This window comes from Halictus rubicundus, unplaced genomic scaffold (assembly GCF_050948215.1).
Source record: "Halictus rubicundus isolate RS-2024b unplaced genomic scaffold, iyHalRubi1_principal scaffold0295, whole genome shotgun sequence".
Lineage (NCBI taxonomy): Eukaryota > Metazoa > Arthropoda > Insecta > Hymenoptera > Halictidae > Halictus > Halictus rubicundus.
Genome location: NW_027488836.1, coordinates 140,042 through 284,220, shown reverse-complemented (window position 1 = coordinate 284,220; position 144,179 = coordinate 140,042). Strand labels below are relative to the sequence as shown.

General features: G+C 44.7%; 3 protein-coding genes and 1 pseudogene across 3 annotated transcripts; 3 read left to right on the top strand and 1 right to left on the bottom strand.

Moving 5' to 3' along the window:
• Positions 1–48,200: 48,200 nt before the first annotated feature.
• LOC143364147 (uncharacterized) lies at positions 48,201–57,460 on the bottom strand. The gene is made up of 4 exons (XM_076804644.1): positions 57,433–57,460; positions 54,385–54,590; positions 51,142–51,418; positions 48,201–48,483 (listed from the first exon to the last, which is right to left on the bottom strand). The coding sequence occupies exons 1-4, from the start codon at positions 57,458–57,460 to the stop codon at positions 48,203–48,205; spliced, it is 792 nt and encodes a 263-aa protein (XP_076660759.1). The 3' UTR covers positions 48,201–48,202.
• A 695-nt stretch (positions 57,461–58,155) lies between these two features.
• LOC143364146 (uncharacterized) lies at positions 58,156–71,505 on the top strand. The gene is made up of 3 exons (XM_076804643.1): positions 58,156–58,187; positions 67,710–67,869; positions 68,494–71,505. Exons 1-3 carry the CDS (start codon positions 58,156–58,158, stop codon positions 71,503–71,505), a joined length of 3,204 nt encoding a protein of 1,067 aa, XP_076660758.1.
• A 14,647-nt stretch (positions 71,506–86,152) lies between these two features.
• LOC143364145 (uncharacterized) lies at positions 86,153–93,222 on the top strand. Its single transcript, XM_076804642.1, has 3 exons — positions 86,153–86,819; positions 92,198–92,250; positions 93,169–93,222. Exons 1-3 carry the CDS (start codon positions 86,153–86,155, stop codon positions 93,220–93,222), a joined length of 774 nt encoding a protein of 257 aa, XP_076660757.1.
• Positions 93,223–127,283: 34,061 nt separating this feature from the next.
• Positions 127,284–128,051, top strand: LOC143364143 (uncharacterized; annotated as a pseudogene).
• Positions 128,052–144,179: the final 16,128 nt, after the last annotated feature.

Below are 144,179 nucleotides of genomic sequence, written 5' to 3'. Positions count from 1 at the left end.
CTCCGCCGCCACCACAGTGAAGGGTGGAATCACGGCGAGGAGTCCCGCCGCCTCGGTGGAGATGGTGCGGTACCCCCGTATGACCCGCAAGGCCAGCCGCCGCCGCACTCTTTCAAAGAGCTTGCGGCTGGGCGTGCTGGCCTCGAGCGAGCGGTGCCATACGGGGGCCCCATACAGGGCTATAGACCGCACCACCTCCACATAGAGGCGGCGTACTTTCAAATCCGGCCCCCCGACATTCGGCAGCAGCCGCGCCAATGCGGCTGCCGTCCTCTCTAGTCGGGGGGCGAGGAGCTCGAAGTGTCCATCAAATCGCCAGCGGCCGTCTATGATCAGGCCCAGGTACCTCATCCTGGGCCCGATCGCGACGGAGGTTTCAGCGACGCGAATCCGGAGATCTTGACCTCGGGGTAGCCGCCACACCCGAGGCGAATATAACCATATCGCCTCGGTTTTTGTGGCGGCCACGGTCAACCCCATTCTCCGGATTCGTCCGACCACGCAGTCCAGGGCAGCCTCACCCAGGCGCCTGGTTCTCCTCCAGTCCTCCCCCTCGGCATAAACCAGGGTGTCATCTGCATAGCAGATGACACCCGTATCCGGGGGGAGGACAACCCGCAGCACCGCGTCGTACGCCAAGTTCCACAGGAGCGGTCCGAGGACCGACCCCTGTGGAACGCCGCGGTGCGTCTCCCTCGAGTGCACAGTACCGTACCGGCCGGTAAATACCACTTCTCTGTCGCGGAGATAGTCGCCGACCACCTCCCGGAGATAAGGGGGCACCTGGAAATAGTCCAGCGCCCCCATTATCTCCGACCAGGGCAGGGCGTTGAAAGCGTTGGAGATGTCCAACGACACCGCGATCAACACCCTGCCCCGAGCGACAGCCTGCTCACGGAGGAGGCGCAGACGCTCCAGGGCGTCTATAGTGGAGCGCCCCCTCCGGAACCCATACTGGCTGTCGCTCAGGTCGGGACCACCCCGCGACAGATGCTCGACGAGGCGGGCGGCAATTATCCTTTCGAATATCTTGCCCGCCTCGTCGAGTAAACAAACCGGCCGGTATGCAGAGGGAGACTCTGCGGGTTTCCCCTCCTTTTGGAGGAGAACCAGGCACGCCTCTTTCCACGCCGTGGGGAAGACTCCCCGGCGCAGGCTCGCGTCCATGACGCTCCTGAACGCCGGGGCGAGGACCTCCATAGCTAAGGCCATTACACCACCGGGAACCCCATCGGGGCCAGGGGCCTTCTTGCCCCTGGCCCGGAGCTCCCGGACGGCCTGGTACAGCTCCCACTCGGTGACCCGGAATTCGCCCGACCATTCAATGGCCGGACCCGGGGCGCGTTCCCTCCCCCCCTCACTCAGGGGGAAGAGGGTATCCACTACGCGCCCCAGAAGTTCCGGGTCTAACCGCTCCGTGACCGGGGACGCCCAGGGGCGGAGCTTCCCAAGCACCGCCTTATACGGGCGTCCCCACGGATCCTCACGGAGGGTGAGCAGGAGCTCATCCCAGGCCTTGGCCTTAGCAGCGGCAATCGCACGCTTGAGGGCCACGGCCGCCGATCTGTACTCCCTGTACAGCTCGGCGACCCTCGGCTCCGCGTCGCCGCCCAGAAAATGGCGGCGACGGGCGCGGGCATACTGGCGGCGGGCTCGGCCGGCCGAACTGCGGAGTTCGGCCAGCTCCCCCGACCACCAGTAAACTGACTTTCTCGGGGGCTGAGCTCGGACCCGGGGCATCGCCACGTCACAGATCATCTGTAACGTGCCCCGGATCCAAGCCGCCCCCTCGTCTGCCTCGCGCTCCCTGGCCGAAGGCCAGGCGGAGCCGATAATCACGGCCCTCAGGAGGTCCCCGTCCAGTCGTTTCAGCGCCCATCTGGGCGCTGACGGGGTGCCACGTCGGAGGGGCGTGTCCAATGGCGAGTCCGAGACCACAGCCACGTCCATCAGGACGTAGCTGTGGTCCGACAAGGTCTCTCCACTCCAGACCCGCCAATTGGACACACGGCGTGAGGCGGCGGCCGTCGCGAATGACACGTCCACTATGGACCAGCCATTCCACCTCACGCACGTAGGCACGGAGCCCCGGTTTAACAACCGGAGCTCCATCCCCTCCGCCCAGTCTTCCAGGACTCCGCCTCGGGCGTTGGTCCCGGGGTTACCCCAGGTGGAGGACCTCGCATTGAGGTCCCCCAGGACCAACACTGGACCGGCTATATACGGGGCTATCATAAGCCCCAGCCGGTCCAGGAACATCCCTAATTCGGCGGAGTCGTAACTGGGTGAGCTGTAGCACCCCACGACCAGAAATCTTCCCCACTTTACCATAACCATCCCCCTGCCCCGTTCGACCACGGAGCAGGGGGGCACAGTCGCCGAGTGGCGACGCCACCATATCGCCACGGAGCCGTCATCGTCCCCGGACCAGTGTGGGTGGTCCGGGACTCTGTACGGCTCCGTGGCGACGGCCAGGCCAACCCCCCACTCCTCCAGGCATTGGACCATTAGGTCCTGCGCCTGGCGGCAGTGGTTGAGGTTGGCCTGGAGTACCGGGAGAGGGGACCAGCGCGGAATATGGGCCATTAATTGGCCTTCGCGCTGGTCCCCTCCTTAGCCGCCGATGCGGGTGGCGGGGGGTCATTACCCCCCGCCCCGCTGGGGGCCGCCTCCACCTCCATACTTTCCCCCTTGGAGGTTGGGGGAGCGGCCGCTTTCGCCACCGGGTTGTCCGGTGGCGCAACAGGGGTGGGCGCCACACCGCCCGCCCCCTTTTTCTCCTTCTTGGCCTTTGGTGGCGGGGAGCACGCCTTGCTCCCCGCCTTGTGGCCCGCCGGTCTCCCCAAGGCCGCGCAGACCACGCAGTGGGGTGGCGCCTTACAGTCCACCGCCCGGTGGGAGGCGTCACCGCAGCGGTAGCAGTGACCGCTGCGGTCGACCTCCGCAGTGCACCGCTGCCGAACATGCCCCAGGGCAAGGCAGCGGAAGCACTGCAGCGGCCTAGCCGCCAGCACAACCACCTGGGCGGTGGACCACCCCACTCGTATCTTACCGGCCTTCTCAATGGCCAAGGCCGCCACGGCCGGGCACTGCACCCATACGGTGCCGAGTCCGCTGGGCGGAGCCTTAAGCTCCCCAACCCTAACGGACTCGGCGGTGCAGCCCCCGGCTTTCGAGACCGCCTCCACTACCTCCTGGGGGGTCACGGAAACCTCCAGGCCCGTGAGGCGGAATTCCGCCTTCTTCACGGGCCTGGACACCTTTACGTCCATCCCCCCCAGGACGGCGGCCATCTTGGCGGCCAAGGCATCGGCCTTGGGGCCCCCATCGGCACCGGGGACCTCAATAATGAGGCCACCCTAACCCTAACCCTAACCCTAACCCTAACCCTAACCCTAACCCTAACCCTAACCCTAACCCTAACCCTAACCCTAACCCTAACCCTAACCCTAACCCTAACCCTAACCCTATTTTTTTTTTTTTTTTTTTTTTTTTTTTTTTTTTTTTTTTTTCCGAGGAGGTAATCACTATTACGGATACCCGACCCCTCCCGGGGGGGAGTGGGCCGGGTTATGTGGGACTCCTCGGCTGGTGGGTGCAATGCCGAGTATACCCACTAACTCCTCCCCGTCCGTCCCTAGGCTCCTGGGGGCACCCGTGGTCCGCGCGCGCATGTCTATCCGGTGTGCCCCCGCCTTAGCATTCCTCCCTGGGTGGGGGACGCGGCCTCCACCCTATCCTACTCTATCCGAAGGCGCCACGCAACGGACGACGTGAAGCCTTCCCCCCCCATTTAGGCCGCCCGATGGACGTCCGGGCCCCCGCCCGAGACGTCCGACGGCCTCCGGGGACGCCATTGGCAACCGAGTATAAGGAGACCGTCGGTCCCCCGCCTCGAGATCACCAAGGGCGCCCCCGCCCGCGTTAAGGACGCCGCAACGGAGGCACGCCCCCGGGGCGTGCCCTGCGTCTCCTTCTCCCACCCCTTCGGCCGGGATCGTGATTTCGCTCACGACCCCGTTCCGCAGCCTCCTTCTGCAGCATTACCTGCTCGCAGAAGGAGGCGAACCCTCTCCACGCCCCCTCGCCGCCCGCTGCCGCCGAGACGACAGCCGGAAGCGAGAGGTCATGGCCCACTGCGCGCCGCAGAGCACGGCGCTCACCCGCCCACGCTGGACACTCCTCCAGAGTGTGCTGCGCCGTGTCCCGCGACTCGCCGCAGTGGTGACACGCCTCCTCGGCCTCCCGCCCGATGCGACACAGGTACACACCGAAGCAACCGTGCCCGGTCATCACCTGCGTCACTCGGTAGGAGACCCTATGCCCCATCCATCCCCTGTTCCACCGGTCGAACACGGGGAGGATGGCCCGAACGGCCCGCCTCCCTCCTTCCTCCGTCCCGTGAAGGCTTTCGCGCCATTCCCGGGCGGCGGCCCGCCGAGCGCGGCCCCTGTACTCCGCCACATCGAGCGCCACCTGATCCGGAGCCATCCCCCTCCGCTGGAGGTCCCTGGCGTACCCGTGTACGTCCGACAACACGCGGGCCTCCAGCTCGAGGGGGATAAGCCCCGACATCACCATCGCCGTCGCGTAAGAGATGGTGCGATACCCCCGCACGATGCCAATGGCCAGCCTGCGCTCGATTCGGCGCAGCAGTGCTCGCACACCGCTACGCCCCCCGGCCAAGACATCGTACGCCCACACAGGGGCTCCGTACAGGACTAAAACCCGCACCACCACCGCGAACAGGCGACGCACCCGTCCACAGGGTCCCCCGAGGTTCGGGAGAAGACGACCGAGCGCAGCGGTCGCCCTCTCCGCCCGGGGCACTAGCGACTCGATGTGGCGGCAGAAACGCCACAGGCCGTCGAGCTCGAGTCCCAGGTACCGCATCTGGAACCCGACCTCGACCGCTCCCCCCCCCACGGCGATCCAGCACTGGGGAGGCGCCGCCAGCCGGGCCCGGTGGTAAAACCACATGGCCCTGGTCTTAGCGACGGACACCTCTAGGCCCAGAGACCGGATCGCGCGTACCGCGCGCCACGCGCCGCGCTCCGCCAGGCAGACGGCCTCCTTCGTATACCTCCCGGTGGCAAGCACCAACGTGTCGTCGGCGTAACACGTTAGGCTGACACCGGGAGGCATCCCCTCCCGCAGGACGCTGTCGTACGCGAGGTTCCACAGCAACGGGCCCAACACCGAGCCCTGTGGAACCCCCCGCACGACGCTCCTGCGAATCATCCCGTACCGGCCAGGATATTCTATGCTCCTGTCGGAGAGATAGTCCCCGATCACCCTCCTAAGGTACGGAGGCACCTGGTGGAAGACCAGGGCCTCCGAAATTCTATCCCAGGGGACGGTGTTGAACGCGTTGGCGATATCCAAGGAGATCGCCAACGCAACACCGCCCCCCTCCGTACAGGCCCCCGAGAGAGCCCTCACCCGCCGAATTGCGTCGACGGTGGAGAGACCCCCCCGGAAGCCGAACTGCGCCTCGCTCAGATCGGGGACTCCTCCCCCCGACAGGTGCCGGACGAGGCGTCCAACGAGAACGCGCTCGAACAACTTCCCCGCCTCGTCCAGCAAGCAAATTGGCCGGTACCCGGAGGGCGAGTCCCGGGACTTGCCCGCCTTTGGAAGGAGGACCAGCCTGCCCGACTTCCATAGTGGGGGGAACACTCCCTCCCTCAGACAACTGTTGAACAGCCGCCTGAGTTCGGGAGCGAGCCCCCCCTCCAATGCCAAGACCAACGCGCGGCCCGACACCCCGTCAGGACCCGGGGCCTTGCGGCCCACCCGACGGGCCCTGGTCACCGCCTCCCCGAGCTCGCCGGCTGACACCTCCCACTCCGCGGACCAGGAGAGAGGCTCCTGGCCCGGATGGAGGCGGTGTCGCTGTCCCCCCTCACGCGGGAAGAGAGACGTCACCACCTCCTCGAGTAAGGGAGGGTCCATCGATTCCGTCAGTGGGGGGGCCCACGCGCGCAGCTTGCTCATTACAAGCTTATACGGGCGCCCCCACGGATCCGCGTCCACCGTGCCGACGAGCTCCGACCACGCGTCCGCCTTGGCCTTCGCGATGGCCCTCCGGAGAGTCCCGAGCGCGGCTCGGTACTCCCCGTGGAGCCTCGCCTCCTCGTCGTCGCGCCTCCTGCGCGCTCGGCCATACTGGCGCCGCGCGGCATTGCAGGCACGCCGAAGCCCCGCAATGCCCGCGGACCACCAGTATGCCGCCCTTCTATGGTCGGACCGGCTCCGGGGCACCGCGGTGTCGCACACCGCCGTCATCACCTCCCGGAGCCGCTCCGCCCCGCGCGCCGGTGCCCCCCCAGCCGGCTGGGGCCCCCCCCCACGTTACCGCGGCGACAGCGGCCCGGAACAGGTCCTCGTCCGCCCTGTTCCACGCCCATCGCGGCCGTCGGTCCACCTGGCCGTGCCGGGAATCCCGCGCGTAGAGGGCGGCGGGCCACACGTCCATGACTATGGGCGTGTGGTCAGAGGCCAGCTCTAGTTCTTCCGCCACCCTCCATCCCGACACTCGGCGCACGGCCGACGGCGTCCCCCATGTCAGATCGACAATAGAGACACCCTGCGGCCGCACGCACGTCGGCGTGGATCCCCGGTTAATCAACCGGAGATCCAGGCCGGACGCCCAGTCTAACACCTCGCTTCCCCTAGTGGTCGTCCTGGGACTCCCCCACGATACCGCGTGGGCATTGAAGTCTCCCAGGACGAGAACCGGACGGGCGCTGCACCGCGCGATGCAGCTACTCAGCCCGCCCAGGAACCCCCGAAAATGATCGAGGCCACGGTTCGGCGAGATATAAACCCCGACGACCGCGATGTCCCCCCACCGCACCGCCACGAATCCCTCGCCTCTCTCCAGAAGGGAGATCGACGGGGACCCGCGGCGGCCCTCCGCCACTATGGCGACGGAGCCGGCCTCGTCCCCCACCCAGAAGGGGTGATCGGGAACGGAGTACGGCTCCGCCGCCACTGCCAACCCAGTCCCCCGCTCGCGCACGGCCTGGACAAACAAGTCCTGGGCCGCACGCGAGTGGTTGAGGTTCGCCTGCAGAACCGGAATAGGCCTGAAAACAGCCTACCCTGACATTTGCTCTGCAGGCTCCCCCCCCTGGTGGGACTGGGCCCCCGGTGTAGTCGGCTGCTGCTGCGCGGGTGCAGCCGCCGACTTTTCCCCTCTTCCCTTCACCGCCGCGCGACCCCTCCTCGGAGCCGGGGCACACGCTTTGGCCCCGAACCTGTGGTTCGAGGGCCTCCCCAGATCCGCGCAGAGCGGGCATCTGGGGGCAGCCCCACAGGCCGAGGCGCGGTGCTCGGTCGCACCGCACCGATAGCACCTCGCGCTCCTGTCGACCGTGCTTTTACAGGTCGACCGCGTGTGCCCCGTCTCCAAGCAGCGGAAGCACTGAAGGGGTCGCTCCCTCAGTGCCTCCACCCGCGCCGAGGACCAGCCGACCAGCAGCCGGCCCCCCGCCACCACCTTCCTGACGGCCGCGAGGGGGCCCTGGGCCCAACAGGAGCCCAGCACCCGCTCAGAGGCGGACCTCCGGATCTCTCCGACCCGGAACTCGGCCTCCGAGCACCCCCCCGCAGCCGCAAGTGCCGCCGCGACCTCCCTTGCGCTAACCGAGTCGTCCAGGCCAGCGACGCGCAACTCGCCTCGCTTGACGGCCTGGACGACTTTAACCCCAGTCCCTTGTAAGGCCTCAGAGACCCTCGTGGAGAGGGCCCGTGCCTTCTCTTGGCCCTCCGGGCCCTTTACCTCCAGGAGGATCCCCCCCGTCTTGGTCCTCCTGGGGAGCACCCCCGACTCAATCCCCAGCGCCTTGAGGTCTATTGCCTCTCTGGCCCTGGCGATCACTCCCGCGTAGGTGAGCTTACAGCTCTCGGGGATCGTGATCGCCACGGCCCCGGACTTGGGGGCGCGCCCCAGGGCAACAACCCTCCCACTTGACGGCTTCGCCGTGATCGCGCCGGCCCCCTTTCGCGTGCCGACCGCCGAACCCCCGGTCGCCGTCCTCCGTTTCGCCGAAGCAGCGGCCGCCAACTCGGCGGCGAGGGCTATGGCCGCCCTCTCCTCCGCCGCTGCCCGCCTCCTCTCCGCCTTCCTCGCGGACTTCGACTTCGCCACCGACCAGGAGGCTGGGTCGACCGGCGGCGGGATGTCCACGGGTGGCACCACCCCGGCGCTGGACACCACAACCCTAACCCTAACCCTAACCCTAACCCTAACCCTAACCTTTTTTTTTTTTTTTTTTTTTTTTTTTTTTTTTTTTTTTTTTATCGTGAGGAAATGTTTTATACATACCCCGACTCCCTGGGGGAAGCCGGGGTTATGTGGGATTCTCTCCGGGGGGGGGGGGCGAAGACCCCGGAGACTACCCACTAAAACCTCACGCCCACCTAAGCTACGGGGGAGGTGCCTGGATCACGCGAGTACTCAACAGGACACCTCCCAGCTATCATCATGCCCCGGGGAGGGGTTAACCTCCCCCACTGCCTACGCTATAAGACCCCGAGCGGAGGGACCCGCCCGGTGTCCCCATCCCTGGAGCCTTCGGATTGGGCTTCCCGAGCCCCAGCTCGGTCCACCCACAGCTCCCGGAGTCTTCGTGCCCCGCTCGGGGCCGGTATCCCGAAGGAACCAGCCCCGGCCGAGGCAAGAAGACGCCGCCACCGGAAGGAAGGGCCGTCGGAGGCGTGATCCGGCACGCCCCGACCCTTCCTCACCCAATAACCCCCACGGATCCCCCTCCCCAATCGGGGAGGGACGGACCGACACCCCCCTACACCGGGAAACTAACCCGGGGGGTGTCGGCCTATCACGGGGGGAGCTATGCTCCCCCCCGGGGGCCCGGGTCAGCTCACACCCCGGGCCCCCGAGTTCACCGCCCCCAGTTGTGGGGGCACAACAGGGCGCGGGGAAACTCCCCGCGCCAGCCCCACTCCGCCCCCCACAACCGGGGGCACACGTTGGCGCGGGGGAGACCCCCGCGCCCTCCCTACCCTCTCCGCCCCCCTCCTGGGGGGCACACGTCGGCGCGGGGGTCGTCCCCGCGCCCACACCCTCCTCGCGGAGCCCGGGTCCCGCTCCCGGGCCCGCTCGGCGGCCTCCTTCCGGGACATCACGTCCTCACAGAAGGAGGCCACCGCATTCCACGACCCCACGCTGTCGACCATGTGGTCGACCACGGTCGACAGCGCGAGGTCCCACCCGCCCACTGCGGCTCGCAGGACACGGCGCGGCCCGGCCCAAGCAGGGCACTCCTCCAGAGTGTGCCGCGCCGTGTCGACATCTTCGCCGCAGTGGTGGCACTGCGCCGTCGGCTCCCGCCCCATTCTGTGCAGGTACTCTCCAAAACAGCCGTGGCCGGAGAGCACCTGCGTGAGGCGGAAGGTCAACCTTCCCCGCCTCCCGCACCATATATAAAATATGGGCAGGAGGGCCCGGACAATCGGACGTGTGGAGGGCGTTAGCAGCGCCCTCCACTCCGATAAACTTTCCGTCCGGGCCTGGCGATTTTGGCCCTCGAGCTCCTCCTCCTCCTCGCGCGTGAGTTCCACCCCCGGCGGGCGGCGGAAGGAGCGGGCGATGTGGTATAGCTTCGCCCGCTCCGCCGCCACCACAGTGAAGGGTGGAATCACGGCGAGGAGTCCCGCCGCCTCGGTGGAGATGGTGCGGTACCCCCGTATGACCCGCAAGGCCAGCCGCCGCCGCACTCTTTCAAAGAGCTTGCGGCTAGGCGTGCTGGCCTCGAGCGAGCGGTGCCATACGGGGGCCCCATACAGGGCTATAGACCGCACCACCTCCACATAGAGGCGGCGTACTTTCAAATCCGGCCCCCCGACATTCGGCAGCAGCCGCGCCAATGCGGCTGCCGTCCTCTCTAGTCGGGGGGCGAGGAGCTCGAAGTGTCCATCAAATCGCCAGCGGCCGTCTATGATCAGGCCCAGGTACCTCATCCTGGGCCCGATCGCGACGGAGGTTTCAGCGACGCGAATCCGGAGATCCTGACCGCGGGGTAGCCGCCACGCCCGAGGCGAATGCATCCAAATCGCCTCGGTTTTTGTGGCGGCCACGGTCAACCCCATTCTCCGGATTCGCCCGACCACGCAGTCCAGGGCAGCCTCACCCAGATGCCTGGTTCTCCTCCAGTCCTCCCCCTCGGCATAAACCAGGGTGTCATCTGCATAGCAGATGACACCCGTATCCGGGGGGAGGACAACCCGCAGCACCGCGTCGTACGCCAAGTTCCACAGGAGCGGTCCGAGGACCGACCCCTGTGGAACGCCGCGGTGCGTCTCCCTCTTGTAAACGGTGTTATACCGGCCGGTGTAAACCACCTCTCTGCCGCGGAGGTAATCGCCGACCACCTCCCGGAGATAAGGGGGCACCTGGAAATGGTCCAGCGCCCCCATTACCTCCGACCAGGGCAGGGTGTTGAACGCATTGGAAATGTCCAATGACACTGCTATCAACACCCTGCCCCGAGCGACAGCCTGCTCCCGGAGGAGGCGCAGGCGCTCCAATGCGTCTACAGTGGAGCGCCCCCTCCGGAACCCAAACTGGCTGTCGCTCAGGTCGGGACCACCCCGCGACAGATGCTCAACGAGGCGGGCAGCAATAATTCTTTCGAACAACTTGCCCGCCTCGTCGAGCAGACACACCGGCCGGTAGGCAGAGGGAGACTCTGCGGGTTTCCCCTCCTTTTGGAGGAGAACCAGGCACGCTTCTTTCCACACAGTGGGGAAGACTCCCCGGCGCAGGCTCGCGTCCATGACGCTCCTGAACGCCGGGGCGAGGACCTCCATAGCTAAGGCCATTATACCACCGGGAACCCCATCGGGGCCAGGAGCCTTCTTGCCCCTGGCCCGGAGCTCCCGGACGGCCCGGTACAGCTCCCACTCGGTGACCCGGAATTCGTCCGACCATTGAATGGCCGGACCCGGGGCGCGTTCCCTCCCCCCCTCACTCAGGGGGAAGAGGGTATCCACTACGCGCCCCAGAAGTTCCGGGTCTAGCCGCTCCGTGACCGGGGACGCCCAGGGGCGGAGCTTCCCAAGCACCGCCTTATACGGGCGTCCCCACGGATCGTCACGGAGGGTGAGCAGGAGCTCATCCCAGGCCTTGGCCTTAGCAGCGGCAATTGCACGCTTGAGGGCCACGGCCGCCGATCTGTACTCCCTGTACAGCTCGGCGACCCTCGGCTCCGCGTCGCCGCCCAGAAAATGGCGGCGACGGGCGCGGGCATACTGGCGGCGGGCTCGGCCGGCCGAACTGCGGAGCTCGGCCAGCTCCCCCGACCACCAGTAAACTGACTTTCTCGGGGGCTGAGCTCGGACCCGGGGCATCGCCACGTCACAGATCATCTGCAACGTGCCCCGGATCCAAGCCGCCCCCTCATCTGCCTCGCGCTCCCTGGCCGAAGGCCAGGCGGATCCGATAATCACGGCCCTCAGGAGGTCCCCGTCCAGTCGTTTCAGCGCCCATCTGGGCGCTGACGGGGTGCCACGTCGGAGGGGCGTGTCCAATGGCGAGTCCGAGACCACAGCCACGTCCATCAGGACGTAGCTGTGGTCCGACAAGGTCTCTCCACTCCAGACCCGCCAATTGGACACACGGCGTGAGGCGGCGGCCGTCGCGAATGACACGTCCACTATGGACCAGCCATTCCACCTCACGCACGTAGGCACGGAGCCCCGGTTTAACAACCGGAGCTCCATCCCCTCCGCCCAGTCTTCCAGGACTCCGCCTCGGGCGTTGGTCCCGGGGTTACCCCAGGTGGAGGACCTCGCATTGAGGTCCCCCAGGACCAACACTGGACCGGCTATATAAGGGGCTATCATTAGCCCCAGCCGGTCCAGGAACATCCCTAATTCGGCGGAGTCATAACTGGGTGAGCTGTAGCACCCCACGACCAGAAATCTTCCCCACTTTACCATAACCATCCCCCTGCCCCGTTCGACCACGGAGCAGGGGGGCACAGTCGCCGAGTGGCGACGCCACCATATCGCCACGGAGCCGTCATCGTCCCCGGACCAGTGTGGGTGGTCCGGGACTCTGTGCGGCTCCGTGGCGACGGCCAGGCCAACCCCCCACTCCTCCAGGCATTGGACCATTAGGTCCTGCGCCTGGCGGCAGTGGTTGAGGTTGGCCTGGAGTACCGGGAGAGGGGACCAGCGCGGAATATGGGCCATTAATTGGCCTTCGCGCTGGTCCCCTCCTTAGCCGCCGGTGCGGGTGGCGGGGGGTCTTTACCCCCCGCCCCGCTGGGGGCCACCTCCACCTCCATACTCTCCCCCTTTGAGGTTGGGGGACCGGCCGTTTTCGCCGCCGGAGTATCCGGGGGCGAAACTGGGGTGGGCGCCACACCGCCCGCCCCCTTTTTCCCCTTCTTGGCCTTTGGTGGCGGGGAGCACGCCTTGCTCCCCGCCTTGTGGCCCGCCGGTCTCCCCAAGGCCGCGCAGACCACGCAATGGGGTGGCGCCTTACAGTCCACCGCCCGGTGGGCGGCGTCACCGCAGCGGTAGCAGTGACCGCTGCGGTCGACCTCCGCAGTGCACCGCTGCCGAACATGCCCCAGGGCAAGGCAGCGGAAGCACTGCAGCGGCCGAGCCGCCAGCACAACCACCTGGGCGGTGGACCACCCCACGCGTACTTTCCCGGCCTTTTCGATGGCCAGGGCCGCCACGGCCGGGCACTGCACCCACACGGTGCCGAGCCCGCTGGGCGGAGCCTTAAGCTCCCCCACCCTAACGGACTCGGCGGTGCAGCCCCCGGCTTTCGAGACCGCCTCCACAACCTCCTGGGGGGTCACGGAAACCTCCAGGCCCGTGAGGCGGAATTCCGCCTTCTTCACGGGCCTGGATACCTTTACGTCCATCCCCCCCAGGACGGCGGCCATCTTGGCGGCCAAGGCATCGGCCTTGGGGCCCCCATCGGCACCGGGGACCTCAATAATCAGGCCCCCGGTTACCGCCCTCTTCCAATGGAGGGCCCCGATGCCGAGGGCGTCTAAATCGACGCCCTGGCGGGCCCTCCTAATGGCCTCCTCATACGAGGCCCCGCTCCCCTCCGGGACAGTCACGGTGACTGCCGCGGAGCGTGGCGGGGCCCTGACCCTGGCCGCTGCTTTCCCGCCCTTCGGGGCAGGGGCAGCGGCCCTCTTTTTCGGGGCGCCAGCCGAGACGGCTGCCGCCACCTGAGCCGCGGCCTTAGCAGCGGCCTTGGCCGCGGAGATTGCCCGCCTCCCGACCACCTCCGCCCAGGTTCCCGGTTTAGCCGGGGTACCCGGTGCAGGCGCAGGTGACGGGGCCGGGCGGGCGACCGAAGGCTGGGGAGCCTCCCCAGCCTTCTTCCCCTTCAACTTCTTCTTCTTCTTCTTATTCCCTGCCCCTCCCGGCACTGGGACAGGGGCAGGTGTAGGCGTCGGCGGAGCGGGCGCTGGGGCGGGCCGCGGCGGCGCCGGAGGGGCCGGTGGCGGCGGCCGGGGGTCCCCGCGGGCACCTTGCCCGGCCACCCGGCGCAGCTCCCTCCGCATCTCCTCGCGGAGGGACCTGAGGCCCTCTTCCATTAGGGCCCGCATCTGGGCCATAAGGTCCAGGTGCGTGGCCGAGGTCGCGGTGACCTCGCCGACCTCGGCGGCGGAGACCAGCGGCAGAGGGGGAGCGTCCCGCAACCGCTTCATCGCCATCAATTCTCCCCTGATGGCCCGAAGCGAGTCGCGGGTCTCTAGCAGCTCCCTCCTCAGAGCCGCATTCTCCAGCCGCAGTGCGGCATCCCCAGCGTCCGCCTGGGAGACAGGAGCGCGGGAGTCGGCAGGGGGTCCAACCTGGACACCCCTGCGCTCCATCTCCCTCACTGCCGCCTTAATGTCCGCGGAGGCCTCGCGGATCCCCTTAAGGTGAGTACCCTTCAGGTTCCGGCTGGCCTCCGCGAGCTCCCGGGCAACGTCCGATTTCTCCGCGATAAATGCGGACAGCTCCCCGGGAAGCATACTTCTAATGTCCGGGCGGACATCGTCCTCCAGACGCTCCCGTTTTCCGACTGACGGAGTCGGCGATGTCCTACCCGGAGTCGGCGGCAGTGAGCGTTTCACGCCCGCAACGCTGGGGATGGGGGGGGGGGCCGACTGGGTCGAGACGATGGACAATCTGTCCACCGACTCGCCGCGCCGACCACGCCCCCTCGTTCCCCTCTCCGGCCGGAGGAAGGGCCGGTCCCCAAGAGCTGGGGTCCGGTGCCTCTCCTCCTGGGAGAGGTCTAGGACCGCTCCCACTCCCTCCACTACCACTTTCGGGTGTGGTAACCCCACCTTAACCTCATCGTTTTTATTTGAATGCTCCATAGTATTCCCACGAGTACGGCGGGAAAAGAGGTCCACCCGGGCAGAGCCCCCACTACCCGGGTAAGGCTATATACGCACTGGAGGCGCCAGGTATCCAGTGGTGGTTGGTGCGCTCGCGACTGGTGTACCCCACCAGCCACGCCCTGTTGCCAGGGCGTACCCTCTCACCGCGCACCGAAGCTTAGGGTTGGGGATTTTTTATAGAGGTTATCATCCTCGCGGCCCGGCCGGTTAAGGCAAGACCACCGTTCCGGTAAAACATGACCACCGGTTTACGGCAAGAGCCCTGCGGCGACCTCCCCGGTCGTTATCGCAGGACCCATTCCGCGGTTTTTCATCCCTCCGTGTGAACCTTACCGGCAAGGGAGGCCCTGCCAGGATCCGAAGATCCCGCCGGCATCGCCTCACACATCATTAGGACTACTTCCCGCGGAATACCCCTCGCTCCGTTAGCAACACACAACTGTGTGTGTTCCCAGGGACCACCACGAGGAGGTGGAGCGTAGAGGATTTTAGGGATATGACCACCACCACTGTGGTATACCTAGTAGTGGATCCGAGTCACCACTACTAAGCCCATATCCCCTCGGTCCCCACCCTAACCCTAACCCTAACCCTAACCCTAACCCTAACCCTAACCCTAACCCTAACCCTTTCTGGGGGTTGGGCTAGTTTTGGAGTGGTGGGGTTAGTTTTGGAGGGTTAGGGTTAGTTTTCGGAGGGTTAGGGTTAGTTTCTGAAAGGTTAGGGTTACTTTTGTAGAGTTAGGGTTAGTTTTTTGAAGGTTAGGGTTAGTTTTTGAAGGTTGGTGTTAGTTTTTGGAGGTTGGGGTTAGTTTTTGAAGGTTAGGGTTAGGTTTTGGAGGGTTAGGGTTAGTTTTTGGAAGGTTAGGGTTAGTTTGGGAAAGTTGGGGTTAGTTTTTCGGAAGGTTAGGGTTAGTTTGGTAAAGTTGGGGTTAGTTTTCGGAAGGTTAGGGTTAGGTTTTGGGAGGGGGTAGGGTTAGTTTTTTTTTTTTTTTTTTTTTGAAGGTTAGGGTTAGTTTGGGAAAGTTGGGGTTAGTTTTCGGAGGGTTAGGGTTAGGTTTTGGTGGGTTAGGGTTAGTTTTTTTAAGGTTAGGGTTAGTTTTGTAGAGTTTGGGTTAGTTTTTGAAAGGTTAGGGTTACATTTGTAGAGTTAGGGTTAGTTTTTGGAAGGTTAGGGTTAGTTTGGGAAAGTTGGGGTTAGTTTTCGGAAGGTTAGGGTTAGGTTTTGGGAGGGGGGTAGGGTTAGTTTTCGGAGGGTTATGGTTAGTTTTGCCGGGTTTGGGTTAGGGTTAGTTTTGGAAAGGTTAGGGTTAGGGTGTCGGTGGTTAGGATTAACTTTTTAGGGTTAGGGTTAGGTTTTCGATATTTAGGGTTAACTTTTAGGATTAGGGATAGGTTTTAGGGCTAGTGTGAATGGTTAGGGTTAGGTTTATTGGAGGTACGGTTAGGTTTTTGTTGGTTACGGTTAAGTTTTTAGGGTTAGGGTTAGGACTATTGTGTGTAAGGAAACTTCTCTGTAGGAAGTCATTAGAGAAGAAAGTTAGTTAGAGTTTTGATATTGCATAAACCGCGAGTGGAGTAGAGTAGAAATATTGAGGAATGAACAATCTCAGTGTTTCTTAATAATTTTCTAAAGAAAAAATAAAGTGGTATAGTAGGGAGTGATATCAATACACACATCAATAGTTTATTAATAGCTACCAATTGTGAGCGGGGAAAAAAAAATAAAAAAAAATTAAAAAAAAAAATTTTTTTTTTGCGGCTACGCATTGTCGATGCTAAACCAATACGTCACGGCGTAGGAGGTCGGAGGGAGTAAGAAAAAATTTCCAAAAAGTGCTCAGAAATAGCAGGAGGATGCTTTTTCTCGGAAACGAAGGATTTTAGGAGAAAAAAGGAAGGGGTCGAAAAGAAGGAGAAGGACGCACAGATGAATTTAAGACTTGTTTCGGAAGATTAGGCCCCTCCTCGGCGCATCGCGGCGACTTTGCGCCTCGTCGGCTTCGCCGACTCGGCTTTTATCTCTCCTAGAAGCTAAAAAAAAAAAAAAAAAATTGATTGAGAAAAGCAGATTAGATTTCTAAACTGGAGGGGGTAATCCGGGGCAATTCGGCAATGAATTCGGGGTGCGTTGGTGTGGAGTGGGGGTATTCAATTTCGGGGTTGCAACGTCGCTAGATTTCGGCGGGCGAAATTACAACTGTGGGCCCGATGTTCACCGGCCGGGGACAGTCGGATGGTCCCGCGATGCCACCTTTGTAAGTCCACGTTTTATGACAGTACGGTTAACTGTTGAGGGCGCGAAGAAAATTCTACTGGGCAATTAAGAAAGGTTTCGTGAAGGCGACTGTCTCAAAAACAGCCCTAGAGGCCCGTGTCATAAAACGTGTTGACCATCTGCACGTCAAATGTTGGGTCGTGCCGATTTTTCAGCCGCGAGTAAAACGATAAAGCTACTGTCAAAGGGATCGGTCCCTGGTCCCACCTTGAAATAGCGGTGCCGCGGATTTTCAAGGGGATCTCCCGTTAACTCGCGGCTGAACAGCGAACTTATAAGAATTTCTTCAGGGGAAACACAAATAGACAGGGACAAATTAAGAGTGGAAAATATAAGTTCGAATATTTAATTAAGTACTAATAATTTATAATTTTGCACTTGGAAAAATTCTTAAAGTTATAAAATAAGACTAGGGTAGATATAAAGTAAATATAAATAGTAATCAGTAAGAAGAGCTAGAAATACTAAGTTGAAATATGTGGTATCACGTATAATTAATTATTTATTTATGGAACAGAAAAGAAATAGACTTACGTGTACAATAGTTGCGCGCTTAAGTACTAACCGTTAATCTAAACTACACGACGACAACTATACAACTTCAACCCTCAACTTCTTACAACTTTCGGATAACGACTACTACTTTCAGACAACGACTACGACTGACTCCCCTAACTCATCCCTCATCTAGCAAGACTCGGTTCATCCCCATTTAAATTAATTATGAATAAATATATGTCGTAGATTTAAGCGTTTATTAGGTTAAGCATTTGCCGTTAGAAGTTGCCGGAGTGGGTTGCCGAGTGCTCGCGCGTGTATTTACATTGTAGCGCGGCCGAGACGTTTGATCGGCCGCGACAGTTGGGATCGGTTTCCATTACACGCGGCCGAAACGTTTGAGCGGCCGCGACAAACAAAATCGGCTTCTTTGTAATGCGTACATGTGGATGGAGTTACTCTGCGGAGTGGGGAAAATGGGAGGCAAAGCCCTCGATGGCCCGAGATGGGGCAGCAGATTTTGTTTAGCTCTCGAGGAATCAAGAGTGTCTCCGCAGAGTGAACCTGTCAGAGTAACTCGACAACTCGAACTCGACAAAATGAAGCGCACGAACACGAGGACGCGTCACAATGTTCATGAAACGACATATATAAATAGTTTATAATATGGAACGTATAAAATTCGTAAAATTTTAGAATAAGAGTAGAGTAGTTGTATACAAATAAGTGTAGAAATCTTGGGAAATGGGGAGATTAATCTCTTCGAAACACGTTGCTGAATACTAATATATTTAGAAGAAATAACGATATATAACGCTGACACGATTAACGCTCTTTCTCGCAAGGCAGTCGCAACTCTACTCTCTCCGCTCTTACCGAACATCCACGCTTTATAGTCTTTCACCCCCTTGCATTCATCTCGCTTGCACGCTGTTTCTTGCATCCATCGCTTTCATTCATAGAAATACACAAACTCTCCTATCACTTAGACCTAAACACTTTTCATTCACGCCTCTTCAGTCACTCGAGTTTTCCAAACATACCGGCGCCGGACCGTCGCAACATGATCCGGTCGCCCGCACGCACAATGAACCCCATTCATCCCACATAAGTTTAGACAGGATACAACAGAACAGTGCCGGTTTTAATGTGGAAAAAAAATGTAATAACCGCTCATTCATTTCTACCCCCACATACACATACACTCTTCACACAACCGCCATATTTATTTATTTCATAATTCCTACAATAGTACATTTAAACATTTTGTTGACCTAAGACACTGTCTGTAATTCATCGCTCATTCGTAGCTACTACATGAGCACACACACTCGTGCTCTTCTATGTGTAAGTAACGACTATGCAAAGCACATGGGAAATCACATATCGATTAACTAACAGTCAACTCGATAACATCGACCGTGAACCTATATGCATACAACTAGACTATGCGTCCTGCGGCCACTAGAGCCGAATATTTTACATCAGCTACTCTCCCTTAGCATTATTTATAATAATATAATAAAATTCCATCACTACCGCATCAAAGGAACATGTGCTTTTAAGGCACGAACTAAAGTGTCCGAGATGTGAAACGGTACCCAACCGTGTAATACCTAATGGCTCACCCACACGGCAACGCACGGCCATAGACTATACACCTGACAGAACCTGTATCAACTTTTTAGCCTGGACCAGTAATTGCATCATCTTTTTAGCCTGTATTAGAATCTGCATCATCTTTTAGGCTGGATCAGAGCCTACATAGAGGAGCCTCTTTTAACATAGAATTAGCATTCACTCTATCATTATTTGGAATCCGCTGCTCATGATGCAGGGAAGATGATGCAAGTTCTGGTCCAGGCTAAAAAATGATGCAGTTGTTGCGTCGCAGTGTGGTGGGATAGGGACTTTTGTTGTGGGTTCGAGTGCCCGTGGAGCGCTGAAGCGCTCTGCTCGTGGAGATTCACTGTTGCGTCGCAGTGTGGTGGAATAGGGTGTAGCGTGGTCAGTTGACCACGCGAACATAGCTAGATATATTTTGTATCGATTAATGGCGCGGAGAGGCAAATTTAAATATAAGATGTAATCGCGTATTTAATACATATGTATTCTATTTGGGCGCGATAGTTTATGGTAGGTAAAGAAAGACCGGGAGAGTTCCATAGAGATCCTTGACGAAATTCGAGTCGGCGAGACTAATTGAGGAATTTAGAGAAAGTCACGCAGCCTCTTAGAGTAGCTTCTCCAATTCAACATAAATTAGGGATAGTCGAAGTCCGGAATCAGTTAAGGACAAGAGGTCATAAATTCTCAGTCAAGGACCTCTTGGAACTCCCTCGGACCTCTCTCTTGTTCGGTCCCACATGGCCCCACGTCCCTTGTTTTGGCGGGGCTTCACCCTCATGCGTACCCCACTCCCGTGCGTACGCTATTAAGATCCATCCACTACCAATCACCATCAAGCAGCAACCGGAAGACGAGTGATCCGACGAATCAACGCCTAGCCAGAAGATCCCAATTTTCCTATTGGCTAAGGAAGCGAGACGAGAAGGAAGAAGCTAGAAAAAGGATTCGAAGCTCCAGGACGAGACAGAATTCATTGTAGAACTGAGGGAGTCACATCCCAACGAACCACAAATAAATCTACAACAGTTTTTCGCCTTTAAACTCTGTGTACAAAGTTTATTTCTTAACTTCCACGAGCAGAGCGCTTCAGCGCTCCACGGGCACTCGAACCCACAACCAAAATCCCTATTCCACCACACTGCGACGCAACAAGGGATTTTGGTTGTGGGTTCGAGTGCCCGTGGAGCGCTGAAGCGCTCTGCTCGTGGAAGTTAAGAAATAAACTTTGTACACAGAGTTAAAGGCGAAAAACTGTTGTAGATTTTATTAGAAGATGTAACTCCCTCAGTTCTACAATGAGTTCTGTCTCATCCTGGAGCTTCAAATCCTTTCCCAACTTCTTCCTTCTCGTCTCGCTTCCTTAGCCAATAGGAAAATTGGGATCTTCTGGCAAGGCGTTGATTCGTCGGATCACTCGTCTTCCGGTTGCTCCTTGATGGTGATTGGTAGTGGATGGATCTTAATAGCGCACGCACGGGAGTGGGGTACGCATGAGGGTGAAGCCCCGCCAAAACAAGGGACGTGGGGCCATGTGGGACCGAACAAGAGAGAGGTCCGAGGGAGTTCCAAGAGGTCCTTGACTCAGAATTTATGATCTCTTGTCCTTAACTGATTCCGGACTTCGACTATCCCTAATTTATGTAGAATTGGAGAAGCTACTCTAAGAGGCTGCGTGACTTCCTCTAAATTCCGCAATTAGTCTCGCCGACTCGAAATTCATCAAGGATCGCTATGGAACTCTCCCGGTCTTTCTTTATCTACTCTAAACAAATAAAATTACATCTTATATTTAAATTTGCCTCTCCGCGCCATTAATCGATGCTATATATATATCTAGCTATGTTCGCGTGGTCAACTGGCCACGCTACAATGCCATGCAGCAGTGGTTTTGGCACAGTTACGTGACCCCACAAAAGTGGGCCACGAAAATACATTGGATGATAGGTCTATCCTATACCTCGTCTGTGGTATTTATATTGATTTCTGCCAAGGAGCGCTCGAAAATGACCGCTATTTGATTTTTTTAACTATGTGCCCCCACTGAAAAATCTGAAAAATTATGTGTTAACAACCATAATGAGATCCCAAAACTGTAAAAATATAAATCGGAATTTCAAAATTTTTTCATTTTGTAAAATTTGGTTTCGAAGCTAAAAATTCTGAAAAAAGTCATAGATGAGCATTCTAATTGCTCAAATATGTCTGATTTTTTCAGAATTTTCAATTGAAGAGGATAAGAGAAATTGCGGGAAAACCTGATTTTCTTTGTCATCCCATTACTACCTCCCATGTTGACATGTAGCGTTGAAAATTGGCACAACGTATTTTCTTTGAATAAACTATCGAATGGCCTATTGCAAATTCAATTTGGTTTAGGGGCAATTTTGACTTTCTTATCCGGCTATTTCCTTTATTGCTGGAAAAATTAATAGCTCAAAGTATTTAGAAATGATTGATGAACAAACGAACGCGTCTGCCACAAGTGTTGCTAAAGATATATCCACTTTCCATCACAAAAAAACACTGCGGTTTATACTGCAAAGGTAGTGAAGGAATACTTTCCCTAAAGTAATTCTAATTTCAGATTGACCGGCAAGATTTGTTGATCTCAACATTATTACAAATAGTTCAAGAAATCTTGTCAGGGTAGTATACAAAAATAGCAGACAATTTGAAACTATTGAATGATTTTAAATAATGTACTCAAGATAAGTGGGAAGAATTTATCCAGAAAAGTATTAAAAAATTATATAAATCTTCACCCAACAGAATCACTCCATAAAAAAAGCGCAACAAAATATTAAATACACAATATCATTCACTTTGTAGATATTTTAAGTTTCTATACACGTGTGCTATCATTTTGTTCCGCCAGATATTGGCAAAAATGTTATTTTTGTCAAATAAAACTAAACAGGTTGGTAAAATCCAAATTGATTTTACTTATTCAATATATGTTATTAAACGTATCTTGAAATAGTCTATGGAAACAAATTTCAGTTGTAAAGTGAAAACAAATTAAAATCATGTATTGGGATTTGGGGTGTAAATATAGGAGACGAAGTATTTGATAAGTTAGTTTTCTTTTATTATCCTGTAATATAAGATACATTGTTCGACAAACGATTATACAGACGTATAGTACTCAGCAATTTGTTTTTTTTTTTCTTTTTGGAGTATTTACAATGACGCCGATTGCGCTCCCATATCGTTTACTTCCTTAACTATTTACAAATTATTAATTGATGTTTATATTTCTTACACGATACCAACTGGAAACACTGCTTCATAGGTTCCAAATAGTATTCTTCCTCTCTGTTTCATTCGCTTTCACACATACTTCTGTCAATGTACATATACCGCCGTTACAAAAATTGGGCGCTGATATAAGCGATTTAATGAAAAAGTGTGGGAGACGTTCCAATGTGTTTCATACACCACGATTTTCGCAAAAAATCTGAAGACTAAATGATACGTACAAAGATAACGGATGAAAGGAGAAATTTTCATAAGTGAACGAAACTGCATAACTTGATGATAAATAAATAAATCTTACGTATAAGTATGTATGGCACTCGGCCTCCATCTTCCACGAAACTCATTTTGATCGACGATCCGCGGCAAGTTTGAAAGAAATATTTGTTATCGTATTTTTATTCTTTCGGTATGTCGTTTGCCATTCTTTTAAACTCGTTCGATTTGTACAAATATGTGAGATGATTTATTAATGAAAGTGAGGGTATGGGGGAACTGTGAACATTATTATTGTTATCGTTCTTAGCCTAACGTTCTTAGGATCGGCGTATTTCTCCATTCAAACGTTTGGTATTTTAAGTTAATGTAATAAAATTCAAATGCGACTGTGCAAATGCTACAGTGCTTTTATAATAAAAACGACAATTCATAAAATATATTTATATGTGTACAATTTAACATTATGTCAGTGAGTACTTGGCTTCTCTCCCTCTTTTTTAATAGACTGTTATGAACATTTTGTTGTACATAATCGAATGCGTCAAAAAGTGTAAAAGTGATGTTTATATAAATTTATAAAATTAGGAGCATTTGCTTGTTAATTTCCTTTTCGAAATTTCCACACTTTTATACAACAATATGATTGTGTAATAGATGCCCAATCGTTTGCGTATTTAATATTAATTTCTATAATTTCGAACGAAATGATATAATTATGCTCACTGTCATCATCGTGTAAAATATTAACATCAGTTTCTATTAATCATACACGTGCGTACATTACACAAATAAACAAAACGGTACTAAAAATTAATGGATTGTTTGTGAAATAGACTTTAACAACGATGTAAATAAACTTTAATGCTATTGTTAATACCATTTAATTCGAGACATTGATCCTCCTGTACAAAGATTTACATTCAATGGAACGAGTAATATAGTGAATTCTATGAAGTGCATAAAAGTGTTCTTTCGGAATGTCGATAAACCATGATCAGTCTATAAGAAACTTTGATAGCACGTGTTTATATGAGTCCTTACAGCTTTTGTTTAGACGAAAATGTTTCCAAAGTGAAAATAGAAATTTAGTCCTAATGTATCGATAACGTTTCTCTAACATTAAATATTACGTTATGTATCGTTCATATTATACAACGTTCAATCTTATATACAAGGTATTACAGAAGAGTTCGGCAACGTTTCATCTCGTTATGAGTATCAATGTCTGTCTACGACCCGTTAATAATGTTTTCCATCTGGCAATCATTTACCAATTAATAATACGTGCTTATCCTCGAGTGCTTACAATTAGTTACATTCGGCAGAATGTCGAGTCGAGTTTGAGTACAGTATGTACGCCGCGATTTCTTATAGAATTCGCCGCATCGGAAGGACGGTAGAAGCAAATCCCTCCAATTCGATAACTGTGCAAATTGAACGGGCAGAAAGTTATTTCTATCATTTCTCTTTCCTTCAAACATCCTTTCCGTCTAACACCTCATTCGCACCTTCGCTTGAGCAATGGACACACATTATCTTTTGCATTTTTTTAGTTTTAGATTATAAAAGAATATTGAACATCAGTGGCCGTTTTTCTAGACAAAACAAAACTGAATAATCTAGAACAGAGCCGGGGAACCGACCGCCCAGAGCCGCCAGATCAGGGGAGTTGACTCGAATTGAGGGGAAACATGTACCTTGTCTCTGCCAGTACCGGATCACAACAGATTATTACAACGGATTACAGTGGCAGAAGCGTGGGGTAATAGCGTCGTAGAAGGGGAAGGGTAGAGTGGAGGACAAGTCTTAATCTGGTGACTCTTGACCCACGAGACACACACTGCTTCTTTCCCCTGTTCTCGTTCTCAGTGCTTACCAGCGTCTTCCACCATTTGACTGGTATCGTATGATAGAAACAGCGTGCGACCCGCGTGCCGCCGCGCCAGTTCCCCGCCTCTGAAGATAAAGTCAAGCTAGGAGTGGTGCTGAAGAGTGGGAGGACCCGAAAATTAATGGCGGGGGTCAAGCAGAAGAAGTTCCCCGGCTATGATTTATGATCTAAAATAAATAAAAATTATATTATCAGTAGACTGCGGATCTCAATGCAAAATAAAAATTGTCTGCATCAATTGTCAGAAGTAGTAGCTGTATAGATGTTTCGTCCTTTCTTTAAAAATTCTAATAAGTTGCAAATGATATGTTGACATTCTTAAATTCTTTCAATGTTTCTACCGTTTTAAATTGCTCCATCTCGATCTTGTCATGAATGCATAACATCCGTATTGTAATGATCGGGTGTAACAGTAGACATTAAGTTGATGCAATGCAAAACGAAATAATTTAATTTGATTTTCTGACATTCGTGTAGTACAATACCCAAACATGAAAAATGACTATAAAGTTTGGTTAAAATTTAAATTAATTTAGATTTGAATGTTCTTCTGAATAAATTCACAGAAACACAAGATATTTAACCAAAATTGTATTAAAGTGAATGATATCTCCGATGGAGTATTAAAATGATTCCCTTTGGAAACTACAAACAGCGCAGTAGATTTATTAACTCGGTAAGGTGGCCAGACGATGTTTAGATTTTCCTGTTTGTTTCGAAAGCGAAAATCTATAAATTAGAATCTGGCTGGACACTTTCTTTGCAAAATTATTGCGTTAAACTTTCACGGCGGTCGACGAGTGCTTTGAATTTGGTTATATTTCTCTCTCAGGTATAGGGGAAGAAGCTAGAGCGTAAGGACGCAAGGTCAAGAGATTTGTGGGAAGAAAATCTTCAATGGGAATACACGCTGGACCGGAACATGATAATAGTATACGATCATGAAAAAGATAGTTCTTTTGTGAAAATGGATTCGACGTGTCGGTATTGTTAACCGCAGTATGCGCTTCTGTAAAATAACATTGGAACTACTTAATCCCGATAATGCTTGTTAGAAAATTCTTACGACCTGCCCTTTTCCGAGGTTCTGGGGTAAGTGCTGAGCGGTCTAACACAGTCCTCTTACCAGAAGGCACCCTTGCCTTCCCCCACTCCGTGGCCAGATCCTTCATAAGGACTATCTTTGTTCTTTAAGATAGCAGTACGACGTCGGGTCGTCTGCCATACTTAAAGATTCCTAACTTTCCAAACATATGTCAACGAATGCGCCCCATCGAGTACCTGAACAACTTCGAGTTGCCAGACATCATCTGGGGTTTGTCCGTCGACAGGAACTATGTACAGCTTCAAGAGGCTACGCGAACCCTCGACCCTACCATAAATTAACCGAAAGCGGACTAGCGTCGGGCTATCTGCCTTCGATTTCTTTCAAAAACAAACTGTCGCTAACATGCTAATAGAAAAATTTTATCAGATTATAAGGGTGATTCAGCTAATGAATGTGCTCTTTTATCGAGATATAAAGGTCACCTTGAGTTTCTTTAAAAGGTTCTTTCAAGGACTTCTTCAAGGTTCTTCAAAGACTTTCAAGGAATTTGATCATTACTTGCATTAAAAATCATTACTAGAGAAATAATATCTATCTATCTCTAATCTATATCTATCTATTTATCTCAGTAACTATTAATTTTTCATCCCACATACACTTATAGTTTTGTTTATTTAGGATTCATTTCTCCCTTTGACCAGAAGATTACCCTTCACGATAAAGAAACTTGAAGGTGACCTTTATTTCTTGATAGAAGAGCAAAACGGAAAACAACTAATTATTCTACTCTTGATAGTATACAACTTTCATTTGAACCATTTTTTCATATACCAAATAGTTTACATATAATTTAGGTGGCACACTTAGTTGAATCCTGTATAGCTTTTACAAGAAAACTTGCCGATACATACTTACATAAGATTACTTGTTGCTGTTCAATATGAATTTTTTGTATTTCACAGAAAACGAATTTTGTTATACTATATACTATATGTATACCAGAGTGAAGAAGGATAAAGGCACAGTTTTTTTATCTTTGAAGAAATATTAACAACTTCAAGTGAGGCAATACGGAATAGCAATTGTAAGATAAAATAAATATAGATGTTAGACATTGTGACCAAATCGTTAGAGTAACCCCATGAAGAAAGGAGCTGCATGTAAAATAAGTTAAGAATGATTCTACGTAACATACAGAAAGATATATACGTGTATTCACATATATGCCATATTTTCATACGGAGATTAATTTTCAAATCAGTAACTATCAAAAATTTGACTAATGGACATGTATTGGTGCTTATAATAAGTAGAAATACTATACAATAAATAATTCTTTTAGATAGACCTTACCTAATAATACACATATCTACCCGTTTAAAATCGAAACTTAATTTTTTTTATATTTCAAAATATGGAAAAATTTAATTCTAAAACTATTTCTAACGTTCAATTATCAGCATAGATTTAAAAACTGCCATTTGCAATACCTTCGGTGATTTCATTGATAAACAAATTAAGTAAAGAGTGTTTAAGATAGAATGTTTGGTGTGTTCGTATTGTGACGGCTACGCGGTCTCTCGGAAGAAAGCACGATCTAACCCGAGAGCGCGGGATCTACAAGCTGTCCGGATTTAAAGAAACGCGGGTTCGATAGGAATATTATGGATCGACACAACTAATCGAGTGACCACGCAGTAACAAATGTATATTCTCAAAAGACAAGTAAAAATAACAAATGATAACAATATAAACGGATAACAAAATAGCTCACCAAAATCACAGCCTCTCGTAACAACAAAACAACGCAATTGAAACGCTGAACTAAGAATAATTCTCGGTATACAACCTGTAACTAGAAGACAAGAGAAAACCGTTACAAACGCTCAAAAGAGAGACCAGCGCGGAAACTAAGACTTTACGAATAAAAATACAATATTAAAACTGGAACTTAACAACTACGAGCACACGGGCTCGGCAAGACTAATAGAATAAAAGAAACTATAACTAATTAACGGAAACTCAGACTTTCGCCCGGGCGATACAAAGAAAACCCTGAACGAACTCTGTCTTAACGAGTTTACGGCTCTATCGACACGCACCTCGCGCTTGTACATCGAAGAAGCACAATCCTTCGCTAGGTTTCGGCTAGCTCGGCCCGCTGGCCGGCTCCCCTCCCTTCGCGCCTAACCAATTAGATTTGGGTCTTAGTTCGACAGCCCAATCACGCGCGTTACGCATACTTCCCACTCACGCACAACATTCCTCTCGCTCACGCACTCTTCTCCAACGGTCGTCGATCGGCGAAGCTACGGTAAACAAAAAGGACCTAGGACGGTCACTATACCCGCGCCGAACGCTCGGTGTGCTCAGTTAGGGTGACCCCACAATTGCAAAGAATTACCGAGCACAGCCCTTTGTTCGCACGCCCAACACCACGCGACTAGCCTCTCCTCGACCGTTGGGATAACCGCTTAATGCCCACGGCCCGACTGGCGAGGACGCGAAACAATAAACAAGGTGACGAACGGGACGCCGTCAGCTCTGCCTATACCTAAACTAAATACTAAATCTAAGATATAAACGTTTCCGGACGGCGTTGATTCCAAGAAGGGTATTCGTTACTTAAATACATTCAACGCGTAATAAACTAAAATATTATACATCGTCAAAGGCAACACTGTGATCAATTAGGGAGATCCCACAATTCCTAAGAATTATCAATCACAGTGCCACCGACGGTTAAAGCCAAATGGTTACAAAAATAATAACTATTGCTTAAAACGAATCATTATCAAAAGCCGCACCGTGGTCAATTAGAGAAATCCCACAATTACTAGAATTATCAACCACGGTGTTACCGACGATTTGAAACCCCAAACAATAATTGTTCGGAACGTAACAGTCCTCCCTCCTTAAAGTCATCGTCGTCCTCGATGATGTAACATACAACTATACATTTTTGCGCCTAACCGGAGCTTACTTTAAGGAAATAGTGGTTCAAAACGGCGGTCGAAAAAGACCTGGACGCGAGCGTTCTTCTTATATTTCGTATACCTGCTAACTGCAGTATCCGCCATAAACATACGCAGTGTCTGTACTCTATCCGATGCTCTTACTGTATTGTATGCACATGTTAATACTACCCTATCTATTTTCTTACAGCCTTCCACATCAATGATTCCTATATACGGGCAGTTCCTAATCACTCTACAAATGTCTTCGCCACTGATTAATGGATTTGACCTGCAATGCACCTCCTTTAGTCCTTTTAGTGACCCCAACGCGTACCCTGGCACTTCTGGATATAAATTATTAATTTCCAGGACCTCTAATTCCTCTAGATTTATTAATGAATCGAGGGCAGCCTCTCCTCTTATATTGGTACACCCACTTAAATTTAAGTGTGTGATTCGTGAGAGGTTTGCGCTGATTACGCGTACCGTGTCCACCGTCACCCAACCGCAAAAAGTTAGTGATAGGTGGACGATCTCTCGCATTACACGAAATATGGGCAATGCCGGATTTACTGGCCCTAGGTCTATTTCCACGAATTCTCCTTCTTCCATATGAAGCTGAATGTCCATTTCATTCGGGTGCAACTGGGCTTCGGCGAAGGTCAGCGCATGGATCTTAAGGATTTTTAAAGATTGTTGCAGGCCTCTATTGTTACACAATGTAGTGAGTATCGTATCGTCCGTCAGTGTCTGTAGCAATGTCAACTCTAAGGAAATCAAATTCTGTAATGTTTTTATCGTATCTATCAAGTATTCTGCTGTAATTCCAATACAACGGTCTAATTTAAAATGACTTAGTCCCGGATTCAAATGACGGAATGCTTTTCCACCTAATACCGTCCCGGAGAGTTCAAGTGACTTCAACCCTTTAGCTCTTTCGAACACCTGCGCTAATTCGGGCTCTACTGGCGGTTGCGATTTTCCTAACGTGATACTCTCTAATTTACTCGCAACCTCCACCAGATTTCTAATTGCCGATGGCCGCACGGTTGACGCCGTAAAATCTAAGTGTAAAAGGTTTGGACACTCTTTCACTAATATAGCTAATATTTGCGGTTGTAACAATCTCGAGATGCTCTCATCATTAACCATTATTACCGTTATATGCTGCGCTGTTCTACGCAGCAACCAACGTAAGGCGCTCATACTAACCGTCTTCCCATGCCAACCGTGCGGCCAACGCCAATCCGTTATATCTAAACGCTTAATCGAGCTATATGACGCAAGGGTCCCCTCTCGCCACCTTGTTGATACTAACTCTAGCGCGGCCCTGTCTTGAAATTGTAAATACGACGCTATTTTTGCTATACAATCCAACGGTAAGGGTATCTTGTCCGTTAAATCTAGGCCCGGAAATGGATCTGCTGATGGTCGTGGCGCTATGAGCTTTGCCTCGTGCCATGGGTCCGCAGGTCGGATCCTCAGCTTTCTTTTGTGTATGACAAAATCCTGTCCCACCAGCTTCTTGGCCTGTTCCGGGTTTCCGAAGGTCAGAAATGCCTGATTGCCTGTGGGCTTCCTCAGGACTACCGCATGCTCTGCTCCATGTGGTCGGAAGACTTTCATCAAATCCTCCTTCTTAGTATAGTTAGCCAGTCTCAGTATCAGCAACCTCCTTCCTTCTCCTGCTGTCCCTGAGCTGCACCCTGGTTGTGGCTCCATAGTTATCAATATAATCCTATGGTTACAATGTTGGTGTAAGTACGTGTAAATACTATAGGAGACAACACAACATATAAATAATAATGTTTCCTCGCGCCAAATGGCAGCGGTTCGCATCCACATCGCATCGCAATGAGTAGTTGTTTATGTCGCACGTCAGTTATGTCCACAGTCTGGTTTATTTAACCTTACAATTGGTTGTACCCATCCGAGGATGTAGCTTAACCTAAGTTGGTCTGTAACTTATTACAATAATTATTAATGTTTGCTTAAAATGCTAACGCAATTCGCCAGTCGGGCCCATCGTTGCACAAGCGCCGGCTGCGTTAATGCGTCTCATTCGTTAAAATTTGAAAAGTGAACAATAATAGATCTTTAAACATTAACGTGTTTCTCTCTTTCAGCGTTAATCAGTTTATAACTTTAATTTATCTATGTGTTTGGTAAATTGCTTTCCGTTATCGTCTTCTAAAATAACATTGTTTTTTGCTAAAATTCCAACAATTTTATATGGTCCCCGATAACGATCGCTGAATTTTCCAGCTCGCGGTTCGATTATGACGCGTACCATGTCCCCTACTTTCCCACGGAACGGTCGCGCCTTCTTATCGTAGTAACCTTTAGATCTTTCTTTGGCTTCATTCTGATTCTTTGCCGCTATTGTATGCATCTCGTTTAATCGAACAATTAGATCAGAAAGATAAGTATTATATGTAGGCAGTCTTTCGTCCTCTGGGAACGAACTCGGACAACGAGCAACCTTCCCAAACACTAATTCATAAGGTGTGAAATTGGTCGCTTCATGTACCGAAGTGTTGTACGAAAACATTGCAAACGGTACTAGCCTATCCCAATCGTCATATTTATCTACATAGTGGCTAATATATTCTGTTAATACTATATGACTTCTCTCTAATGCTCCATTCGTTTGTGGTCTATAACCAGACGTCATAAAATGTCGGATTTTGAAAATCCTCGTCAATTTTTGAATAACCTTATTCAGAAAACTTGTTCCTCTGTCTGTCAATATTGCTCTAGGAGTACCATATTGTAATATCAAATGGTTCGTTAAAGCGTGCGCGATTGTCTTAGCTCTAATGTCAGGAACGGGAACTGCTATACAGTATTTTGTTAAATTATCTTGCATTGTTAATATATGCCTATTTCCATTGGGAGTTGTTGGTAATGGTCCTACTGTATCCAACGCTACCCTCTCAAACGGCTCTGCGGAAGTATCCGTTATCAACATGGGCTCGCGTATTTTGGAACGGACCAACTTTTTATTTTGGCAACTATCGCACGAACGAATAAATCGTTTTATTTCTTCGCGCATGTTCGGCCAATAAAATCTCTCCCTAATTCTATTGTAGGTTTTAGTGACACCCTTGTGTCCTCCTATTAGGCTCGAATGCATTTCAGTCATTATTTGTTCCCTATATTCCTTAGGTGGTATTTGGATGTTTCCCTGACAAATGGTTGCTGTTATTTCGCTTTCGTCTAAAATATCTGCTAATATGCGCTTTAACTTGTTTTGCGGTACTTTCCCTAGCATTTCATCCGTTTGCGATATCCGGAATGAATTTAAATTTAACTGTGACAGTTTATGTTTTAAGTTTTCTAATGCTATCTCCAAGTTTTCTATTGTTGGTTCGTCAAAATAATTCTTTTTAATTACTACGCTGAATATCACGTGCTTTCCTTTTTTGCTAACCAGAATCTGACCTATTTTTAATCTATTACTTTTAAGGAACTCCGTGTTTAATATTCCTAGATCTACCAATAGTCTATTTAATGGTGTAGCCAATTTACAATCTGTTGAAATAAAATGCACATAATTTCCTGGTCTGTATGTCAAATTTTCTCGGGTGTTGCTAATGTTTTTACTATTGAACTGTGGTAAAGCTGGTTCTGGTACTATTGTTTCTTTTATTTGAATGTTAGATGAATGTGTGGCCATACGTGTATCTCCCTCCTTAGAATTCGGTCCACGTATTAGGTTTCCTAATCTATTGTATAAACTCTGGTTGTCTATGTCATCATTATCTGACTGTGTGCGATTGTGTGTTTGTTCAAGAATGGTTGTATCTTCTGATGAGTAATCTGTAAGTGTTTGTTGTGTTTTATTCGGTGTTAAAAAGGTATCGTCTGTGTCGTCACTGTCTAGTATTTCTGGCAAATCTATTGAAATATTGTTGTCTACTTCTGATTCCGACTCATCGCTCGACGAGGTGTCATTCGGACTTGAAGCCTTAGGGTTACCCCACAATTGCTTTGAATTAGGCTCCAGACCCGGCAAAACACTTCTACGTCGTCGAAGTATCGGTGTGTCTGTCAGTCTGTCGTCTGTCGTGTCACTGTATATGTCCGTATCAGTGCTGTCATAGTCAATCTGTTGTTGTGCATTTTCTGATTGTTTAGATCTTGTTCTTGTTGCTATGGATTCTGGATCGGGAGTTCTAAACCTAACTCTAGTTGTTTTAGAGCCTTTCGGTCTACCACGGCCTCGCTTTCCTATTTCCGGTGTTGATTCTGTTAAAGGAAGTACCCGTTTAGCTGATGGTCCTTCATCGTCGATATCTGATGATGACGACAGTGAAAAACCATCAGATGAGACTAATTCGTTGACTACTACTGGGTTTCGGGATAATGCATCAGCATTGGTGTTTAACTTCCCTGCTTTATGAACAAAATCGTATTCGTAGTCCCTCAATTTCAGTCTCCAACGAACCAATCTCTGTCCTGGGTCCTTTATAGAATCTATCCACCGTAATGGCTCGTGATCGCTAACTAATGTGAACTTCCGTCCATATAAATAAGGTCTAAAATGGATAATTGCATATAACACAGCTAAACACTCTTTTTCAGTAGTAAAATAGTTTTGTTCTGGTTTTGTTAATGTACGAGATAAATATGCTACTGGCAGATCGTTCCCATTGACTTCCTGGCTAAGGACTGCGCCTATGGCTGTATCCGAAGCGTCAGTTGTCAATGTGAAAGGTTTTTGAAAATCTGGATATTGCAAAATCGGATTCTGGCATAATGCTTTGCGTAGTTTCTTAAAACTTTCCTTCTGTGGTTTACCCCAAACGAATTTCGCATTTTTCTTTAATAGTTCTGTCAACGGTTTAGCCTTTGCTGCAAAATCTTTAATAAATCTACGGTAATAGCCGGCTAATCCCAAAAATTGTTTAATATTTTTCGGGTTTTTGGGACGCGGAAAATGTTTAACGGCTACTATCTTTTTTGGATCGGGCCTTAAGCCTTTTCTGCTAATGATATGCCCGAGATAACCTACTTCTGTTTTCAAAAATTCGCATTTATCTGGCTGTAGTGTTAGGTTTGCATCTGCCAATCGCGAAAATAAACGTCTAACTTTCTTCTCATGTTCTTTTAAATTTTTCGCATACACGACTATGTCATCTAGATATACGAATACCTCGATTCCTTGTAATCCTCTCAGTAATTGATCCATTAACCTTTGAAAGGTTGCTGGTGCATTTTTTAAGCCTTCGGGCATTCGCACAAATTCGTAATGCCCATTAGGTGTTGTAAAGGCTGTTTTAGGCCTATCTTTTTCATTCATTTCAATTTGCTGGAAACCACTGGCTAAATCGAAGGTTGAAAAATATTGGGCTTGACCCAAATGGTCCAGAATCTCAGAAATATTTGGTAACGGATAAGCGTCTCCTATCGTTTTCTCATTTAATTTCCTAAAATCTACCACCATCCTCCATCTAGGATTGCCTTTTGAATCGGGTTTTTTCGGAACTATCCATAATGGAGAGTTATATGGTGATTTAGATGGCTTAATAATTCCGTCTTCTAATCTTTTTGCAATTTGTTTATCTATTTCTTGTTTATGAACTATTGGAAATCTGTATTGTCTAGTGTTAATAGGAATGTCATCTGTTGTGTGAATGTGGTGTTTAATACAAGAAGTTACAGGCAATTTATCAGTAGGTAGGTGGAAAATATAAGGAAATTCTTCAACGATATCTATTACATGATCTTTTTCTTCTACGCTTAAGTGGTCTAGATGTAATCTATTCACTATTTCTGTGACTCTGTCAGTGGTTTCTGGCATTTCTTTATCTGAATCTGTCTCGAAGTATTCCTGTTCTTCGGGAAAATTATGCAATTCGAAAGGAATCAATTCCTGAGGTGGAATCTCTATTTGCACGTCTTCATCTAGAGAATTTATAGCTAGGACATGGCACACGCCGCAATCGTTGACCGATACGGCTGCTTCGCCAATATATAATCCATCCTTACATTGCAATCTTGGTAAATATCCTTCCTCCAGATTTTCATTTACTACGTCTATGGCGACCGCTTGTCGACTTCTAGCTTTTATTGTTAATATACGCGGTTTTAAATTCTTACGTTTCGGATTTTCCAATGCGTTTCCGTCTACAAATGGAATCGGTCGAATTGGGTCGCTCATGGTTACAATCGTATTATTTGTAAATGAAATTTCTGCTTGTTCATTACGAAGGTATTCTCTACCTAGTATACCATCGCATTGTAGTGGAAATGTTTTCCCTACTACATGAAATTTCACCGGTCTATTTCGCAACTTGACCATGACTGTACCTATCGTCTTTACCTTTTCGGTAGTTATTCCCGACATTATAACCGATTCGTCAATTGACACACGTAATTCCTCATTTAATGAATTTAACTTTATAATGTTTATTTCTGCACCGGTGTCGATTAGAAAGTGTGCTGCTCCCGTGCGTAGATCTGGTGAAATTATTTTTATTATTGGGGCATCACGTTTAATTTCTATTGTATTTACCGGCTGTTCTTCTCTAATGTTTTTACTAACGGTTGACGCTGTGTTCCTAAAGCTGGACTCTCCGTCGCGTCGACACGGCGAGTCGTTTGTGAGTTTAAATTCTGACTATTGTGTGTTTGAAAACGAACGTTATGTGGTGAAGGTGAACGAGACCTAGCTATTGTCGGTTGGTAATGTGTTTGATCTGAATGTTTTGAAGTTGAAGGTTGAGGTGACTGTTGCCGGGTTTGGAATCTACTATTATCTCTATACCGATAGTCATTTCGAGGTCGTTCTGAATACCAATTTTGTTTATCATCTGTACGATAGGACGAACAACACGGCGGAATTCTACACGTACAATGACAGTGTGAATTTACTGGTTCACGAAATTTTGAATATCCGAAATCATTATATCGGTAATTTTGCGATCTAAGTGGTGAAAAACTTCGCGGACTCGGCGATCTTGACCGATGATCTCGATAAAGCGGGTAGTTCCGAAATTCCCTATAGTTGTCTCTACGTGACTCGCGCGGAGGATAACTTTCCGAGTGATCAATACGCCTTCGATTATCGTAAGACGGTATCAATCCCGTACTCATTTGATCTTCTACTCTTAGAGCAATTTCTAGCGCGCTCTCTAACGTAGATGGATCTCTCTGAGCCACCGCTCTCGCGAGCTCATCGGGCAAACCGCGGATAAACGAATTTAACGCGGTCGCTTTCGCATAAACGACTATGCTATCTGCCTCGTCTACGTATTTATCCTTGATCGAACTATGGAATTTACCGATTAAGATTTTTAATCTATCGTAAAAACTATACACCGATTCATGCTTTTTCATACGAATTTTTGATATCTCTTGCTGATAATATTCGTGTGATTTGTCCTGAGAAAAACGTCTTTTTAAATGTTTAATTAAATTGTCAATTGAATCAAACGATAGGTCGTATATACAGTCTCGAGCTTCCCCTCGCAATTTTGAAATCACCGCGCGAATAAACATTTTCTCACAGGTTTGCGGAAGGCAAAACGCGGCATTTTGAATATCTATCAGAAAATCCGAAATTGAAATGTTACTTCCGTCAAAATACGGTATCAACGCGGTTGCTTGTTGCAACGCGAGAGTCTCAGCCATCGCCTCAGACGCAGCATCATTAAAATATTTCGATTTTAATGCCGGGTTAGATACTGGATTCGGCATTTTTACCAAGATAATGCACAGTCAGTAATGATAAAATTCTCAGATAAAACAATAGATAATATCATAAATAGCACAATAAATATAAAATAAATAACACAATAATCGATAAATAAATAACACAATAAATAATATAATAAATAGCAAAATAAATAATATAATAAATAGCAAAATAAATAATATAATAAATAGTACAATAAATAATATAATCATAAAATATCAATGATTGTCAATAAATAAAACAAATCAATCTTTCGAACCCAAAATTATTGGAACTTTTGCAAAACAATTTTAACAATTAACATAATATAAGTTCAGAAATATGTGTATATACTCAGGAAAAAAGAAAGAAAAGAAAATATACAAGAATAAGTAAATCAATGAATGAATAAATAAATAAACAATTAATTAAATGAATAAATGAATCGATAGATCAATAAATAAATAAATAATAAGAATTAAATAGATTATTAAATCATACAGCTACATATATATATACATATTCACTCGACTAGTATCTCAAAGAAATTATTGAAAATATTTCATAAAAAAAAAAAATAAAAAAAAAATACTGCGGTCAATAAGATAAAATATCATAATCAATCCATAAGATTCCAACTCTAATTTTCATTCAGTAACGAATAATATCTAATCAAAGGGCAAATTTTGAAATTCTATATAAAAATGTATAGAGAAAAATTTCCAAGAAACGGGGTTGTACAACGAATTGTAATAAACTAATTTCCGATACTAAATTCTGTTACGAATTTAATGTTAAGCTAAATTTTGGAATAAAACTTTGTAAATGAAATTTTAAAAGAGATCCTCTTTCGAGAATATCTCATAAAGAAAAATCAGGATTTGTAACGAGATATTCTTCAGAATTTTCCGTTTCTTATAATGGCGAAAAATTTTAAACAGCATCCCACTTCTGACACCAAAATCTGTGACGGCTACGCGGTCTCTCGGAAGAAAGCACGATCTAACCCGAGAGCGCGGGATCTACAAGCTGTCCGGATTTAAAGAAACGCGGGTTCGATAGGAATATTATGGATCGACACAACTAATCGAGTGACCACGCAGTAACAAATGTATATTCTCAAAAGACAAGTAAAAATAACAAATGATAACAATATAAACGGATAACAAAATAGCTCACCAAAATCACAGCCTCTCGTAACAACAAAACAACGCAATTGAAACGCTGAACTAAGAATAATTCTCGGTATACAACCTGTAACTAGAAGACAAGAGAAAACCGTTACAAACGCTCAAAAGAGAGACCAGCGCGGAAACTAAGACTTTACGAATAAAAATACAATATTAAAACTGGAACTTAACAACTACGAGCACACGGGCTCGGCAAGACTAATAGAATAAAAGAAACTATAACTAATTAACGGAAACTCAGACTTTCGCCCGGGCGATACAAAGAAAACCCTGAACGAACTCTGTCTTAACGAGTTTACGGCTCTATCGACACGCACCTCGCGCTTGTACATCGAAGAAGCACAATCCTTCGCTAGGTTTCGGCTAGCTCGGCCCGCTGGCCGGCTCCCCTCCCTTCGCGCCTAACCAATTAGATTTGGGTCTTAGTTCGACAGCCCAATCACGCGCGTTACGCATACTTCCCACTCACGCACAACATTCCTCTCGCTCACGCACTCTTCTCCAACGGTCGTCGATCGGCGAAGCTACGGTAAACAAAAAGGACCTAGGACGGTCACTATACCCGCGCCGAACGCTCGGTGTGCTCAGTTAGGGTGACCCCACAATTGCAAAGAATTACCGAGCACAGCCCTTTGTTCGCACGCCCAACACCACGCGACTAGCCTCTCCTCGACCGTTGGGATAACCGCTTAATGCCCACGGCCCGACTGGCGAGGACGCGAAACAATAAACAAGGTGACGAACGGGACGCCGTCAGCTCTGCCTATACCTAAACTAAATACTAAATCTAAGTTATAAACGTTTCCGGACGGCGTTGATTCCAAGAAGGGTATTCGTTACTTAAATACATTCAACGCGTAATAAACTAAAATATTATACATCGTCAAAGGCAACACTGTGATCAATTAGGGAGATCCCACAATTCCTAAGAATTATCAATCACAGTGCCACCGACGGTTAAAGCCAAATGGTTACAAAAATAATAACTATTGCTTAAAACGAATCATTATCAAAAGCCGCACCGTGGTCAATTAGAGAAATCCCACAATTACTAGAATTATCAACCACGGTGTTACCGACGATTTGAAACCCCAAACAATAATTGTTCGGAACGTAACAGTATACATTTGAAAATGAGTGATCTTGTTTCAATTTCATTGTGCAAATTGGTATACTCAAGGCATAACAAGTTTACAGATTGGAAAACTGTAGACAGAATTTTATCGCTACCTGCTCCAATGTTCGTGTCAAGTGACTCGACATAGTTAATTTGTGTACCGACACTGATAGGGATATTTCATATATTAATATAATGTGCATATTTAAAGTCAAATGAGTTGCTATCGTCACTGTACACAATATCAAGCTAAAGTACTTAGCACAAGTACATTAGAATAGATTGATTATCCACTTGGGAATTATTAAAGTTTAATACTGAGCCGAGAGAGGAGATATTATTGAAACTGCGAATGTAGTTCCAAAATTATGTAGGTCTGCTGTGGATTGTTAGTTCAGGTTTGTGAACGTGTGTCAGGCAGAGGTTAGTGAATATAGATTTACGCTAATTTTAACAGAACCAAATCACGGAAAAAGATATTTGTTTAATCAACGATATTGATTTAGAGAGGAACCGACTAAGATAAAAGGACATAGATCGTGTGTTATAAAGGAACACTGTTATTAGTTATACAGGGTGTCCCAATAATATTGTACTTCCCCGTAAGGGGTGATTTCCAAGCTCATTTGAAGTGACTTTTTCCTTTGAGAAAATCGTCTCCGCGGTTTTGTTAAGGAGTTATTACCGAAAAACACGAACCAATCAGAGCGTGGCTACAGTGGACAGATTACAACTCGGCCAATGCTAACGCCACACTCAACGTGAGGCGCTGTAACCGCGTTCTTATTGGTACGTGTTTTTCGTTAATAATTCTTTAACAAAGCCACGGAAAACATTTCCACACAAGAAAAAGTTACATCAAATGACCTCGGGAATCACCTCTTTCAAGGAAGTACAACATTTTTGGGACACCGTTATAATCGAAGTATAGTGTAGCGGTACGAGATTCGCATCGCAAGATGTTAGAGTTGACCGCCTGCAGATGTTAGGGTCTAAGGTAATAAAACCTACCTTGACTTTTGCAGGATGGCAGAAATTATTTTATTTCCGAATGACTTTACGGGTGTAGAAAATTTAACTACCCCATCATAAACGTTGCCAGCCGAGTACCGCTGGGCCTGTCCGACCGCGCGGCACGCGCGGTCCCGACAAGACCTTTTTTCCAAACATTTGGCGACCACCTTTGCCAGTGACCATAAACAACAGATGCGGGATTTCCTACCCCCGCGAAGCATAGCTCCGCCTTCCTATCTTCGGAAAGGTAACGCCTTTCGGAAGATCAGGATATAAAGGGAGGAAATCCAGAAAATCTACTTCTTGTACCTCTTGCACTTCTCGCGCTTCGTGTCTACGTACTTTGTCTGTCGGTCTCATTGTACATTGAACACGCGATTAAATAAACAGACTATCCTGTTAAATAAACTGACTCTGTTTTGTGGTAACATAACCACAATAGTATCAGATGCATAGTTGTTTGGCGATTGAAGTAAGAAACAGACTGATATCTTTTTAAAAAGGCTTACAGTTTTCTATGTCGAAGTTGTAACAAAATATACTTAAGCAATGCTATTCGAACAATTAACCCTTTCGGTACGAGTGCTCTGTCGCCGTGACACTCCGGCTGTACGAAGCGAAGCACACTGCGGACAAATGGCCTATTTTTGGGCAGTTCTCTAAAGGTCATTAATGTATATATAAAGGTAATTCTTCACAGAAAATGAAATTTACCAATATAATTAATAAGTTTAACAAGAAATTAACAATTTTTATTGAAAAAAATGTATTTATAAAAACTAAAAAATTAAAATAAATAAATAAATAAATTAACCATACGTAAAGTTAATAATAAGAAACTTAAACAAATTATAATAGTAGTAAACAAAATTAACAAACTTAACAAATCGCTACTCGCTATCCGACTCATTCTCAGTACTTTAAATGTGATCATAAAATAAAACATATATTAAAAACAAATTCAGAATGCGTAAAAATGATTATTATTTGATTATTAATAATAATTCGTGATATACACGAATATTGAATTTTTCTATAAAAGTAAATTCCGCACTGTGAATGTGGCGGATAAATGGCAAAATTTTCGACAAAAATCCAAATTTGTTTGGAAACAGAAAATTAAATTTAACAATACAACTAATATATTTAAAAAGAAAATTAAAAAATTTTCCACAATAGATCCTAAGCAAACAAAACTATAACAAGTAATATATCCGAATAAGAATCTCAGGATGTATTTTGCCGTTTTTGTTATATGTTAATTTGAAGTTTTATATGCAATTAATAAATAGAACCACCGTTGAAAATTTATACAAGTTTAATGTACATGTAATGGTAATTATTCACAAAAAATGAAATTTAACAATTGTAGCCATGAGTAAGGATTTAATCAGGGTATGCTGGATAAAAGAATTTATTTTTGGGTTAGGAACAGGGGTACAGGAAAGTGAGGTATATGTATAAATTCATTCAATTGCTCGCATTATAAATCACAATCATGCAAACTTTCTCTCATCACACGTATACTCTAGCTAGGTTCCGTGGTATTTTCGCAACCGATCCGAAGATGCTCTGTCCTCTCTCGCTCGACAAGGCGTCCAGGTATTATCGCCGTACTCTCCTGCCGGGGTGCTAATGCTAACCAAGAGCGGCCGTGGTCCTTACCTCGTCCTCTCTCTCGGAATAGCAAATAGGCCGAGTCCCTCCGTGATCCCTCTATTTATATAAATTCGTTGCTATCCGCGAACGTGAAATCAACACCCGGTCGTTAAGCGTGATTCGACTTTTCGAGCGCTCCCCTCGCGTCGCTTCCCCGCGTGATTGCCTACAAACTCCCTTCGCGAAACTTCTAGAAGCTTGTCGTTCCGCGTTTTGTTTTACTTTTCCGTCTCGAATTTTCTATACATGCTACACAATAAAATTAATGAATTAAAAAAAATTAACAATATGTATGTATAAAATTGATTGTTAAATGATTGCTCAATGATTAATAATATCAATTTCCTCCTAATATGCAATTTGCCAAAGGAATTTATCGTACATCGTGATATGCACGTGTAGTGAGATACATATGTATATCCCGCTTGTCCACACTGTGCGCCGCTCCGAAAATGCACACATAGCGCGTGGTCAGTTGTCTTTTGTATGAAGATTTTCCTAAACGTTAAATGAGAACTGTGTTTAATTAAACAATGTTTCCTCTAACAAGTGGCGTTTATAGTTTTAATATTAAAAGGCATTTATATAAAATCCGCCATTATAGATGGCGCTCGTGTATACAGGCTGTCACATGGATGCCGGATATATCCGACGCTCGTACACACAGGTCATCAGATGGATGCCGGATATATCCGGCATTCTTGCCGAAAGGGTTAACAAACTAATATTTTAAGAAGTTAGTTTTAATAATACACATATATGCCTCATAATTTTATTTTAATTCTTATTGTGGCCTAATTCCGGGATTTACATATTGTGTTGCAACACCAGAAATTATACTACAAGACGATCAAAGGGTGTACATATTTTTAGCGAAATTAACATTTTTTTGCAGAGAGTTTTAAACGTAATTTTTGCCAATCTAAGAAGGCAATTCCAAATATCGTTTGACTCAATGGGTACTTGTTGACAATTTTGCAAATTCAAATTAGAAATACAATTGTTGTAAAACTAAACTTCTTACATCTCTGCAGGTATGAAATTCAAGATATTCGTCATTAATTCTTTTTAATGATGCATATGCTCATAAATTTAATTTAATTATTAGACTGCGGATTTTTATGCATTTACGAAAAATTGGCCGAGCGTTAAATAAAACAGTAAAAGATTAGAACAATCTAAGAGGATCGATACGTTTTTTTCAATGTATCAAAATTATTAAGGGATGAAATACATTTTATACGATTCCTGCTTCTCATAATCGATGAAGAACATGTTCGTTTTGAATAAAGTTTCGCAGTCTAGTAATTATTTAATCTTCAGTGTTTCATCTTCCCTTATTCTAGTATGTTAAGATGAAAAATTTTATCAACAGATAAAGCGTTCTCTAAACAGAACATGTAATTTCATAAAATAATTTTTACTTCATATTTATAACAATTTGAAAAAGGGAGATTACTTGTTTGAATAGTAGAATTTTACAACTTTTTTAAACAAGTTCCGTTGTCAGACCGTATAACGTCTTGAAGCAGCAGAGAAGCGTACGCCATCAATCCTATCGTTAAAACTGAAATAACTTAACGAAGCTTCTAAAACATATTCCTTACGTTCTGATATCAAATTTTATGCGACGTATAAACGAGTACGTTGGTACTATAAACTTTCCTTTACTGTTTACTTCGATAGCTATGCTCGCTTTACTTCCGGACCGTCTGCAGTTTCAAGAATTTTATTGGATACTCTGAATTATTTTGAGGAAAGAATTTTGGTTCACCGAACAAATTCGACGAAGTTGTCCTTAAAAAGAGTAATCTTAATTGCTTCAGCTTAGATTTAGTTTCACCTTATCCGAAAGACGAATGGTTCCGATTGCTATAGAAAACAAATAAAGTTCGTTAAACAAATTTCGTTAAAAAAATATTGCAACAATCTAGCTGGACTACTCATTTTAAAGATAGAAGCCTCTACTTTTGCCATCCGCCGTTCATTTTTATTTAAGATATCTTTGTATGTCACAATCGCTGGTAAACTGAAAATATCTGTGGTCTCCAATATGTTGCAAATTGAAACGTCTGAAAAAACATTGACAAATTGTTCCCGCGACTGAAACCGCTGTGGATTTAAAGATTGAAGTTCCCTCTTTACAACGAATGCTTAAACCTTGATTTACGATTTTTTTCTAGCCGATTTACAGAAATTCGAATGGAAGGTCTATTGCCATCTTTGCAATAATATAAGGAACAATATCCTCACACGATGAAACTCGTTACTCATTTTTGTTTTATAAAAGAGTCAGAAGAAAATCGTAAATTAAGTTTGAAGCAGTCGTTATAAAAGGGAAGATTGAATCTTGAAATCTGTAATCGATTCATTCAGAAAACAAAATTTTTTATGCTTTTTCAGACTTTTCAATGTATAGCATTTTCGACCAAAAACTCGTCCTCAGTTTTTCACCTCTCATATTATGCACAAGTATCCTAAAAAGAAATGAATGGTGGTCTGCGAAAGTAGAGGCTTGGAGCTTTAAAATGAGTCCAGGTGTATGTATTGCTGTACTATTTTTTTAAACAAAATAATCCAAATATTGACAATTTGTTCATGTACTTTTTTTACTGTATTTATATAAAATTATGTTAATCATCGCATAAATGGATAAAGAATCAGTACATAAATAAACACGGCCACAACTGTTTCAGAATGACTCTGAATGTACTATATGAGGATTAAGATTGTTTCACAAGTGTGCCTGTCACAAATCTTTAAACTTAACGAAATCATCGATATGTCCGCTGATTCGTTGTCTCCACTGTTACGAGATTAAAAGGGAAATTACTACTCCTGGTAGAGTAGTTCCAATCAAAATTAATGTGGGAGCGCGAGCATTCCCTCTCGAAGGTGTCTCGATGCGACGTTTCGGAACGTTGCGATGGGAGGCTTCGAGAAGCATGGCGACCGTTACGATCATGGAAAATTCGAGAACTCGGAAAAACAAATAAAATGCTCAGAGGTGCCGGGCCTCGCGGTCTTTTGTCGCCGAACCACGAGCGTGAGAGGTTGATTGTAACGTTGATCATATTTTCTGGACATTATATAATAAAATTTTGTTTTATTAAACAATTTGTTAGCCCATTACCCGTCTCAATCCTACATTAATTAGGCGATAACTGAAGCAATTATTTGAATGAATACGGTAAGAGACTCAATTACTGTACCTACATTAATCAGACGTATTTTTAAAGCATAATGAATATTAAAAAATATGTATATATCAACTGATTTTAATGGAAAAAATGTAATATATCTTTTTTATATTCATTATGCTTTAAAAATAAGTATAACTGATATAGGCGCACAGTAATTCTTACCGTCACAGTAATTGGGTCCCTTACCCTGTTCGAAATGAAAAATGATCCTTTCGTAGTTTAAAGAAATAGAGAAGAACAGTCGGCCATATACAAAGAAAACAATCAGTTTCACTTGAATGTGAACGTTACAGAGAATGATGTAAGCAATGTGATAAATATAGACCACTTTTAACCCTTATTGCTTCGATTATTTTTTCGTACCACCGAGAAAAAGGAAAACATATTTCTAAATTAACGTTTTATTTTTACTAAAGATGGCCATTTCATTAGCATTGAGATTTTGTATGTGAATAATGTTTAGAAGAGATGCTCGATTTATTCGGTGGAATACTTTCCGACAGAGGTAGTATAATTGTGACTCACACTTATAAATTGTCGAAATGTCGGCACCTAGAAACGCGCGTATGGTCTTTCACAATGATATCGAATGAGTGTGAGGAAGTTTGCTCGGTTAGCTGGGTTGAATCGGTGGCTGGATGGGCTGGTGCAAGTACCAAAGTAAAGTTTGGCTTGGTTACCGTCCGTGATCCTCCATCGAATCACCAACGGAGTGATAACGATAACTCTAGCAACTGCTCAAGCTAATATCGATTGTTATTAGACGCCGCCGTACGAAATTCGCTTGCCAATTTTGCTGCACAGTCGAAACCAATGGCCCGATGCTAGGCGATCCAAAGATTGGGACTGTGTCGATTGTTTTATCGGTCACTTGTTTCTTCTTCTCCTCCTTTCCAATGCGAAAAGATCTCAGCATTTCATTCGCTTACATCTTATGATATGTTACAAGAAACAGAAAAAGGTCACTTCTAAGTCACCACTACACACTAGGTTTTTTCGTCGGACGTACCGAGCAGATGCCACACACACTATTTTCAGGATTGCAGAATAATCGTTTATCCTTTATTGTAGGCTCGTTAGAATTAACTCTCCTTTTGCAGATTAATCGTGCAACATACATAGCTCTGGTATTTAAGTTTGGCGTAGTTTAAGTGACGTAGCGCATTTTACCATACTATGTTACCGTCATCAAGGTAATCTTAGCAATCTATTGTAGTATGAATTTTGGATGACTAAAAAGTTTGCTTGTTAGTAGGAAAATGCCAGAACGTTGAGCACATATTACCTCAATAATTTTGCCGTGTGTCATAAGATTGATTGATTATAAGTAAAATGTTGATGAAATTACTGTTTGTATTACGTGGTGCACTGTGTTTTTATTGGATTTCCTCGTAGCTAAAATATCAGAAATTAATCGAATATTCTTCGATTTGTAAAAGTAATATTTTAAAAGTTACCGGCAAGGAGAAGGAAGGAAAACAATTGCATTGTTATAATTTAGCAAAAAAAAGTTCTGCAATTTATGCGATCTGCATTGTACTCGACGAGGACAACAGTATTTTACAGCTAACTGTAACAGACTATACATTACGCACTCCATAATCTCATAGTCTATGACAAATATCAATATTAAACAATATGGGTAGTTTCATACGCAACACTCTTAAAGATTAGTGCTTATCTTGTAACAGTACTTTAGTTATTGTTCTTGAGCACAGTAGTGGAATGTGATTTCATTTGTCACAGATAATTTCTGCGTCTAGTCGTTGGCTCGGTGGAATATTTATACTAGGAGTGATCGATTCCATTCTCATAATTGTTATTTGATTATCGATCACGGTATTGTGGGCAACCTGCGAACTTATACTACAAACAATTTGTTAAAAGTATTATAGAATATAAAAACTTTCGAGTAAAAATCGATAATAATGGTAGATATGTACAAAAGTTAAAGTTTCCTTGAAAAATTGAACTTTTACAGATTACGGGTATAAAAGCTTACCGAATTCCCTTCCTCGTAGAAAATTCATCCGTTACGGTATTAGATTTATCAGCGCTTATACGTTAAAATTCGTACAGGTAACAGTTTTTGTTTACGGCAGTGGTGGAGAATATTTCAATCAAATCGTTTGTACGTGAACAATCGTTTAATGCGTAGAACATGAGAAACACTGGTACATGTGTATACGCATGCATACACGTATTTTATTACATAGAAACGTTCCATCTCACGGACTAGACACAGAAATTAATACAGTTATATTACAAGTAAGAATGTTTTTATTTTGCGAATGTTTAAATATGGAGTTACAAGGTTTATCTGTGTAGGGATGTAATGTAAAAACATTGAGTCCGTTTCAATGTAAGTTGGTATGTCATTTCCGAGTGCCGAATAGAAACAACTATGCAGCTGCTGAACTCACATTAAAAAGAAAATCGTTCGATATTGTTATATCAGCGATATTGTTATATCACTTTTATATCAGCAGTTAGAAAATATTTCATTTGATTTCTCATGTCGTCATTCATTTTCAAAACTGATGTACAGTAACAAAGTTCGTTAAGAGCAATCTTGAATTAACGTAGAAACGTTTGTAGACAGTTCTCGAAATTCGTGGAACATTTAGGATACACTTCGTGCACCTTCAAGACATCCTACTTGCTGCTAGAACTTCTACGGTACCATTACCGGACTTATCAAACATGGTGCCGATGAGTATACTAGCTCTATATGCTTAAGCTTGAGCTCGGTTTACACGGATATCGCCATTTCGATTGGTTGACTGAAACAAATGAACTTGGCTGCTATATGTTTTCGATATACCAATTGATCGGTGTAATTGGTGGTACAACTGAAAAGGGGGCGATTCTACGTAATAAAATAAGTCGAAAATGTAGAATAAAATTTGTTCACACGAGGCTTTGTATTCGAGAAAATTGTCTTTGAAAACCCGTAAAGTCCGCGCGCCTAGCATTTGCAGAGAGTAGAATCGGTCGGTCGTGAACAGACCTGTCACATGATACCTATTCAACAGAATATGACATAATTTCATTCTACATTTCCCACTTATTTTTTAAATGTGGAATCACCCCTTTTCTTATCGTAACAAAAAAGTTGAAAAGTAATTGTAAAAAAAGTTTGATGTTAGTTTGTAATTGTGAAACATTGTATTCGATAAGAGCGACAAGATTGAAATTGACTGGGATAAAGAAGCACTTTTATGTTAATCTCGGAACCGACATTGCACTGACGTACTTTCTTTGAAATCTCTGTGTTTCTCGTGTGCAATGCGAATACATTGCTTGTATTTTGCGTTTCGCTCGGAATTATTTCTTCGGAGCAGTTAATGTACAGTCGAAAATAACTCTGCACGACAACGCTAGTTAAATATCTGTTATTTAAATGAGTGTTTAAAAACAATGGATTCCTTGATTCTCTAGAATAGTGCTGGGCACGTTTGGGGCCCCTCGAACGCTTGCTTCCCCCATCAATCGGTCCTCCGTGCAGCGCACGCTTTCGTCGCGTTCGCTGGTGTCTCGCGTTTTCGTTGCCCCACGGTAACGGCGCTCACTGGAAGGGGATAGTGGGCGGGCTATGGTGGGGACGATTTTGCCTGAATTGAAGCAAACGTGCCCGGCACTGGTCTAGAAGGAGTATTTCTCTTCCCGAGAAGATTCAGTCGGAAAGACGATTGAAAAAAATTGTTCTTGCGATCAACACGAACGATGAACTTTATCGAACGACCTTTCGCTATACGCTGAAGCACGCGCGTGCACACGTTATATCGTTATAATAGAACGAGTATTACTCTATTTTTAACATACATATATCTTGCGTTTCATCTATATCCGCCGGGTTACTTTTCACATTGTTGCCTAGATCAAGCATACTTGTTCGGACTACAAGAAGTGTAAAGTTTTACATCTCCGTATTCTCCTCGGTCTCTTCGTCAACTTTCGGCAACATGTAAACACTAGGAATCGACGGCACGTGATCCTCGAGCTTCAGAATCGGCTTGCAGTCTCTAGTGACGTCTACCTGATTGAAACAGTCCTTTAAGATATTGATTTCGTTCTCGTGGGCGAACAGACTGGTAGGTGGATCTGTTCCGCATATGTCGTTCTCGTCGTTGCCGTTCCTGTGGCACAGGTTGCCAGACGGAAATTGTCACGAGGTCAACGCGAAAGGATCCGTTGACAGCTCGTCCACACTTGGACTGGCTTTGATCGGCTCCGGTTTTTCCACCTGATGGCTGAGCCTATGGACGATCTCATCATGGAGGATGTTGAAGCACATCGCGGTGATTGCGATCCCAGACATTATGTAGCAGGAGCAAAACCAAATGGTTACGTTCCTCGACTCGTAAAGATTCTGACGGGGGTAGGAACCGGGAACCATATCGCCGAACCCAATCGTGCTCATGCTCATGAAGCAGAAGTAGCTTGCATCTGCGATCAAATAAGAAACAAGACGGTTAAATGCACAATATAACCCTTTCATTGCTGGCGTAATCTTAAATGAAAATCTATCGGTTCTTCAATCCAAGTGCCTTCCGATTCTAGATTTAAGGGGGTATTTTGGTTTTGAACTTTCGAAGAATCCATTTTCTTTAATCCTTAACATTAGGATTACGAAGCGTTAAAATGGGATACTTTACAATACTTTATAAAAATAGCAAGAATTTATCTATTAAATTTTGAGCCATTATTACAATAATATATGCCCAAAGAAATAAGTTTGTTGAACAAATTCTCATAGATGCATCGGTACAATCTCAATAATTGTACATTATTAATATTACAACTGAATATATTAAAAATACAATTCAATTCAATTCTATCGAATATTCATTTCAGATAAATCGTCTAAATACACAAATGTTTATATCATTAAGGGCGAAGGGTAGTCACGTGTTTGGTATGTGTCGTGGTTTGGATGTTAAATAGAGAATTCACCCAATATACCAATAAACATTTATTAAATGAACAACAAAAACTTAACGACGTAACAAGCAACAACAAATGAAATAACAATGAAACAACTGACCTTACAGACTGACCTGAACTAACTGACCTTACAGACTGACCTGAACTAACTGACCTTACAGACTGACCTGAACTAACTGACCTTACAGACTGACCTGAACTAACTGACCTTACAGACTGACCTGAACTAACTGACCTTACAGACTGACCTCTTCATCCGTCAGAATCCGTGCTTATATCTAGTCCCCCGCGCCTCCAGAAATTTCCTTCGAACAAGGAAACTTCTGGAGTGGGGATGTCGCTTCCTGTACGTGCCCCTTGGAGAAAGTTCGTGTCCTTGCACCGAACATCCGTGTCCTGGCGAAAGTCAAGGGTTGGCGGCCAAATGTGCACGCCAAGGAAAAACCCCGAACCTGGTCGCCAAATGTGCACCCCAGGTAGGAAAAGACTTCCGGCGACTAAGTGTGCGCTCGGGAAGAGCTTGGGCCTGGCGACCAAGTGCGTCCAAGGTCCCAGCCTGCAAACGACGCTCCTACCTGGGTCCGATGAACCCTTCTCCAAGGGGTCCGCCACACGTGACTTTTTCAGAGTCAGCAGGTCGGTAACTGCTGTATAATTTCCGTTCACAGTCTTCAGACACAGACTTAAGATCCGTTTTGGTTTGATCCGACGGGTCGTTGTCACATGTTTTGCTCTGCATTATCGATATGTATTATGAATTCTGACGCCAGAAACGTGTTTCAAGTTTTTGGCTTTATTTCGCAGAGAATCAAGACAAAAAATAGCTCAATTTGTTTCTGGAGATATTTTCTAGCGTGCGCTACTCTCGATTTCCTCCAGAAAACTAATCCAATGGCATAAAAATGCTTGGATTGCACGGCATGTACATTGTGCGGTTTTTGGTCTACTTCTAATATTTATATTGCCAAATATCTGCATAGTTTCGTCCGTTCATGACCAGAGCGTTAGATTGAACACTCCTCTTTAGAGTGAGCCCTTCCCCAGTGAAAAATATTCTCATATAAGGACGAAAAGTTGAGACACGTAAAATCATGTTCCGCCTAATTTTGTCGGTAACGTAGTCACTCTACCTCATTGTGAATTACGGAGTCTTGGCTCTTAATAGTTACACATTAAATAATGATATTAAACGCGGAGAAATATTACAAAAATCAAAATTGAAAATTCCTCCATTTTGTAAATAATCAAGATTTTCAATTTATTTTGATTCGGACTTAGTCACATTTATGTGTACTGATTAAATATAATTCATCATTTTTTGGTTTTCAACCAACAGAAGCAAAAGGACCAGAATCATGGCAACGCTCAACAAATATTTTCTAAAACATACTTCATAAAAATGTATATAACTCGTCATTTTTATTGTTTTTGATTAAAAAAAAAAAACAATTTATGTACTTCAAATACCCATAAATGTGTGCGCAAAATCGTAATGTAAAAAGTATAATAGTTCTGCTGAAAAAATTTCTTCCAAAAATAAGTTAATTTTGGGATTTTTCTAAAAAAGTTTGGCCTCATTTTCTAGAAACATTTTACAGGTATCAAAATCTCAATTTTGGAAAAATTGGACTCTTTTTGTTACTGATTTTCAACACACAATATTGCTATTAAAATAAAGGACCACAGTGTAATGTCCCTATAAATATATGGGAGAGAAAAATTTTCCCACGATAGTATGACATGATCGTTGAGACATTACTAATGTAATGACAAAACTTTATTGGTTTTACTTATTTTTTCATGAGATTTTCACCACTATATTTGTGACATTTTTCTGAACATAAAGAGGCCAAACTTAATACGATTTGGATCATATTTATTTGTTTAATTGACGATGTAGCATAAGCTCGATTATCCGAACCGATGCTATCTGAATTCTTTATCGTCCGCATTCAATCAGTAAATCAGTAAATATTTCATCAGGTAATCGTTTTTAATTGGAATATACTAATCTCTATGAAAATTAGAAATTCACTTCCGTGGTAGGTAAGGCACGTTAAATAATTTTTGACATTTTCTGATGCATATCGTTGACTATATATCCCTTTTGAGGCAATGCGTTTCGTTCGGGAAAAATCGGGATTCTCTTTTGCAACGTACCCACAAAGGACCAGTCGTCCAACTTGTGCAGAGTAAAAGCGCCTGCCACAATGTAGCACAGTATTGCACCGAGACAAATGCTGATTGGTGCGAGTATAGTAACGTTTGGCCTGTCACCGGAGCCAAGACTCGACACTTCGTCCTTTGGGCTGGCCACTGTGCTCGTGAACGTTGACGCATTTGCGCGGACATAAAAGGGCTCCTGTAACTGCAATTGCTGTTGCTGCTGAGCCACTTCTTCCTGCTGCCTTTTCTTCCTCATTCGTCTCTCCTTCTCCTGGGCCCATGTCAATTTAAAAGCAATTTTAAGATCGATCTACCAAGAAAGTGCCTTCACTTTCCCGCACTGTTTTGCAATATTCCTTTCCAAATTGATCTTATCAAGATCAACATGGAAAGATAAACTTTGTGTACACGGATTTGCAAATAAAAAAATACACAAATTATTCGAGGATTACATACATCTAGAGACGCCAAAGGAAGGGTTATACTTGAGGATTGTTTCGTGAAATTTCGATCGAACAAATTCTTCTATGCTTCTATTATTATCATTATTCAGTTTTTCAATATGGAAAATATTTTCATTTACGACGTCATCTCTTTCATCTCGACGTCAGCAACAATTCTATTATGTCCAAAACGTGTGGTGCCATTTAAAAAAGTCAAGGTGACCTTTACTTTTTTACGTAAACAGCATTTTTTTAGATTTAAGAATATGCGGACGTGTAACTCGCCAAGTATTGACAAACTTTTGTCTAAAAACATTTTTTAATTGCACTATCGGAAATGCCTAAAAAATGGTGACATAACTTAACGGGGGGACCCTGTATATATGTATATTGATCAAAATAATATATGTATGAATATGATGTAGGTACCTTTTTAACATTACGTAAATAATAAGTGTTGTATTTCATGTATTTTAAAATATTTAATCTCTCATTTGCTCTACTTATCAGTTATTGTTCCTCTGAGAAATATAACTCCACTTTCCTGCTGTACCACAGTTTACATTCACTCTGTATAATAGTGAAGATATTCATATTTTACCGTGCAAGAGAAATGTATCGCTTTTCGGTCTCATGAGGATTGAACATCATACATCTTTTCATGCATCAGTACCTACAGTCAGTCAAAAAAGTCTCCGTACACCGTACAAGAATTTATTTAATGTTGCACAATTTTAAAGGAAATGGTAATAAATAAATAATTCTTGCGTTATTATGTTCACAAACGTAACATTTATTAACAGTGCAAAAAAGCTATATTACATTTATTTGTTAACAAATAAACAAAGGAAAAAGTAAAACTCAACGAAAACGAGGTCAAAAAAGTCTCTGTACATGTAACACTATTATTCATAATTTGTTAATTAGTGATCAGTTGGGCCGCCTTTTAATTTTATAATTTCTTGCATCCTCTTTGGCATTGTTTGAACTAATTTTTGTATTGTACTTGGCTGAATATTTTCCCATTCCAACAATATATTAGATTTTAGGTCTTCCTTGTTTTTTATTGTGTATTTTTTCAAATTTCTTTTTATTTCTCCCCACAAATGTTCGATTGCATTAATGTCGGGAGATTGTGGAGGTGTATGCAGCTGTTTCGGGACATTGTATAATACCCATTCCTTTACTTTCTTAGCCATGTGCTTAGGGTCGTTATCCTGCTGGAAGATAAACGACTCTTCAAGATGTAATTTTCTGGCACTGTTTTTTAAATTTTCTTTCAAAATGTTCAAATATTCATGCTGATCCATTATACCGTCAATAAAGACTAAATTTCCCACCCCTGCTACACTCATACACCCCCACACCATCACGCTGCCGCCTCCTTATTTAAACGATGGGAGTTTTTTGAGTTTCATCTGTTCATTTGGTTTTCTCCACACTTTAACATTTCCCTCCGAAGTAAAAATAGTGAATTTACATTCATCACTAAATATAACATTATTCCAAAAGCTTTGATCCTTATTAACGTGTGCCTTTGCAAATTCAAAACGTTTTCTTTTATTAACTTTACTTACGAACGGTGTTCTCCTGGCTGTACGACTATTGTATCCAGCTTTTCTCATAACATTTCGAATAGTTTCAGACACTACTTTTATATTATAGTCATTTTCTATCATACTGGCCAATATTGGTGCACTCGTTTGTGGATCACAACGAATTGTTCGTAGGATTGCACGTTTATGATTAGTATCTAATTTTTGTGGTCGACCTGTACGTTGTAAACTTTGAATAGATTTAGTTTTTGCGTATTTCTCAAGAATATATTGTACCGAAGAATGTGTCCTTTTTACTATTTGACCTATTTTTCTAATGGATAATGAATCTTCTCTTAATTTTATAATTAAATCTTTGGTCGCAAGTGGTACTTCCATTTCGGAGAAATTTTTTCGCGAAAACGTCTTTTATTCTTGCTAACAGCCAAGCAACTAAATTATACTTGACCATAGAGTGTTTCCTTGAGAGTTATTTGTAAACATTCAGCTGAACCGTTAACAAAGGAAATAAATTTACACGCTCACAGTCTCTGTACGGAGACTTTTTTGACCTCATTTTTGTTATGCTCGTCATTTTCGTTCGTTTATTTGTTAACAAATGCATGTAACATCTTTTAGTTTGCACTAATAATTAATGTTATATTTCTGAATATAATAACGAAAGAATTATTTATTTATTACCATTTCCTTTAAAATTATGCAACTTTAAATAAATTCTTGTACGGTGTACGGAGACTTTTTTGACTGACTGTATATACATATGCCTAAGGAATTTACGTGTGCAAGACTCTCCACTATTTTCTTTTTTTTCACGATCGTTTTGAATTCCTCTAAAATTAATAGGTTATCACATTGTTTTACTAAAACTTCCAATAATTTCTAATAATCTTTAAATTGTAATATATTCATTTATAAACAGCAAATATATTTCCTTGTCCTTTCGTTCCTGTACGAGTGCAGAGTTCATGCAAAATCTGTATCTATTTGGGATACAAATGACTTCCACCTATCAAGACATTGTTAATTGTAAGAGAGCAACAAAGCAAAGAGCAATATATGTATTGTATATGTATGAAAAGTAAAAAATCTTTAATCAATACTCGTTTGAATTCGAATAATATGGAACTTCCAGAGTTTAGATTCGGGACAATGTAATAGTTAATTGTACCTGTAGTATAGATGTGTTTCATTTGACATTTTACGAGAAATATTCTATCAATTAATGTTTCTTCGCTCACCTCCATTCTTCTTTCATCGTAGCAACAATAGCCGCAATTCGAACAAAGGCAGCAGCAAAGAGCATGTGTAAAGACACCTCTGGCACATCTGGATAACAGACCTCCGGCGCTCGATAGGTAAACCACAGTCAACGGGATCCCGAGGCTGGCGTAACCCATGGTCGCGATTTTACCCCACGTGGATTTCGGCGTTATGCTACCGCAACCTGGAGAAAGATCATTAAGTATTTAGATAGGGTAAGTATTGCCGAAATTACGTTAGGTTTCCCAAGTAAGTACACACTGAATGGAAAGTGTGTTTTTATTCAAGTGAAGCTTGAGTAGCTTCCAAAGTGAAACTTTTTAAGTTTTCAATGAACTTCATCAGTTTATTAAAGAGTCGAAACGCCTTTCACGTCTTTAACCCTTAAAATATCAATTATCTGGTAGCCTTTCAAGCGTTGAATTTTTTAAAAGAGATACTTCAGGTCTAAATTCTTAAAGCGTTTTTTTCAGTTTCAAAGTACAGCGGTACCAGAAGGCATAATTGAACAGTAAATTTCCAATTTTCGATAAGTTGTCGATATTTAAACTATTATATTTTCGTAAAAAGAAATCGTATAACAATAAACCGTGGATAATGCTGATGCTTTTATAACCCATCAATCATTTTTCTCAGATGTGGTGCATGATGTAGTGGGTGGAAAACTGAAGACACGGTTTTTCTCGAAAATATTATAAATTGAAACTTAGTAAAGTGTAAACTATACAGATTGAAAAGTTCATGCACGTTTTTATACAGGGTGTTTTACATAACTCGAGCATCTAAAATATCTCGCTTGTTTTTTATGATAGAAAAAAATGTCAACGGAAAACATTAGTTGCTTCAGGGGGACAAATATTACGATAAGCAACAAAATGTGTTCAAGGTTATATTTTTTGAGATTTCAAGATCATCGAAGTTTTTTTCAATGGAATGATATATTTTTAGTATCGCTATATGATATCCGAGGTCAAGACGAATCCAACGACCTGTAATATTATCACCTTCACGTGACGTCGAGTACGAAAAATTCATAAAAGTAGGACACTTGACCTAAATAGTGAAACAACGATGACATGTCCCCTAGGGTTTCACGAAATGTTCTTGAACTTTGACTATTGACTGTAAACACGCTTACAATAAATTGTAAACACTGATACAAATTCTTCTCCTTATGATGACTGATATCAGTACGTTTAAGAAATTCTTCGGGATTTATTTGATTGTGAAAGATAACGTTACTTCTCTGAAACGATAGTGTACAGTGATGCAGAAAAGATAGAGATGATTTTAGTTTATGGGTGAGGCTAAAAGTAACTCAGTACAATCATCTCAACTGTACGCAGAAAGATACCCTGAGAGAAATCATCGTCCTCGACAAAGTTTTGACCGCATTGTTCAATTGTTTTGTAGAACAGGGAGTGTTAAACCACTAAACAGAAGACGAGCAAAGCCTGCTACTGGAGAAGGTGCCGAAACTTTTGTATTGGCTACAGTCAATATTGATCCTACTACAAGTTGTCGAAAAATTGGACGTTCTTAGGCATTTGCAAAGCAAGTGTGTCCCGAATATTGCAACGTCATTTTCATCCATACCATATTTCCTTACATCAGGAGCTTGGTGGCAATGACTTTGAGAATCGTGTTGCTTTTTGTATATGGACATTGCAGCAAATACAAAGAAATGAACATTTCTTTTATGACGTTCTCTTTACTGACGAAGCTACTTTTTCTAACCATGGACAACTGAATACACATAATATGCATTATTGGTGCATTGAAAACCCGAAATTACTTCGACAAGTTGTACACCAGCGTCTATGGAGTGTAAATGTGTGGTGTATAATCGTTGGTGATAACAAACTCAAGGTTCACGCGGAGGTGATAATATTACAGGTCGTTGAATTCGTCTTGACCTTGGCTATCATATAGCGATAATAAAAATATATAATTCCATTTAAAAAAACATCGATGACCTTGAAATCTCAAAAAATATAACCTTCAACAATTTTTTTGCCTATTATAATATTTGCCCCTCTGAACCAACTAATGTGTTTTCCTCTGCAATTTTTTCTGTCATAAAAAACAAGCGAGATACTTTAGATGTTCGAGTTAGGTGAGACATCCTGTATATGAATTTATAAAAAAACATTTCAATACTTTTATTCTACTGTGTTTTTGGTCACGCGTTTTTGGTCTAATAATGACAATGATATTTATGACCAAAAATGCAAATTAAATACACTATCAGAATCTGATTTGATTTTGAGGGATCAATGAACATGGAAGGAACAACGGGAGAAAAGTGGAGGGAAGAGAATGACAGAACCGTTAGATAAAAATTAATTATCTTTAATATATATAAAATGAATTGTAATAAATGAATGATAATAAATTAACAACAAATATTAATTACAAAAAGTTACTTATCACTGAAACAACGATCATTATTACAGTGATTTCAAGATGCGATTATCATTTCTTTTATTGACCAGTGAGACAATCAAAATGCATAACTAGGCAACGCCTTCAAATGGAGTGCCGTTAGTCCCTCTTATTATTATCTATCGTTAATTTATTATTATTTATTTATTATAGTTTATTTTTACATATTTTTTTCACTTCTCTTCTTTCGTTTTTCCGTTTTTGTTGCAATTTTGCGACAGTGGTCCAGTGAACGAAAACTTTGTTTATTTAACGTAAAAAAATTATTATTAAATTTTTTATTTAAAAAATTAATTCTAATTAACTATTTCAGATTTTCCTATATTATTTATGATATATCCTTAAAAAATTTCACCTGAAACATTAAATAATCGTAACTTCCGCGCGATTCATTCTTGGAAATTCTGAAAGTTGATTTTTAAACTTACATTGCACCCAAGGGTCTCAAAGTTAGATCAGTATTACACCTTGCCAAAATGATTAGTGTCACATCGATTTCTCTTAAAGGATTTTTTGTATTCCTGCATAAATGAAAAATGAGCGCAACGCAACGTGGCTTCCGGTTAGTCTATATTACTTACTGTTAAACAACATTTGTGAAAAATTCATTTTGCCAGTTAATAGTTTAAGCTATTTGTAATAACCCATATAACTTATAGACCCCTAAGTATTCAATTATAGGCGGAGTAATTACATAACTATTGCTCTGAAAACTGATGAATTCCCAGGAGAAAAAAGGTTATTTCCCAGGCGTGTATCTCCGAAAAAAAATTTAATATTAGGCTATTCAAAAACAATTTTTTTTTTCATAAAAATCAAAAATTTGTCTGTGCGGCGCATTGTAGCCGGTTTAGAAAAAAAAAATATATATATAAATGACATTTAACATTTCGCGAAAATGAAAATGCGAAGGAAGGAGGCCCTTACGAGGGAGGAGGGACGGAATCAGAAAAAGGAGAGTGGCGAATCGATTGGTCTGACGCCGCTAAAGATAATGGATCGCCTATTGGAATTGCTCTGGACCGTGCATGATAGCGGTTTCGAGTCCATTGCCAATGGAATTGTACTCGCGAAAACCTCGCGGAACTGCACGGAAGCCTATTCGTCAATGTCGTTCCGCCTTATCGTTCACAACGGTGTGACTCTTTTCGTATCCGTTATCTGTTACCATTTGTTAGAACCTACGGTAGATTGTCAGCTCGAGTTTTATTAGTCGAAGAGCAATAATGTGTAGAGCAAAAATGAAACTAGAAATCCGTAAATAGTTCGATTCACGAATGCTTCTTAGGGGAAGTCTTATTACAATGCCCCTCTCCCTGATGCTGAATTCTATTAGGTGTGTATTCAAGAACGCATTAACATACGTTTAAATTATAATTGTGTTTATTAAGTATTTAGTAAACACAGAATAGGGAATCAATTTTTAAGTACCACTTAAGAAAGGTACGTTTGTTTAAAGATGTATAGTGAATCCAAAAAGTATTTGGTCACAAATACAACACATATAATAGTCCCTAAACCAGAGCTGATCAATGTCTGCACGTACGGGCAGCGATCTTCTTGCCCCGAGGACAGTGTCGCCAGAAGAGGGGAAGGAGCACAAGTTGAGGGGAAAAACTTACCCTCTCTCTGCTCGTACCGGAGTATGCACGACAGAGACGAAACGTGTCACGCGACCGGGCAGCGACGGAAGTGTGGGGAATAGCGCGGTAGAAGGGGAAATTAGAGTGCGAGAACAAGTCTTGATCTGGCGACTCTGCTTGGGCATATACACAGAACGGCACGGCGGACGCGAAGCCACGCCTCTGCGGGCAAGGCTGCATGCATTTGTCACACGCATTGTCACAGCTACGTGGCCAGCTACGGCTGAGCTGCCGACTCCGCTAATTGTAAGTCACATGTCCGTAGCTTTGCCCGTTGCTGTACCCACTGGCATCGGCGTGCCCACTTGCCCGCTAATACACTCCTCGTCGAAAAGATAGCCCAGGTGTGCTATCTTTAATTTCTCAATGACGCATGTAAAATTTTTCGTCTGTAACGTACAATATCAAAACAATATTATGAGCTCAGAATATGCGGCTTGCTGGAAATAAATCACAATGTCGTAGATGTTTGTATACAACAAAGAAAAACTGTTCCATACTAAGGTCGAAATGATAGCACACTCTGTTAATATGTTTAGAAATGCTCAGTATTTCATGATCTATCAACGAGTAAAGATTACAGTACAATATTATATAAATTTGTAAGTATGGGACGCGGAAAAAAATTAAACGAGTCTGAAAAAAAGCAAATTCTTGAACTAAAACAGCAACAGTTATCAGTAGCGAAAATATCGAAAGTAATAAAAAGAAGTCGTAAAGTAATACACAATTGCTTAAAAAAATGTTGAAGATTATGGCAAAAAGAAAAGTACTGGTCGACCGTCATCGAGCAATTATGCGTGTAGCTTCCAACTCGCAGTTAACAACGAAGCAAATAATGGAAAATCTAGTGTTAGTGCCAGTGTTTCGAGTGTTCGTCGAGTTCTATTATCCTGCAAAAATATTAAGAGGCTAAAATTAAAAAAGAAACCTCCGTTAACAACGAAACACAAAGCAGAACGTTTACGCTTTGCAAAAGAAAGAGTGCATTGGGAAAAAAATGGAAAAGAGTACTATTTTCGGACGAAAAAAAATTTAACCTGGATGGTCCTGATGGGTTCGAATATTATTTTCATGACATAAGAAAAGGGACAATGTCAGCAATCCGACGACAAATGGGAGGAGGCAGCGTAATGGTTTGGGCCGGCATCGGTTATTTCGGCACGACAAGTATCAAGTTCATCAATGGGAGAATGAATAGTGTCCAATACATAAATTTAATCAAAGAACAAATAAATAATCATGCAGAATGCATCTCTGGACCTGATTACATCTTTCAACAAGATAATGCATCTGTACACACATCAAGATTGGTCCAATCATATTTTAATGAAAATAATATATCTGTTTTGCCGTGGCCTGCACGCTCCCCGGACCTTAATATTATTGAAAATTGCTGGGCAGAACTTGTTCGCGGCGTATACCCGAATGGAAAGCAGTATCAACACGTACAAGAATTGAAAAATGCAATTGTACGCGAATGTCAAAATTACATCCAAAAACTATATAAATCGATACCAAATCGTACAATAGAAGTAATAGAAAATAAAGGAGGATGTACCCATTATTAAATAAGTATATATGTTTGATAAGTAATTATTGTTAGTTAAAATTTATATTCATTATTATTTTCTTATTGTACATGTGCTATCATTTCTTTCTTAAAGTAAAACAATTTTTTTTTGTTGCACACTAAACCTTATAATATTTTTAATTATTTTCAACGACCCGCATATTCTGAGCTCATAAAGTTTTGATATTATACGTCACAAACGTAAAACTTTACATGCGTCATTGAGAAATTAAACATAGCACACCTGGGCTATCTTTCTGACGAGGAGTGTAGGCATATTGAGCAGCTCTGTTCTAAACTGTTCTTCTTACTTATTTCACCTCTGTAGTCTTTAATTTTCCTATCCCCCTGTCACTTCATTGCATTAGCCTCCCTCATTTTACTAACTGGTTAAATATAATTCATATATCTAAAAATTAAAAATAATACGAGTTGATAAGAGACGATCGATCTTACTATATCCAGGATTTAGAAAAATGTGTCTCCACGAAACTTTGACGAATTTTTGTTTGGCTAAGATTGGTCACCGTCACAAAGTGAGATGCTTGTTCATGCTTTACGAGTTCGAATTCACTTGAACGTGGTGTAGCGAAACTCAAAGAACTCATTGGGAACATGTTCAAGTTTAACAAGTTGTCTGATTGTTCGACCAAGAAACTCGTCCACTTTTGAACTTCCACTCGATCCCGGTAAATGACAGTTGATTTCAATTAAACATATCCCAGATCAATGCTCCAGAAGAATGTTATTCGCTGTACACAGTGAAAATGCAGCAGAAATCAAATATGTTTAACCCTGTGCCTAATTTCAAGTCCCAGTTTTGTACAATGTAATGGACCCCATAACAACAGAAACACACGCAACTCCAGTCTATACTACATGCAGTATAGCACGCAGGGTGTCTTGTCTAACTTGAGCAGTTAAAATATGTGGCTCGGTTGCTTTTCATGATACGGGAAAAAATATTCAGAGAGAATGACCGGTGCAAAGTAGCATATAGTCTGATTGAGAAACATGTGGTTGACATATAGTCTATTATGATATTTTTGTCAGTAATTTTGTTTCCTTTAAGAACTTAATAGGGTTTTCCACCGTTCAGCTCATAGAAAGGCGAGTTCAACGATACAAATTTATGTTGACCTTCACACGACCTTAAAGGAGAAAAATCATATTTATTCCAAAAACAATCTAAACTTTATATACTGTAGCTGTTTGTTGATATTTTATTTCAGCTTATCGAAATTTTATTTCGATAATATACTAGATTCGTATTGCGCATAGTGGTCGAAGACAAAACAAACTTGTGAGACAACCAAATAGGTTCGATAACTAATTATGCTTTTATAATTCCTCAGAAGATAGAGGAATCGTACGATGCTAAAGTTGATTACTGTCGAAAGAATTTGACTGTTGTATAAGTTTGCGCGTGCAGTTCGTTTAGGAACATACGAGTTCTAATTCAGTTTAACACTAGGTTTACGGAGCACTAAAAGCGACTATTTTGCATTACTTCATAAAAATAACAAGAACGTGCTACCCACATTTTTAGTAATATTTTTAAAATAATATATACCTAAAGAAATAAATTTGCTAAATAATTTCTTATGTATGCATCCTTAGAATCTTAATAATATTTAATTAAAAATATTAGAACCCGTCATTTTGACCGGTCCCGTAAATCTAGTGTTAATGTACTAGCCCCACAACTTCAACTCTGCCAACGGAATTTAGTCGGTAGTAACGACATACGATGAGAAATCAATTAAAGGTCTTTACATCAGGCTGTACGTAGCGTATTGATACCGAAACTTCCGGAGCATCGTCGAAAGCATAGGACGATGTGATGTTACGGAGTAAAGTTTGCAACAACTGCTCCTGACGTTGCTGCGTTTCTATAATATACAGTAAGTACATAGGTCTGAAAGTTTGACCCCTTCTCGAAACCGTTGTGGTAACCGAAAGTTCATAGTTCATTCGGATTACTTTCCTTAAGAATTTTAAAAAATCTGTTATAATGGCAAGGACAACCGTCTGAATCACTTCTATTCACACTTAAAAGCATGTGGACCACGTGTCTCTTTTTTCGCGTTAAGAACGTCAATATTCGTTTTATTATTTTCATTCAGAAACAGAATGATTCATGAAACTTTTAATTTATGGTAGTACACATGGATTAGGTACGCATACACGTATACAGCTAGATACACTGTCTGGCATAACTACAGCACCACTAAAATTATCAAGCGATTTGAACATTTATACATATAGATTTTCAAATGATAACAGCGTTACGTGGAAAGAGTTAAAAAGAAATTATAGAGGGTAGGTCTCCGCATATTACCACTTGATTTACATGGTATCAAGAGTGGCACATTCTGATGTTAATAGTTTTTTTTTTATAGGTGGACACGTACAGGATATATAAAGGTCATTAACTTTTTTAAAAATGGAAACATATATTTCTTGTTGTAACACTTAACGAATCTTGATAATCTTTACAAGAAAGTGTTAACCTACTTATGTGAAAAAATCGATACTTCTTCATTATTTGTCTTCCCTTCTCTTCTTCTCTTCTAAAATACTTCTCCAATATTTGCGGATGTTAAGTTGTAAATGATCGTCACATTGAACCTCTCATATCTCTTAAATAAATCATTTTTTCATGAAAGTAGGTTAACACTTTCTTGTAAAGAATATCAAGATGCATTAAATGAGGCAACAAAATAGGTTTCCATTTTTTGAAAAAGTTAATTATCAAATGTTAATTAATAAAAAGACTGTTAACGTCAGAATGTGCCCTTCTTGATACTGTGGTGGCAATATCACCACGTACGCCAATGCATATATTTCTTCTAAGAATTTCTCTTTCCTTTCCAACTCTGTCACGCTATTATTCTCTATTTCCTGTCTGCTAGTCGTACGTTTGGTAACCGGCCCTTCACGAATTTCCAATGCATCCTTGAGAACGTCGCCAGGATTCTGGTTTTCGTTAGTCTCGGTCCTTCGCCTACCTCTTAGCTTTCTCTGTTTATGACTCTTTTCCGCTGTCCCTATCGCTGTCACTGTCTTCTCAAGTTTTCCTTTTCTATTCTCTTTTCTTTTTCTCCCCTATCTTTTTGCCTTTTCTAACTCCGTCGTGTTTAAGATTACAACGAGAGTCGCCAGTCGATTGTAAGCTTCTGGATATTTGGGCTGTTCGTTTTTAGGAAGAAATTATGCGCGCGTTTGTGTCAAATAGAGTTTATTTCAAACTTAACAAATGCCCTGTCACCGGCCGAACTAACCTTGGGTGACTAGTTAATTTGGATACAATGAATTGTAGCGGTGGTACGGTATGGCGCGATTACTGACTCGAATACTTGTGGTCTGATTCTGAAGCCGACTTTTTCTGATGCCGACTTTGCTGATTCTGCCGCTCTGCTCCGAGGCCCGCTTACTTGTCACCTCGGTGGTGACGCGATTTTTTGGCCATGGGCCCGTTTTCGGGGGAAGAATCATCCCCATTCGTTGATTTGACTTGAGGGCGGAGGATCTTCTGAAACAGCCCTCACCGGTGGAGGAGGAAGTCCCCACCTCAAGTCAATAAGGGAGAGTTCCCAAGATGCGCGATTTATGGGACCCCGGAGCAGCGCGACGAAGGCCTAAGTGGCCCATGTACGCCATGCTAGCCAACTGGCTAGCAGCTAATTTATTGCCCCTTGGCCGAGGTCCGGTGACGAAGACCAAGGGCTGGAAAAAATGTGCGTTTACTGTCTCTGGTTTTCGTCCGTTTGACGAAAACCAGAGACACGGTTATTGGGGTTGTAGCGCAACCCGAGCGTGCCTCGCGTCGTGCGGAAGAGGATTTACGACCCCTTCCAGAATGTTCGGAACGTTTACAACATCGCCGGTTGGCACAGCGGTTAGGGCGTCGGGCTACGGAGCGGATACGCTGGTGTTCGAATCCCGTCGGTGGGAAAGTTTTTTTTCCATACGTCATCTTTATTTTTTCAATTTCTTATATGGTTTATTCATGTGATTTTAACAATATTTTTTTAATGTTTTAAAAATATTGAGGTAACATTTTGAACTAACTTTTATTTATATCACTCCGATTTTACTTCGAATTTAATGATATTATTTTCTTGGATTAGGCAATAAATTAATATTTATATTATTATGTTCGTCCACGATTTCTGCCTGATATGAAATTGCTTGTGAAAATTGGTAAGATTCCGTGAAAAGAATTTTTAAATCTACTTCTGTCATTTCCAGAAAATCAAGAGTATCTACCGAGGATACTGTTCGAAATGGAGTCTTTTTGCAGTTCCAATTGTTTCCAATTTTTGGAAAGGTTTTGTTGTCTACTCGTTTGTGTAGAAGCTGGTACTTTTGACCTAGTATACTATGAATTGCCTCTGCATCCCACCGAAAATAATGAACTTCCTGATCCGTATCATAAATGTCCACAGAACAAGTCTCTCATTCAAGTAACTATAAACGGGAATTACTTCCTCATGTACCTTACAATAAAGAGGAATGGCTTAGGCTTGTAACGAGTCCGTTTCCCGGCGGATCTCGTCACCACGGATTCCTCGCGGCCGGATTTGGCTCGCCGTGCCAGGGTTCTCGCAGGATAACGCGAGGGTTACGGCGGGGTCGCGGACGGTCGGGCACGGGTGATTAACGACGCGAGTATTTCAAACGTTCGTCACTGTCCCGGCTTCGCGTTTCGGCGGTCGGCGGTCGCGGTTCGTGCCTCAGGTTACGGCGGGGTCGGGGCCGTACGCGGCGGCGTATCCGGACCAGGGTAGTTTCGGCGGGCGGAGAGCCCGTGCCCCAGGGCGGCCGGCGAGGGGCCGGCTGCGGGTGGTTCGCTCTCCGTGGGTGTGTGGGCGGGAGCGGAGGTATCGGGTTAACGGGAAGGTAAGGTACTTACCCGGGGTCCGGTCCTCGATCGCTCGGCGTTCGGGGCGGCTCTCCAGGTGATCTGGCACGCAGCGGCGTAGATCGGTGTTCGCGGGTCGCGAATAACTCGGCACACTCGCGGTTCTAAGATTCGCGGGCAAACTAGTATTCCGCGAGAATCGGCGGGCGGTTTCTCGGCGTCGGAACAGCGCGGGTCGATCGTACCCGGGCGGTCGATATCGGCGGCTAGTAAATACGGTTCGATCCTGCGACTGATCGCTATCGCGGCGGAAAACCAAAGAGACCGTTTTCCGGTCCGTCTCTCTCGTCTTGCCGGGCGAGGGGGTGCGGTGCGGTACGGTTCGCGGCCGGCTTTTCCGGTGTCGTCACGCATCCGGCGCGCCGGTGTCGCATCATGGCGGGTTCCGGTTCCCGCCAAGATCGGTTCGGTGATGCGGGGCTCGCGGGGGCGCTCGCGGGTACCGGCGGATCTCGGTATCCGTCGGTCGTGTTCGGGGGCTCGGATTCGGGCGCGTGCGGTCAGGAACAGGCCTGGCGCAGCCAGGTCTGTTACAGGCTTATTTGTACCTGATACCTCACTTTCAAAATAGTGGTAGTATGTAGCCCTTTTCTCTCAATTTGACAAAAACCAATACTTTGCTGCGTGTTATTTATTCAGAGTTCTTCTTATTTCCTCCCTAATTTCTGAAGACGCAAGGCTTAGAAACTAGATTAATGAATTTTAATATTCACAATGTTAAACAGGACCGCACTGATGAACATATACAATTAGAGAATCGAGGAAATAATAGATACTGCAAAACTATTTTTGTATGTATTTTAGTTAAAAATGTTACCTCAATATTTGTAAAGAAAACCGCGACACAAGTATGAAAGTGTCGTCGCTTCTCTTACGATTGGAATCTGTGTTACCGACGTGAGAGGGAGCGAGAGAAGAATAAAAGGAGAACGTGAGAATCACAGTGGAAGCACAGTAAAAATTAAAAACTAAAAGAGGAGAAATAGAAATTGGAATAGGAGCTTTAAATGTTGTTTCTCTTTTGTTCTACAGGTAGGATTAATGGAAAACCAATCATGTTGTACATAGTGTAAATAAAACTCTTTTGTTCTACAGAGAAACGCAATTGAGCCTCATTCTAACCTAAAAGAAGAATAGAGATAACCTATTACATATTTTTAAAACATTAAAAAAATATTGTTAAAATCACATAAATAAACCATATAAGAAATTGAAAAAATAAAGATGACGTATGGAAAAAAAACTTTCCCACCGACGGGATTCGAACCCCAGCGTATCCGCTCCGTAGCCCGACGCCCTAACCGCTGTGCCAACCGACGATGTTGTAAACGTTACGAACATTCTAGTATATACCGCACAAAATACAATCCATTTTTTCTCTTAAAACATTTCTTAGGTCAAACACTTACTTGTTTCAATGTAATAATGTTTAAAATGACTTAATATATACCTGCGATAAAACCAACAAGTGTAACTTTCCTCCAAATAGCAGAAACGGCGGAAAAATTCGGTTTTTCTTGTCTGGACAAAAAGTGCCCACAAGAAAAAATCTAAAAAAAATTGAGGACACTGCCTGTTATGGTACTTTATCGGGGCACTAAACAGCAAAATAGCATGTTTTCATATTTTTGAGAAATGTACATTTTTCCGATTTTTTGGAGGTTTTTCATTTTTTGCGACCACAGTTTGCAAGAAAAAAATCTGAAAAAATTCTCAAAAATCTGTCTTAGAATCCAAAATATATCACATTTTTTTCAGAATTTTAGGAAGCATCAGAGTGTGGGAAATGCGCGGAAAAGCGCGAAATCTAATTTACCCTGTAACTACCCTCACGGTCAAGATAGGGGGTTGAAATTTTGCTCAGAGGCGTTTTTTTGGGTCAGCTTTCGAATGGTTCATTAATCATTGAAAAACCTCTAAGGGCAGTTTTGACCATCTTAATCGGCTAGGCCCTTTCGAATACAAATAAATGAAATCTATCTTTTATTCGTGTTGGTATGTAGTAAAGGGCCTAGCCGATTAAGATGGTGAAAACAACCCTTAGAGGTTTTTCAATGATTAATGAACCATTCGAAAGCTGACCCAAAAAAACCCCTCTGAGCAAAATTTCAACCCCCTATCTTGCCCGTGAGGGTAGTTACAGGGTAAATTAGATTTCGCGCTTTTCCGCGCATTTCCCACACTCGGATGCTTCCTAAAATTCTGAAAAAAATGTGGCATATTTTGGATCCTAAGACAGATTTTTGAGAATTTTTTCAGATTTTTTTCTTGTAAACTGTGGTCGTAAAAAATGAAAAACCTCAAAAAAATCGGAAAAATGTACATTTCTCAAAAATATGAAAACATGCTATTTTGCTGTTTAGTGCCCCGATAAAGTACCATAACAGGCAGTGTCCTCAATTTTTTTTAGATTTTTTCTTGTGGGCACTTTTTGTCCAGACAAGAAAAACCGAATTTTTTCGCCGTTTCTGCTATTAGGAGGAAAGTTACACTTGTTGGTTTTATCGCAGGTATATATTAAGTCATTTTAAACATTATTACATTGAAAAAAGTAAGTGTTTGACCTAAGAAATGTTTTAAGAGAAAAAATGGATTGTATTTTGTGCGGTATATACCAGAATGTTCGGAACGTTTACAACATCGCCGGTTGGCACAGCGGTTAGGGCGTATTGGATTATAGATGCGTTAAATGCGACCAACAACATTGGATTATAGATGCGTTAAATGCGACCAACAACACAACCCGGGCGAGTGTAAAAGATCCTTAGCGTCCCCCACAGAAAAAGCAGAGACACCCCCATACTGCACTAACTGCAAAAGCCATGGACACCCTGCCTCATACAGAGGCTGCCCCAAACTCAAAGAAATGAGGGAGGCAATCGCGGCCAAAAAAGATACACATAAAACAATAAGCGAAACAAAAAAACAAATAAAATCCAACTTCGTAAAAACTGGAGTAGCATACAGCTCCGTAACAGCCAATACCATCACAAAAAAACCACCCACCCAGGCGCACATAGTTCGAACACACAACACAGACTCCACACCCACCAATCAACCCCAGAACAACTTACTCGAACAAATTAAATCCATAATTGACGCCGCAGTCAACACACAAACAGCTCACTTACGCACACTAATCCAGGACAACAGCAACAAAATTAACACAATAGCTCAAGCTCTAGACCTGGAACCCTAAATGGCCCATAACACTGCACACAACACCACAGCCACAGCATCAACCACAAACACCACCACACTTCACGAATTAAAAATAATAGAAATAAATGTAAACTCCCTCATTTCAAACGAAAAAAGAGCAGCACTAACCGACTTCCTTTGCACACATGATCCGGATGCGGTCCTCCTATGCGAAACAAAACTAAACCATAAGCACCGACTTAATTTTAAGAATTACACAATAATAAGAAACGACAGGCCCAACTCGAAACAGGGTGGGGGGACAGCAATCCTAATAAAACGGAATCTCAATGTCAAGACCATCCAGCTAACTAACAACCACTCCTCGTCGCTCGAGGCAACAGCAGTAAAAATCAAAATCAGGCAAAAAAACCTGTACCTAATTGCAGCATACGCCCCCAGCAGTAACAAAAAAGAATTCACATCAGACCTGATCACAATCTTCGAAAAATTAGAATTACATAAAATAGACAACTTTTATATACTGGCAGGAGACTTAAACGCAAAACACACGGACTGGCATAACATATCGAACAACAATAGAGGCGTCACCCTAAGGAAATGGCTACAACACAACGAAATACAGTACAAAGTGACTCTACTTAACACCCTTCTACCATCCTTCCCTAACAGCGGATCATTTATAGATATCTGCCTGGCAGATAACAGAATTAAATTCCTCAGACTACCCGCACCCGGAAGACTTAACACACATGAATATGACAGTGACCACAGGGCGACCGAAATGACAATCACATTAGACTCAAACGAACCACTAATAATAGACGAACAAATCCATAGCGCGAAATACAATTACAACAAAACCAACTGGCAAGACTTTCAAGAAAATCTATTAAACTCAGACAACACAATAATTCCAAACACAAGAAACTTAACAATAGACGAAATCGACAATTACATAGAAAAACTGAACACGAGCATCATCTCCGCCATAGACAACACAATACCGCGCATCTCAAACGACTACAACTCTACAGACAGATACATCACACCGACCATAAAAAAATTAAAAAAACTAAAAAGCACACTAATAACCAGATTAAATAGAATGACAGCAATCACCAACTACACCACAGCGAACGACACACCAATAGCACTAACCAAATACACACTAAAAATAATTAAAAAAGAAATAAAAAAAGCATTCCAAAGATCAGTAAGTGATCACTGGAGAAAGAAAATAGAAAACATCTCTACACACAACTCTAAAGACTTATTCCCGTCAATAAACAAAATATTCCGAGCAAAAGAACAGAACACCATTAACACGCTAAAAATACACAACAGCAACACAGATTTGATAACAAACGCAAACATAGACAGCATAAACACACAAACAGACGACTCAGGCAACCTACTAATCACGGACATAAACGACAAACTGAACGTATTAGGGGCGCACTTCGAGAGCGCACACACACAGAACAACAGCATGGGTAAACCCGAGCTGACGGACATAATAACTCAAAAAATAAACACACTAAAAGCAGAAATAAACGAGGACAGACGAAACGACTTAACAGTATGCACCTTCTCAGACACAAACAAAGCGGACAACCCAAACTCAGACGATACGCCGACAGACTTCTTCACCTCAACATACGAACTCAGCATCATTCTTAAAAAACTGAACAACAAAAAATCATCAAGCTTTGACAATATCCCGAACATCATCTTAAAACACCTACCCCCACGGTTCATCTACAACTACGCCATAATTTTTAATAACTGCCTTAACAGAGCACATTTCCCGGCTGCCTGGAAAACGGCCAAAACAATCTGCTTAAAAAAAAAAGACAAAGACGATAGCAACCCCGCCAGCTATCGCCCAATAAGTCTTCTGCCAAATATCAGCAAAATTTTTGAAATCACAATAAACATTGCAATAGAAGCAGTTTGCGCAGAAAAAAAACTGATCCCGGACACACAATTTGGTTTTAGAAGAGGTCACTCAACGGTACATGCAATTTCGAAATTTACCTCGGACATCTGCTGGGCAAGAAACGCGGGTGAATGCGTAGGTGCAGTGTTTATAGACCTCGAAAAAGCTTTCGACACGGTTTGGCTGGATGGTCTCTTCTTCAAGCTGTTAAAGAAAAACTTCCCTCCACACCTCATAAAAATTCTCTGGAACATGGTCCACAATAAGAATTTTCAGGTAGTGGAAGGAACAAACACCTCACCTAGTAAATTCAAAGTCCGCAACGGACTACAACAAGGCGCGGTCAATTCCCCCATCCTGTTCAGCCTGTATATAAGCGACCTGCTAAACTTGTACGACCTAAATGACGACAACAAAAGAGGGGCAATAGCTTACGCAGACGACCTTCTAATATACATTAGCGACAATAAACCCTCCATATTACAGACTAAACTACAAGACCTATTCGACAAAATACAGAACTACTTCGATTCCTGGAAATTAAAAATTAACACCAACAAATGCGAGACAATCCTTTTCAGACCGTACATTTCAACAAACTCAGACGCAAACGGAGACGTACGAAAGAACGCCAGACATTTTCACCTACGGGACAACAGAGATGCTAACATCCAAATCCCACACAAAAAGGTTGTTCGTTATTTAGGCGTACACCTAGATTTTAAGCTAAACTACATCGATCACGTCAACACGCAAATTATCAAGGCGCAAAAAGCCTTCGCAGCTAATAAAAGATTATTCTACTCAAAAGAGCTCGACGCAACTGTCAAAATCTTATGCTATAAAACGTTAATAAAACCTATAATCTTCTACGGCTTCCCCATCTGGTTTAATATAAGCGCCAGCACTATGGAGAAAATCAGACTCATGGAGAGAAAGTGCCTTAGAGCATGCCTAAACACTTATAGAACGCCCGAATCCAACTTTACGAAATATATAAGTAATCACAAACTTCTGCTCAAAGCCCAAATACCCAGGATAGACATACATTTGTTAAAACTAGCCAGAAACCACTGGGCCAACACACGTAAAATACACAATAACAGCTTAATATTCAGTTCCACATACCCCAACCCACTATACCACGAATACACGAGACACACAGGCTACATACCACCAGAAGCATTCTTACACCTAGACAGCACAGGACTCATACAAAACATACACGGACACCCAATAATATATCACTACAACAGAAAAACCTACAACAAAACATTAACATACAACAACAACTGCAGTATAAACGACACAAACATGCGTTTCCGACACAAACTCACAAAATACGATACAGAAGACGACCACAGAGAAGACACAAAAAAATACTGGTGGCTTGACGAACCACCATAATTAGTGCAATAGTGACGCCAAAGCCCCATAGATTAAGAAACCCAAGCAGTATTAGCAGTAACTGTAAGCGTAAGATTAAGTTAAAAGTAAGTTCGAACCTGGCTCAGGTTTAACACCAAAAAGCGTTAAACAAATTAGAAATTACACAGCAAAGTGTAACTCATGACCCTAAATCATCGAAATCCACACACGCCAAAGATGTATGTACAGTCTATTCACCCGTGCCCGCTGTACATAAGCATCCCCGCTAGCTCTTAAGAAGATTTACTGCCGGTCCTTTTGTTTAGTCTTTTAAGTTATTATTCCGTTATACTTTTTTTTTAGCGTTTAAGTTTATTGTTCCGCATTGTAAATATGTATATATGTTTGTTTGTTTTGTTATCTGGCACAATAAACGCTTTGTTGGAAAAAAAAAAAAAAAAGCGGTTAGGGCGTCGGGCTACGGAGCGGATACCCTGGGGTTCGAATCCCGTCGGTGGGAAAGTTTTTTTTCCATACGTCATCTTTATTTTTTCAATTTCTTATATGGTTTATTCATCTGATTTTAACAATATTTTTTTAATGTTTTAAAAATATTGAGGTAACATTTTGAACTAACTTTTATTTATATCACTCCGATTTTACTTCGAATTTAATGATATTATTTTCTTGGATTAGGCAATAAATTAATATTTATATTATTATGTTCGTCCACGATTTCTGCCTGATATGAAATTGCTTGTGAAAATTGGTAAGATTCCGTGAAAAGAATTTTTAAATCTACTTCTGTCATTTCCAGAAAATCAAGAGTATCTACCGAGGATACTGTTCGAAATGGAGTCTTTTTGCAGTTCCAATTGTTTCCAATTTTTGGAAAGGTTTTGTTGTCTACTCGTTTGTGTAGAAGCTGGTACTTTTGACCTAGTATACTATGAATTGCCTCTGCATCCCACCGAAAATAATGAACTTCCTGATCCGTATCATAAATGTCCACAGAACAAGTCTCTCATTCAAGTAACTATAAACGGGAATTACTTCCTCATGTACCTTACAATAAAGAGGAATGGCTTAGGCTTATTTGTACCTGATACCTCACTTTCAAAATAGTGGTAGTATGTAGCCCTTTTCTCTCAATTTGACAAAAACCAATACTTTGCTGCGTGTTATTTATTCAGAGTTCTTCTTATTTCCTCCCTAATTTCCGAAGACGCAAGGCTTAGAAACTAGATTAATGAATTTTAATATTCACAATGTTAAACAGGACCGCACTGATGAACATATACAATTAGAGAATCGAGGAAATAATAGATACTGCAAAACTATTTTTGTATGTATTTTAGTTAAAAATGTTACCTCAATATTTTTAAAACATTAAAAAAATATTGTTAAAATCACATAAATAAACCATATAAGAAATTGAAAAAATAAAGATGACGTATGGAAAAAAAATTTTCCCACCGACGGGATTCGAACACCAGCGTATCCGCTCCGTAGCCCGACGCCCTAACCGCTGTGCCAACCGGCGATGTTGTAAACGTTTCGAACATTCTGGTATATATCGCACAAAATAAAATCCATTTTTTCTCTTAAAACATTTCTTAGGTCAAACACTTACTTGTTTCAATGTAATAATGTTTAAAATGACTTAATATATACCTGCGATAAAACCAACAAGTGTAACTTTCCTCCTAATAGCAGAAACGGCGAAAAAATTCGGTTTTTCTTGTCTGGACAAAAAGTGCCCACAAGAAAAAATCTAAAAAAAAATTGAGGACACTGCCTGTTATGGTACTTTGTCGGGGCACTAAACAGCAAAATAGCATGTTTTCATATTTTTGAGAAATGTACATTTTTCCGATTTTTTTGAGGTTTTTCATTTTTTACGACCACAGTTTGCAAGAAAAAAATCTGAAAAAATTCTCAAAAATCTGTCTTAGAATCCAAAATATGTCACATTTTTTTCAGAGTTTTAGGAAGCATCAGAGTGTGGGAAATGCGCGGAAAAGCGCGAAATCTAATTTACCCTATAACTACCCTCACGAGCAAGATAGGGGGTTGAAATTTTGCTCAGAGGGGTTTTTCTGGGTCAGCTTTCGAATGGTTCATTAATCATTGAAAAACCTCTAAGGGCAGTTTTGACCATCTTAATCGGCTAGGCCCTTTAGTTGATAAGATAGTAAATCGTCGTTGTAAGAAAGGGAGTCAGAAGGAAGCGTATTGAATTCGTTCTGGCTTCCTTTCGGGTCTCTTGCGCAGCAACCTCCTCGTGGTGAGACCCGGGCAATCGGTATTATTCTCTATTTGTAAGAACCTCTAGTAATCTTACAAATGCTCATTTATAACTTTGCGATAACATTTGAAAATAGAATTTAAGACTTGCTAGTTATAAAAACTTGTGTATGTAATTGAACTGTGTCTGAATTTACTTTAGGCTACCTCGGGATGAGCTGAAGGTCCTTCAATGCTCTCCTTGTTTACTCTTGGCCCATCTTCACCTTCAAGGCAGCTCTCTTTCAATTATTAATCGAAACACGCAGTTTTTGTTTCAGAATACCTTTTTATTCAATGAAAAAGGGTTAGTTTGGCTCTCGTGAGCCGGTTAGATTTCGCACTCTTGTGCGTGATAGGTAGGCCGCACTCGTGTGCGGGGTTAGCTTGGCTCTCGTGAGCTGGTCTTAGGTTTGGCTCTCGTGAGCCGGTTAGATTTGCACTCTTCTGCATGTTAGGTAGGCCGCACTCGTGTGCGGGGTTAGCTTGGCTCTCGTGAGCTGGTCTTAGGATGGCTCTCGTGAGCTGGTTAGATTCGCACTCTTCTGCATATTAGGTAGGCCGCACTCGTGTGCGGGGTTAGCTTGGCTCTCGTGAGCTGGTCTTAGGTTTGGCTCTCGTGAGCCGGTTAGATTTGCACTCTTGTGCATGTTAGGTAGGCCGCACTCGTGTGCGGGGTTAGCTTGGCTCTCGTGAGCTGGTCTTAGGTTTGGCTCTCGTGAGCCGGTTAGATTTGCACTCTTGTGCATGTTAGGTAGGCCGCACTCGTGTGCGGGGTTAGCTTGGCTCTCGTGAGCTGGTCTTAGGATGGCTCTCGTGAGCTGGTTAGATTCGCACTCTTCTGCATATTAGGTAGGCCGCACTCGTGTGCGGGGTTAGCTTAGCTCTCGTGAGCTGGTCTTAGGTTTGGCTCTCGTGAGCCGGTTAGATTTGCACTCTTCTGCATGTTAGGTAGGCCGCACTCGTGTGCGGGGTTAGCTTGGCTCTCGTGAGCTGGTCTTAGGATGGCTCTCGTGAGCTGGTTAGATTCGCACTCTTCTGCATATTAGGTAGGCCGCACTCGTGTGCGGGGTTAGCTTGGCTCTCGTGAGCTGGTCTTAGGATGGCTCTCGTGAGCTGGTTAGATTCGCACTCTTCTGCATATTAGGTAGGCCGCACTCGTGTGCGGGGTTAGCTTGGCTCTCGTGAGCTGGTTTTAGGTTTGGCTCTCGTGAGCCGGTTAGATTTGCACTCTTGTGCATGTTAGGTAGGCCGCACTCGTGTGCGGGGTTAGCTTGGCTCTCGTGAGCTGGTCTTAGGATGGCTCTCGTGAGCTGGTTAGATTCGCACTCTTCTGCATATTAGGTAGGCCGCACTCGTGTGCGGGGTTAGCTTGGCTCTCGTGAGCTGGTCTTAGGTTTGGCTCTCGTGAGCCGGTTAGATTCGCACTCTTCTGCATGTTAGGTAGGCCGCACTCGTGTGCGGGGTTAGCTTGGCTCTCGTGAGCTGGTCTTAGGTTTGGCTCTCGTGAGCCGGTTAGATTTGCACTCTTGTGCATGTTAGGTAGGCCGTACTCGTGTACGGGGTTAGCTTGGCTCTCGTGAGCTGGTGTTAGGTTGGCTCTCGTAAGCCGGTTAGATTCGCACTCTCGTGCATGTTAGGTAGGCCGTACTCATGTACGGGGTTTGTCTTCTTTTCATCGTCTTCCATTTTGGTTCCTTGATTTTATTGTGTCTAATTATTATTAGTCTGTTTCAGATAAAGGATAACAGATGTGAGCAAAGTTATCGTCGAACGAAGACACCGCATCGATCGAAGATTTCACATTATTTATAAGTTAGTATTAGTTGTCGAGCAATTATTGTGTTAGACTCAGTTTGTTAAATTCGCTAGTTGATTTGGGTCATAGCCTTCTGCTCTGATTATTTTATTGTTGCCTCGCGACTCAGAGCCTTCTGCCTGATTCGTTTTTCATCTCCCGTGAATCGGAGACTTCTTCTTCGATTCACACCTTTTACTTCGCAATAATTACTCGATATACGCTAAATGGTAAAGTGACCTTTTCCGTCTGTGGAAAAGTAATCTTTCCCATTTAGCGAACTGCGAAATTTAGTTGATAAGATAGTAAATCGTCGTTGTAAGAAAGGGAGTCAGAAGGAAGCGTATTGAATTCGTTCTGGCTTCCTTTCGGGTCTCTTGCGCAGCAACCTCCTCGTGGTGAGACCCGGGCAATCGGTATTATTCTCTATTTGTAAGAACCTCTAGTAATCTTACAAATGCTCATTTATAACTTTGCGATAACATTTGAAAATAGAATTTAAGACTTGCTAGTTATAAAAACTTGTGTATGTAATTGAACTGTGTCTGAATTTACTTTAGGCTACCTCGGGATGAGCTGAAGGTCCTTCAATGCTCTCCTTGTTTACTCTTGGCCCATCTTCACCTTCAAGGCAGCTCTCTTTCAATTATTAATCGAAACACGCAGTTTTTGTTTCAGAATACCTTTTCATTCAATGAAAAAGGGTTAGTTTGGCTCTCGTGAGCCGGTTAGATTTCGCACTCTTGTGCGTGATAGGTAGGCCGCACTCGTGTGCGGGGTTAGCTTGGCTCTCGTGAGCTGGTCTTAGGATGGCTCTCGTGAGCTGGTTAGATTCGCACTCTTCTGCATATTAGGTAGGCCGCACTCGTGTGCGGGGTTAGCTTGGCTCTCGTGAGCTGGTCTTAGGTTTGGCTCTCGTGAGCCGGTTAGATTTGCACTCTTGTGCATGTTAGGTAGGCCGCACTCGTGTGCGGGGTTAGCTTGGCTCTCGTGAGCTGGTCTTAGGTTTGGCTCTCGTGAGCCGGTTAGATTTGCACTCTTGTGCATGTTAGGTAGGCCGTACTCGTGTACGGGGTTAGCTTGGCTCTCGTGAGCTGGTCTTAGGTTTGGCTCTCGTGAGCCGGTTAGATTTGCACTCTTCTGCGTGTTAGGTAGGCCGCACTCGTGTGCGGGGTTAGCTTGGCTCTCGTGAGCTGGTCTTAGGTTTGGCTCTCGTGAGCTGGTTAGATTCGCACTCTTCTGCATGTTAGGTAGGCCGCACTCGTGTGCGGGGTTAGCTTGGCTCTCGTGAGCTGGTCTTAGGTTTGGCTCTCGTGAGCCGGTTAGATTTGCACTCTTGTGCATGTTAGGTAGGCCGTACTCGTGTACGGGGTTAGCTTGGCTCTCGTGAGCTGGTGTTAGGTTGGCTCTCGTAAGCCGGTTAGATTCGCACTCTCGTGCATGTTAGGTAGGCCGTACTCATGTACGGGGTTTGTCTTCTTTTCATCGTCTTCCATTTTGGTTCCTTGATTTTATTGTGTCTAAATATTATTAGTCTGTTTCAGATAAAGGATAACAGATGTGAGCAAAGTTATCGTCGAACGAAGACACCGCATCGATCGAAGATTTCACATTATTTATAAGTTAGTATTAGTTGTCGAGCAATTATTGTGTTAGACTCAGTTTGTTAAATTCGCTAGTTGATTTGGGTCATAGCCTTCTGCTCTGATTATTTTATTGTTGCCTCGCGACTCAGAGCCTTCTGCCTGATTCGTTTTTCATCTCCCGTGAATCGGAGACTTCTTCTTCGATTCACACCTTTTACTCCGCAATAATTACTCGATATACGCTAAATGGTAAAGTGACCTTTTCCGTCTGTGGAAAAGTAATCTTTCCCATTTAGCGAACTGCGAAATTTAGTTGATAAGATAGTAAATCGTCGTTGTAAGAAAGGGAGTCAGAAGGAAGCGTATTGAATTCGTTCTGGCTTCCTTTCGGGTCTCTTGCGCAGCAACCTCCTCGTGGTGAGACCCGGGCAATCGGTATTATTCTCTATTTGTAAGAACCTCTAGTAATCTTACAAATGCTCATTTATAACTTTGCGATAACATTTGAAAATAGAATTTAAGACTTGCTAGTTATAAAAACTTGTGTATGTAATTGAACTGTGTCTGAATTTACTTTAGGCTACCTCGGGATGAGCTGAAGGTCCTTCAATGCTCTCCTTGTTTACTCTTGGCCCATCTTCACCTTCAAGGCAGCTCTCTTTCAATTATTAATCGAAACACGCAGTTTTTGTTTCAGAATACCTTTTCATTCAATGAAAAAGGGTTAGTTTGGCTCTCGTGAGCCGGTTAGATTTCGCACTCTTGTGCGTGATAGGTAGGCCGCACTCGTGTGCGGGGTTAGCTTGGCTCTCGTGAGCTGGTCTTAGGTTTGGCTCTCGTGAGCCGGTTAGATTTGCACTCTTGTGCATGTTAGGTAGGCCGCACTCGTGTGCGGGGTTAGCTTGGCTCTCGTGAGCTGGTCTTAGGTTTGGCTCTCGTGAGCCGGTTAGATTTGCACTCTTGTGCATGTTAGGTAGGCCGCACTCGTGTGCGGGGTTAGCTTGGCTCTCGTGAGCTGGTCTTAGGATGGCTCTCGTGAGCTGGTTAGATTCGCACTCTTCTGCATATTAGGTAGGCCGCACTCGTGTGCGGGGTTAGCTTGGCTCTCGTGAGCTGGTCTTAGGTTTGGCTCTCGTGAGCCGGTTAGATTTGCACTCTTCTGCATGTTAGGTAGGCCGCACTCGTGTGCGGGGTTAGCTTGGCTCTCGTGAGCTGGTCTTAGGATGGCTCTCGTGAGCTGGTTAGATTCGCACTCTTCTGCATATTAGGTAGGCCGCACTCGTGTGCGGGGTTAGCTTGGCTCTCGTGAGCTGGTCTTAGGTTTGGCTCTCGTGAGCTGGTTAGATTCGCACTCTTCTGCATGTTAGGTAGGCCGCACTCGTGTGCGGGGTTAGCTTGGCTCTCGTGAGCTGGTCTTAGGTTTGGCTCTCGTGAGCCGGTTAGATTTGCACTCTTGTGCATGTTAGGTAGGCCGTACTCGTGTACGGGGTTAGCTTGGCTCTCGTGAGCTGGTGTTAGGTTGGCTCTCGTAAGCCGGTTAGATTCGCACTCTCGTGCATGTTAGGTAGGCCGTACTCATGTACGGGGTTTGTCTTCTTTTCATCGTCTTCCATTTTGGTTCCTTGATTTTATTGTGTCTAATTATTATTAGTCTGTTTCAGATAAAGGATAACAGATGTGAGCAAAGTTATCGTCGAACGAAGACACCGCATCGATCGAAGATTTCACATTATTTATAAGTTAGTATTAGTTGTCGAGCAATTATTGTGTTAGACTCAGTTTGTTAAATTCGCTAGTTGATTTGGGTCATAGCCTTCTGCTCTGATTATTTTATTGTTGCCTCGCGACTCAGAGCCTTCTGCCTGATTCGTTTTTCATCTCCCGTGAATCGGAGACTTCTTCTTCGATTCACACCTTTTACTCCGCAATAATTACTCGATATACGCTAAATGGTAAAGTGACCTTTTCCGTCTGTGGAAAAGTAATCTTTCCCATTTAGCGAACTGCGAAATTTAGTTGATAAGATAGTAAATCGTCGTTGTAAGAAAGGGAGTCAGAAGGAAGCGTATTGAATTCGTTCTGGCTTCCTTTCGGGTCTCTTGCGCAGCAACCTCCTCGTGGTGAGACCCGGGCAATCGGTATTATTCTCTATTTGTAAGAACCTCTAGTAATCTTACAAATGCTCATTTATAACTTTGCGATAACATTTGAAAATAGAATTTAAGACTTGCTAGTTATAAAAACTTGTGTATGTAATTGAACTGTGTCTGAATTTACTTTAGGCTACCTCGGGATGAGCTGAAGGTCCTTCAATGCTCTCCTTGTTTACTCTTGGCCCATCTTCACCTTCAAGGCAGCTCTCTTTCAATTATTAATCGAAACACGCAGTTTTTGTTTCAGAATACCTTTTCATTCAATGAAAAAGGGTTAGTTTGGCTCTCGTGAGCCGGTTAGATTTCGCACTCTTGTGCGTGATAGGTAGGCCGCACTCGTGTGCGGGGTTAGCTTGGCTCTCGTGAGCTGGTCTTAGGTTTGGCTCTCGTGAGCCGGTTAGATTTGCACTCTTGTGCATGTTAGGTAGGCCGCACTCGTGTGCGGGGTTAGCTTGGCTCTCGTGAGCTGGTCTTAGGTTTGGCTCTCGTGAGCCAGTTAGATTTGCACTCTTGTGCATGTTAGGTAGGCCGCACTCGTGTGCGGGGTTAGCTTGGCTCTCGTGAGCTGGTCTTAGGATGGCTCTCGTAAGCTGGTTAGATTCGCACTCTTCTGCATATTAGGTAGGCCGCACTCGTGTGCGGGGTTAGCTTGGCTCTCGTGAGCTGGTCTTAGGTTTGGCTCTCGTGAGCCGGTCAGATTTGCACTCTTGTGCATGTTAGGTAGGCCGCACTCGTGTGCGGGGTTAGCTTGGCTCTCGTGAGCTGGTCTTAGGATGGCTCTCGTAAGCTGGTTAGATTCGCACTCTTCTGCATATTAGGTAGGCCGCACTCGTGTGCGGGGTTAGCTTGGCTCTCGTGAGCTGGTCTTAGGTTTGGCTCTCGTGAGCCGGTTAGATTTGCACTCTTCTGCATGTTAGGTAGGCCGCACTCGTGTGCGGGGTTAGCTTGGCTCTCGTGAGCTGGTCTTAGGATGGCTCTCGTGAGCTGGTTAGATTCGCACTCTTCTGCATATTAGGTAGGCCGCACTCGTGTGCGGGGTTAGCTTGGCTCTCGTGAGCTGGTCTTAGGTTTGGCTCTCGTGAGCCGGTTAGATTCGCACTCTTCTGCATGTTAGGTAGGCCGCACTCGTGTGCGGGGTTAGCTTGGCTCTCGTGAGCTGGTCTTAGGTTTGGCTCTCGTGAGCCGGTTAGATTTGCACTCTTGTGCATGTTAGGTAGGCCGCACTCGTGTGCGGGGTTAGCTTGGCTCTCGTGAGCTGGTCTTAGGATGGCTCTCGTGAGCTGGTTAGATTCGCACTCTTCTGCATATTAGGTAGGCCGCACTCGTGTGCGGGGTTAGCTTGGCTCTCGTGAGCTGGTCTTAGGATGGCTCTCGTGAGCTGGTTAGATTCGCACTCTTCTGCATATTAGGTAGGCCGCACTCGTGTGCGGGGTTAGCTTGGCTCTCGTGAGCTGGTCTTAGGTTTGGCTCTCGTGAGCCGGTTAGATTTGCACTCTTGTGCATGTTAGGTAGGCCGCACTCGTGTGCGGGGTTAGCTTGGCTCTCGTGAGCTGGTCTTAGGATGGCTCTCGTGAGCTGGTTAGATTCGCACTCTTCTGCATATTAGGTAGGCCGCACTCGTGTGCGGGGTTAGCTTGGCTCTCGTGAGCTGGTCTTAGGATGGCTCTCGTGAGCTGGTTAGATTCGCACTCTTCTGCATATTAGGTAGGCCGCACTCGTGTGCGGGGTTAGCTTGGCTCTCGTGAGCTGGTCTTAGGTTTGGCTCTCGTGAGCCGGTTAGATTTGCACTCTTGTGCATGTTAGGTAGGCCGCACTCGTGTGCGGGGTTAGCTTGGCTCTCGTGAGCTGGTCTTAGGATGGCTCTCGTGAGCTGGTTAGATTCGCACTCTTCTGCATATTAGGTAGGCCGCACTCGTGTGCGGGGTTAGCTTGGCTCTCGTGAGCCGGTTAGATTCGCACTCTTCTGCATGTTAGGTAGGCCGCACTCGTGTGCGGGGTTAGCTTGGCTCTCGTGATCTGGTCTTAGGTTTGGCTCTCGTGAGCCGGTTAGATTTGCACTCTTGTGCATGTTAGGTAGGCCGTACTCGTGTACAGGGTTAGCTTGGCTCTCGTGAGCTGGTGTTAGGTTGGCTCTCGTAAGCCGGTTAGATTCGCACTCTCGTGCATGTTAGGTAGGCCGTACTCATGTACGGGGTTTGTCTTCTTTTCATCGTCTTCCATTTTGGTTCCTTGATTTTATTGTGTCTAATTATTATTAGTCTGTTTCAGATAAAGGATAACAGATGTGAGCAAAGTTATCGTCGAACGAAGACACCGCATCGATCGAAGATTTCACATTATTTATAAGTTAGTATTAGTTGTCGAGCAATTATTGTGTTAGACTCAGTTTGTTAAATTCGCTAGTTGATTTGGGTCATAGCCTTCTGCTCTGATTATTTTATTGTTGCCTCGCGACTCAGAGCCTTCTGCCTGATTCGTTTTTCATCTCCCGTGAATCGGAGACTTCTTCTTCGATTCACACCTTTTACTCCGCAATAATTACTCGATATACGCTAAATGGTAAAGTGACCTTTTCCGTCTGTGGAAAAGTAATCTTTCCCATTTAGCGAACTGCGAAATAGAGAATAATATCGAGCTAATAGCTGCTCATTTATAACTTTGCGATAACATTTGAAAATAGAATTTAAGACTTGCTAGTTATAAAAACTTGGGTATGTAATTGAACTGTGTCTGAATTTACTTTAGGCTACCTCGGGATGAGCTGAAGGTCCTTCAATGCTCTCCTTGTTTACTCTTGGCCCATCTTCACCTTCAAGGCAGCTCTCTTTCAATTATTAATCGAAACACGCAGTTTTTGTTTCAGAATACCTTTTCATTCAATGAAAAAGGGTTAGTTTGGCCCTGTTGAGCGAGTGTTAGGTTAGTGTTGGGTTTGCTCTCATCAGCGGGTTAGATTTACACCTGTTTACACCCGTGTGCAAGAACGGTAAGTCGTACTCGTGTATTGAGTTCAGAGTCGTATCTTCATCATTTATCATAGGTGTATGGGCTATAGTTCTCGTGGATCTAGTTACAAGATTTATCGTTCGTCAGAGTAGAGGGCGTAAGAAATCTAGTTGTTGTTAACGATGTCGGTATTTCAGATCGTGAGACACGAAACCCCATATGGTGATTGGTCTACTCCTATACCTCATCTGTGGTCATGCTAAAAGACTGACCGGTTCTGTGCCATGCTAAGGCTGAGCAGATGTCAGCACTATATCGGGAACGCCGAAAACCCGGGCGTGAGCACTCTCATATCCTCTCTGCCTATACCTCGTCTGTGATAGAATACATTGAAGTGAAAATTGAGAAAAATAAAAATTTATAGAAGAAGAATGGCCGAGAGTAATAGTAAAGACAACCAGCAAGTTCCCGTGGACACGATGGAAGATTGGGAGGTTTGGCAGATGCTTTAATATTTCATTGTATCAAATATGTAGGTCCATAATATGTATGTAACGGGTATATCTATGGCCCGCGACTTCCCCGCCTAACACCGCGCCTACCACCGCCCCACTCCCAGCGAGCGCGCCGCGAGACCACGGCCGAGCACAGTCTCCCGTCGCGGCCGCGAGGTGGCCACCGCGACGATGCGGCTGCTCGCGAGTGGAAGTGGGCGGTGGGAAGGATAAATAGGCCACGAGAAACAGCAGTCGTAGCAGTTGAGACCCGGCATGCGAGACCGAGAACATATCTCCACCGAGCACCGCTACCGCCGAATAAGACGAATAAGAGTTTCTAAATCGAAAAGAAGAGCGTTCAAAATAGCTGAGCGCAAAAGATTACAGTCTATTAGGAAGAAAATTGAATTCAAACAACAAGGAAAACCCTGCTCTGGAGAACGTTTGTAACCGTACAGGTTACATATTGATACACCCCATATATCGAACGTCGATGTCGACCCCACCATAACGCTCCGTGACGTAACCCGCGAGTTCTGACGGAGAAAAAGACCGCGAGATATCGCGACACTTGTCGCAATGCGCACGCATCGATCCCCACTCGATACCGATCGAAGGAGGTCGATGCGTGCCGCAGATAGATCACTCTACATCTGCGAAACACGGTACGCGATCGAGGGGTCAAAACCGACCCGATAGAACAGGCAAACCGACTGTTCTATCCTCGACGCGTAAGCGCCTCAAACCGAGGAGTCACAGGTGCAAACTGCGCTGTGGCATTGCCGACCGTTAAGACGCAGTTTGTGTTCTGTGGAATCATCACGGGTTATTTAAAATTCATAAATCTTTCGTTGTAATCGTGGTACCGAGTGGACACTTCGTCATCGTAACTTTCGTGGTTCTCGTTCGAAATGCCCATCACTGCTTCGGTAGGATTTGAATACTCGTACGCATTCGCGGCCGGGTGCACGGTTGGTTAGACAGGTCACGAATTCGCATATCGAGAGGCGCGATACACGTTTAAATCGTTAAAATCATTCATTAAAAACCAGGTGTAGAGGCAAAGCGAGCGAACTGCGTGCGTCGTAACACGGCATATATTGCGTGTTTACGTGTTGCGAGAACTCGGTACGGATTACCGATACGCGGTATTCAGCGCGTCGTCATAGAGGAATTTATTGCCCCGTCCGTCGGGACAGATCACGGGTCGTCCTGTAAACAAATAGCTCATCTCCGAGCATACCGGAGCGATTGCTCGTCAAAATAGAAATAGTTCTTCCAAGAATATACTGCCCTTTTACCAGTAATTTGTCTACAAGCTTTATTTGTCTCGTCCAAACCTCGCCGCTTTCCAGTGCCTGGAGGCACGAATCCATCTCCTTCGCGAATTTACACGCGTAGGGAATTGGGGGTAGTAACCGGCCCCCGTGTCTTAATATAAATAACCCTTGAGTCGTCGGGACAGGGATAAATCAAATCAATGAAGTCGAAAGAGGAATGAACGGTTACACGTTGATACTTTATTAAAGGAACGAGTAATTTACGCATTAGTAAAATGAACAAACTCGAAGAATTACATATCGCAGCTTCCAGAAGGGGTAAGTGATGTCATTTTACGCTTAAAAAAAAATAATTCAAAGTAATAATACAACCCATTTGATAGATGTTGACACAGAAGCTGAAGGAATTGGTGTTTAACTGTAAGAAGAAAGAAGAGCAGAAGAAACAAAAACCATATGGCCAGGGCTGCTTAAGGGGGGCGGACCGTCCGAACCTGACTCCGAAAAATAATGATTGTCACGCTATGAAAGAACGGCCGCTAGAAGAAGCTAAATAGTAACATTTCTGTCCAGCAGGCGAGCTAGCAACGTTTTCCACAGTTCAGTATCGACACAGACGAGGTATAGGAGTAGACCAATCACCCAATGTATTTTTCTGTCTCACGCTCGGGGGGCTCTAGAGCCCCCGTACCATTCCGTGTCACATCCTACCGTATCATCCAGAACTAATATTGTGGAACCGATATTCTACAATGGCGCTGTTGCTGATATAATTTTAAATCTCATGTCGAGGATTCATATGATGAATGAAACAAAACAATGTCGTTTCCTCTTAATTCCATTACGGCTGACACGCAAGTGCATCGAAGGAGACGTAATGTAATAATAATAATAACGTAACGTCTCCGGCTGAGAATATTTTGGTCCCGGATCGAATCCCGCATGGAATGATTTTTTTTCGTTAAACACTTTTTTCTTGTTCTTTCTACTACGTCAGTCTTCTTCCCTGTGCAATTACAACTACAACAGTGTAATAACATAATTATAAGAAATTAAATTAGTTTAATATTAGCCAAAAGTAAGAACTTAGTTTAAATTTAATTTAATAAAATACGACGTTGATATCACTAATTTCATTTGACTATTTAATAGCTACCTACTCAATCTACTTCTGATATTGCTTTTCATTTGCAGCGTATATATTCTAATAAATTTAATTATTTGGGATTGATAAAAGATTGAACAACAATATTTATAATAACTAGTTTTGAACATTTTTGAAGGGTAATTAAATTTAAAAAACAAAAAGAATTATTTAAAAATACAAAATTGTAGCGGCTAGCGGGGCGCCGGAAGAGAAATCTTCAGCGCACCAGCACCAAGAAAGATTTATGGTTTGCACAGCATAAGACGCTATTTGTGAGAAAACGTCTTTAACGTTTTTGGCCACTTAGCGGACAGATGTGTCCTTGTAGTTCCTAGCGACGAACTCAATAGCGCAAGTGGACGCCATAAATTTTGGGTAGTCTAAGGGTCTCCAGCCTAGAGTGTCCCAGCGACGCGTGCCTGGTTTCTATCACCCGGGAAAGCTGGGCCCATTGACGTAAGCCAGCAGTCACGTACCGCACCTGGCACGGGCCCGGAAGACACCCCGCTGCATCACCAAAATTAGATTTTTAACAGAACGACACGCTCACCCTTCTCACGCACGAGAGGCGTGGAATGTGGGCGTGTTATGCAAAATGCACGGATTGGTGGAAGTTCCCCGCAAGGACTTCCACCAATCAGCCGACAAGCATTTTTGATGATATAAGGCAGTCACGAAGTCGAGACACAGCCGCGTATCCGCCGAGTGACTTAGAGTCTAGTCCGGTCGTTGCTAAGTTGCAATACAGTTCAACCGCGAGTCTAAGCGAATCGCCGGTTTTAGTTGAACCACCCCGGACGCTCTCGCGACATCACTCTTTATTGTAAATAAACGACTCAGTCACGTACACCTGATTTTGAACACTTGTTCTAAGGCACCCGCCTTATATAACCCTGTTCCTTCATTGGTGACCCCGACGTGATCAGGGTGACTGAGTCGAATCACGCGCATATTTTTTCTCTCTCGAAGTGCGTGTAGTGCAGTGTTATTGAAATGGCGACAACGACACCAGAAGTCAGCAAGGTCGCCATCAAGATCCCACCCTTCTGGCCTGAGCAACCCGAGCTGTGGTTCCGCCAAATCGAAGCACAGTTCGCCCTAAACGGGATTACAGCTGACACGACAAAATTTTATTATATACTGTCGCAGCTCGAACCCAAATACGCGTTGGAGGTGCAGGATATATTTATAAACCCACCGGAGGCCAACAAATACGGGACACTAAGGTCCGAACTACTAAAGAGGCTGTCGGCGACCCAAGGGAAAAGGATTCGACAGCTGCTGGAGCAGGAGGAAATAGGCGACCGAACCCCGTCGCAATTCTTACGCCATATGCGGAACCTCGCAGGTACCACAGTCAGCGACGAGTTCCTGCGGACCCTGTGGTCAGGTAGACTACCCAACGTGACCAGAGCGATCGTCTCGGCTCAGTCAGACCTGCCATTAAACAAGCTGGCCGGGATAGCCGACCACATCCACGCGGAGGTGCAGCCAACCCAGGTAGCCAGCACGTCGGCCCCAACGCAGTCCGACCGCCTGGCAGAACTCCTGATCGACCGATTGGAGAGACTGGAGCTTCGAGTCGCCGAAACATCCCGACCTTGCAGTCACAAGGGAAGCAGGACGCCCAGACGGGGTCGGTCTTCGTCCAGGTCATCGGGTAAGACGGAGAACGTCTGCTGGTACCACCAGAGGTTTGGGAAGGAGTCCACCAAATGCCGCCAGCCGTGTTCGTATGCGGGAAACGAGTCCCTCCGACACTGACCGCGGCAGCCAGTGACGGAACATCCACCTGCCGCCTCTTCGTCACGGACAAAGTGACGAAGACCGAATACCTCGTCGACACTGGCTCGGACCTTTGCGTGTATCCACGCACACTCGTCAAAGGCCGAGTCAGCAAGACGTCATACGAGATGGTTGCGGCAAACGGATCGACGATCGGCACCTACGGCATCCGCGTGATGGACCTCAACCAGGGACTACGGAGGGCCTTCCAGTGGAGGTTCATCATCGCCGACGTGGGAAAACCCATCATTGGCGCCGACTTCCTCACGCGCTACGGACTACTGGTGGACCTCAGGCGACGACGCCTGATCGACCAGACGACATCGCGGACGACAACGGGACGCACCGTCGTGGGTTTCACGGACTCCATCCGGACCATCGCGGGAAACTCACGCTACCACCAGCTGCTAGCCCAGTTTCCCGACGTGACCCGACCCACAGCGACTCCTAGGCAAGTCAAACACGATGTTGTACATCATATTGTAACGACTCCCGGCACCCCCGCGTATTGTAAGACCCGCCGATTGTCCACCGATATGTACAAGGTCGCTCGCGCAGAGTTCGAGGAACTGTTATCTCGGGGTCACATCCGTCCTTCTAAAAGCCAGTGGGCTTCTGCCCTACACATGGTGCAGAAGAAGGACAACGGATGGCGGCCCTGCGGCGATTACAGGACCTTAAACGCTCGCACGATCCCCGACCGGTATCCCATACCACATATCGAGGACTTCGCGCGAACATTAGCAGGGAAGACAGTGTTTACTACGTTAGACCTGGTCCGCGCGTACCACCAGATACCGGTAAACCCTCGCGATATTCCGAAGACCGCGGTAACGACGCCGTTCGGGTTGTACGAGTACACCGTCATGCCGTTCGGTTTGCGCAACGCGGCGCAGACGTTTCAACGCTTCATCGACACCGTCTTACGCGGTTTCGATTTTTGCTATGCGTATCTAGACGATATTCTAGTAGCGTCAGTCGATGAAGACGAGCATATGGAACATCTGCGTCAACTCCTCGAGCGGCTTAACGAGTACGGTGTCATCGTCAACCCGAGCAAATGCGTATTCGCCGCTACCGAAGTCAAGTTTCTCGGGTATATTGTGAACGGCAACGGCACGAGACCTCTACCTGAAAAAGTAAAGGCCATAAACGAATTTCCGAAACCAGAGACCGCGAAACAGCTCCGTAGGTTCCTCGGTATGTTAAACTTTTATAGACGGTTCATACCTAACGCCGCGGCTGTACAAACACCGCTTCACCACCTGCTCAGCGGTCGGACGGCGAAAGGCAACGCCCCGATCCAATGGTCAGGTGAAGCGGAAACAGCGTTTCAAGCATCCAAAGATGCACTTGCCAACGCTACGCTACTAACGCATCCATCGAGTCGTTCGCAACTCGCGATTATGGTGGATGCGTCGGATTTCGCGATCGGAGCAACGCTGCAACAGCGACAAGGAAATTCGTGGAGGCCACTAGCCTTCCACACGAAATCCATGTCGCCCGCACAGCGTAACTACAGCGCATACGATCGCGAACTTCTAGCGATATATACAGCGGTTAAGAAATTCCGACATATGGTCGAAGGTCGTTCGTTCACGATATACACCGATCATAAACCTCTGACTTTCGCGTTCAACCAGAGATCCGACAAATGTTCCCCTCGACAGTTTCGGTATCTGGATTACGTAGGCCAGTTCACCACTGACATTCGGCACATCAGCGGCAAAGATAACGAGGTGGCGGACGCACTATCGCGAATCGAATCCATCGCGTCGACTATAGACTACGCGGAATTAGCTCGTTCGCAAGAAAACGACGAAGAAGTCGACAAGTTCTTAACCGCGTCCGACACCTCATTAACGCTCAAGCGCGTCAAATTAATCGACAGCGACGTCGAAGTCTATTGCGACGTGTCAACGAATGTCGCGCGCCCATTCGTAACAGCACCGTTTCGCCGACACGCGTTCTCAGCTGTCCATAACTGCGCCCATCCAGGTATCAAGGCCACCGCGAAACTCTGCAAACAGAGATTTGTTTGGCCGTCGATAGAACGCGACTGTCGCGCTTGGGCTCGCAGTTGTACCGAATGTCAGCGCGCTAAAACGAGTAGACATGTCTTCAGCCCGATATCGGAATTCAAAGCGCCGTCCGCCAGATTCGAGCACATCCATCTCGATTTGGTGGGCCCGCTACCGATATCAGACGGCAAAAGATACTGCCTCACATGCGTCGATCGCTTCACGCGTTGGCCCGAAGCCTTTCCGATCGCCAATATCGAGGCAGAAACGGTAGCGAAAGAGTTTGTCGCCGGATGGGTGGCTAGATTCGGTACCCCCATCCGGATCACAACGGACCAGGGTAGGCAGTTCGAATCGCAGTTGTTCAAACACCTGAGCAATTTATTAGGCGCGAAGCATATTCGAACTGCAGCCTATCATCCGGCGGCAAACGGCATGGTCGAGCGCTTCCATAGACAGCTCAAAGCTGCCATAAAGTGCCACGGCACGCAACGTTGGACCGATGCGTTGCCCGTAGTACTTTTAGGTATTAGGGCAGCGTATCGGGACGACCTGCTGGCATCAACGGCAGAGCTCGTCTATGGCGAGAGCGTTCGGCTACCTGCCGAATTTTTTACCAACACGGCGAGCAACGAAGACCCCGCGAGCATGGTGAGGCAGTTACGCGAACACTTCCGCGACGTTCGCCCGGTGCCGGGATCGCGTCATGGTGACAACAAAGTGTTTGTCTACAAAGACCTAGCGACCGCCTCCCACGTGTACCTTCGTACCGACGCAACGCGGACCCCATTGCAAAACGCGTACGAAGGACCTTTCCCAGTTATTTCGCGTAACGGGAAGAATTTCAAGATTCGAGTGCGCGGAAAAGACACAACGGTAACCATTGACCGCCTTAAACCCGCGTACACGGTAAACGGTGACGAGACCGTACGATACAAAGACTCGCAACCGACGACCGAGCCGACCCCCGCGCAGGTACCTGTCCACACGCGCTCAGGTAGACGCGTTAGATTTCCTGACTACCTGCAGGTCGGAACGTGAGACAACCTTGCCACGTTGTATATATATTGTACATTTTGTAAATAGCCAGCTACAATAAGAATAGGTATAGATTACCCGGTAATTAGGATTAAGTTAGGATAGCGTTAGCACTGGTAAGGGGGTGATGTAGCGGCTAGCGGGGCGCCGGAAGAGAAATCTTCAGCGCACCAGCACCAAGAAAGATTTATGGTTTGCACAGCATAAGACGCTATTTGTGAGAAAACGTCTTTAACGTTTTTGGCCACTTAGCGGACAGATGTGTCCTTGTAGTTCCTAGCGACGAACTCAATAGCGCAAGTGGACGCCATAAATTTTGGGTAGTCTAAGGGTCTCCAGCCTAGAGTGTCCCAGCGACGCGTGCCTGGTTTCTATCACCCGGGAAAGCTGGGCCCATTGACGTAAGCCAGCAGTCACGTACCGCACCTGGCACGGGCCCGGAAGACACCCCGCTGCATCACCAAAATTAGATTTTTAACAGAACGACACGCTCACCCTTCTCACGCACGAGAGGCGTGGAATGTGGGCGTGTTATGCAAAATGCACGGATTGGTGGAAGTTCCCCGCAAGGACTTCCACCAATCAGCCGACAAGCATTTTTGATGATATAAGGCAGTCACGAAGTCGAGACACAGCCGCGTATCCGCCGAGTGACTTAGAGTCTAGTCCGGTCGTTGCTAAGTTGCAATACAGTTCAACCGCGAGTCTAAGCGAATCGCCGGTTTTAGTTGAACCACCCCGGACGCTCTCGCGACATCACTCTTTATTGTAAATAAACGACTCAGTCACGTACACCTGATTTTGAACACTTGTTCTAAGGCACCCGCCTTATATAACCCTGTTCCTTCAAAATATATTTCAGTACATACCATTAAACCCGATTCTTTTTAATTTTTTCAGTTTAAATTTCACTTTGATATCTTTTTTAGTTCAAAAGTTATAGCAAAATATGCGCCTCGCCGAACCGGGAATCGAATGCGCTACTTCCAGACATAGTTGGGCACTATTTAGATAACAAATTATTTAAATAACGATTCGAATAAAAGATACTTTAACTTTATTCGTTATTCGAAGGTTCGAATAAAAAAAGTATCTTTGTCGAATAAATAATTTTATTCGACGAGAATTTATCCGATGAATAAAGCTAATTTTTTTTATTCGAAGCGGATTTATTCGAACTTGGAACAATTTTTTCATCTTTTATCTGTATCGTTTATTCGAAGGCTTCGAATAAACAGCAACGAGGCCCGACGAAAGCCGAACTTCAAAGACCCAGCGACTGACAAACGGCATACAATGTAAGCAGATGGAGAATCGCGTACGAATGCAAGTTTAACTTTTAGATTTTTCAATATACCACCATAAAATTGCGACGAGTGAATTGAGGGGCTTTTCCTGATGAAAATGAGTCCAAATTCGAGTGTAATCAAACAAATTTATTGATACGTAATGTTACGATAAAAATGACATTCTTATTGAAGATAGTCCAAATGATGTCGTGTTTGGACTCATTTTGATCGGGACAAGCTCCACAGCTCATTCGTATTAACAATATTATTCTGATTAAAAACATAAAAGCATAAATTGCCAATAATGCACGATTCTCCATCTACTTACATTGTAGGCCGTTGGTCGGTCGCTGGTCTTTGAAGTTCCGAGCTCGTAGAGTCGCGAGATATCGGTGTGAAACAACTACCAATCAAATTGCAAAACTCCATTGTTTTTCAGGATTTTTTTATGGGACTTGCGCCAACTAATTCGTGGCATTCTTCTGATTAAAATGACACTAAACACGGTACAAATTGGACTGTATTTAGCATTTTTATCCGTAGATTTATTCGAAGGCTTTGAATAAATCTTCGGATAACTTTTGCCAGCTCGACGAATAAACGGCGACGAAGGCCGACGAGGACCGACGAGCGCCGAACGTCGAAGACCCAGCGACTGCCAAACGGCATACAATGTAAGCGGATGGAGAATCATGCTGTTTGGGATCGGAAGGCGAACACTAAAGAGCCGCGGTTTACTGACACAACGACTTTATTTCACCGTGAGGATCGTCGAACTATAACCGATTACTTTGTACAGTTTGTAAACACAAATAAACACGTTTGAACAGTTAGCTTGAAGTGGATATCTCCCGTCTATTTCGGGAGCCGTAGATAGCTCTTGTAGCACGAAACCGGTCAAAAAGACGCGAAGCGTTCACGCGAACAAGAGGTCGAGATCAAGATCGATTGCGAGATAGTTTGATAGAGCGTTAGAAACGAACTGGACGAGCGAGCGAGCCGGCGAAACGATGATAATCGATCGTAACCCGTCTCGTCGGCGCGGGCCAATTAGAGAGCGATCTAACAATCGATTCCTGATCTCGCTTCTCTCCGCGATCCAGCCAATTGCGGGGCGCCGATCCGCGTCGGCGCGGAAACGCTGCCGACACATTCAGCCAATCTCAAACACATGCATTATTGGCAATTTATGCTTTTATGTTTTTAATCAGAACAATATTGTTAAGACGAATGAGTTGTAGAGCTTGTCCCGATCAAAATGAGTCCAAACACGACATCATTTGGACTGTCTTTAATGAGATTGTAATTTTTATCGTAACATTACGTATCAGTGAAACTTGTTCGATTGCACTCGAATTTGACCTCATTTTCATCAGGAAAATCCCCTCCATTCGCTCGTCACAATTTAATGAGGATATATTGAAAAATCTAAAAGTTTAAACTTTCCTACGTGCGCGATTCTCCATCCGCTTACAATGTATGTCGTCTGTCGTCGCTGGGTCTTTGAAGCTCGGCGCTCGGCAAAAGCTATTCGAAGATTTATTCTATAGTCATAACATCAGATATGTACATAACTCGTCAATCATTTGTATTTGACCAGATTTGATCATTTTTGTGGATCTAGTTCCAACATTTATCGTTCGTCAGCGTAGAGGGCGTAAGAAAACCAGTTGTTTACATGGGAGACACGAAACCCCATATGGTGATTGGTCTACTCCTATACCTCGTCTGTGATAAGACATTTGCCGGTGTAGTTGCGATTCCCGACGCTACTGGCGCTGCATTCGCCATTCGGGTTCTGTCGGCATCGATCGGCTCTCTCTGTCGATCTCGAGCAGGGGGAGGAAACTCTTATGTATGACCTTGGACCGCTTAGTTCACTTACGAGGGAATGAGCATAGATGGCACCACGTTCACAGCCCTCACATGATTAAACGTGATTGGACGTGACTGATGTTCCAATCTTTCCTGCTATTGGACGCTACTATTCCTGCCAAAACCACTGCTGCATGGCATGAATGATCGTGTGACTCGTTGCGGACTGTGATATTATAACCTTCAAAACCTTCTTCATATTGTTTTAATAAGACAAAAATTTAAGTGTATTGAAAATTCGAGTAATAAGCCCAGGAAATATTGAAAAAATATTGAAAAAAACTTTGCTCAGTGTCGAATCAATTTTAGAAATAATTTTTCAAAATTGAGCGAACTCGGTGAACTTATTTCTGAGCTTATTTTTCGAATTTTACTTTGTGCATTAATTATAAAATTTTTTTAAGTTTGTTTTAGGATAGTGAGGTGCAGAGCAGTGCAGCAGCAAGTGTAAAGAGTGTACAAAATAAGTGGATGAAGATATTATCATTTGTATTAGTTTGATATTATATGTAATTATCTGTTACATGTATAATTATGTATTATTATGTTTTGAAATAAAATATTGTAAAAATAATGTATTGTTGCAAAACATATTATATCCTTTTATTATATTATATCCTTTTTTTTTTATATAAGTTTACTTCTAAATTTATGTAGTAATCGTACTGTACAGTAGATATATGTGTATGTGTATATGCGTATGTGTATGTTTGTAGAATCGTATAGCTATATATATATAGCTTTTAGTTGAGGTCAGGAGGGAATGGGTCTAGGTGGCACTGCTAATGTCCACACATTATACATGGGAGATTGCTCCCCCTGATCTCGAGTCACGCGCTCTCCCGACACATAACCGCATTATATAGACACTATTTTTTCGTAATAAAACTATTCTAAGTGTGTGCAATAAAAGCCCTGCGTACAGTTAATTTCAACCACGATCCTAACCTCCTTTAACAGGTTATGGGCCCAGAGCAGAAAGAAGGAAATTAACGAAATACGCAACTTAACCTATACGGCCACGCGACGCGCAAAAAAAAATTGCGAAAAGTGACGCCAGAGATCGATCGAAGATCTGTTCTCGCGCACAGTTCCGTGAATCGATAAGTGAATGCAAATCGCCGCGAACGCGTATACACGTGCCAACGAAAAACAAAGTGACGCCGTGTCGCCAGTGAACGATCGAATAAGAAAAATGGCATTTTCGAACACCATGAGGTTAGAAGTGCTAACACGTGAAAACTACGACACGTGGAAAATTCAAGCACGAGCTGTCTTGACGAAAAGTGACCTTTGGGAATATGTGTGTGGCGAAAGCGAGCCCCCCGTCGTAGGTGGACAAGGCGATGCCCTTCGAGCATCGCAGCAAGCGCACAAAGTATGGCTGAGACAGGATGGAAGAGCTATGTCGGATCTGATACTTTCGATAAATCCATCCGAATTAAAACAGATTCGCGGCTGCAACACATCAAGAGAAGTGTGGGAAAAATTGGAATCCGTCTAGGCTTCGAAGGGACCTGCACGTAAAGCGACATTACTCAAAAAATTAACCCTGCACAAAACGCAGGAAGGCGGGGATATTCGAGAACATACGACTGTATTCTTTGACGTAGTCGATAAATTGGAAGCAATGGGCATAAACATCAATGGTGAGTTGCTATCAATGATGCTATTATATAGTTTGCCCGACAGCTTCGACAACTTCCGGTGCGCGATCGAGACGCGCGACGATGTACCAGATGCTGAATCGCTACGGGTAAAAATCATCGAGGAAAGCGACGCACGAAAGCAGAAAACGACCGGAAACGAATCCAACGCCATGTTTGTCAAGAATTACCGATGCAGAGGAAAACCATCGAAAAATGCAGAGGAAATCCATCGAAAAACCAGCGGAAAACCGAACGAAGGTAAATCATCATCTCATCCTGTTAAATATAAGTGCGGATATTGTAGAAAGACGGGACACAAGACCGCAGACTGTTGGAAGAAGAAGTCGACCAATTCAAGGGGAGATCCTGACGATGAAGCGTACCTCGCAACTGCATTCATCGACGAATCGGCACAGCTTTCCAGCACCGGATCGGACAAAAATCATTGGTGCCTGGATAGCGGATGCACATCCCACCTATGCAACGACAAAAGTTTATTTACGAACCCGGAGGAAACACGCAGCGGATTAAAACTGGCCAGTAACGCAACAGCTCAAATAATCGCAAAAGGCGACGTGAACGTCATGACATCGGATGGCAATCAAGGCAAGTCAATCAAACTTGAAAATACCCTATACGTTCCCGAATTGAGGACTAACTTATTGTCCGTCGCCAAGATTGTAGACAAAGGCAATGAAATAATCTTCCGAAAAAGTCATGCTGTTGTCGCAGACCCTCGTGGACGAGTTAAACTAATCGCTGACAGAAGAGGCGATTTATTCTATCTGCGTGAGAATAGTCAACGGGCTTGTGTTGCAAGCAAGGACCGGTCTAGTGCACAAATCTGGCACGAAAGACTCGGACACCTGAACTCCAGGGACACGTCATCAATGCTGAAGAATTTACTTCAAATGAAGATCAACGACGCGAAGAGATTACATTCATGCAAGATATGTCTAACGGGAAAACTTACAAGTCTCCCGTTTACATCTGTTAACGACAAGTCGAGTTTGCCTCGTAGCTGAGGCAAATACTGTCTCAGTCGTAATCGGAAGAACTGGGAAAACGAGTATGACGGAATCGACGGACAAACGATGGATCGCAAGAAAGAAAACTCGATGCTCAACGTGTGTGGTCGTGATCGAACTGAGATCGATCAACCGTCGCGCGGCGCACGCGCCACACCCGCCCGCTCCCCTCGCCCGCCGCGAGCTGCTCGATCCACCCGTGGCGCACGCGGGGGTTGAGGAGGGGTGCGACGGGGCAAGCCGCGCGCACGCGTTGTCGATCAGCCTTTGTCGTGCGTTTATTACAATTATGTACATACGGTCGATTAAACAATAAAATATAATACAATGCTTGAAGTCGGTTTTATGCCGTTCCCGAACAACATCCAAATCCAAGCGATCGTCAAATCTCTTGGATATCGTGCATACGGATCTGTGCGGCTCGATGCGAACTGCATCAATTGGAGGCGCACGTTACTTCATGACATTAATCGACGATCACAGTCGATGGTGCGAGGTATATTTCCTTAAGAGTAAGGACGAGGTAACTACCAGGTTCATCGAATACAAAAACTTCGTTGAGACGCAGACCGGGCGCAAAATAAAAGCCGTTCAGTCGGATAACGGAACGGAGTATTGTAATAACATATTAAACGAAATTTTCAGTAAAGCCGGGATCTGCCGACGTTTAACAACCGTTCACACACCGGAGCAGAACGGAATCGCCGAACGCAAAAACCGCACCTTAGTCGAATCGGCGCGATGCATGCTAATACAATCGGGACTTCCACCTAAATTCTGGGCGGAAGCAATTGCCACCGCCAACTTCATACGCAACAGATGCATCACCAAAAGCCTGGACGGTAAAACCCCTCACGAGATATGGTCCGGGAAAGAACCGAATATCAGATTTCTCAAAACATTCGGATGCAGAGCATACGTGCTGGACAAAACCCAAAATAAGGGGAAGTTCGATCGAAGAGGAATCGCAGGTATCTTCGTAGGATACTCGAACGAATCCAAAGCGTATCGCGTATGGATTCCGAGCGAAAACAGAATTCGAACGACAAGAGACGTGAAATTTCTGGACGAATTCGACTCGGAAGACAAGTTCGACGATATCATCACAGAAGAAACTGCAAACGGAAGGTTCAGAATCATAAGCATCGGAACCGCCGATACCAATGGAGAGACAACACCGGAAGAGCGAACTACGCCCGCAACCAACACAACGCCCGATCATTCACCGGATACGGAAAACAATACAAACGAAGAAATTGGTCCGAGGCGTGGTCCAGGAAGACCTCGAAAGATAAAAACCGGAAAACCAGGTCGACCGACCAAAGAACGACCAGCGTTTTTGTGGAGCAGGTCGTCCGCGGATGGCCGAAAAACATCAACACGGCGACAGGTGAATGCCCGAGCGAGCGCGTGCGAATGAATGTGAGAGAGTAAGGAAGGTGCGACGACCGCGAGCGATGTAGGTGATCCGATTCGGGTGTATGTATTAAGGACCATCGGCCTATATATGCGAGGTAGGTCGCGGTCGCGGAAGTAGAGAGTCAGAGTTTGACAGCGAAAGAGGGAGAGAGAGAGAGAGAGAGAGAGAGAGAGAGAGAGAGAGAGAGAGAGAGAGAGAGAGAGAGAGAGAGAGAGAGAGAGAGAGAGATTTCGGCAGAGGACCGATCTTGTGGAGCAAGTGTAGCCGACTCAACGTTTAAGTTACTAAACGTATCACATACACCGATATATATTGATTTCGACCAGCCTGACACCAAATCCCTACATAAATTATATAATGATTATTCTGTAAATTAATTTTAAAAAAATAAATACCTTTTCTTGAACAAGTGCGGTCTTTTCTACCTTATATGATATTGTCCTTTCGAACGTTCCTTGATACTGAAATTCTGTCTGATCCGTAATTAGAATTGCGAGGTGATATATTTTACTACTTTCCGATGTGAAATTGCTAATATAAAGATACAGTGACAAAACATCGATCCGACATATGGTATGACCCCATACGACACTCTGCCGCGAACATTTCACTCAGCACAAAATCGCCGATAGGGACATCAGAAAGCAATCGATCCGACACAGTGACAAAACATAATAAAAGTAAAAAAAAAATGCGTTAGTCGACAGGATTTGAACACTGGTCGTCCGGCTGAAAACTTGGCACGCTGGCAAACCAAATCTTGTTGTACCGTAGAAAAAATACGGCATTACACAGGAAATAATGAAACTCGAAAACTATTCAGTATCTGCCGCTATAATGATATATATTCGTGAACAGGACAATGAGATCTATAAGTGTGCAAAGTTTCAACAGAATCGGTGACTCGAAGGTCGTGGCGTCTTGCGAAACGTGCAAGGGTCAGAAACTTTTTCAAACTGCCGCTTCAATATTGCAATGAGCAGTTTATAAGTGGTCAATTGTCCTTCCTGAAGGTTCAATCTAGGTCTGTTCAGAGGCCAAAATGCGAATTTCTGCCTCATCGTCGAGTAATTTGCAATATTCGGCAGCATACATATTGTACATATGTAAACCTCTACTATCGATTTGCATTATCGACCGTATTCTATCGCAACGTACAGTGTTTGAATGGTGCCTTTTTTCTAGACATTTTACGTCTTAAATAAATAAGTAATCAATTAAAAAATGCATACCACCGTGTTTGCGCATGTTTTTGCTACGTCTGTGCAGAGCCTTTTTTTCGATACGAACACTAAATCTCTCGAAATTAAGAGAATCTCTCTGCGACAGCCATCTTGTGACGTCATACTTGCTTCAGAAAGCGAGTTTTCTGCCGAATATTACAAATTACTCCACGATGAGGTAAAAATTCGCAATTTGGGCTCTGGACAGACGTAGATTGGACTTTTAGGAAACACAACTGACCACTTTTAATCCTAAACCTAAAAGTCATAAAAAACCTATGGCACACCAAAATGACTAACATTCAAACGGAGAAAATATCCGTCTCCGATATAATGTTAACACGGATAAGCGGACAGCGAAACTCGAGAACCGTCGTCGCCGAGGAGTGGATCACACATGTCGGCTATATCTCGGTGTGAGATCAGAAGACCGCTACTAATCCAATTACAAAACTTCTTTATTTTTCGTTATTTTTTAATGAAACTTTTACCAACATATTCGTGGCATTCTCTGATTAAGATGAAACCAAATATGATATAATTCCGAAACACTCGGCGAAATGTCAACGGATATGTACATAGTTGACGTACTGACGTTACTGTTGCCATAAACGCCCTTTCTCGCGAGTCCAGTGCGTATTTTCTCTTTGCGCGTGATCTGACGGCTCCCATTAAGGCAAATGTCTGAAAAAATCACAGACAGCGGAGGCTGTCCATCGAATAGACACTGTCCAAAGATCGGAAGCCAAGATGACAAACGGTGGAATGCACGCCCAAGTCACATTTGAGCGACGCAATTAGAGGAGAGTGAAAACCCCGAAGAAGTCGTCGAAATACGTGAAGAGGAAATCATCTCGGAAAACGAATAAGGGGGCACTCTGAAGGACGTCTGAGTGACTTCCCATCTCAGACGAGAGCCACCTCCCAGGATCGAAACAGGGAAGAATTTCACGTGACGATCGGCTCGATATTCGGAGATCCTCGTCGAGACCTCACAATAGAGGAATGTCACGAGCCAGGGGCCAACAACAGCTCCGAGGTCCACCTAAGAATCGAGGGCGTACCCGTTAAAGCTATTGTCGACACCAGAAGCACGGTAACGGCAATGTCAGAAAACTGGTCCAAAAACACCAAGGTCAGTTAGACAAATGCCCCATGTTACCAGTCACTGGTGCATTCGTGATACGAGCTACGGGCAATAAATCAGCCCGATTGAAAAAACAAATATGGGTAACCATCACCCACCCAAATATCACGCTTGAAGCCCCGGTGGTGATAGTTCCCGGCCTAGTCTGTGACTTCATCATCGGCGTCGAACGTTGCGACGATCAAAGGCAACGATCGACTTTGCCCAAGACACATTGGTAATAACGATCAATAGAACGAGAGCCTCCATCAAAACGGGTCAAGAAAGTGCCGATGAGCAAGCATCGGTATAGGCCTGTTGGGGTCACGCGCATGCCCAGCCGAGCGCGGCGGAACGTGCACGAGCTTGCGCGGCGGAACGTGCACGAGCTTGCGCGGCGGGAAGAACAAGTTCGCATCTCGCGATGATGCTGTCTTGTGTTTGCGAATCGATCGTTTTACCTTTCGTGTTATATTATGCAGTATCATATTGTTACGATGGAAGCTGTCGATTGCGGCGATCGAGAGAAGTTGGCCGTCGTATCGATATTGTGGTATCCGGCCAACGGGGTTGTTGTTAAGAAGAAGACAGACGACAGAACCTCTCGAGTCGACGAAGCGAGAGCACGCACCTGTATCGCATCTTTTAACATTGTCCGTTGACAGCCAATAAATAGTTATTTACTTGTTGGTAGTGTTCGGTGTTGTTGTTTAGTTGAGGGATGTGTTCGCCGGCGAGGCGGAGCCGAAGCCTCCGCAACATTGGTGTCAGAAGTCAGACTGGGCATCTCCAGAAGGACTGCCCGAAGAGACAAACACAGAGGATGGGAAACGCAAAGAAGTCATAGTAGGAGGGGAGACTGTGACTTCACCTTCTTCTACCCCTGTCGTGCTGAAGACTTATTTGAAGAAAGATTGTACGGCCATCGAGGGATTCATCGATGGAAAAATGGCTACGATAATAATCGACACGGGATCGAGCGTAAATCTTTTGGGGACGGATAAGTTCAATCCCAGAAGTAAGCTTGGCGCGGCGGAAGGACTTCTGGAAATCAAAATTGTGTCCATTTCCGGGGAAAATTTACCGATTCAAGGCAGGTACAAATGTCCCATTAAAATCAATAGTTTCGAAACAGAGGAAGAATTTTTCCTGATCGAAATGGCGGAGGAGTGTATTTTGGGGAACGGATTCCTCCAGAAACACGCGTGTAGGCTCGATTATTGGGCGAGGAAACTACAAATAGCCGAGAAGGAAGAGGTCGGCTTTATCGGTCAATAGATACGTAATAAGGAGGATGCAGCTTTATTAGCGAAGATGGAAGAGGAGACTCCGGTAGCGGAAGAGGTACAGGAGGTTGCGGTTCCACCTGTACCGAAGCACTTAGAAGATCTTTTCCAGCGTTGCTGCTCGGCCTTATCTCCGCCACGGAAGACAGCATTTGCGAAAGTAACACATGAATTTCAGGATATATTCGCAGAAAATCCTGAACATGTTGGGAATTGTGATGTTGTCCAACATAGGATTGACACAGGAGATTGTGCACCAATCAAACAGGCACCGCGACGTCTCCCTTTTCACCGACGAGACGAAGTTAAAGAATTACTCGCGAAGATGGAAAGGCAGGGAGTAATTGAGGAGTCGAAAAGTCCATGGTCCTCTCCTATCGTTCTCGTGAAGAAAAAGGATGGCAGCACGAGATTTTGTGTGGACTATCGGCGGTTAAATGATGTCACGAAAAAAGATTCTTATCCGTTGCCGAGAATTGAAGAAACGCTAGATGCTCTAGCTGAATCGTCTTGGTTTTCAACCATAGATCTGCAAAGTGGATATTGGCAGATTATGGTTGACGAAAGGGACCGTGAAAAGACAGCATTCTGCGTGGGAGAAGGGCTTTGGCAATTCAGAGTGATGCCTTTCGGACTTTGTAATGCCCCTGCCACGTTTGAACGTCTTATGGACACGGTATTGAAAGGCCTTTGTGGGAAAATCTGCCTAGTATATCTAGACGACATAATTGTTTATGGAAGAAGTTTCGAAGAAAACATGGACAATTTGAGGACTGTCTTCGTACGCCTGCGCCAAGCCAAACTATTAGCGAATCCAAAAAATGCAATTTCTTCTGCAAAGAGGTGCGATACCTTGGACATATCGTTTCCGAACGCGGGATTAAAACGGATCCCGAAAAGATAATGGCAATCCAGAAATGGCCAATTCCGAGGAGTAAAACGGAATTAAGGAGTTTTCTCGGACTTTGCACTTATTATAGAAAATTCGTCAAAGATTTTTCTTCCATCGCTAGGCCACTACATCGCCTGACGGAAGATAAAATTACGTTTGTATGGTCGGAAGAATATCAAAAGGTATTCGAGTGGCTGAAGCAGCGTCTTTCCGAATCTCCGATATTAGCTTATCCTTTATTAGACGCAGATTTCATTTTGGATACAGATGCGTCGAATTTTGCCATTGGAGCAATCCTCTCGCAAGTTCAATGTGAAGAGGAGAAAGTTATTGCATACTTTTCAAAAATGCTGGGAAAAGCAGAAAGGAATTATTGCGTTACAAGACGGGAACTTTTGGCGATAATTAAGTCCATAGAACATTTTCACCCCTATCTTTATGGTCGAAAATTTCTGGTAAGGACTGATCATGCTGAGTTAAGGTGGCTATTGTCGTTCAAGAATCCGGAAGGACAAACGGCTCGCTGGAGAGAAAGGCTGCAACAGTATGATTTTGAAATTAGACATCGAGAAGGGAAGTTGCATGTCAATGCAGACAGTCTGTCAAGAAGACCATACGAAATTTCGCAATGTAAATATTGCCATCGCCTTGAGGAGAGGGAGTCACGTGAAGAAATGTGCGAAAAGGAAGAGCACGTGTTCAGGACGATCTGTGGAAACGCCAATTCGGAGGAATGGAGGAAAGCGCAAGAGACCGATGGAGAAATAAACTTCATTTTGCGGAGGATAATCGAACGAAATAAGCCAAACTGGCAGGAAGTTTCCGCATTTTCCCCCGTAACAAAATTTTACTGGAAAATTTGGGACTCTCTTGAAGCGAGAAAGGGTTTGCTTTTCCGGAGGTGGGAATCTACGGACGGGAAGGAAGCAGTTCCGTTACTAATCGTCCCTAGATGCAAAACCGAAGAGGTGTTACGCGAGTGTCACAACACCCCATGGGGAGGACACTTCGGAGTTCGCAAAACACTTGCTAAGATTCGACAAAGGTTTTTCTGGCCTGATCATCGTCGAGATGTTGAGGAATGGTGCCGTCGTTGCGACAGCTGCGTAGCGAAGAAGGGTCCTAGGGAGAGAGGAAAAGGCTCTTTAAAGATTTACAATGTTGGAGCACCTTTTGAAAGAATTGCACTTGACATTGTGGGCCCTTTGCCAAAATCTATGACCGGAAACAGATATGCCCTTGTTGTCGTAGATTATTTCTCGAAGTGGCCAGAAGTAATTCCGCTTCCGAATCAAAAAGCAACAACCATTGCGAAGACCCTTTCAACAGATGTAATAAGTCGCCATGGTGTGCCACTAGAACTGCATTCAGATCAAGGTAGGAATTTCGAGTCGAGTGTCTTCAAACAGTTGATGAGGTTGCTTGGAATTAGAAAGACAAGGACGACACCCTTACATCCCCAATCGGACGGACTCGTCGAAAGGATGATTCGTACATTGTTACAGTATCTGACACAGTTTGTTTCCGAACATCAAAAAGACTGGGATGAATGGATACCGACGTTCCTTTTAGCATATCGGACTTCTCAACATGAGGTAACTCGAAATACTCCGGCAATGGTCCTCATGGGTCGAGAATTACGACTTCCTTTGAATCTCCTGAGAGGCAGTAACTACGCTTCTGGAAGGAAGGAGGAGGGAGCTTACATCGGAGAAATGAGGGCTAAAATCTTGGGAATCCATGATTTTGTACGCCAACGAATGAAGATTAGTGGTGACAAAATGAAGTCCTGGTACTATGTTCACGCAAATCCGGTTTCCTTCAATCCGGTTGACAAGGTCTGGCTATTTAATCCACGACGTACAAGAGGCCGGTGCCCAAAACTCCAATCTGACTGGGAAGGACCGTATATCGTCAAGAATCGATTGAACGAATTAATTTTTCGAATAGTTCGATCTCCTAAGGCAAAACCGAAGGTTGTTCACGTGAATCGGCTTGCACCTTACAGTGGTTTAGGATAGGAATCCGAATTCCTAGACACTTTTCGCCCACGAAGAGGACGCTGCATCGAAAGAAGGCGAGGGTGCGACTCCGTTCCGGCACCTCGATCACTTTCCATTTGTGGAAGAGACAGTCCTAGGAATTCGGGGGAGGAAGTGGTATCCTCGCGAGGATACGTCCTCAGGAGGGTACCCCCTTTCCCGACTGGTCCACAAAGAGTGGTGCACCAGTCACCATATTATCGCGGATAGATTTCGCGATGATTGGAGGTGCATCCTGGAGAGGACTCGGTGATCGCCCGGGGAGAGGGCAGCACCCGGGAAAACGTCAAGAAAGAAGCACTCAAGCCACAAGAGTCAAGGGGAAGGGCGAGAAGTCGACGGAATAACTACACTGAAGCATTAAGGGAAATACCTCGTGCCAGCGTCCTGCTCAGGGTTTTTAGGTGGTTTTCCCCTGAGACAGAGGACAAATGTCGGGACGTTTACTGTCTGATTAAGGCCACCGGGTTAAAGCAAATTTCTTTTCTTTCACCGACTTTTCAGACAGAGGTTAACATGTCAAGGAGCCGTCTTTCGATTACGAGGCATGAAGGTTGGGACGTTACCACAGACGAATTTAGCCGCGGTCGGGACGCCCGTTTTTCGAGAGGGGGAGCAGTGTTACGATGGAAGCTGTCGATTGCGGCGATCGAGAGAAGTTGGCCGTCGTATCGATATTGTGGTATCCGGCCAACGGGGTTGTTGTTAAGAAGAAGACAGACGACAGAACCTCTCGAGTCGACGAAGCGAGAGCACGCACCTGTATCGCATCTTTTAACATTGTCCGTTGACAGCCAACAAATAGTTATTTAGTTGTTGGTAGTGTTCGGTGTTGTTGTTTAGTTGAGGGATGTGTTCGCCGGCGAGGCGGAGCCGAAGCCTCCGCAACAATATCGTTATGAATAAATGTAGTTTACACTACGCGTACTAGAGTGTTTTCCCCGAATACCCCGGAACATCCCAACCTCAACAAGGCCTTTAACATTCGCGGTATAGGCCGCGAAACTCGGGTACACATCCTCGCCGCAGTGGCGCGAACGATGTCCGCGAAATTAATAAAAGCGATCCATGATCCAATTTTTCTGGGTCCCCGCTCTCATTTGATTGATACGTAAGCATACAACGTGATCGGCGTGTCATTGAGATCCTATACGTTCCTGCTAGGGTGAAAAGTTCCTACGAACTCCACACGAGCACTAAATCTCTCGATATTTACGATAATGTCGAGCCCACCTTGATACCCGGTTGCGTCACGCTCGCCCCACACGGACCCCGAGCGAAGGAGGTCCGTGCAGTCCCTAGAAAAACGAAAGCTCGCTCTTGATCGCCCTTCAGTCGCGCTCACATCTAGCAATTCCATTCCAAAGCGTTACTATATCAAGCGTCTTCTAGTTCCTACTATTTCCATATTGTATTCTATTTCTTATATCGTTAACCAGCATAAAGGTCGATGCACATCTCACCGGCCCGGCCGGCCGGCTCAAAATTACAACCCTGGTTTTGGTCCTAGCGTTTACTAACGGCAACCGTGTCAGACTTTGGAACCGAATTTCTTCTCTGGCCTCTCGACCCTTTCCAGATGGCCTTTCGAGAGCGCGTTGACAGTTCCCTGCTGTGCGTGGCACAAAAAAAAATGTTTTTAGGGGCTCCACAGCTCCTTAGGTAATCTATCCGTACCTCTCCTTTACAACACCATGGAAATAGGAAACGTTCCTGGCACTTAGTGAAACAGCATCGCACATCCTTATACAGGGTGGTCCACGCAATTGTTTCAAGTCATAACTCCGTTATTATTGCATTTACGAAAAAATGATAAAGGAGAAAGATAAATGGTTCGAAGAGCACTACATCTGTAGGCCTTTAAATTTTTTTAGATGCTGCAGTGCATGTGCAATTAACAATTGCATCATTTCTTTAAATAGAATAGATTCTTCCTTTCATTCTACGTAAAAAATGATTAGTGTACCATGGCAAAAAAATTATTAGATCTCGAGATATTTTCAAAAAATGTCTTTATTGAAGAAGATACTCAAACACTTCATAACTATGTTGTAAAGGTAAACACCCTTTCGACATTGTTATCATAACAGAAACCGATTTGCACGAGTGAGCATTTCATAATTCAGTAGCAAGTCACGTATCGTAACTCGAGTACGAAAACTAAGATTTTGAAAAAGTGTAGCTGTATTTCACCAAATACAAGAAAATGTATGACATTTTTTGAAAATATCTCGAGATCTAATAATTTTTCACATTCAACATGTGTTTTTGATTCAGAAGAAAAATTACCTGCCTATTTAAAATACGACAGATGTTCCCCTCAAACCCAACAAATGGTAGCTCGAACCTATAGCTCCGAAAGGGAGTACCGTATTATTAATTATTCTGGTAGCTTTTTCCTAATAAAGCTCAAATTCCTTAACAAAGTATTCCCCATCTATTACCACGAGAGACTCTGAAATGTTCTAGTTAACAGCTTTTGAAATAAATAATGACGAATTGTTTCACCACACAGATTGTCAGATGATATTCTTTCTTTTTCGTTAGCGTGGTAATAAATTGTTATTTCGTTTGTTACAACGTTCAAATTCCTTAACAAAATCTATTACCACGAGGAACACAGAAAACTTCTGGTTGATAGTTTTTTAAATAAATACAGCATGTTCATTTTGTCTTCGTACTGCCACGCTACGAGCCGGCCGACTAGCCTGCGAATATTCTCGTCGAGAATGCTAGCCGGCTAGCCGGCCGGCTCTAGCATTGGGCAGCGAACCCCTGGGGTTCTGGTAGCAGAGGACACGCTGTGCCTTTGTTCCGAACCTCTCGAACCCTCTCTAATAGCTGTCCCGGACCCCAAAATGCTTATAAACGGGGAAAAAACGGCCGGTCGGCCGGCCGGTGAGATGTGCATCGACCTTTACGCGTATTAATTATATATATATCTTTAGTTTACTTATATCTTTGTATTATCCTTTCACGTATTAAACAAGTATTATTATTAAACTCAGTGTTCATTATGCCTATTCCGGTTCTACGCGAAGTGAAGAGCATCGCGACATAATAATTAAAACATCATCAATAAGTTCCCTGATTGCGTGTCTGAGCCCACCAGGCTGTCTCGGCGCAAGAACGGAATTTCTCGCGAAATAAGACTGAATCTTTCCCTTAGCGTGTGTCTGAGCCCACCAGGCAGTCTCGGCACGATAACGGAAGATTCCCGAATGAATATACAGTGCATCGTAAATTCGTGATTGTTCTGAAGGCTCTTCATGCCGCGCCGCGCCGGACGCAAATATCAATTAAAGCGTTTAGCTCGCGAGTACGAAACGGACGTGAATTCGTATCGATTCAGCCCGTACGTCAGCGTACACTCAATTCTGCGTATCGTCCGCGAAACCGTGTTCCACGCGAGAATAATAATCGTTCCCGGACCATCACCGAACGAGCCGCAGCAGAGACGAGAGGAAGCTGAAACCCCTTCTTGGATGACAAAGCCTGCAGCTAAACGACCGTACGAGCTCGTCCCACTAACCCTTTCGCGGATAAACCACGACGTCTCCCGTATACCTGCCCGCGACCCGAGGAAGCAGCTCTACGCGAGGGTCAGCGCAGACGTCGACAAGGTCATAAAACCGACTCACGCAAGGGTCCGCGTTGAGGACAACAATAGGGCAGCGAAGCAGCGCGGGTAAGTGCCGAGTTTAGCAATCGTCGCGATTCCCGAGTCAGATTACGGACGAACGTGCCGATTGGACCGAAAGTTAGGAAAATAACGTCTAGATCCGCGGTAAGGTCTCGCGATAGTTTTTAAAACGCAAACGTGACCCGCGGGACGTAACAATTTGGTGGCAGCGGTGGGGTACGCCTGACATTCGCGATGGCTACCCCGGCAGATAATACGCGCTCTCGTGCATTGACCCAAGACGAACTCGCCGCTTTGCAGATCCAATTAGAAAACAAAGAAAGCCGCCTATGTAGAGAACCCGCCATGGCTGAAAAGAATCGCGCTCGTCTCGAAAACGAATACAAAGCAGTAGAGCAGGAAGTTGAACGCGCTCGCGAGGAAATACAGCGTCAGGCCGATGAAGAGCGCGAAGCAGCTCAGAAAGAAATTGCCGCTCTGCGTAACGAGCTCCTAGCTCTTAAACGTGAAGGAGACAACTTGCCAAGACTCCCGCGAGCCGATTCGAATCCGTTGCGACATTTCGGAAACAATCGTTCCCACGACCGACACCCTCAGGACAACGACGCCGCGTACGACAGTGAAAATGCAAACGTTTTGATCAAAGCCGCGATCGATGCCGTACCCAGTTACGACGGAAACAATTTACCGGTACTTCAATTTACGCGAGCATGCAACCGGGCCCGTGACTCGATTCCCTTGAACGCCGAAAGAACGTTGACCAAATTAATCATTAGCAAGCTTCGAGGCGCCGCGTACTCCGCTGTCGAGGATAAAGTTCTAAATTCAGTTTCCGACATTTGCAATCGGCTAAAGAATGTGTTCGGGTCGGATCACACGGTAGACCACTACCGTGGAGAAATGACCAACATAACGATGAAATCGAATGAGCACATCCTCATGTACATATTAGTAGAGTGAAGGATCTCCGCACCGCTATCATCGACTGCGACCGTGACGCAGACGTTGAAAACATTAATAACCTCACGCGTAGAAGCTTCATCCGGGGATTGACACCCGAACTCCGCACAGAAATACGACACATGCGGAATGACTTATTAGACGTGTTCGATGAGGCCATCGCGTTCTTCAAGGAATTCGAACTAGACAAAGCACGGTTCGGAAATAAACAAGTTCGGTTTACAGGACGCGATGTCCAAACAAGTAGCCGGGATGGGTACCTCCCACAGCGGTCACCCTCGCCTTATCGCCCAAGCGGTTACTCGAGCGGGCCGGTGATGAACCCAAACAACGACTCGCGCCGGCACGAGCCATCACGGGCTGATATCCGGAACGAATCAGGTTACGGTAATCGCGCCACCGCATACACCAACCGGCCGCGCGATGAACGGCCCACCGAGCCGCATCGGTATAATTCTTATCGTGACACCGCCGTAAACAATAATAGCTCGCGACCAAATCGAGACGCATATACTGTTAGGATAAGTTATATTAGTAAGCGCCAGAGGGCCCCCCACCTTGTGACAGTCACATCACAGGCCCTCCACGAACACATGTACGCGGTAGTAATAAAGCAGTGATAATCATCCGCTATCTAATTAATCACAGACCCATCCCCGTATCCCGGACACGGACACGACATATACACCGCCACAGCGTCGCGACGATAACGGAGTAGCATCGCGCGCACCTGCGAAATTATGTAATTATTGTAAAACCCCAGGCCACGACATACACGAGTGCCGTAAGACGGAGTACAACAATAGAGTACGCGAACAATCGGGAAACGGGTCAGCCCTCCCGTCCGCATCGAACCCTCGACGGGAGGACAGCCAAGCAGGCCAACCGATTCGCGCGATCACGATCCGATCGGAGCAAAGCCAACCCGAAGAGTCGCGCGAATAACCATTCGTCCGGGCGACGACGTTTTAATTGTCAAGTTAGATATACCAGAATTGAAGGCTAAGGCAGACTTCCTTGTACACACCGGGGCCTGCACAAATATTATTAAGTTATCCTCATTAAAACCCGATATATTAGTCGATAGATCTAAGCGCGTAATTTTAGAAGGAATAGGCGAAGGGACAACTACCTCCCTCGGCGTATTCCTACCAACGGACTAGCCGGCTCACGCAAACCTTGCTATTTCTAATTCAAATTCGAATTCAATTTCCAATTCGAGCGAAAACGCTTATTCAAACCCAATTTCCAATTCTCATTCTAATTCTAAAATCAGCTCTCACAACTTCCGCGTAGAGGAGGTCAATGGCATAATCCTTGAGACGGAGGCCATCATCGAGGCCATTTGAGGCGGAGGAATTTCTTGCCGACCTGATAAAGTTGTGACAGTAAGTATCCAAATATTTTTAAGATTCTTCAAATAAAATATAATACTATTTTAAAAACTTATAAAAAGTTTGTCGCATATTTTAAAATAAATACGAATATTTACTATTTACTATTTAAAATATTATTTTTTCCAGCTCTGGTACTAGCATGCTTGCGGAAGCCCTGCAGATCCCACCCGAGATACGGAGATACGGAGGAGCAGATGGTGAATTTCCGAATATGATCCTACTAAATTACTAAATATCTGTTATTTTTAGTCTGTATTTTAATAGTTTACTTTTTATATGTTACAGAAGGATATAATACGCGGCAGTTATTACATATACATATAGTTATATAAATATATACTTATTATTGTATTAAACAGGGTGGCCCACATAACTCTGAACAGCTCAATATCTCGAAAAAACTATGCCATCGATTTTAAAGTTCTTAGTCTTAAATTGCATGGAACTGAAGGGCCTTTCTGACTACATAAACGTGAAGTGGCCTCCCTTCCCTTTTAACGTGGGAGGGGAGGTACCTTTGTAATTTTAAATGGAACCCCCTATAAAATGTTACATATTTAGATTCTACCGGAAAAAACAAGTCAATTTTGTCTGAAACATTTTTTTGTCAGATACTTCCATGATGAGATATAACAGTTTGAAGTTTCGAGTTGTAGGTACTTGAAGCGCTCGGAAATAGCGTTATGGAATTATACGCGCTTGAGTCCTTTGCTTATTCGTGAAGAAACACAAACAATAATATTTACAATTCTCGCCGACGTGTGTCCCCCCAGGAGGGGGGTGGCGAGGGCTGGGAGGGCGCGGGGGTCTCCCCCGCGTCAACGTGTGCCACGGTGGTGGGGGCGGAGTGGGGTTGGCGCGGGGAGTTTCCCCGCGCCCTGTCATGCCCCTAGAACTGGGGGCGGCGAACTTGGGGACCCGGGGGGTGAGCTGACCCGGGCCCCCGGGGGGGAGCATAGCTCCCTCCGTGATAGGCCGACACCCCCCGTATAGATATATAGATATATATCCATATACAAAAATCAATAATGAATGTTAGCCGACGTGACGGGCACGTCGTTCATTTGTTTCTGCGTCAGATGCCTATAGAGATGTCCTAGGCGTTTTTGAACAGAGGCATCTCGGCGCAACGCGTTTGTTTTTTTATAACGATTCACTCTCAGTTCGAATCCGGCAGCACACGGGAGAACATGGATAAAATAAAGTATTTGCATTTTATTCACGAGTATACCTGCTTCCTAAAACCAACACCCCGGGTTAGTTTCCCGGTGTGGCGAGGTGTCGGTCCGTCCCTCCCCGATTGGGGAGGGGGATCCGTGGGGGGTTTGGGGAAAGGAAGGGTCGGGGCGTGCCGGATCGCGCCTCCGACGGCCCTTCCTTCCGGAGGCGGCGTTTTCTTGCCTCGGCCGGGGCTGGTTCCTTCGGGAACCGGCTCCGAGCGGGGCACGGAGACTCCGGGAGCCGTGGGTGGACCGAGCTGGGGCTCGGGAAGCCCAATCCGAAGGCTCCAGGGATGGGGACACCGGGTGGGTCCCTCCGCCCGGGGTCTTATAGTGTACGCAGTGGGGGAGGTTAACCCCTCCCCCGGGGTATGATGATAGCTGGGAGGTGTCCTGTTGAGTACTCGCGTGATCCAGGCACCTCCCGTGTAGCTTAGGTGGGCGTGAGGGTTTAGTGGGTAGTCTCCGGGGGTTCCGCCCTCCGGGGAGAGTCCCATATAACCCCGGCTTCCCCCAGGGAGTCGGGGTATGTATAAAGCATTTCCTCACGATAAAAAAAAAGGGTTAGGGTTAGGTTTAGGGTTAGGGTTACGGTTAGGGTTAGGGAACGTCCGCCTCACGCAGGTGCTCTCCGGCCACGGTTGCTTCGGAGAGTACCTGCATAGAATGGGGCGGGAGCCGACTACGCAGTGCCACCACTGCGGCGAAGATGTCGACACGGCGCGGCACACTCTGGAGGAGTGCCCTGCTTGGGCCGGGCCGCGCCGTGTCCTGAGAGCCGCAGTGGGCGGGTGGGACCTCGCGCTGTCGACCGTGGTCGACCACATGGTCGACAGCGTGGGGTCGTGGAATGCGGTGGCCTCCTTCTGTGAGGACGTGATGTCCCGGAAGGAGGCCGCCGAGCGGGCCCGGGAGCGGGACCCGGGCTCCGCGAGGAGGGTGTGGGCGCGGGGACGACCCCCGCGCCGACGTGTGCCCCCCCGGATGGGGGCGGAGAGGGTAGGGAGGGCGCGGGGGTCTCCCCCGCGTCAACGTGTGCCCCCGGTTGTGGGGGGCGGAGTGGGGCTGGCGCGGGGAGTCTCCCCGCGCCCTGTTATGCCCCCACAACTGGGGGCGGTGAACTCGGGGGCCCGGGGTGTGAGCTGACCCGGGCCCCCGGGGGGGAGCATAGCTCCCCCCGTGATAGGCCGACACCCCCCGGGTTAGTTTCCCGGTGTAGGGGGGTGTCGGTCCGTCCCTCCCCGATTGGGGAGGGGGATCCGTGGGGGGTATTGGGTGAGGAAGGGTCGGGGCGTGCCGGATCACGCCTCCGACGGCCCTTCCTTCCGGTGGCGGCGTCTTCTTGCCCCGGCCGGGGCTGGTTCCTTCGGGATACCGGCCCCGAGCGGGACACGAAGACTCCGGGAGCTGTGGGTGGACCGAGCTGGGGCTCGGGAAGCCCAATCCGAAGGCTCCAGGGATGGGGACACCGGGCGGGTCCCTCCGCCCGGGGTCTTATAGAGTAGGCAGTGGGGGAGGCTAACCCCCTCCCCCGGGGTGGCATGTATTAGCTGGGAGGTGTCCTGTTGAATACTCGCGTGATCCAGGCACCTCCCCTTTAGCTTAGGTGGGCGTGAGGTTTTAGTGGGTAGTCTCCGGGGGCTTCGCCCCCCGGAGAGAATCCCACATAACCCCGGCTTCCCCCAGGGAGTCGGGGTATGTATAAAACATTTCCTCACGATAAAAAAAAAAAAAAAAAAAAAGGGTTAGGGAACGTCACGAATCCAACCGCCACGGCGTCCAAACGGTACGAGTTCAATCGGCACGGCGTCCAAACGGCACGAGTCGAATCGGCACGGAGTCCAAAAGGAACCCGTCCAATCGGGACGTGTCCAATCGGTCGGAGTCCAACGGGGCATCACCCCAACATACATATGGGTAAGCGTACAAAAGTAAATTGGACCCGAAATAATACAAGCAAAATCGACTCTTCGTCTTGAAGGTACGTAAATTATTGTAACTGTGAAGTTTCCCAGTTAACCAAATGCTGTTTCGAACAAAGGGCCTAACCCAGTGATGAGCAACTCGAGGACTGCAGTGGGTCAAAAGTGGAAATTTAATACTACGCGCGGGCCGCAACGAAGACAACATTAAATACTTTGTTGCGTCGCCAGTTCCAATTTAGGTCTGTGTTTACGCTACGGTCTCTTAATGTCTCTTTATTGAATTTATTGTTTTAAGACCCTGGTTCACGCTTAAGCATTGTACCACTTCTTAACCACCGAACTTTAGTGATTAACAGAATATCGCCATCTTCGCTTTCCATATCTTTCAAAAATTCTTTAAACTTACCATGGTTTAGTCCTCGAGATCTAATAAAATTTACAATTTTAATAATAAGTGGAACTAAATTCGACATTTTTAAAACTTTAGCACCCAAATTTTCTTGGTGTAAAATACAATGCGAAATAAATATTTCACGGCCTGTTAAATTTTTAATATCTTTCGATAATAATCCCGACAAACCAACATTCATACTCGACATGGCTCGAGCTCCCTCTGTACTTATTCCAACAATCTTTTCCATTGGGATATTTAATACATTCAGAACAGTGAAGAGGATTAGGACGGGAGGTTTAGATGATGAGGACGAAACATTACTTCCAAGCTCGAAATATGATGCTACATCTAATGTGGCACTAATATCGACAAATACAAGTCGTGAACATGAAATTGATCAAGAAACGTTTATTAATGTCGAAGAAGTTATCATTGATGCGTCATATATAATTGATAAAACATTAGAAGTCTCTGCGGTTGAATATTCTGCAGGATTTGTGGCCATGAAATATGTTACAAAATCTGGTAGCGAACAATGTTCGATCTCGTTAATTAGCAAAAATCACGAATTCCTGGATGCTACAGATACATAAGGGGAGAACGCGCTGATCCCCACTCCAGTGCATACCAATCAGCGTGCATATCAGAGTGAAAAATCAGTGAAAACGGCGCTCCACCACCTGGTTGGTATCATTGGAGGAGCGCTGACAAATCGGAAGACGGTTCTAGGTGTCCCCTTAGGCATCGAAGCTATAGTTCTGTAACTGTTATTTCTCGATTCTGTATTTTGGTTCTAGTTTCGGTTATATTTCGATTCTGTTATTTTGTTCGGCCATATATCAGAATATACAATGTATACAAGCAAATGAATCATCGACGATCGACAATCGTATTTATGTAAGTAATCGTTTAAGCAATAAATACTAATAAATAATTATTGAAATAAAACAGTTTTGTTCCGTTATAAGGCAACGGTGTTTGTTCCAAAATAAGGAAATCGTTATCCCCTCCCGCCGCTTAGTGTCGTTACATGAGGGTATGTTACATTTTATCGTTTTCCAACGAAAGATACAGTCTTCCTTCCACGAGTGATAAAATTGTATCCCCACTACTATGGGGGAATTTCGATTATACTTAAGAAGTAACGAATGTTTAAAACGCAAAGAAGAACAGCGTGTAGAAAGAAGGAGATGCACAGAGTCGTAGCAGTCGACATAGATACAAAACTTTCTTTTTTTCCTTTTTTTTTTTCTAGAAATTTTAATAGCATATTTAGATGATTTTTCTGATTAAAATGTGTCTAAACACGGCATAATTTGGAATTTTTTTACTTGTGTACTAATTCATAGTAGCTCCTCTTTAATCTTTATCTCGGGGTTTTCATCGCTCAGCTGTCGTAGTGGTCGACTTCGTGTTCTTCAGTACTGATGAAAAACATGTATGATGGATTCTTGAAAAGAAGCAGAGAAGACACAAATTTCCTATTCACGAAACGAACATTGGTGCCGTTTCTCGAGACAGAATATATCAAAACATCTTTGCGGTCGATATTCTTCCGATACCGTTTACTGCCAGAAAGAGAAGGACAACTTTATGATCTTGCGCTACCTCTCCCCTCTTGCTGACTCTCCATCTTGCTCCTCTCCCGACTCACAGGAGAACAAAGTCAAGCCAAATACAAGATGTACATATGGGCATGTTACACTTGTACCACTGCTCGGCCGACCACTTTATAGTTATAGTCGCTACATTCGAGCCTCTCGCAAAGTCAAGCCGTATAGGTAGTGTGATCCAAGAAACGGCAGAAGCCGTTCTGATCCATCTCCGTTTCTTCAACAAAACCGTATTATGTTTTTGTAAGTTTTGTTTATCAAGTAAAATATTTCCAAGGCCTCCAAATGTAATTGTAGAGAGCACGCTACTGCCCGTTCGTGTTCAAGCTGAACACGCTGTTTTTGAGTATACATTTCCACTCGCACCAACATCTTTCTTCTTGATATCTTGCTGTACTGGTCTCCGCAATTCGTTAACTTCTCTCTAATCTTCATCTTAACTTCTCTGTAATCTTCATCTTCGTTTTCATTTTCGTTGCTATCGATAAAATATCAGCGTCATGTTCTTTATCTTCGTAGTTCCTTACAGTTGTTTTGTGACAACAGTAAAACTGTGCATTATAGGATGAACAATTAGTAATGCACCAGGTTCCATTAAACCATCAATTCAATCAATGTGATGAGGCTTCCACTGTTGCAGAAATGGTCAATGTAAACATAATGTTTTAAAGGTCTAGTAAATGACCTACTCCGCCGACAGCGGTTAAAATTCGCTACCACTATCCCGACAGTGATCACTGTTAGCATCCGAATTCCCTTCGACAATTCCAAGAGTAATCAATGAACAAGACATTGTAATTTCTTTCTAGATTTATCATATTTTTATGGTTGGAAGGACACCAAGCTCGATAGAGTTTTAATGATATTTACTTCTATTATAGTGAGCTATGGTCATTCATTAAATAAGTATACATGATCAAAATTATGCTGTGATTACACTCATTTTAATCAATCCCTCATTGTGGTCACCGCGCTATCCTTCTCTATCGTCGCAAACTTCAAATAACGTAGTAAATACCTACGTCCTACACAATCATTGATACAGTTTTCGTTCGAAATAAGACGATAATGTTTTTTCGCACCAAGAAAATGTTTATCCCCTCTCTTTCTTTTGAAGTTGTCTGCTCGACACCGCTTGGTGTCAGAAGGAGAGGGTATGTCATATTCTATCCTTTTTGAAATGAAAGATATGACTGCTCGGCCAACCACTTTGTAGTTTGCCGCCACATTCAAACCTCTGGCACATTCTCCTTACTCACTCGCGGTCCGCTCAAGAACAAACCGAAGCGACATAGATACCGTAATTCATAATAGGTCGAAAGTCGTACCGAGCCATCGACTTATAGCAAAAGAAAACTGTACTCCAGAGCCCGGAGGTTTTATCACTTTCGGAGGGAATACTGTATTGCTACACGGCTGACAACTTTATGGTCTGCAACTACCTCTCGCCTCTCTCATTCTCCGTGTTCACTCTCGGGCGACTCCATAACAAAGTCTAGTCGCATAGGTACCCTGATCTGAAATACGGCGAAACAGATCCCGAGCCTTCGCCCTATATAGGCACAAAACTATAAATATACAAGTGAGTTTTTACAATTGTGTTCACGATGTTGACATCTACAACATATTAAAAAATCATCGAAATAGGTGAGGTGAGGTGGTACAGATATCGATAGTTGACCGATCTCGTCGAACAGTTTTGCGTTTTGTCAGTACACGCTAACCTTTGATCGTGGTATTTTAAGGTCGCACTGACGATGATTTAGTTGCTTGCACACATTGTATACTCTACGTTCTGTCACAGAACCGAATTATAAATGTGGGATCCTTGACTCGTGGGTCCTACGAATTGTAGATCGGAGTGCATGCCTATGTTATCGGTATGAATGAAGACGTGAAGAAATGAAGGCGGGGAAAAGTCACATAAAATATTATTGAAACATATTTGTGTGATCATTCACCGGTAAAAATCAGGAGATATAACCACAAATTAAAATGGACGAGTTTGCAATTATTTCCAACTGAGACCATTACTCTGGAAACATTATTAAAAATGATACAGCCAAGAAATAAGGATCAATATCGGATGGTCGACAGCTCAGAAGTGAGTTATATGTTTGGGGATATAGAAATCTTCACCAAAGGGAATATGATATCACCAGAGTCATGCGTACAACTAAATACATTGTCACCATCCAATTTTAAGTTATCAGAAGAATATATGTTCGAGATTCGAACGGTAACGACTTGGTCTAATTTCTGTTTGAAACCAATCTATAAATAGCCCGTTATTGTTCTTGTCTCGTACATGTTGTCTTCGTCGATGCGATCGCTTCTGTTTCGTCCTTCCTTTGTGTCGCTCCTGCTCCGTCCTTCGTTCGTCTCTCTCCTGTTGTTTCCCCAAATTTCAAACTACCCGTTTCTTCAAGATCCACCGATCGCTCCGACGGAGACAAGGATTTCTCGTATGTTCATTCTACCGTACGCTCTCAGCGGACTCGCGTCTAGTTCACGCTATATATTCGCCGATTTAGTTACGTTTTCGCAGCAGCCTCGCACGAATTCAATCGCGAGTCTCGTTCTTTCACGAACATACGAACGTCCGCTTTCTTCTCGCTTATCGATCAAAGTTAATACAATGTCACGTCCGGCGGTTCGCACGGTTCGCCGATAAACGCCTAAACAAAGACCAGTAGTACTATCACACGAGAAAATTAATAAGATCAAAATATACGTGACAACTCGACGCGGTTAGAGATACGCCGACTGATCTTCCTGCAAGACACGCAGATGAAGACCAGATTACAAATTGGACGCAAAAAAGGAAGATATCAAATTACGCCGAACCATAAGAAAAGACGACGACTTCATCTTGGCAACACACAGCTGAAGAAGCAAGAAACATCAAGAAGATCGGGAAGCAGAAACGCTAAATCAGCACTTCAAGAAAACAAAGGACCGCCCACATTATAAAAAGGAAACCAGCTCTTCAATTAGGATTCACTCTGTTCAAAACCAGTGCTACTGTGCAGTTCCGTCGACAGGCCCTTGTATCACACACGCGTCGCGCCGGCAGTAAAACAGTGTCACCGCATTTCGAAACTCCGTGCGTAAAGTGTCCGCGTGTGCCCCAGCGTCCAGCGGCCACAACCAGCGAGCGCCCAAAAACCCCACAACCACGACCTGCGAGCGTCTACCAGCGACTCGGTAACTTAAACGTTCTATCAAGCGAGTTGTTATAAGTGCTCTAGCGTATGCGCTATAAGAATTCACCCATGTATGAGCTGATTCAGAACTAGACTCTAAATAAACCAAACATTTCCCGTTTTTATATAAAAATTAAAGTACAATTATTTAACCAGCCCTCAATCTCCCGAACCAAAGCCGGTGAACGCAGGTAGGTTCAAAACTGCGCCTTATCCCCGGAAAACTATAAACAGCCCCATCTGGGACGTAACAAATTTGGTGACAGCGGTGGGATAGAGCGCAGAATTGAGGCTTGGAAAAATAGTTCCTTTAAATTGAAACAAAATGGCAAGCCCGAATAGTAGCGGTGCGGAAACTAAAGGTCCTGAATCAAAGTTATTAAAAATGGCCGTAGAACAAATCAAAAGGTCCCAAGAGAGTAACGACTTCATATCCGATCTTGGCACTAAATTCAGAGAATTGAACCAACAAATAGCGCATATGCAAGACGCACTACATTCAATAATTAACCGACCGCAACCGACACCGACGAAACCCGAACAAATGACTCCCGGAAACCCGACTCGCATACCGACAGACTCACTAGAGATCCCCATACAAACCAAAGACGCATTAGAGACAGTACCCGTGTTCGATGGTTATAAACCTTCCGTATTTCAATTTTTAAAAGCATCCGAAAGAGCTAAAGCCATGCTTCCACCAAATAAAGAATCATACTTGGTTAAATTACTAACAAATAAACTTAGAGGACATGCATTTATAGCCATCGAAGACGCAAACGTAGACACCACAGAGGAATTCGGCACAAAATTAAAACTCATGTTCGGACCACAAAAAACGGTCAACCAATATAAGAGCGAATTAGGGAATATATTCAAAAACCCCCACGAAAATATCTTGGATTATATAAGTCGCGTAAAGGATCTGCCACACGCAATCATGGATGGAGAACGAGACACACACGGTGAACTCTCGGAAACACTGCAACGCAGCATACACTTTTACGTCACAGAGGCTTTTCTAAAAGGTCTACCGTCGGAAGTCCACATACGATTGCAATTGGAAGGCTTCACCAGTCTAGAAGAGGGATACGCCAATGCAATCAAGATCACGAAGCAAATTCAGCAAGAAGAAAAACGAGTCAGGACATTCCACAGAGGAGCGGCTCTGCCACAGCAGAGATATCAATATCGATTTCCTCCAACAGATATCAAGGCTCCCCGAGACAAGATAACTACACCGGATTACGCTGGCGTTCCGATCCTTCTTCGTACCGCAACAATTCCTATAATAATAACAATAATGGAAATTCAAACAGTCAATTGAGACCCAACAAACAAACAGGAACCGATAATCGGGCTAGAGGAGCCGACTCGCCTGTCACCTGCAATTATTGCAGTAACACAATCAAAAAACCTTTGATTCAAGGCAAAGGTGGAATCAGGCGAGATAGTGCCCTACGCCCAACAGAAGGCGGGAAACGAGAGGTACTCCCCAGGGACAAGCGGCGCACCCAAGGGAGCAGATTTTACAGAGCGCCGATCAGTAAAGAAAATAAATCCTGCTCCACCCGCACCAACAGAAACCACATCGTCCAACCTACCCCAACCCGAAGGATCCTCGATAAATTCAAAATCTCCAGTGACTTTGTTGTCTCTGCCATCCTGAATACGCATGCCCTTCTCCTCTGTCGTGAGAGTCAGAGATGGAAAAGGACAATGACGAGAATCCCAATAATCAGATTCGTTCGATTCCAATCCCAGATCCAATAGCGCATTATCTGGATGAGGAAGCTCAGTTGCCTCCACTGCCTGGAGTGGAGTTCTTAGAGCAAGAATCCCATATGCGCATCACGGAAAATGACGAGCTTCTTTCTTTTCCTGAATCCCTGGGTTTTGCTGACGGATTTCCTGACAGTCCTTGCATTTCGATGGAAAGCGACAAAGCTTTCCCGTAGTGACCATCAGAGCGAGCATCAGAGACTCAGGCGATCTTGCACACCCATCAACTTCAAAGGAAATCCCAACCCTCGAAATTGACCATTATAAAATTTTCCTTAGATCACCGAAGTACCAGAAGGGATTCACGATCCCAACCATAACTCATCTTATGACTCTAGGTATGGGTCATCCTCAAGAGATAGTTAGATCAGGTTGGAAACAAATTGCACCAACTAGTGAAAAATGGATCCAGGAAAGAGATTCATCCCTCTTAGAAGCCTTACTTCGATTCGCGCCTTCCGGAGTCAAAATTCTTGAGGTATTTGTCACCGGGGTAGTAATGGGCCAAGAATCAAGAGAGGCCAAATAACCATACCACCTGAAAGCGATAGACTAAATTTAATCAGAGAAAAGCATATGTCTGCCGCCGGTGGACATAAGGGCGTAACGAAGACCTACCACCGAATTCAGCAGTTACACTATTGGGAAGGAATGAAGAAGGATATCCAAAATTTTATCCGCACATGTAACGAATGTCAGCTAAGAAAATTGACAAGAATTAAGACTAAACAACCTATGGTGTTAACAGACACTCCAGGAGAAGCTTTCTATGAGCGCCAGAAGAACAATGACATTACGAGCAAGGGGGTTGGCACGTTATGTGCCAAGAAAATACTGCCAGGACTTGGGCAAGATGCCGAGATTGTGGCCTAATGCTGGCAATAATCCGTCCGGCACACCAATGCAACCGATGCATCGAAGAACATCTCGAGATGTCGACAGATGAGTGGTGGTGTGGGGCGGCGGCACGGTGGCGCGTAGGTCGCGTGTTGTGCGCCTGCGCCAATTGTTATCGCGACTCGTTCTGGAGTGTCGCGAGCTCTCATTCTGAGTTTGTTTAATAAACCTCGTTATTTCGGTCGTTACCCGACGTGTTTATTACTCGTGAGGAGTGGGCCTCACGTGCTTAACCTATATCCTCCTTGCCGCGACCGCGTGGCGCGTCCATCTTGAACGCAGTCCGTCTGGACATTTATTTCGTGCGTTCTCGCCAGAGAACGCGTGGCCTCCGGCCACTGGTGACCCCAATCTCTCGTGTGTTACGAGATCTATGTTCCTAGTCCCCACGACCGTGGAGGACCGTCGGAACTCATCAGTGCGTACATCTGTACGCCTCCACCACTAAAATCCCCACAGTGGTTGGTTGAAGCTGGACAAGAGGTCATCACCCGTTGTCCTTAGAGCCGCGGTGGAAGGGTGGGACCTCTCGCTGGCGGCCGTGGTCGACCACATGGTCGGCAGCGAGAGGTCGCAGATGGCGGTGGCCTCCTTCTGCGAGTACGTGATGTCCCGGGAAAGGGACCCGGACTCGGCCAGGAGAGTTTGGGCGCGGGAACGACCCCCGCGCCGACGTGTGAACCCCCGCGAGGGGGCTGTCGAGGGAAGGGACGGCGCGGGGGTCTCCCCAGCGTCGACCGGTGCCCCCGGGAGTGGGCATATACCAGTAGACACAACATACTTACTTAAGAAATGTAAACTCAGCGGAGCGATACCAATTTGCAAAAGAACATCCCCGAATTTAGCATTTTTACATACCTCAAGCTGCGAAAGTGAAATGCTCAAACAAACCAACACCAAAAGCCCCTGTTCAACGGCATTGTTTAAAGTTACGGAAATCACATACATCCCACTTGAACAAATAGGCAACTATATCATAATCCCAGAGAACACCATTGAAGTTAATTTACTTTGCAATAATCAAACTGTCACAAAAATCTCAACGCCCACCTTGTTCAGAACATCAGACGACTGTGTAATACTTACAGCAAATACCATAATGAAGTTGGGCGGAACCAACAAACAACTGACATACGAAACAAGACTCAAACCATTAGACTTTAATTTCTCGTTCGAACAAATAGATTTAATATACGAACAGGTCAGGCGAGCACCTCTCACATTAAACACACTCTCAGAATACAAAACTAATCTAGACGAAATAACACAGACGCTACAAAGCATAGAGAACATAAGACGAACCAAAACCTGGAAAGAAACAGCAAAACGTTAGGACCAATAGCACTGTCCACCCTCACAAAACTATTTCTATGTAACCCCACAGGAAACGTTCTATTATTTTGTAAAAATTGTTACAACAATAACTCCAATGCCAACACTGAGGTATCCGAAGTCAGAACCATAGAAGCCACCGCACCGGTACCATACAACAGCAGTCCTCCACCGAGTTACGACCAACCACCACAATTCAGGTTACAAGAAATGAACGACATCGAACTAGACATCGCACCTGTCAGGAGAAAACGAGTTCGTTTCGGAGCAACGAAAGTCTAATGAGGGGGGAATGTCACGGTCCGATAAGACCAAGACAACAATCCTCGCACCACGTCACCAGGCCCAAGTTCACGACTGATTGAGCACCCGACAACTTTGAACCATTAAACAGTCCCAAACCTTTGTACCCCAAATAAGATTACCCATTAATATATAAGACCCCAAACCCGTGTACCCAGCAGTCGACGATCACCTCTGCTACGGCACGTCTCGCCGATCCAACTTCCAAAATAAAAAGCAAGTTCGAATTCCCGAAATCTTCGAGTATTCAATCGCGAAAGTGAAATACGGCGTTCCTTCGCGAAACCAGCCATTTCACCGTAACAACTGCTCTGTCCTCGTTACAGCATTCGAACGCGCCTCCGGAAATTATTCGAAGTCAAATAAACCGCCGAAAAAGACAGATGAAAATGTACATGTGGCAGCCTGGGCATCGCGCAGCGACGAGCACGCCGACGAACCGCCAACATACATTGTATACGCGGCGGCGCGGCGACGGTCCACGGGAAGTTGCAGAGAAACAAGCGAAGATCGGTTCCGAATGCGGTCGAAGGAATGCCATCGAACTGTAGCGTGGCCAGTTGACCACGCGAACATAGCTAGATATATATATATATATATATATATAGCATCGATTAATGGCGCGGAGAGGGAAATTTAAATATAAGATGTAATCGCGTATTTAATACATATGTATTCTATTTGGGCGCGATAGTTAAGAGTAGGTAAAGAAAGACCGGGAGAGTTCCATAGAGATCCTTGACGAAATTCGAGTCGGCGAGACTAATTGAAGAATTTAGAGAAAGTCACGCAACCACTTAGAGTAGCTTCTCCAATTCAACATAAATTAGGGATAGTCGAAGTCCGGAATCAGTTAAGGACAAGAGGTCATAAATTCTCAGTCAAGGACCTCTTGGAACTCCCTCGGTTCGGTCCCACATGGCCCCACGTCCCTTGTTTTGGCGGGGCTCCACCCTCATGCGTACCCCACTCCCGTGCGTGCGCTATTAAGATCCATCCACTACCAATCACCATCAAGCAGCAACCGGAAGACGAGTGATCCGACGAATCAACGGCTAGCCAGAAGATCCCAATTTTCCTATTGGATAAGGAAGCGAGACGAGAAGGAAGAAGCTAGAAAAAGGATTCGAAGCTCCAGGATGAGACAGAACTCATTGTAGAACTGAGGGAGTTACATCTTCTAATAAAATCTACAACATTTTTTCGCTTTTAACTCTGTGTACAAAGTTTATTTCTTAACTTCCACGAGCAGAGCGCTTCAGCGCTCCACGGGCACTCGAACCCACAATAAAAACCCCCATCCCACCACACTGCGACGCAACAGAACATTCGCTCGCGAGCGTCGGCCAGTATTCACTTCAGAGCAGCCATTCGTGTCAGTGCCGTGTGTTGTAAGTACGTATTATGGCGATTAGGTTTGGAGTACACATTTTGATTAGTTTTCCCGAAAACAGGCCATTTGTTCGCACAGTACGGCGGCCTCTTTATTTTCCGAGATATTTGCAAAAACTGTCTATTTTTATGTAAACTTCTGCCTATTTTGAATGACTGAATTTGTTCTTTAGGGCGGGGGAGGGTTCTTTGGTTAAAATGTACAAGGAGATTTTTATTATCAACCCTATGAAATTATCGAGTCGATGTTCTCCCATTTTGCAATCAAATTCACAGAAGTTATTTATTCATGATCACTATAAGTTGTTTCTATATATGTATTCATTGAGTGATACATGTTATTATTTATTTTCAGTGTTTTCAAATGGGTGAGGTTCGCCAACGGATGCAGTGCTGGTTCGCTCTTTACCTCACGCACTGGTTCCTCGGTCACCCCAGCGTCTCATGTTTCCTTTTCAACGGTTAAGAAGTAATTTTGCAGGTATTTCCTCATTATTTCTTTATCAATGTTTTAATTTGAATAGATTTTGTTTTCTTGAACTTGGAATTTATGGGATATGGGTCGTAGGGATTGGTGTTTCCTTATGACTTCTGTGAAATATATTCTTTACGTTCCTTGAGTTTTAGCGCCTTATATATACCGGGTGGTTCACGACAAACAGGCCACCTAAATAGCTCCGTTAGGATTAGAGATAGAAGAAAATGTTAGAGAGAAATGTTGTACTGTTAAAGGGGGCAAATATGGTGATATAAAAAAATGTTCCTATTGTAGTCGTTTTCAAGGTCTTTTGAAGGTCATCGATGATTTTCAAATAGCACCACATATTTTTAACTTCACAGTGTTGTAGCTGATGTCAAGACGAGTTCAATGATGATATGTAAATTTAGCAAACGATACCTCTGTAAGTGTTTCCCAAGCTGGCGTAGTTGAATTTATAGCATCAGTGTCGAACGATAGACGTCAAACGAAGCTAAAGGATGTACTGCATGTACCCGAATTGCATACAAACTTAATGTCAGTGGCAAAAATAACTGACAGGGGTCATGAGGTTGTGTTTAAGAAAAATATTGCTCTGATCAAAGACCAGGAAGGGAAAACAAGACTTGTTGCAGATCGTCAGGGTGATCTCTTTTATATTCGACAAGGAACAGAACACGCGAATAGTGTGGTTCGTGAACAGTGTTCAGCCCTAGAGTTGTGGCACAGAAGATTAGGTCACTTAAATTACAGAGATGTCATCGAGTTAAGCAGAAGAGGCGCTATAACCGAGTTTGAAGCAAAGCCGATGCCAAGTAAATGTGAAATTTGTCTCAGAGGGAAGCTAACCGCTGTACCATTTTGTAAGCGGAAAGAATCAGCTGTTCAGGTTTTGGAGATTGTACATATGGATGTCTGTGGACCTATGCGTACCGAATCTCAAGGTAAGGCAAAATACTTCATTACCTTTACCGATGAGTTTACTAGGTGGTGTGAAGTAAGGTTCCTGACAAGTAAGAAGGATGCCCTAAAAGCGTTTAAAGAATATAAAAATATGGCCGAAAAGCAGACTGGGAAGCATATCAAAAACCTCCAGTCAGACAATGGAACAGAATTTTGCAATCATGAGTTTGATACTTTCCTGCGTATGGAGGGCATTAAAAGGAGACTGACAGTACCCTACACTCCGCAGCAGAATGGCATCGCGGAGAGGAAAAATCGGACACTGGTTGAAATGGCTAGGTGCATGATCATGGAATCAAGAGCGCCATCATCTTTTTGGGCAGAAGCCGTTGCAATGTCAAATCACATCAGGAACCGATGCCCTACGAAGTCTTTAAATGGAAAAATACCATACGAGTTATGGACTGGTAGGAATGCCAAGTTAAAATATCTACATTCTTTCGGCATTAAGGCGTATATTCTGGATAAGTCGCCAAATAAGGATAAATTCGCACCAAGAGGAAAGGAAGGCATGCTGGTGGGCTATTCCGACGAAACGAAAGGCTATAGAGTCTGGATACCACAAGACAGAAGAGTTACCATTGCTAGGGATGTCCGATTCCTTGATAAATATAGCAATGAGGGAGAGTTTCAAGATATAATATTATCTGCTGATATGGATGATCGACACGAGCCAGAGTCAAGTGTCGAAATGGTAACTAATCAAAATTGTGGTACTGATGTTATTTTTTCAGAAGCTGAACAAAATCAAGGTATAATCTTACCTGCTGAAATGGAAATTAGTCAAAATTACGAAGCTGAGCAAAACCAAGATATACTGCCAGATCCTCACTCGCCTAATAAAATAAAACGGACACGTGGTAGGCCGCGTAAGGTATATACAGGAAATGGAGGGAGACCAAAGAAAATGTATCAATACACTCCAGTCCAAAATCAAGTTAGCCAACAGACTGAAGACGATGCTACTGAAGGATGCTTAGAGGAAACTGTGAATGACGAGCATTATGAAGATGGTGGTACGACAACGGAGAGCGACGATGATGCATTTATTGATGCGGTTTCTGGTGACGAGACCGCTTGCTTTTCCGAGGTCACCATACACGAGGCAATGGCGAGTCAAAATGCCCATGAGTGGAAGGAGGCGATTTACTCAGAAGTTAAAAGCCTTGTGGACAATGGCACATGGGACATCGTTCGTAGACCCGTGAGTAAAAATGTTGTAACCTGTCGTACAGTCTTAACAAATAAGCGTGCTCCTGATGGATCGATTGTTCGACGAAAAGCACGAGTGGTTGCTAGGGGTTTCTCACAACGCCCTGGAATTGATTTCAAGGAGACATTTTCACCAGTAGCGCGAATGAGTTCATTACGCAAGATTTTAAGTTTGGCAGCTAGATATAACCTGAAACTACATCAAGTGGATGTTGAAACCGCATACTTGAATGGACATTTGGAAGAAGAGGTATTCATGGAAAAACCTGATTTCTTAGAGGAAATGCTAAAATTGATCATCAGCCGTGAGGATAAAAAGAGCATGGCGGTCAAACAAGCCCAAAGAATGCTCAAGGAAATGCATCATGGGGGCGAGGTATGTCGTGTCCGTAAAGCTCTGTATGGTTTACGCCAAGCAGGACGCCAATGGAATGCAACACTAAATAAAAAACTTCTTGATTTGGGTTTAAAGGCAACAAATGCCGATTCATGTATATATTTTGCTCGACGCAGAAATGCCATTATGTTATTACTAGTATATGTAGATGACATTATAATTGCATCAGATAATAAGGATTGGATACAAGATATAATTCAGGGTCTTCAGAAGAATTTCAAGATAAAGGATCTTGGACCCGCAAAATACTGTTTGGGAATTGAAATAGACCAAACAGAGGATAAAGTGTCAATTTCACAGAAGGGGTACATTCAAGATATATTACACAAATTTGGAATGAATGATTGTAATCCTGTCTCTACGCCACTGGATGTAGGAAGTCGTCTCGTCAAAAATGAGCAGAATGAAAACGATGGAGAAAGGAAGCCCTACAGAGAGCTAGTCGGGGCTCTTATGTATTTGGCCACCTCCACCAGACCCGATATTGCTCATTCAATGAGTGTGCTGAGCCAATTTAACGATTGCCATAACAGCACACATTGGAGAGCTGCTAAGCGCGTGCTTAGATATCTCAGCGGGACTTCTAATTATTGTATTGTTTACAGAAAGACGGATGAAAATTTGTTGTGCTACGTAGATGCTGACTGGGGAAGCTGTAGCATAGATCGAAGATCATATACTGGTTTTTCATTTTTGCTGGGTGGCGGCACCGTGAGTTGGGAATCACGAAAACAACGCACCGTTGCCCTATCTTCAACGGAAGCGGAATACATGGCAATAGCAGAAGCAGTCAAGGAAGCCATCCATTTAAGAACTTTTCTCCATGAATTAGGTTTTCATGATATAGCGAAAACAGTTCTTTTCAACGATAATCGAGGGGCAGGACTGCTTACACAGAACCCTGTTTTTCACCACCGCACAAAGCATATTGACATGCGGTATCATTTTATTAGAAGCGCTCTGAAGGAGGAGGATATCAGATTGGAATATTTGTCAACTAATGAGATGGCAGCTGATGTACTCACCAAGGCGCTACCGCGACAAAAACACAATTTTTGCGTGGATAAATTAGGAATTGTTCAAGATGTATTAAATAGAAATTAAGTTCGCTTATACGTCAGTATTAAAGGGGAGTGTTGAGAATTAATACTCGACAGTTATTCGCGACATCTGCATAAGAATGCGTCTATCGGACTGATCGTCTTTTGTTTTCTTGCGGTGATTCCGTTTTGTCTGCGTTCCTTCTTTTCTGGAACACTCCACATTCTTCTCTACGCGCGAAAGCATGTAATTTTCGTATATCAAATAAAGTGTGTTAAAGTCTACCATTAGATCCACGTCCATATAATCCTAACAATTATGTTTCAGAATAAATTGGCCAAGTTGATAAAGCGGGCGGAGTACCGCCAGCGGATGCGGGGCTAAAAAAAGAGAGGCTGCTTTCATCACACACAGGCGATAAAATAAGCTAAAATAAATAATAATAACTATAAATTAAAATAATAATAAATATAATTCTTATTATATAATTTAAATACAAAGTCATTATAAATTATTTTTATAATGTTATTTCCAAGAGGCCGCGGGGAGGTGGCCGCGGCATCAATATTAATCATAATTATTATTATAGATGATTTCTTTTCTTTTCGTTTGTTTGTTTGTTTGTTTATTTCGATGTTTTAGTTTGTTTTGTTTGTTTGTTTCTGTTTAAATTTAATTTTACTTTGAATATTCCCCTAACATAAATTATATAATAAATATTCTGTAAGGAAATAAAAATAAATAAATAAAAAATAAATATATATAAAATATAAGTTTGTTTGTTTGTTTATTTTCATGTTTTAGCTTGTCTGTTGTTTCTTTGTTTCTTTTTGTTTGTTCGTTTTTGTTTAACGTAAACGTAGGGGACGGAGCCGTTGGCGGAAATCGCCGATTATGTCAGCGAAAACGCAAAAACGACCAGCGTTTTTGTGGAGCAGGTCGTCCGCGGATGGCCGAAAAACATCAACACGGCGACAGGTGAATGCCCGAGCGAGCGCGTGCGAATGAATGTGAGAGAGTAAGGAAGGTGCGACGACCGCGAGCGATGTAGGTGATCCGATTCGGGTGTATGTTTAAGGACCATCGGCCTATATATGCGAGGTAGGTCGCGGTCGCGGAAGTAGAGAGTCAGAGTTTGGCAGCGAGAGAGCGAGAGAGGGAGAGAGAGAGATAGAGAGAGAGATTTCGGCAGAGGACCGATCTTGTGGAGCAAGTGTAGCCGACTCAACGTTTAAGTTACTAAACGTATCACATACACCGATATATATTGATTTCGACCTGCCTGACACCAAATCCCTACATAAATTATATAATGGTTATTCTGAAAATTAACTTAAAAAAAATAAATACCTTTTCTTGAACAAGTGCGGTCTTTTCTACCTTATATGATATTGTCCTTTCGAACGTTCATTGATACTGAAATTCTGTCTGATCCGTAATTAGAATTGCAAGGTGATATATTTTACTACTTTCCGATGTGAAATTGCTAATATAAAGATACAGTGACAAAACATAATAAAATTTAAAAAAAAATGCGTTAGTCGACAGGATTTGAACACTGGTCGTCCGGCTGAAAACTTGGCACGCTGGCAAACCAAATCTTGTTGTACCTGTAGCGTCCGGTCGCACGCACACAAAAGAGTCTTTCTTTCGTGCAAACGGCCAACGCAATTTACGACTCTCGTTCGACGAAGCTATTTTTGAGTGGACATTTTCCAGACCTAGTCGAAGTATGTTTATTAGAGTTTTGTCCCAAAGTCCTCAATAGCAAACTGAGACCGTCATAAATTAAGAGACGAACTGAAGGGCACTTGAAGCGGACCCAACGGTCTATCGACACTTGGGTCAAGCATGGGTGGCCCGGAGGAAAGTCCCATCATCTTCTCCGATCACCTCGCCGTTCCGAAAACAAACACGCCAAGGGCGAAAGGAACGGGGGTGAGACGAAGAAAAAGAACAGCTCTGATTGGAAGGACCCAAAGCGTGGGTTAGCCAATCAGGGTTGTTTAGGATTTTTACCAGGGCAAACGAAGGCGTTAGAATTAAGTTGCACAGGACTTTCGAGGATTCAGTCAGTAGTCGTCGCGAGATACACTTCGGAGTAGTAGACAGTCGTCGAGCGTTGTTCGAAGACACCTCGCATAAAATTGTACAGTCGCGAACAATACGTGTATATATAGAGATTAAATTGAGTTCGCCAGCAAGTGTAGTTGATGATAAATAGACCCTATCCACATACCGTAGAAAAAATACGGCATTACACAGGAAATAATGAAACTCGAAAACTATTCAGTATCTGCCGCTATAATGATATATATTCGTGAACAGGACAATGAGATCTATAATAAGTGTGCAAAGTTTCAACAGAATCGGTGACTCGAAGGTCGTGGCGTCTTGCGAAACGTGCAAGGGTCAGAAACTTTTTCAAACTGCCGCTTCAATATTGCAATGAGCAGTTTATAAGTGGTCAATTGTCTTTCCTGAAGGTTCAATCTAGGTCTGTTCAGAGGCCAAAATGCGAATTTCTGCCTCATCGTCGAGTAATTTGCAATATTCGGCAACATACATATTGTACATATGTAAACCTCTACTATCGATTTGCATTATCGACCGTATTCTATCGCAACGTACAGTGTTTGAATGGTGCCTTTTTTCTAGACATTTTACGTCTTAAATAAGTAAGTAATCAATTAAAAATGCATACCACCGTGTTTGCGCATGTTTTTGCTACGTCTGTGCAGAGCCTTTTTTTCGATACGAACACTAAATCTCTCGAAATTAAGAGAATCTCTCTGCGACAGCCATCTTGTGACGTCATACTTGCTTCAGAAAGCGAGTTTTCTGCCGAATATTACAAATTACTCCACGATGAGGTAAAAATTCGCAATTTGGGCTCTGGACAGACGTAGATTGGACTTTTAGGAAACACAACTGACCACTTTTAATCCTAAACCTAAAAGTCATAAAAAACCTATGGCACACCAAAATGACTAACATTCAAACGGAGAAAATATCCGTCTCCGATATAATGTTAACACGGATAAGCGGACAGCGAAACTCGAGAACCGTCGTCGCCGAGGAGTGGATCACACATGTCGGCTATATCTCGGTGTGAGATCAGAAGCCCACTACTAATCCAATTACAAAACTTCTTTATTTTTCGTTATTTTTTAATGAAACTTTTACCAACATATTCGTGGCATTCTCTGATTAAGATGAAACCAAATATGATATAATTCCGAAACACTCGGCGAAAACAAGAAACTACAAGAGAAAGTAGATATTGGTCCCCTCCCCAAGAGGAGACCAAAAATCATAATATTTGGAATCCCCTCGGAGACATCTGAGGCGGAAATCCATAAAGCAATCAAGAACCAAAATCTTGATCTCGATCCAGAGGCAAAATTAGAAGAGGAGTTCAAACTCCTCTTCAAAACCGGCAAAAAGAACTGTGAAGCCACCAACTGGGTGGCGGAGGTGTCAACCAAGACCCGGAAAATCCTGCTGGACAGGAACCGGGTCTTTATAGGGTTCCAAGCCTACGGGCTCAAAGATTATATAGCTGCAACGAGGTGTTTCAAATGCCAGTCATTTGGACACGTTGCAAAGCACTGCAAAGCAAAAACCGACACGTGCGGGCACTGCGGTAAAGACGGGCATAGTTATGATAAATGCCCGTCGAAAGAAGAGAAGCCTTCTTGCATAAACTGCAAGAGAGCAGGCAGACCATCCAATCATGGTCTGCGAGACAAAAATTGTGCGGCGTTTAAACACGCAATAGAATTATGCCTTAGTCGCACAGACTTTGGCACTTGAGAAGCAAAGGCAAAATAACCCTGACGATCCTTCGCAGGTAATACCTCTACAACTGGGTATTCGGGATCGTAGGGTGAAATAGTCATGAGAACGGCTACCACACCGTTGACGAAACCTGCTAGAGACCGAGCGCTAAGCTGGTAACACCGCCTCCTCGTGGCCCCCGCTGGTAACGCTCCTGGGTCGGCGCAAGCCGATTCGGTAGCGGCTAAGCGAGTTACTTCCCGTACGGGACGGTCTACCTTTGTGATGATCCTTAACTGGTGAACGAGGGGTTTTTCCAATGCCCAGTCCACAACACCTACGGACTGTTTCCTTCGCAACTGATGGAGTTAGAGGTAGAGTGCCAAACATGAACGGCCGACCTTTCCGGTATGGGGCGAATCCCCGAGGTACGGAACTCCCCTCACGGGGGGTGGTCTACACTACATGGGTGCTGGGAGGCGCATCACATCGGGTCACCTCCAGTCGCAGTGGCCTTATCCTCTTCCACCGGCCTGTGTTGTACGCTTTCAAAGCTCGTGGGAAACTACGTATCGTCCCTTTGACAGAGAAACCAGTTCGAGGGAGGAGAATTTAGAGGGAGAATTGCTTACAGTTTTTGAACTCTTCCAGATTTAATCAGATGATTTAATCACAGATTTAATCTGTGACCAATTGATATGATCATAAAAAACCTGATGACGAAGAGAGAAATAATTAACGCGTTTGCTACTAGCGTTTGTTACTAGCGGTTGTTTTGGCAACAAGCTTCATCATATGATATTCTTCAAAACGTCCTCTTTTAAAATGTGGTATCATATACGATCGGTAAAATATCGACGGAAATAGAAATAATTACAGTATAACCTCGCCTGTTGCAACCTCATTTATTGCAAGAACTCCTCGTCCGTTCCACGTTCAGTGTCCCCAGATGAGGAGGGAGAGCACGAATTGAGGGGACAAAGTTACCCTCTGTTTGGAGAAGACTTGTAGGAGAGGAAATTCGAGCGGCAACAAGTATTGATCTGGCGACTATGTCCGTTGTCAGGGACGCCATTACGAGTTGCTGGGTCTTGTTGCGCACCCTTGATTTCGCGTTCTAGCGGGAAAACGATACTTCACGTCGCTAGACCTTAAGGATGGGTTTTTTCACATTACGATGCACGACGAGTCGATTAAGTATACTTCGTTCGTAACCCCTCTGGGCCAATTTGAATATCTTAAAATGCCATTTGGCCTAAAGGGAGCGCCGCTCAAATTTCAAAGATTCGTTACCACGATATCTAAAGATTTGATCAATTCAGGGGATGTATCTGTCTATCTAGACGATTTTTTAATCGCAACCACCACAATCGAACATCACTTCCGGGTACTTAAGAGGGTGTTCACATTGTTGGTAGAAAATAAGCTAGAATTACGACTAGATAAATGCAAGTTCCTGCAAACGAAACTAGATTATCTCGGGTATACGACTTCGAACGAAGGTATTAGCCCAACAGAGCGCGGTATAGAGGCGATTGAAATGCACGCGTACGAAACACTCAAAGCAGCTCTGGTGGACGCGCCTATTTTGAGTATTTACGCACCGCAGGATGAAACGGAACTGCATTGCGACGCGAGCGCAGTTGGGTTCGGTGCCATTTTGATGCAACGGAAGGCAGATCATAAATTCCATCCGGTTTTCTATTTTTCCAAAAGAACTACACCGACTGAGTCAAAGTATCACTCATTCGAACTAGAAACACTAGCTATTGTTTACGCCTTACGCCGGTTCCGGGGTTACCTTACGGGTATCGCATTTAAGATTATTACGGACTGCCAAGCATTGAGCATGACGCTCAACAAAAAGGACACGAATCCGCGGATTTCAAGGTGGGCTCTCGAAATGCAGTCCTACGACTATACGCTCGAACACAGAATTGGCGCGCGAATGGCCCATGTCGACGCACTAAGCAGACAGATACTTGTGGTCGAAGATAACTCATTTGACAAAAATCTAGCATTATGTCAGGACGGGGACGAAGTCATTGTAAATTTAAGAAATTCTTTAGAAAAATCAGAACATAAACATTATGAACTACGGGACGGACTAGTTTACCGCAAATATCATGAACAACTCTTATTCTATGTGCCTTCCTCCATGGAATCTAGCGTCATGCATCGATATCATAACGAATTTGGTCACGTGGGAGTGGATAAGACGCTCCAAAATATTATGAGCAGTTACTGGTTTCCGGATATGAAAAATAAGATTAATAATCATATAAAAACCTGTTTAAAATGTATAGCGTTTTCGCCGGATTCCGGTAAGCCTGAGGGTACCGTACACTGCATCCCAAAAGGAGACAAACCGTTTACAACGTTACACGTTGACCATTTAGGCCCATTGTCGAAAGCGGGCAACGCGAGAAAACGTTTTATTTTCGCCGTCATAGACGGATTTACGAAATTTGTAAAATTGTACGCGACGAAAACAACGAATTCGACCGAAGTCATTAATTGTTTAAAATCATATTTCGTTACGTTCAGTAGACCAATACAGATTGTGTCAGATCGGGGAAGCAGCTTTACGTCTCGCGATTTCCAAGATTTCATGAACGAATATGGCATTCAGCACATCAAAGTCGCGACTGCGTCTCCGCAGGCCAATGGCCAAGTCGAACGCGTAAATCGTTCGATTATCCCGATGATAGCTAAACTAAGCGATGAACGAAAAGTTCAATGGATTAGTGTCCTGAACGAGGTAGAATTTGTATGTAACAACACTATAAATAAATCCACAGGAGAATGTTCGAGCGTGATCCTGTACGGCGTAAAGCAACGCGGAAAGGAGAGTGATAGTTTACGCGACTTTTTGGAATCGGCCGGGGTCATAAATAAAAAACGGGAATTAGACAAATTGAGACAGGAGGTCAGCAAAAAGATTGAAATGGCGCAAACAAAAAACCGCGATTATTATGATAAAAAACACCGAACACCGACAAAATACGCGGAAGGCGACAAGGTCATGATCCGAAATTTCGACAACACCCCCGGTGCGTGCGCGAAACTAACGCCTCGGTATAAAGGACCATACGTGGTGTCCAAGGTTTTAAGGAACGACCGGTACGTCATTCAAGATATCGACCGACACCAGAATTCGCAGATTCCGTATCGAGGAACCTGGGAAGCCGCGAATTTGCGACGATGGCTTCCCGCTTAAACAGTTATCTGTATGCGTTAGATTTAAGTTACAATTGCGTTATAGATTACCGGCGATGAGTGTGTATGTGTGAGTAGAGTGTGCTCGGTTAATCGGTCTGTATGCGTTAGATTTAAGTCACAATTGCGTCATAGATTACAGGCGATGAGTGTGTATATGTGAGTAGAGTTTGGTAGGTTAATCGGGACGATTAACTGTCAGGTTGGCCGAACTGTAAGAGCGCGCGAGCGCACGATTTGCCACAAGGGGTAGCAGGGCAGCGACGACGTCGATGGAATTCGACGATCGCGACGCAATCTGACAATCAGCGGCCATGGTCCGCGGCGCAGTTCGCCTAGACAATTAACGGCGTTGCCATGTACGGGCGTGAAAAAATAAAGTTTCGTTAAGTTTCGTTGAAATAAAGTTTCGCGATTACATAGGTGACGTTGAAAGATTCGAGTTCAGCTCTGGGAAATTCGTTATACATAGCCCACTAACAGGTTTAAATGAAAGGGTATCTGTCAGCATGAACAAATTATGGCGCGCTGGAGTAGAAATAATTTTAGTGAAAGGAGATCTATCTGAAATGATCTCTCATGAAATTGAACCCAGTAGTTTCTTTTCGGGATGTGAAATAAGGACCAACCCGGTGTTGATTTTCTTACTGGACGATGAAAGTAAGCTTCTCGAATTTAATGACTGGTTGTTGGCTGAACTCAATGAAGAAGAGAGAAGTCAAATGGAGGAGTCTATGTCGGATATAGTGATCCACCCTGATTGGGTTACAGGATCTATGGCCCTCATAGAAAATAAGTGTTATATGATTAACCTAAGTTGTAGAATTTACTTTTGCACTATAGAATAGGTTACATTTGTGTAACTAAAATACAAACTAAAATGATTGGAAAAGTAGTACTTTTCCTTTGTTTAATTTTTTCCGTTTTTTTTTTCCGTTGCCATAGTTTGCGCCAAGGTGGAAGCAGGAGACAACAAGTATGCGGGAGCGGATTGTCGTGCCTTCGAAGAAACCGGCACGGTGTTGCGTTGTGCCGGAGAGCAATTTGCCAATCGAGCGATAACCGAGAACACTCTATTACAGTATATAGACCATGTGCGACAGCAACTTAGTGGGGGGTCCACTTACACCAGCATTGGCCTTACGATGGGCCGTGACGCAAGGCTTATGGTTGGGGTCCAGAAAGATCCCTCTTTCGAAAAGCAGGAGAAATTCATACGAATGTACACGTCGCGCCGGTAACAAAGTAGTGATCCCGCTATCCAGAGTTTCGGCGAATTAGTTACAAAATCAGTTACGCGAAGGTTCGTGAGTGCCCCAGCGCCCAGCGGCTACAACTGGCGAGCACCCTCTAGAGCCCACGAGTCCGACTTGCGAGCGCCCCTTGAAAATCAGCGACCTCGATCTGCGAGCGCCCCTTTCGAAACACTTGTAAGCCCTCTAGCTTATGCGCTATACAAAATCCCTGCTTGTAAAGTAAAGTCAAACTTCGAATATCTGATTCAGCACCTAATTCTGAATAAATCGATAATTTTGTTGTTTTTGTAAAATTACGGGTACAACTTATTTAACAAATCCTCAATTTCCCGAACCAAAGCCGGTGAACGCAGGTAGGTTCAAAACTGCGCCTTATCCCCGGAAAACTATAAACAGCCCCATCTGGGACGTAACAAATTTGGTGACAGCGGTGGGATAGAGCGCAGAATTGAGGCTTGGAAAAATAGTTCCTTTAAATTGAAACAAAATGGCAAGCCCGAATAGTAGCGGTGCGGAAACTAAAGGTCCTGAATCAAAGTTATTAAAAATGGCCGTAGAACAAATCAAAAGGTCCCAAGAGAGTAACGACTTCATATCCGATCTTGGCACTAAATTCAGAGAATTGAACCAACAAATAGCGCATATGCAAGACGCACTACATTCAATAATTAACCGACCGCAACCGACACCGACGAAACCCGAACAAATGACTCCCGGAAACCCGACTCGCATACCGACAGACTCACTAGAGAACCCCATACAAATCAAAGACGCATTAGAGACAGTACCCGTGTTCGATGGTTATAAACCTTCCGTATTTCAATTTTTAAAAGCATGCGAAAGAGCTAAAGCCATGCTTCCACCAAATAAAGAATCATACTTGGTTAAATTACTAACAAATAAACTTAGAGGACATGCATTTATAGCCATCGAAGACGCAAACGTAGACACCACAGAGGAATTCGGCACAAAATTAAAACTCATGTTCGGACCACAAAAAACGGTCAACCAATATAAGAGCGAATTAGGGAATATATTCAAAAACCCCCACGAAAATATCTTGGATTATATAAGTCGCGTAAAGGATCTGCCACACGCAATCATGGATGGAGAACGAGACACACACGGTGAACTCTCGGAAACACTGCAACGCAGCATACACTTTTACGTCACAGAGGCTTTTCTAAAAGGTCTACCGTCGGAAGTCCACATACGATTGCAATTGGAAGGCTTCACCAGTCTAGAAGAGGGATACGCCAATGCAATCAAGATCACGAAGCAAATTCAGCAAGAAGAAAAACGAGTCAGGACATTCCACAGAGGAGCGGCTCTGCCACAGCAGAGATATCAATATCGATTTCCTCCAACAGATATCAAGGCTCCCCGAGACAAGATAACTACACCGGATTACGCTGGCGTTCCGATCCTTCTTCGTACCGCAACAATTCCTACAATAATAACAATAATGGAAATTCAAACAGTCAATTGAGACCCAACAAACAAACAGGAACCGATAATCGGGCTAGAGGAGCCGACTCGCCTGTCACCTGCAATTATTGCAGTAACACAATCAAAAAACCTTTGATTCAAGGCAAAGGTGGAATCAGGCGAGATAGTGCCCTACGCCCAACAGAAGGCGGGAAACGAGAGGTACTCCCCAGGGACAAGCGGCGCACCCAAGGGAGCAGATTTTACAGAGCGCCGATCAGTAAAGAAAATAAATCCTGCTCCACCCGCACCAACAGAAACCACATCGTCCAACCTACCCCAACCCGAAGGATCCTCGATAAATTCAAAATCTCCAGTGACTTTGTTGTCTCTGCCATCCTGAATACGCATGCCCTTCTCCTCTGTCGTGAGAGTCAGAGATGGAAAAGGACAATGACGAGAATCCCAATAATCAGATTCGTTCGATTCCAATCCCAGATCCAATAGCGCATTATCTGGATGAGGAAGCTCAGTTGCCTCCACTGCCTGGAGTGGAGTTCTTAGAGCAAGAATCCCATATGCGCATCACGGAAAATGAGGAGCTTCTTTCTTTTCCTGAATCCCTGGGTTTTGCTGACGGACTTCCTGACAGTCCTTGCGTTTCGATGGAAAGCGACAAAGCTTTCCCGTAGTGACCATCAGAGCGAGCATCAGAGACTCAGGCGATCTTGCACACCCATCAACTTCAAAGGAAATCCCAACCCTCGAAATTGACCATTATAAAATTTTCCTTAGATGACCGCAGTACTAGAAGGGATTCACGATCCCAACCATAACTCATCTTATGACTCTAGGTATGGGTCATCCTCAAGAGATAGTTAGATCAGGTTGGAAACAAATTGCACCAACTAGTGAAAAATGGATCCAGGAAAGAGATTCATCCCTCTTAGAAGCCTTACTTCGATTCGCGCCTTCCGGAGTCAAAATTCTTGAGGTATTTGTCACCGGGGTAGTAATGGGCCAAGAATCAAGAGAGGCCAAATAACCATACCACCTGAAAGCGATAGACTAAATTTAATCAGAGAAAAGCATATGTCTGCCGCCGGTGGACATAAGGGCGTAACGAAGACCTACCACCGAATTCGGCAGTTACACTATTGGGAAGGAATGAAGAAGGATATCCAAAATTTTATCCGCACATGTAACGAATGTCAGCTAAGAAAATTGACAAGAATTAAGACTAAACAACCTATGGTGTTAACAGACACTCCAGGAGAAGCTTTCTATGAGCGCCAGAAGAACAATGACATTACGAGCAAGGGGGTTGGCACGTTATGTGCCAAGAAAATACTGCCAGGACTTGGGCAAGATGCCGAGATTGTGGCCTAATGCTGGCAATAATCCGTCCGGCACACCAATGCAACCGATGCATCGAAGAACATCTCGAGATGTCGACAGATGAGTGGTGGTGTGGGGCGGCGGCACGGTGGCGCGTAGGTCGCGCGTTGTGCGCCTGCGCCAATTGTTATCGCGACTCGTTCTGGAGTGTCGCGAGCTCTCATTCTGAGTTTGTTTAATAAACCTCGTTATTTCGGTCGTTACCCGACGTGTTTATTACTCGTGAGGAGTGGGCCTCACGTGCTTAACCTATATCCTCCTTGCCGCGACCGCGTGGCGCGTCCATCTTGAACGCAGTCCGTCTGGACATTTATTTCGTGCGTTCTCGCCAGAGAACGCGTGGCCTCCGGCCACTGGTGACCCCAATCTCTCGTGTGTTACGAGATCTATGTTCCTAGTCCCCACGACCGTGGAGGACCGTCGGAACTCATCAGTGCGTACATCTGTACGCCTCCACCACTAAAATCCCCACAGTGGTTGGTTGAAGCTGGACAAGAGGTCATCACCCGTTGTCCTTAGAGCCGCGGTGGAAGGGTGGGACCTCTCGCTGGCGGCCGTGGTCGACAACATGGTCGGCAGCGAGAGGTTGCAGATGGCGGTGGCCTCCTTCTGCGAGTACGTGATGTCCCGGGAAAGGGACCCGGACTCGGCCAGGAGAGTTTGGGCGCGGGAACGACCCCCGCGCCGACGTGTGAACCCCCGCGAGGGGGCTGTCGAGGGAAGGGACGGCGCGGGGGTCTCCCCAGCGTCGACCGGTGCCCCGGGAATGGTGGCGGAGTGGGGTCGGCGCGGGGAGGCACCCTGCGCCCTGATGTGCCCCCGCCAATGGGGATGGTGGATTTGGGGGCCCGGGGTGCAAGCTGACCCGGGGCCCCAGGGGGGAACATAGCTTCCCCCGTGATAGGACGACATCCCCCGGGTCAATTTCCCGGTATGGGGAGGGGTGTCCGTCCGTCCCTCCCCTAGGGGAAGCGGATTCGTGGGGGGTTTTGTGTAAGGAAGGGTCGGGGCGTGCCGGATCGCGCCTCCGACGGCTCTTCCTTCCGGTGTCGGCGTCTTCTTGCCTCGGCCGGGGTTGGTTCCTTCGGGATACCGGCCCTGAACGGGGCACGAAGACTCCGGGAGCTGTGGGTGGACCGAGCTGGGGCTCGGGAAGCACAATCCGAAGGCTCCAGGGATGGGGACACCGGGCAGGCCCCTCCGTGAAACCCGATGAATTTGCCCAAATAATAACGAAAAAGGCAGGACATATGGCCCTTGTGGCCGGGGAAGTAATACACATTATTAAATGTGTGCCAGTCGATGTAAAAATTCGACACACTGCAACCTGCTTCACTGAATTGCCAGTCCAGCATGTAAATAAGTCACAGTTTTTAACACCTATGACTCGCATCATCACCAATCATGGAACACATAGAGATTGTAATCAAATACTACCAGTAATGTATGAAATTGATCAAACTTGGCACAGAATTACACCAAAACCCGTAGAAATCACCTCAAGTATTACAGCCACTTAAAGAACCAATATGGCGCTACGTTAATCCATCAAATTTGGCTACCAGTGGAATCTACACTCAAAGCGATCTTAATAACTTAAAAGATGACATCATGTTCCCAGCCGAAAAATCAGCCGTATTGAATTCTGTGGCTCGAAGCATAACTGGTAAAACCTTACCAGACGGATCAATTTCCATAATGAACATGATAAATGAAGAAACACTCGACAAGATAGCAGAAAACACAGCCGAAAAATTATGGCACGGATTCATTACATTTGGATCCTTCAGCGCAGGAGTGTTAGCAGTCTTTATAATCCTCAAATTTATGAAGGCAATTGCTGACACAATAATACACGGCTATCAGCTGCACTCGCTATAAATTACTAACTTCAAGTTCAAGAGTTTATGAAAAAATTAGAACCCAATTACACGTGTCCATGCAACCAAACCATACTTCGTCGTTTACGTATTATGGAGGATGCAGTACGAAACAAAATGGAAAATCAATTAGCACAAGTGTCTTTTGTTGCCCTTGATACAGATTGCTGGACCTCGAGATCTCAGGAAGGATATATAAATGTTAATGCCCACATTATAGACGATCAATGGAAGCCGCATATTATGACTATTTGTATAGAGGAACTAGAAGAACGCCATACAGCAGAAAACTTGGCAGATTGCTTGCAAAATGTGGCTATTCAATTTGGCATACAAGATAAAATAGTCGCCATAACGAATGACAGTGCAAGCAACATTGTATCTGCTGTAAATCGTTTGCCTAACGTCGAGTTTGATGTAACTTGTGCTGCTCATAAAATACATTTGGCAATACAAAGTGCGTTGAAAGAAGGAGATGTGTCTCACGTCCTTGCGAAAGCAAGCAAAATTGTGGCACATTTTCGACACTCGGTGTTGGCTTCGAAAAGTTTGGAAATGAAGCAGGAGCAATTAAACTTGCCAAAATTAAAATTAATCCAAAGTGTTCGAACGCGGTGGAATACGGAGTTACAAATGTCCGAGAGACTGGTGGAAAATCGCAGCGCGATTACAAATGTACTCGCCGATAGAAATATTACAAACCAGAAACAGGCACAAAATTTAGAGATGCTGGAAAGTGAGTGGAAAGTCTTGGAAATACTGATACAACTTTTGAAGCCTCTCGAAGTTGCTACAACAATTTTGTCAGGAGGAATTCTTTCAATGGTTCAACCAATTGTGCGAGCCATCATTAGCAATCATTTGATTCCTGCAAAAGATAAGTACAATGAAGAAGACAACATCATTGTAATCATAAATGAATTGACCACGCAACTGTCAACGCGGTTTTCTTTAGAATGGTACTTGGAAAGTACAGTTCTAGTTCCAGCCGCAAGTAAAGCTTCCTTTCTGGATCCTAGATTCAAGCAGCTTCTTTCAGAAACCGGAACAGCAAAAATTAAAATAAGAGAAAGCATTGAACGCGAAACAACAGAATATTCTCTGAATATTGGAGAAACTGATGAAGCTGAAAAAAACAGAACTAGAGCTCTGGATTTTATTTTCATGCGAGCCGGCGGTAGGCAGAACACATCATCCAGTCAACAATACATGTTGTACCTTGCGGAGCCAGAGATAGACGCGAACATGGACCCATTTGAATGGTGGAAATCGCATGAACAAAAAATGCCAATTATTGCACAATTGGCCAAAAAATACTTATGCATCCCTGCTACCTCGGTGGCTTCAGAACGAGTTTTCTCTGCAGCAGGAAACATAGTTACACCGAGCAGAAATTGTTTAGCTAACGAAAATGTGACAACGAATACATTCCTCCACCAAAATAAAACTTACTTGTAATATTATAAAAAAATTGCAAAAATCAGAAAGTAAGAATAATACAATACATTAATAGTTTTATTTAATTTTGTTAGTCGTAGTACGTAAAAGTGTAAATAATATAATCAATGTATGTAGCATGAGCGGTGTGACCAGTGCGACGAATGTTGTACGTATATGCATGTATGCATGTATGTATGTATGTATGCAATGTGTATGACTGAGATATCGTTAATTGTTACTATCTGTTTTGTTTTTTCCAGTGTTACTTTGTCTTCATGAAATCTTGTTTAAAATTTATTTGTACAATAAATATATTTTTTATAACTGTATGTTTGTGTTTATATTCTGTCAAAATTCTGTAAAATTGTTTAGCCTGTCTTGCCGTTCTTTCCGTTTAACCCGCGATATCCGATTTCACATAATTTAATAAAATTCATTGAGATTTTGTTTCCAAAGTATTACTTTTCAAGTACATTCATAATATGATCCCGAAATTTACTAATAGAATGCAATTTCTTAAATTTCATTTAATTACGAACAATCCAAACGGAAAGTTCAGTCTCAGTCACCGGTGACTGACATGGCGCTTAACGTGTTAATATTTTTATTTATCAAAAATGGTGACATGCTATGAAACTCGTAAGTTACAACTTCATCTTAATACCTGAAGTATATTGAGATCCAGAGTAGGTTTTCAAACACTTAAATCCAGATATAAATATGGATTAATTAATCCGATAAATCGCATTATTGCAGTCTCAAACACTCTCTACAATCGTATTGATTTTTTTAGTGGGTCTTTACAAACATTTAAAAGTCAATTACGCGGGATTACCGGAAATCACCATACCCTTTGTACCGTGAGTTTTTGTGCATCACCCGTTTTTTTGTTATTTTATGTATAGTCTTCTTTCTTTTATGTAAACGCTTATGTAAAAAGGACTTCTACCCGTCTATAAATAAATAAATAAATCTTCATACATTTCGAAGACGGAAATTTTTTGCACTTCCAAGACTTCGACACTTCGAAACTTCGAACCTTCGATTCGTTTCCAGTTAACGGATAAAAGGAATAAATTTTCATAATTTGTTTCTATATTCACCATCTGAATTATTTCAATAATTTATTGTTAAGATAATATATTTATTATTTGAATTATCATTTCGATAGTTCACTGATGAAATAATTGTTTAAATAAATAAATTGTTACAATTTGTTTCTATATTCATTATTTGAATTGTTATTTCAATTATTTATTGTCAAAATAATGGTTAAAATGAATAAATTTTCAAATTTTGCTTCTACATACATTATGTGAATTATTTCAATATTTCATTGTTAAAATAATTATTTAAAGAATGTACAAGTATTTACATAATGAATATAGAAACACATTTCTATAGATTATAAAAATTTCCGTAGATTATAAATTTTTATACTCTATAGAAATGTATTCCTATATTAATTATGTAAATACGTGTACATTGTCTAAACAGTTATTTGCTACTTTGTCAAATGCTAATTTGTCACTTTGTCAAATATAGTGTTACGAGTATCGATATGTTACGATATCGAGACATCGCGCCGGATGGTCTTCGTTGTATCGTCGTCACTAAGACGACGCGGCTAACTTCTCGGTTTTATATATTGTATACATATATAAAACTTTGGAAAATGCCGACTTGAGTAGTAGCGGAAGAGAGAAACGAAAATTGAGAGAGATAGCTAGCGACTAGACATGGTTGCCACATATCATCCTTCGCCTCACTGTTGCCATGTCATCAATCCC

What these genes read in the sequence shown, in the direction of transcription:
- LOC143364147 (XM_076804644.1), bottom strand. Translation starts at nt 57,460, where the DNA reads ATGAATTTTTCACAAATGTTGTTTAACA. An exon ending in TTCACAAATGTTGTTTAACA is followed by an intron (nt 54,591 to 57,432) that starts GTAAGTAATATA and finishes ATCTTTCTCCAG; the next exon opens with GTTGCGGTAGCATAACGCCG. An exon ending in GGACGACTGGTCCTTTGTGG is followed by an intron (nt 48,484 to 51,141) that starts GTACGTTGCAAA and finishes ATTTGATCGCAG; the next exon opens with ATGCAAGCTACTTCTGCTTC.
- LOC143364146 (XM_076804643.1), top strand. Translation starts at nt 58,156, where the DNA reads ATGCCCCTCTCCCTGATGCTGAATTCTATTAG. An exon ending in CTGATGCTGAATTCTATTAG is followed by an intron (nt 58,188 to 67,709) that starts GTGTGTATTCAA and finishes ATTGGATTATAG; the next exon opens with ATGCGTTAAATGCGACCAAC. An exon ending in AACTCAAAGAAATGAGGGAG is followed by an intron (nt 67,870 to 68,493) that starts GCAATCGCGGCC and finishes CTCAATGTCAAG; the next exon opens with ACCATCCAGCTAACTAACAA.
- LOC143364145 (XM_076804642.1), top strand. Translation starts at nt 86,153, where the DNA reads ATGGCGACAACGACACCAGAAGTCAGCAAGGTCGCCATCAAGATCCCA. An exon ending in GTCTTCGTCCAGGTCATCGG is followed by an intron (nt 86,820 to 92,197) that starts GTAAGACGGAGA and finishes CCGGTCAAAAAG; the next exon opens with ACGCGAAGCGTTCACGCGAA. An exon ending in TCAAGATCGATTGCGAGATA is followed by an intron (nt 92,251 to 93,168) that starts GTTTGATAGAGC and finishes TGGACCGCTTAG; the next exon opens with TTCACTTACGAGGGAATGAG.